Genomic DNA, 144179 nt, shown 5'->3' with positions numbered 1-144179 from the left:
TCTTTGGAAGCGGGTAACTGTCCTTTGGACACGCCTTGTTAAGGTCTGTGTAATCAACACACATGCCCCAGGTCCCATTCGGTTTCTTAACAAGGACCACATTGGCCACCCAGTCGGGAAAATTACAAGGCTGAATGAACCTGGCGTCTAGCAGCTTTTTGACTTCGGCAGCTGCCGCGTGACTTCTTTCCTCGCAGTGGTTTCTTTTCTTTTGCCGGATGGGCTTCTTTTTGGGGTCCATGACGAGTTTGTGGACAGCGAGATCTGGGCTGACGTCTGGCATCTCTTCCACTTCAAAGGCAAAAATGTCTTTGAATTCCTTCAGCAGAAGGTGTAAGCTTGCACCCAAGGTAGCATGAGCAACCGTCCCAACCTTTACAGTACGTTCTGGACGGCTGTCATCCAGAACAAGATCAATGTCTTCACCAGCCGGTTGGGGACGAAGCTCGTCTGACCGTTCACCGGTCAGTGATTGCTATTTTTTCTCTTTCTTCACCTCCACCAGCAGAGGTGCCTTTTTTTTCTTCCCGACTACTGGTGGGGCAGGTATTGGGTCGGCATCCTTGACATTGTCAAGGTCTATTGGTTCCTGGCTGCCTGGGGCCACAGTATCTTTGACGGCTGAGAGGTAGCACTCTCGGGTCGTCTTCTGATCCCCATTCAGGGAACCAACAGAGCCGTCATCCCTCTCATACTTGATGAGCATAAGAGACGGGATGATTACTGCCTTGGCTTCGTTGAGAGTTGGCCGGCCAAGGATAATGTTGTAGGCGGTCAACTCCTCAACGACCAAGAATCTGACGACAGTATGTCGTCCTTGGCCTTTCTCCCCCAGCCGGATGGGTAAGTCAATTCTTCCGGCTGGGTAGACCATCCCACCCCCAAAACCAACCAAGGGGTGGGTGACCGGATGCATGCTGCTGACATTGTATTTCAGCTTTTGTAGGCACCGGAGGCTGATGATGTTTGATGAGCTGCCGGTGTCAATAAGGATCTGTCCAACCAGCTGGTTGGTAACCTTACATTCAATGACGATCAGGTCATCATGCGGACGGCAGACGCTGCCCCTGTCCTTCTCAGTGATCAAGACGTCTGGGAAGGAGGAGCTTGTAGACGCCTGCTTATCATCATCTTTGTCTATCTTTCAAAGTTGGCTTTTGGTGCCCCGGATGGTAGGGCCACCACATGAGAATCCGCCTGCTATTGTGTAGACCGGCTCCTTGTCGATATCCGAACTACTAGCAGGCTGGGGGGTAGTCTTGGAGGACTGACCCTTGTTCTTCTTCTTTGCCCCGGCTGGGGACTTAGAAATGTAGGACTTTAACATCCCCTTGTCAGCCAGACGGTCCAACGCCCGTTGAAGGCTGAAGTAGTCGTTGGTGTCATGGCCAACTTCCTCATGGTATTGGCAGAATTTGTTCTTGTTCCTTGATTGAATGAAACTTTTCATTGGATTCGGCTTCTCTAGGGACAGCCGGTCCTTAATTTCCATGAGGATGGAGTTGCAGTCCTTGTTAAACTCGTACTTAGGAACGTACAGTTTAAACTCCTTTTTTTCTTCTGGGACGGCTTGTCAGAGTCATTAACCGCCCAGATTTCTTTTCTTTTCTTTCTCTCTTCTTTATTTTTGGCCAGCTAAGCAGGCCAGCTGTCTTTCTGCTTGTCGGACTTCTTGGAGTCCGACTGGTTACCAGGCGAGTAGAGGTCGGTAGCTTGAATGTAGCTTTCCGCATCCCTCAGGGCCACCTGTAAGGTGAAAGCCCCTTTTCTGACTAGGTCGAACTTAAAGGTCGACCCGTCTCTCAGACCCTTAAAAAAGTCTGTAAAAGCTACCTTATCAGATAGTCCTTGAATCTGAATTCTAATCAGATTGAACCGCCTGACATAGGAGCGCAGCCCTTCTCTCTCTCCTGGCTTAACGGTGCTCAAGTCAAGACTTGTTTTCTTAGCAGGGATGTTCATTGAGAAGTTGGAAGCAAACAGGAAGGCGAGCTTCCTGCAACTGTAAATGGACTCGGCTGGCAAGTTGCCAAACCATTGTTGGGCAATGCCCTTCAATGTAGCCGGGAAGCATCGACACCAAGTGGCATCATCCAGCCCCTATAAGTACATGAGGTTGGTGTATGCCATGAGGTGATCTTTCGGGTTGGTGGTACCATCATAGGTACCCACCAATACATTCTTAACCTTGGTCGGCTGTGCCGCCTCGGTTATCTCCCGGGTGAACGCAGAAGGTTGTTCACCCAGGTGAAGCAGATGGAGCTGCCAGTCCAGTGGCTGGACATTTTGATATGTCGCCTCACCTCCGAAGAGAGCCGGTTGCATGAAGTGAGGGGGATACTGACCGTAAACCTGAGTAGGTACCTACGGTACAGTTCCAATCATCTGAGGGCCAGAATGGACGGTATTGCCGCCTTTCTGGCTCTCATGCAGGGAGAGAGTGTTCCCTGCAGAAGTGTTGTTGAAGCTGTCAGGAAAGTTCGACGTGGAAGCCGACTCAGACAACTGTTGATTTCTTTTCCGGTTGATTATTTCCCGGGCATCAGGAGTTGATTTTTTACTTCCCACCGGCTGTTGAGTCCGGTGGGTATCGTTGGTATTCCTCTTAGGAAGAAGAATTTTGGACCAATTAATGGTCCCGGCTGCTTTCTCCTTTAGATGAGGAGTGGGCTGCCGATCTCGGACTGACTTCCCCTTTTCTAGAGGAGTCTTCTTGGTCGTCTGGCCCCTACTTGGGCCAGCCCGGCTCTTAGTGATCAGCTCTTTAATTTCACCCTTGAAACTTGTCATGAGTCTCATGAGTTTGTCTCGGGTGACAGGTGCTGATCCAGCTGTCGTATGGGTTTCCTCTTCCGGCTGCCCAGGGGGTCGATTTGCACGCCGCCTGGGAGGCACCCCGCTCCAGAGTCTCTCTGGGCCGGATGCGCTTGGTTTTCAGAGAGCCATCAACGACTGTATAAATTTCGACCTGAGGATCTTCATCCTCTTGGTCTGTAAAAACTTCTGGGTCATCGCCCAGACAGTTAGGAGGTGTTACAGACTCTTGAAACACCTTCGAGGTACTCTCCCCACAGACGGAGCCAAATGTTTTGGGTGTTTTTGTCCCTTGGGAGAGTTACAACACGAAGACTGATCCGGTGCGGCCTGTACCTGCAAAACAAACGGAGACACCGGTTGGGTGGTGCTCCGCCTCCGACGAACAAGTTAGTAACTTGAAGGGAGAGAAAAAGGTGCGGAAATTTAGGTGGGTATCTGCTCGGATTCCAAGCTCAGATGTCTCTATCACAGGGACAGTGTGTAATAAATGGTAAAACGTGCCCTCCAAAAGAGGGGAATCTCCCTATTTATAGGGTCCTCGGGATTTGTGCTCCTGATTAGGTCACTGAACCCTAATCATTGGTGGGTTGCGCCGCATTGCGGCTTTCTCGGGATTTGGGCTTGAAGGCCGCCATCCCTCCCAGGTTTCTGGAGTGACACGTGTCAAGCAGGGATAGGTCCACCTTGGGCCATCCTGAGGCTGACACGTGTCACCCTCTGATTGGACCACGTGGCGGGGTAAAATTACCCTAAATAGAAGGAACAGTAAGAGTAGGGAGAGGAGCAAGAGTAGGCGGGCTCTTCTCCGGGTGGCACCCCTTCAACCCCCAATGATACCATATTCGATGGGGCAGACGGTAAGGATAATGTCTGAGACTTAGGGTCTGATGAAGGGGAGTCAGGCGGCGAGGAAGCCCCTGAGTGATCTGGCTCAAAGGCGTTTGCCTCTAACAAGGAAGACATTGCGGCTGAGTACCAGCAGCCGGAGAAGGGGTCAAAGTAGCCAAATCCCTTGAAAACCAAAATGCTTCTTAGGGATTTAGTTGTGATGCAAAGTAATTTTAGATCCTTTGCTGATGCGCACCCGGTAGGAGTGGGGTGGAGAATAGACGTTCCCCCTCCTAAGGCAACAATTGCCTGGGAGAATGACATAGAAAATGCCGACAACTGTTTCGGCTGTTATGAGGCGGTGATTAAAGCCGACCTCTAATGCAAGTCTAAGCATGGAGAACTTCGAAGATTTGCTTATCATGCATCAAGATAACTTGTCCCTAAACATTGATTCAAGCCAAGCATTGCATGGACACTTTCTTGGATATCAAAGCAAAGCCACGGTTTGCTTAGTGGCTTTTCTTGGAGTCTAGTTCACTTTCTTGAACTTTCTTGAATTTTCTTTACTTAGATTTTGCTTACAAGTTTTTACCTTTCACTTGAAAGGGTTTTTCTTGGTTCAAGCATTAGGATCTTTAATCTTTATTTAATTCTTTAATTTTTATTTATTTATTTAGTTGCTTTAAAAATCAGTTAGTTAGCAAAATAAATCAGTTTGGTGTATGCTTGTGCGCCAAGGTGCTTGCTCTTCAAGCAAGTTAGAATTCTAGTTTAATTAGGATTGAATTAGGGACTTGTCCTAATCTTCCTAGGTAAACTAAATCTTATAAATAGGGTTGTAAACACACAAATAAAGATACATAGATTAATATTCAGATTTATTTCTTAAGTTGCATACTTGAGTTTTGGTTGATTGCGATCAATTGCTGTTTTGCTTGTTTTAGTTAAAACATTCGTTTGGATTGATTAATTAGGTGGATTCTTAATTGATTAATCTTAGTTTTTGTTTAATTCTTGGTGGATTTCCTGTATAGAATTAGACTTAAACATATCCCTTGTGTTTTGTTGATTTTCGGATCAATAATTCACATCATCTTTGGTATCAGAGCCAGGTTTGCGCAACTTCGGAAAAAATTAAACTGGGAACAATTGGCTGGGAATTTTTGCGTGATTCTTTTTGCATTGAACTCTAAAAACGTCCAGCTATCACCATATAAAAGTTCATAATTTTTGGTTGGGTAACGCGCTCTACACAGCCTCAAACGTTTGGTGTTTGTGCACTGATTTGCGGTTGGGAGTCCGGTTTTTGTGTTGCCTAGTTTTCCTTCAAGATTCGATCTTTTAATCAAGATTTTTGCATAAACTGACTTGGTTTGTGTAGGAATTATGAGTGACGAGGAGGTTCCACAGGTTCCAAGGGGATTAACCTTAGAACATGCTCAAAATCTTAGAAGAGATAGGCGAATTGACGAGTTGGCAGCAAGGATGGATGAGATATTAAAACGGCTTGATACTCTTGCTGGAGATTCTTCAAGGAAAGGGAATTCTAATCCTAATTCTGGTTCAAGTGAGGAAGAACAACCAAGGAGGAACCCAAGGAGGCCACGAAATAATTATTCCTCAAGTGATGAATCACCAAGGCCTAGGAGGAGAGATCGACCAAAGGATGATGATAGGAACCTTAGATTAGATCTTCCCGAATTCAATGGGAGTATGAATGAACCTGAAAAATACCTTGAGTGGATTAGAAGGGCCGAGACACTATTTGATTACAAGGAGTATGATGAAAGGAAAAGATGCAAATTGGCTGAATTGAAACTGACCGGTTATGCTAGTCTTTGGTATGATAATCTAAAGAAGAAGAGGCATAAGGAGGGGCGTGCAAGAATCTCAACTTGGGAACAACTCAAGAAGCACATGAAAAAAAGGTTCGTACCTAGTGATTATATTCAAGATGTTTATCTTAAGATGCAACTTTTTAAACAAAATTCTATGACTGTTGAGAATTATATTGGTGAATTTGAAAAGTTATGCATGCTATGTGGCTTAGAAGAGATTGTTGAGCATAAGATTGCTAGATTTATTTCGGGGTTGAATGATAATATTGCTGAAAAAGTTGAATTGCAACAATATTGGTCCTTTGAGGATGTTTGCAAGGTAGCTTTGAAAATTGAAAAACAGATAAAGGGGAAGAAAGGGACGTACAGTAAGTCCTTTGTAAAGGGTTTCACTAAACCTTTTGAGAAGAACAGCTTGGAGAAAAGTGGTTCTAGTTCGAACTACAAGGAGACTAAATCAAAATTTGAAGCTTCTATAAAGCTTATTGAAGATAGGAAGTGCTTCAAGTGTGGTAGTGTTGGTCACATTGCAACTAATTGTCCATCAAAAAGAGTAATGACTGCTCAAGAGTGGGAACAAGAACAAGCTAAGTGTGAGCAGGGTACTGACTATGAAGAAAAGAACGAAGAGGAAAACTTTGAAGAAGAGGAGGGGCATGTTGACGAAATTGATCCCGAGACTCATGGTCAAAGTTTGGTTCTAAGAAGGGCGCTACACTCTAAAACCATACCTATGGAAAACAATCAAAGGGAGAAAATCTTTCTTACAAGGTGCAAGGTAGAAGATAGGTTGTGTGACATGATCATAGACACGGGGAGTTGCACTAATGTGGTATCTACTACTTTGGTAGACAAATTGAAGTGGCCAACTACTGAACATCCAAGCCCTTATAAGCTTCATTGGCTTAATAATTCGAGTGATGTTAAGGTAACTAAACAAGCCTTAATCTCCTTTTCAATTGGTAAATTTCATGATAAAGTTTTGTGTGATGTCTGTCCTATGGATGCTTGTCATATACTATTAGGCCGTCCTTGGCAATATGATAGATTTGTGAAGTTTGATGGAAGGACTAATGTGTATGTTGTGAGAAAAGGAGAAAAAGAGAGACCGGTTGCTTTAAAACCTTTAATATGCAACAAGTCTTCTAATGTTACCTCTAATTCGAAGAATTCTTATTTGATTAGTGAGAGGGAATTAGAAAAAGAGATTTGCAGCAACAATGTGGTATATATACTTGTTTCTAATGAGATTCGAATTGATCAAGATAAACAAGCAAAGAGGCCGTATGAATTGGAATCTGTTTTAGAAGAATTCAAGGATGTCTTTCCTAAGGAATTACCTCCGGGACTACCTCCTATTCGTGGGATAGAGCATCAAATTGACTTGATTCCGGGAGCACCATTACCTAATAAGGCAGCCTATAGAAGTAATCCGGAAGAAACAAAGGAGATGCAAAGGCAAATTGAAGAGCTTATGACTAGAGGATACGTGAGGGAAAGTATGAGCCCTTGTGCCGTGCCTACTTTACTTGTCCCAAAGAAAGATGGGAGTTGGCGCATGTGTATTGATAGTAGGAGTGTGAATAACATCACTATCAAATACCGATTTCCTATTCCAAGATTAGATGATCTACTTGATGAACTACATGGTTCAAAGTTGTTTTCTAAGATTGATCTTATGAGTGGTTATCATCAAATTCGAATGAGAGAAGGAGATGAGTGGAAGACAGCATTCAAGACTAAGTTAGGGTTGTATGAATGGTTGGTGATGCCGTTTGGACTCACTAATGCACCTAGCACTTTCATGAGGTTGATGCATGAGGTACTTAAACCTTTCCTTGGCAAGTTTGTTGTTGTTTATTTAGATGATATTCTGATATACTCTAAAAATTTGCATGATCATCTAAATCATCTAACAAGTGTGTTTGAAGTGTTAAGAGAGAAGAAACTCTATGCTAAGCTTGAAAAATGCTACTTCTTAGTGCCTAGTGTTACTTTTCTTGGTTATGTTGTATCAAAGGATGGAGTTTCAGTTGATCATTCAAAAGTAGAGGCTATTAAAACTTGGCCTATTCCTACTAATATGAGTGAAGTAAGGTCTTTTCATGGTCTAGCTTCGTTCTATAGAAGATTTGTCAAGAATTTCTCAAGTATTGTGGCGCCTATGACCGAATGTTTGAAGAAGGACAAGGGTAAATTCGAATGGACTAAAGAAGCTCAAAGTGCGTTTGAGTTGGTAAAAAAGAAGCTATGTGAAGCACCTATACTTGCGTTACCAGATTTCTCAAGTCCTTTTGAAGTTGAAACCGATGCTAGTGGAGTTGGAATTGGAGCAGTTTTACTCCAAAAGAAGAGGCCTATTGCATATTTCAGTGAGAAATTGGGAGGAGCTCGATTGAACTATTCTACTTATGATAAAGAGTTCTATGCCATTGTTAGAGCTTTAGATCATTGGAGTCATTATCTCCGACCTAATCACTTTGTGTTGCATTCTGATCATGAAGCATTGAAGTACATACATGGACAACAAAAGCTCAATCCTAGACATGCTACATGGGTTGAATTTTTACAATCATTTAATTTTTCTTCAAGGTACAAAGAAGGGAAATCGAATGTTGTGGCTGATGCATTATCTAGAAGATACACTTTGATTGGAATTCTAAATAGCAAGCTACTTGGTTTTGAATTGATCAAAGAATACTACAAAGGTGATGATGATTTTGCTACATTGATTGAAGAGTGTTCTAAAGGAGCCGTGGGTTCTTATTTGCTGCATGATGGTTTTCTTTTCAAAGGAAATCGACTTTGTCTTCCTAAGTGTTCTATTAGAGAGCTAGTTGTTAGAGAAGCTCATGGGGGAGGAATTGCTGGTCACTTTGGCATTACAAAGACCTTGAGTATGTTACAAGAACACTTCTATTGGCCTAAGATGCTCACGGATGTGCAACTAGTTATTTCTAGGTGTGCAACTTGTCAAAAAGCGAAGGCTACTTTTCATCAAGGCTTGTATACTCCTTTACCTGTTCCAGATTCACCTTGGGAAGATATTTCTATGGATTTTATTGTGGGATTGCCGAGAACACAACGGGGGAAAGACTCTATTATGGTTGTTGTGGATAGGTTCTCTAAGATGGCTCATTTTGTTCCTTGTCACAAAGTGGATGATGCTATGAAAGTGGCGGAATTATACTTCAAAGAGATTGTTAGATTGCATGGAATTCCAAAAACTATTGTGAGTGATCGAGATACAAAGTTCATGAGTTTCTTTTGGAAGTCTCTATGGAAGCTTGTGGGAACTAAATTGCTCTTTAGTACATCTTACCATCCACAAACTGATGGACAAACCGAGGTTACTAATCGTACTCTTGGTGCGCTTTTGCGTGGGTTAGTGAGTAAGACACAAAAGGATTGGGACATCAAGTTAGCTCATGCGGAGTTTGCTTATAATAGATCACCTACATATGCTACCAAACATAGTCCCTTTGAGGTAGTTTATGGAGTCAATCCGAAACTTCCAATTGATCTTGTCCCTTTGCCTAAGGGTGAGTTAATTCACAAAGATGCCGAGTCTAAGTTGAAGAGTATGCTGAAATTACATGCTCAAGTTCGAACAAGAATAGAGAAAGTAAATGACATGTACAAAGCTAGAGCAAACAAGCATAGAAAGCAACAAGGTTACAATGTTGGTGATGCAAGTCTAAGCATGGAGAACTTCGAAGATTTGCTTATCATGCATCAAGATAACTTGTCCCTAAACATTGATTCAAGCCAAGCATTGCATGGACACTTTCTTGGATATCAAAGCAAAGCCACGGTTTGCTTAGTGGCTTTTCTTGGAGTCTAGTTCACTTTCTTGAACTTTCTTGAATTTTCTTTACTTAGATTTTGCTTACAAGTTTTTACCTTTCACTTGAAAGGGTTTTTCTTGGTTCAAGCATTAGGATCTTTAATCTTTATTTAGTTGCTTTTAAAATCAGTTAGTTAGCAAAATAAATCAGTTTAGGCGTGTGCTTGTTCTCCAAGGAGATTGGCATATGCTTGTGCTCCAAGGTGCTTGCTCTTCAAGCAAGTTAGAATTCTAGTTTAATTAGGATTGAATTAGGGACTTGTCCTAATCTTCCTAGGTAAACTAAGTCTTATAAATAGGGCTGTAAACACACAAATAAATATACATAGATTAATATTCAGATTTATTTCTTAAGTTGCATACTTGAGTTTTGGTTGATTGCGATCAATTGCTGTTTTGCTTGTTTTAGTTAAAACATTCGTTTGGATTGATTAATTAGGTGGATTCTTAATTGATTAATCTTAGTTTTTGTTTAATTCTTGGTGGATTTCCTGTATAGAATTAGACTTAAACATATCCCTTGTGTTTTGTTGATTTTCGGATCAATAATTCACATCATCTTTGGTATCAGAGCCAAGTTTGCGCAACTTCGGAAAAAATTAAACTGGGAACAATTGGCTGGGAATTTTTACGTGATTCTTTTTGCATTGAACTCTAAAAACGTCCAGCTATCACCATATAAAATTTCATAATTTTTAGTTGAGTAACGCGTTCTACACAGCCTCAAACTTTTGGTGTTTGTGCACTGATTTGCGGATGGGAGTCCGGTTTTTGTGTTGCCTAGTTTTCCTTCAAGATTCGATCTTTTAATCAAGATTTTTGCATAAACTGACTTGGTTTGTGTAGGAATCATGAGTGACGAGGAGGTTCCACAAGTTCCAAGGGGATTAACCTTAGAACAGGCTCAAAATCTTAGAAGAGACAGACGAATTGACGAGTTGGCAGCAAGGATGGATGAGATATTAAAAAGGCTTGATACTCTTGCTGGAGATTCTTCAAGGAAAGGGAATTCTAAACCTAATTCTGGTTCAAGTGAGGAAGAACAACCAAGGAGGAACCCAAGGAGGCCACGAAATAATTATTCCTCAAGTGATGAATCACCAAGGCCTAGGAGGAGAGATCGACCAAAGGATGATGATAGGAACCTTAGATTAGATCTTCCCGAATTCAATGGGAGTATGAATGAACCTGAAAAATACCTTGAGTGGATTAGAAGGGCCGAGACACTATTTGATTACAAGGAGTATGATGAAAGGAAAAGATGCAAATTGGCTGAATTGAAACTGACCGGTTATGCTAGTCTTTGGTATGATAATCTAAAGAAGAAGAGGCATAAGGAGGGGCGTGCAAGAATCTCAACTTGGGAACAACTCAAGAAGCACATGAAAAAAAGGTTCGTACCTAGTGATTATATTCAAGATGTTTATCTTAAGATGCAACTTTTTAAACAAAATTCTATGACTGTTGAGAATTATATTGGTGAATTTGAAAAGTTATTGTTGTATATTTGGAGTATCAACCCGAAATACACAAGGGATAAACCAAGGATAAGTAAGACTAAAACCAAAAAGGCTTCTTAGATACAGACACACCACTAAGAAACGAGTTTGGGTTCCTAAGATCACAAGCCAACTAGTAGTCTAAGCTAGTTAACTAAGCAAAGGAAACGAAATTCCAAATCCAAGAATTTCAAGTTTGTTTCTAATCCAAGAAACGAGTGTAAAAACACAATTTTTTGTTCAAAATATTCTCTATATTTTTCATTCACATTTGCTTGTTATTTATAGTAAACAAGCATCATAAGTACAAGCTAACTTAAGTGACTTTTTAGCTCACTTGTTACATGCTTAAACTAAGCATCAAAATCTGATTTTTAATGTCTAGATACATCAATTAAAGAAGCTAAACTTAACTAGGTACATAAGCTTAGAAAGTGGCGGTTTGTAACCTCCAAAAGATGCTCCAAAAATCAGAAAATAAGAGAGCTTAACTCCCCCTTAATGCACGTCCAACAAAGCAGCAAATGAAGGCTTAAACTCCCCTTGATTTACGCCCAACAAAGCAGCAAGTGAAGGCTTTAAACTCCCCTTGATTTACGCCCAACAAAGCAGCAAATTAGAAGCAAAACAGCCCCATAATTCACGCCTAATTCAAACAGCAAAAGAAGAGTAATTTCCCCTTGATTCTAGCCTTGAAAGTAGCTTGAATGTATGTGGACTAAAGTGTATTTGGACGCCCTTTAGTTGCTCCAAAAGCTGACCGAATTGAACAGCCAAATGAAGGCCGAAATTAAGGCTTAAGATGCTCCAAGTTTGACTGAAATTAACGGCCACTTAAAGGCTGAAATTAAGGCTTGTAATGGCTTGTAATTCCTCTTTGAAAACTGATTGTAACTCCCATTTTGAAGCCTTGAGATTCCTCCAAAAGAATTTCGGATTCTATGTTGTTTTCCAAGCTTAAATGGCTGTCTTCTTTTGTGTATCTTGTACTTGTACTTTATGTGAATGTAACAATATTTTTCGAACTAAAATTAGCTAAAAAGAAGTAAGAAAAATATAACTAATTTGCAAACTTAAAAGAACTAAAGTTTACAATTTATTCAAAGCATAAAAAGAACTAGAATGAACTAGTTAATAAGAACAACAAGAAACTCAAAGGATTGAATATCTTGTTGCACATAGATAGAACGCATAGCATCAATGCATGATGCTACATCTTGGACCAAAGAAACGTCCATAACCAAGTTGTTAGGCTTGGCTACAACATTCCCCCCTTCTTGAAAAGAGTTTGCCCTCAAACTCGGCAATTCTTCAAGCTCATCAAAGTAAAGTGATAAATCAGTCACATTAAAGATGCTAGAAACACCATACTCTCCGTGCAATGCAACTTTGTAAGCATTATCAACCAATATTGGAATAGGAAACCGATACTTGATATGCTTTGGGGGTAATCCATGAAGGATATCGTTGGGGAAAACATGAGCATAGGTTTTGAGAAGAGAGGCAAGGAGTGGGTGATTTTTTTCTGAGAGGCAAAGAGTGGTGAGGGAAGTGGGAAGCGTGGATGTGGAGTGATCATTTTTGGGGATTAAAGAGGTAAGGACAATTTTCTTTCCATCCTTAGAAAAGGAGTAGGTGTTTTTGTAACCATCATGCATCACACGTCTATCAAATAACCAAGGCCTACCAAGTAAAACATGACATGCATCCATAGGTACAACATCACACCATAATTCTTCCTCATAAGTTTTACCAATGCTAAATGATAACAAGACTTGTTGTGTGACATAAATCCCTTTACTATGACTTAACCATTGAATTTTATATGGTGTAGGATGAGGGATAGTTTTCATTTTCAACTTGTCTATCATAACTTGCGAAGCTACATTGGTACAACTACCTCCATCAATAATCAAAGTGCATACCTTTCCTCCAATGGTGCAACGAGTGCGAAAGATTGCCTCACGTTGCAAGCTCCCTTCTTGGTCCAACATATTGCTTAGTGTACGTCGAACCACCAAACATTCCCCTTCATCCGGACCTAGACACGCATACTCATCATTCTCCTCAAGGTTGTTGTCCTCTTCATCTTCTAATTCGTTCTCCTCTTCATGCTCCACCAAAGTAACAATTTTCTTATTTGGACAATCACTAGCCATATGTCCAAGGCCTTGACACCTAAAGCATCTTCTTGGGCCTGGTTTTGGATTGGAGTTTTGGGTGGTTTGAGAGGGTGGTTTAGAAGTAGGTTGGGTGGTTGCGGATTTGAAAGGTTGGAAATTTGTTTGCCTTTTTTGGGGAGATGAGGATTGAGAAGCAAAACGTGAAGAATCACTTTTGCCTCTTGCCTTTTGTTGTTGCTCAATCTTATGTGCTAAGATAATGAGCTCTTCAAGGGTGGTGTAAGGGTGTAGCTCGGCCACATTGGCTATTTTTGGGTCAAGTCCTCCCAAAAAACGCACCAATGTTTGAGGTTCATCTTCCTCTACTCCACATTTCATGACAAATCCTTCAAATTCCCTAGCATATTCTTCTACCGATTTTGTACCTTGCTTGAGGTTATGGAATTTTGAAAAGTTTTCTTGCACATAGTATGTGGGAAGAAACTTTTGCTTCAACAATTTCTTCATCTTAACCCATGATCTCACTTTTTCTTTGTCTTGCCTTTCCCTCTTGGCGCACACACTAGCCCACCAAGTTGAGGCATATTTTCGTAGCTTCAAGGCCACAATTTTCACCTTTTTCTCCTCTGGTGTTTGCTTATAGTCAAACACTCTCTCCACCGTTCTCAACCATTCTACAAACTCATCAGCATCGAGTTTTCCATCATATTCAGGAATGTCTGCTTTTATGTCATTGTTAGAACGTGACCTTTCTCTTTCACTAAAAGGTCTCTCATTGTTATTGAAAGTAGACTCACTCATGTCATCTTCAATATGGGTGGGTGAACCTTCTCTATTATGGCGCAACTTAATAGTAAGATCTTTCAATTGATCTTGCATATACTTCATTCGTTGCTCCATATCTTCTTTCTCTTGCTCAACCTTATTGACATATTCTTGCCAATTAGGTGGTGGAACGTTTGTCATGGTTGTGTTTGGGTTTGTGTTTGGGGTAGGTGTTTGGGATATGTGTTTTGGGACGAGTATTTTTTTTTTTTTTTTTTTTTTTTTTGCTAGTCCCCCTCCTTCTAGCGCCAAATGTTGTATATTTGGAGTATCAACCCGAAATACACAAGGGATAAACCAAGGATAAGTAAGACTAAAACCAAAAAGGCTTCTTAGATACAGACACACCACTAAGAAACGAGTTTGGGTTCCTAAGATCACAAGCCAACTAGTAGTCTAAGCTAGTTAACTAAGCAAAGGAAACGAAATTCCAAATCCAAGAATTTCAAGTTTGTTTCTAATCCAAGAAACGAGTGTAAAAACACAATTTTTTGTTCAAAATATTCTCTATATTTTTCATTCACATTTGCTTGTTATTTATGGGTGAGTGAATGTTTTAAGTACCTAGGGTCGATCATCCAGAAGAATGGTGACATTGATCAAGACGTGACCCACAGGATTAAGTCAGGGTGGCTTAAATGGAGAGCGGCCACGGGAGTGTTATGCGACCGCAGCATTCCCTTAAAGTTGAAGGGAAAATTCTACAGGACTGCCATAAGACCAGTGTTGCTCTATGGTACAGAATGTTGGGCTTCTAAGAAAGAGCATATTAAAAAGATGGAGGTTACGGAAATGCGCATGTTAAGGTGGATGTGTGGAAACACTTTAAGAGATAGAATCAGAAATGAGGTTATTCGCAAGAAAGTAGGTGTGGCGGGCATTGTAGATAAATTAAGGGAAAATCGTCTGCGTTGGTTTGGACATGTAAGACGGAGACCCGAGGGTGCACCGGTGCGAAGAGTGGAAGAGTGGGACCATGGAGGGATTAAACGAGGAAGAGGGAGACCAAAGATGACTTGGTTGGAAGGAGTGAGGAAGGATATGAAGTGCATGGATTTACGTGAGGATGAAGTTTTGGATCGTAAGGGATGGAGGAGAAAGATTTATGTTGATGACTACACGGAATAATCAAATTTGGTTCATGTTAGCCGACCCCACTTTTGGGATTAAGGCTTTGATTGATTGATTGATTGATTGATTGATTTGCTTGTTATTTATAGTAAACAAGCATCATAAGTACAAGCTAACTTAAGTGACTTTTTAGCTCACTTGTTACATGCTTAAACTAAGCATCAAAATCTGATTTTTAATGTCTAGATACATCAATTAAAGAAGCTAAACTTAACTAGGTACATAAGCTTAGAAAGTGGCGGTTTGTAACCTCCAAAAGATGCTCCAAAAATCAGAAAATAAGAGAGCTTAACTCCCCCTTAATGCACGTCCAACAAAGCAGCAAATGAAGGCTTAAACTCCCCTTGATTTACGCCCAACAAAGCAGCAAGTGAAGGCTTTAAACTCCCCTTGATTTACGCCCAACAAAGCAGAAAATTAGAAGCAAAACAGCCCCATAATTCACGCCTAATTCAAACAGCAAAAGAAGAGTAATTTCCCCTTGATTCTAGCCTTGAAAGTAGCTTGAATGTATGTGGACTAAAGTGTATTTGGACGCCCTTTAGTTGCTCCAAAAGCTGACCGAATTGAACAGCCAAATGAAGGCCGAAATTAAGGCTTAAGATGCTCCAAGTTTGACTGAAATTAACGGCCACTTAAAGGCTGAAATTAAGGCTTGTAATGGCTTGTAATTCCTCTTTGAAAACTGATTGTAACTCCCATTTTGAAGCCTTGAGATTCCTCCAAAAGAATTTCGGATTCTATGTTGTTTTCCAAGCTTAAATGGCTGTCTTCTTTTGTGTATCTTGTACTTGTACTTTATGTGAATGTAACAATATTTTTCGAACTAAAATTAGCTAAAAAGAAGTAAGAAAAATATAACTAATTTGCAAACTTAAAAGAACTAAAGTTTACAATTTATTCAAAGCATAAAAAGAACTAGAATGAACTAGTTAATAAGAACAACAAGAAACTCAAAGGATTGAATATCTTGTTGCACATAGATAGAACGCATAGCATCAATGCATGATGCTACATCTTGGACCAAAGAAACGTCCATAACCAAGTTGTTAGGCTTGGCTACAACATTCCCCCCTTCTTGAAAAGAGTTTGCCCTCAAACTCGGCAATTCTTCAAGCTCATCAAAGTAAAGTGATAAATCAGTCACATTAAAGATGCTAGAAACACCATACTCTCCGTGCAATGCAACTTTGTAAGCATTATCAACCAATATTGGAATAGGAAACCGATACTTGATATGCTTTGGGGGTAATCCATGAAGGATATCGTTGGGGAAAACATGAGCATAGGTTTTGAGAAGAGAGGCAAGGAGTGGGTGATTTTTTTCTGAGAGGCAAAGAGTGGTGAGGGAAGTGGGAAGCGTGGATGTGGAGTGATCATTTTTGGGGATTAAAGAGGTAAGGACAATTTTCTTTCCATCCTTAGAAAAGGAGTAGGTGTTTTTGTAACCATCATGCATCACACGTCTATCAAATAACCAAGGCCTACCAAGTAAAACATGACATGCATCCATAGGTACAACATCACACCATAATTCTTCCTCATAAGTTTTACCAATGCTAAATGATAACAAGACTTGTTGTGTGACATAAATCCCTTTACTATGACTTAACCATTGAATTTTATATGGTGTAGGATGAGGGATAGTTTTCATTTTCAACTTGTCTATCATAACTTGCGAAGCTACATTGGTACAACTACCTCCATCAATAATCAAAGTGCATACCTTTCCTCCAATGGTGCAACGAGTGCGAAAGATTGCCTCACGTTGCAAGCTCCCTTCTTGGTCCAACATATTGCTTAGTGTACGTCGAACCACCAAACATTCCCCTTCATCCGGACCTAGACACGCATACTCATCATTCTCCTCAAGGTTGTTGTCCTCTTCATCTTCTAATTCGTTCTCCTCTTCATGCTCCACCAAAGTAACAATTTTCTTATTTGGACAATCACTAGCCATATGTCCAAGGCCTTGACACCTAAAGCATCTTCTTGGGCCTGGTTTTGGATTGGAGTTTTGGGTGGTTTGAGAGGGTGGTTTAGAAGTAGGTTGGGTGGTTGCGGATTTGAAAGGTTGGAAATTTGTTTGCCTTTTTTGGGGAGATGAGGATTGAGAAGCAAAACGTGAAGAATCACTTTTGCCTCTTGCCTTTTGTTGTTGCTCAATCTTATGTGCTAAGATAATGAGCTCTTCAAGGGTGGTGTAAGGGTGTAGCTCGGCCACATTGGCTATTTTTGGGTCAAGTCCTCCCAAAAAACGCACCAATGTTTGAGGTTCATCTTCCTCTACTCCACATTTCATGACAAATCCTTCAAATTCCCTAGCATATTCTTCTACCGATTTTGTACCTTGCTTGAGGTTATGGAATTTTGAAAAGTTTTCTTGCACATAGTATGTGGGAAGAAACTTTTGCTTCAACAATTTCTTCATCTTAACCCATGATCTCACTTTTTCTTTGTCTTGCCTTTCCCTCTTGGCGCACACACTAGCCCACCAAGTTGAGGCATATTTTCGTAGCTTCAAGGCCACAATTTTCACCTTTTTCTCCTCTGGTGTTTGCTTATAGTCAAACACTCTCTCCACCGTTCTCAACCATTCTACAAACTCATCAGCATCGAGTTTTCCATCATATTCAGGAATGTCTGCTTTTATGTCATTGTTAGAACGTGACCTTTCTCTTTCACTAAAAGGTCTCTCATTGTTATTGAAAGTAGACTCACTCATGTCATCTTCAATATGGGTGGGTGAACCTTCTCTATTATGGCGCAACTTAATAGTAAGATCTTTCAATTGATCTTGCATATACTTCATTCGTTGCTCCATATCTTCTTTCTCTTGCTCAACCTTATTGACATATTCTTGCCAATTAGGTGGTGGAACGTTTGTCATGGTTGTGTTTGGGTTTGTGTTTGGGGTAGGTGTTTGGGATATGTGTTTTGGGACGAGTATTTTTTTTTTTTTTTTTTTTTTTTTGCTAGTCCCCCTCCTTCTAGCGCCAAATGTTGTATATTTGGAGTATCAACCCGAAATACACAAGGGATAAACCAAGGATAAGTAAGACTAAAACCAAAAAGGCTTCTTAGATACAGACACACCACTAAGAAACGAGTTTGGGTTCCTAAGATCACAAGCCAACTAGTAGTCTAAGCTAGTTAACTAAGCAAAGGAAACGAAATTCCAAATCCAAGAATTTCAAGTTTGTTTCTAATCCAAGAAACGAGTGTAAAAACACAATTTTTTGTTCAAAATATTCTCTATATTTTTCATTCACATTTGCTTGTTATTTATAGTAAACAAGCATCATAAGTACAAGCTAACTTAAGTGACTTTTTAGCTCACTTGTTACATGCTTAAACTAAGCATCAAAATCTGATTTTTAATGTCTAGATACATCAATTAAAGAAGCTAAACTTAACTAGGTACATAAGCTTAGAAAGTGGCGGTTTGTAACCTCCAAAAGATGCTCCAAAAATCAGAAAATAAGAGAGCTTAACTCCCCCTTAATGCACGTCCAACAAAGCAGCAAATGAAGGCTTAAACTCCCCTTGATTTACGCCCAACAAAGCAGCAAGTGAAGGCTTTAAACTCCCCTTGATTTACGCCCAACAAAGCAGCAAATTAGAAGCAAAACAGCCCCATAATTCACGCCTAATTCAAACAGCAAAAGAAGAGTAATTTCCCCTTGATTCTAGCCTTGAAAGTAGCTTGAATGTATGTGGACTAAAGTGTATTTGGACGCCCTTTAGTTGCTCCAAAAGCTGACCGAATTGAACAGCCAAATGAAGGCCGAAATTAAGGCTTAAGATGCTCCAAGTTTGACTGAAATTAACGGCCACTTAAAGGCTGAAATTAAGGCTTGTAATGGCTTGTAATTCCTCTTTGAAAACTGATTGTAACTCCCATTTTGAAGCCTTGAGATTCCTCCAAAAGAATTTCGGATTCTATGTTGTTTTCCAAGCTTAAATGGCTGTCTTCTTTTGTGTATCTTGTACTTGTACTTTATGTGAATGTAACAATATTTTTCGAACTAAAATTAGCTAAAAAGAAGTAAGAAAAATATAACTAATTTGCAAACTTAAAAGAACTAAAGTTTACAATTTATTCAAAGCATAAAAAGAACTAGAATGAACTAGTTAATAAGAACAACAAGAAACTCAAAGGATTGAATATCTTGTTGCACATAGATAGAACGCATAGCATCAATGCATGATGCTACATCTTGGACCAAAGAAACGTCCATAACCAAGTTGTTAGGCTTGGCTACAACAGTTATGCATGTTATGTGGCTTAGAAGAGATTGTTGAGCATAAGATTGCTAGATTTATTTCGGGGTTGAATGATAATATTGCTGAAAAAGTTGAATTGCAACAATATTGGTCCTTTGAGGATGTTTGCAAGGTAGCTTTGAAAGTTGAAAAACAGATAAAGGGGAAGAAAGGGACGTACACTAAGTCCTTTGTAAAGGGTTTCACTAAACCTTTTGAGAAGAACAGCTTAGAGAAAAGTGGTTCTAGTTCGAACTACAAGGAGACTAAATCAAAATTTGAAGCTCCTAAAAAGCTTGTTGAAGATAGGAAGTGCTTCAAGTGTGGTAGTGTTGGTCACATTGCAACTAATTGTCCATCAAAAAGAGTAATGACTGCTCAAGAGTGGGAACAAGAACAAGCTAAGTGTGAGCAGGGTAGTGACTATGAAGAAAAGAACGAAGAGGAAAACTTTGAAGAAGAGGAGGGGCATGTTGACGAAATTGATCCCGAGACTCATGGTCAAAGTTTGGTTCTAAGAAGGGCGCTACACTCTAAAACCGTACCTATGGAAAACAATCAAAGGGAGAAAATCTTTCTTACAAGGTGCAAGGTAGAAGATAGGTTGTGTGACATGATCATAGACACGGGGAGTTGCACTAATGTGGTATCTACTACTTTGGTAGACAAATTGAAGTGGCCAACTACTGAACATCCAAGCCCTTATAAGCTTCATTGGCTTAATAATTCGAGTGATGTTAAGGTAACTAAACAAGCCTTAATCTCCTTTTCAATTGGTAAATTTCATGATAAAGTTTTTTGTGATGTCTGTCCTATGGATGCTTGTCATATACTATTAGGCCGTCCTTGGCAATATGATAGATTTGTGAACTTTGATGGAAGGACTAATGTGTATGTTGTGAGAAAAGGAGAAAAAGAGAGACCGGTTGCTTTAAAACCTTTGATAAGCAACAAGTCTTCTAATGTTACCTCTAATTCGAAGAATTCTTATTTGATTAGTGAGAGGGAATTAGAAAAAGAGATTTGCAGCAACAATGTGGTATATATACTTGTTTCTAATGAGATTCGAATTGATCAAGATAAACAAGCAAAGAGGCCGTATGAATTGGAATCTGTTTTAGAAGAATTCAAGGATGTCTTTCCTAAGGAATTACCTCCGGGACTACCTCCTATTCGTGGGATAGAGCATCAAATTGACTTGATTCCGGGAGCACCCTTACCTAATAAGGCAGCCTATAGAAGTAATCCGGAAGAAACAAAGGAGATGCAAAGGCAAATTGAAGAGCTTATGACTAGAGGATACGTGAGGGAAAGTATGAGCCCTTGTGCCGTGCCTACTTTACTTGTCCCAAAGAAAGATGGGAGTTGGCGCATGTGTATTGATAGTAGGAGTGTGAATAACATCACTATCAAATACCGATTTCCTATTCCAAGATTAGATGATCTACTTGATGAACTACATGGTTCAAAGTTGTTTTCTAAGATTGATCTTATGAGTGGTTATCATCAAATTCGAATGAGAGAAGGAGATGAGTGGAAGACAGCATTCAAGACTAAGTTAGGGTTGTATGAATGGTTGGTGATGCCGTTTGGACTCACTAATGCACCTAGCACTTTCATGAGGTTGATGCATGAGGTACTTAAACCTTTCCTTGGCAAGTTTGTTGTTGTTTATTTAGATGATATTCTGATATACTCTAAAAATTTGCATGATCATCTAAATCATCTAACAAGTGTGTTTGAAGTGTTAAGAGAGAAGAAACTCTATGCTAAGCTTGAAAAATGCTACTTCTTAGTGCCTAGTGTTACTTTTCTTGGTTATGTTGTATCAAAGGATGGAGTTTCAGTTGATCATTCAAAAGTAGAGGCTATTAAAACTTGGCCTATTCCTACTAATATGAGTGAAGTAAGGTCTTTTCATGGTCTAGCTTCGTTCTATAGAAGATTTGTCAAGAATTTCTCAAGTATTGTGGCGCCTATGACCGAATGTTTGAAGAAGGACAAGGGTAAATTCGAATGGACTAAAGAAGCTCAAAGTGCGTTTGAGTTGGTAAAAAAGAAGCTATGTGAAGCACCTATACTTGCGTTACCAGATTTCTCAAGTCCTTTTGAAGTTGAAACCGATGCTAGTGGAGTTGGAATTGGAGCAGTTTTACTCCAAAAGAAGAGGCCTATTGCATATTTCAGTGAGAAATTGGGAGGAGCTCGATTGAACTATTCTACTTATGATAAAGAGTTCTATGCCATTGTTAGAGCTTTAGATCATTGGAGTCATTATCTCCGACCTAATCACTTTGTGTTGCATTCTGATCATGAAGCATTGAAGTACATACATGGACAACAAAAGCTCAATCCTAGACATGCTACATGGGTTGAATTTTTACAATCATTTAATTTTTCTTCAAGGTACAAAGAAGGGAAATCGAATGTTGTGGCTGATGCATTATCTAGAAGATACACTTTGATTGGAATTCTAAATAGCAAGCTACTTGGTTTTGAATTGATCAAAGAATACTACAAAGGTGATGATGATTTTGCTACATTGATTGAAGAGTGTTCTAAAGGAGCCGTGGGTTCTTATTTGCTGCAAGATGGTTTTCTTTTCAAAGGAAATCGACTTTGTCTTCCTAAGTGTTCTATTAGAGAGCTAGTTGTTAGAGAAGCTCATGGGGGAGGAATTGCTGGTCACTTTGGCATTACAAAGACCTTGAGTATGTTACAAGAACACTTCTATTGGCCTAAGATGCTCACGGATGTGCAACTAGTTATTTCTAGGTGTGCAACTTGTCAAAAAGCAAAGGCTACTTTTCATCAAGGCTTGTATACTCCTTTACCTGTTCCAGATTCACCTTGGGAAGATATTTCTATGGATTTTATTGTGGGATTGCCGAGAACACAACGGGGGAAAGACTCTATTATGGTTGTTGTGGATAGGTTCTCTAAGATGGCTCATTTTGTTCCTTGTCACAAAGTGGATGATGCTATGAAAGTGGCGGAATTATACTTCAAAGAGATTGTTAGATTGCATGGAATTCCAAAAACTATTGTGAGTGATCGAGATACAAAGTTCATGAGTTTCTTTTGGAAGTCTCTATGGAAGCTTGTGGGAACTAAATTGCTCTTTAGTACATCTTACCATCCACAAACTGATGGACAAACCGAGGTTACTAATCGTACTCTTGGTGCGCTTTTGCGTGGGTTAGTGAGTAAGACACAAAAGGATTGGGACATCAAGTTAGCTCATGCGGAGTTTGCTTATAATAGATCACCTACATATGCTACCAAACATAGTCCCTTTGAGGTAGTTTATGGAGTCAATCCGAAACTTCCAATTGATCTTGTTCCATTGCCTAAGGGTGAGTTAATTCACAAAGATGCCGAGTCTAAGTTGAAGAGTATGCTGAAATTACATGCTCAAGTTCGAACAAGAATAGAGAAAGTAAATGACATGTACAAAGCTAGAGCAAACAAGCATAGAAAGCAACAAGGTTACAATGTTGGAGACTTGGTATGGTTACATTTGAGAAAGGAAAGATTTCCAGGAAAACGCAAGAATAAGTTGATGCCTAGAAGTGAAGGTCCTTTCAAGATTATTGAGAAGATCAATGACAATGCTTATAAGTTAGAACTTCCGGGAGAATATGGAGTTAGTGCTACATTCAATGTTGGCGATTTGGCTAAGTATATTCCTGATGAAAAACTTCGAGATTTGAGGACAAATTCTTTCGAAGAAGAGGAGGATGATGCAAGTCTAAGCATGGAGAACTTCGAAGATTTGCTTATCATGCATCAAGATAACTTGTCCCTAAACATTGATTCAAGCCAAGCATTGCATGGACACTTTCTTGGATATCAAAGCAAAGCCACGGTTTGCTTAGTGGCTTTTCTTGGAGTCTAGTTCACTTTCTTGAACTTTCTTGAATTTTCTTTACTTAGATTTTGCTTACAAGTTTTTACCTTTCACTTGAAAGGGTTTTTCTTGGTTCAAGCATTAGGATCTTTAATCTTTATTTAGTTGCTTTTAAAATCAGTTAGTTAGCAAAATAAATCAGTTTAGGCGTGTGCTTGTTCTCCAAGGAGATTGGCATATGCTTGTGCTCCAAGGTGCTTGCTCTTCAAGCAAGTTAGAATTCTAGTTTAATTAGGATTGAATTAGGGACTTGTCCTAATCTTCCTAGGTAAACTAAGTCTTATAAATAGGGCTGTAAACACACAAATAAATATACATAGATTAATATTCAGATTTATTTCTTAAGTTGCATACTTGAGTTTTGGTTGATTGCGATCAATTGCTGTTTTGCTTGTTTTAGTTAAAACATTCGTTTGGATTGATTAATTAGGTGGATTCTTAATTGATTAATCTTAGTTTTTGTTTAATTCTTGGTGGATTTCCTGTATAGAATTAGACTTAAACATATCCCTTGTGTTTTGTTGATTTTCGGATCAATAATTCACATCAGTTGGAGACTTGGTATGGTTACATTTGAGAAAGGAAAGATTTCCAGGAAAACGCAAGAATAAGTTGATGCCTAGAAGTGAAGGTCCTTTCAAGATTATTGAGAAGATCAATGACAATGCTTATAAGTTAGAACTTCCGGGAGAATATGGAGTTAGTGCTACATTCAATGTTGGCGATTTGGCTAAGTATATTCCTGATGAAGAACTTCGAGATTTGAGGACAAATTCTTTCGAAGAAGAGGAGGATGATGCAAGTCTAAGCATGGAGAACTTCGAAGATTTGCTTATCATGCATCAAGATAACTTGTCCCTAAACATTGATTCAAGCCAAGCATTGCATGGACACTTTCTTGGATATCAAAGCAAAGCCACGGTTTGCTTAGTGGCTTTTCTTGGAGTCTAGTTCACTTTCTTGAACTTTCTTGAATTTTCTTTACTTAGATTTTGCTTACAAGTTTTTACCTTTCACTTGAAAGGGTTTTTCTTGGTTCAAGCATTAGGATCTTTAATCTTTATTTAATTCTTTAATTTTTATTTATTTATTTAGTTGCTTTAAAAATCAGTTAGTTAGCAAAATAAATCAGTTTGGTGTATGCTTGTGCGCCAAGGTGCTTGCTCTTCAAGCAAGTTAGAATTCTAGTTTAATTAGGATTGAATTAGGGACTTGTCCTAATCTTCCTAGGTAAACTAAGTCTTATAAATAGGGTTGTAAACACACAAATAAAGATACATAGATTAATATTCAGATTTATTTCTTAAGTTGCATACTTGAGTTTTGGTTGATTGCGATCAATTGCTGTTTTGCTTGTTTTAGTTAAAACATTCGTTTGGATTGATTAATTAGGTGGATTCTTAATTGATTAATCTTAGTTTTTGTTTAATTCTTGGTGGATTTCCTGTATAGAATTAGACTTAAACATATCCCTTGTGTTTTGTTGATTTTCGGATCAATAATTCACATCAACCTCCGCTTTCCCCTTCACAACGCAATAAAAAGAATTTATAAGGGGTATGATGTTTGCATCTGGCAGCTCACCTCGAACTTATGGCTCAATTTATGAGTCGGGACCCAGGAGGACAAGGTGCGTGCTAACCACACACCCGGAATATTTGATGACTTTGTATAATCCATCCAAATGGTCCGGCTGAAAGGAAATATTCTACTTGGTCTGCTCTCCAACTTTGGGGCACAACCGGTTCCTTCACCGATACAACAAGGACTCGAAGCTGCTCGGGAAGAAGTGTGCCCTGCCATGGATCCGGACTTTTTTAAGACTACCACCATGCCCTTTGAGGACGAGAGTCAAATAATCGTTCCCAAGAACTACATACCTCATCCGGGCTTCTTTAAAAACGAGGCCTTCCTCTCCGCTTGTGGGCTTAGCCCTATGTTGAAGCGGGGTAAACTTATAACACATCCGGCACTTTGCCGTTTGTATTAATATTTTTGTTTTTTTCTCATCTTTTGACCAACTTTTTTCTTTGTTTTTGAAGAAGAAGGGAAAAACATGGTGCCCCTAGAAATGACGCCTACTAAGTCGGCTGCTCAATTGAGAAAAGACCAGGTCCTGGAGAGAAAGGCGGCCTTGGAGGCTAAAGAAGCCAACAAGGGAGGGGTAAGCCGCCCGCTGTACCCCCTTTATTCATCTTCTAAATTACCCGGCTGTGCATCTCCTATTCAATTCATGAATTTCTGGTTGTGATTATGTTGGTATTTTTATTCTGTTGTTTGCAGGGCGGAAGCAAGTTTATCCCCCATTTAATTACCAGGCTATTTAAGCATTCTGGTAATAATGAACGGTCAGGGGACAAGCTGACCAAGACCCCATCTAAGACAAGAAGAAAAAACACTCCTACTTCCTCTTCAGCTAACCCAGATCGTCCTACAATCGGGGGTAAAGGCGCGATTGCTATGAAAACTTTAAGAGAAAGCTCTGGCCGATCTGCTGGAAAACAGCCAGATGTCACAACGACATCGAAGGGTGGCGTGCCACTCACTGCTACAAATGGCTCTGTAGCGGCTGAAGGGGAAACCCCTCAACTTTGCGTCCAAGGTAAGACAAGAATAGAACTCCCTTGGCCGGTTGACTTTATGCGAATAAAGACTCGGGTCAATCCGCCTAAAGGTTCGACGAGCAGCCGGCATGAGACGAGTGCCGCCTATGCTGCTTTCTCACCAAGTACTTCTTTTGGTGCAAATACTCCCTCAGCTCCGCCTGTCATGCAGGTGTTTGCTAAGGGGATGGTGAGGACTCTCACCCAGTCAGAGAAACTCTCTTTGCCGGATGTCCAGGTCGTGGATTTTTACAAAATCCAAGGCCTGCTGGCTGAGGTAATCCCCTACTTTTGACTTAACTTCTTAAGTTTTAAGCTTACTCTGCTTACCGCCTGTATCCATCTTTTCAGACGATGCTGAGGATAGATGGGCTTAGGGTCCCATTCAGGCGGAAGGGAGAAGAGGTAAATGACGCTAAACAGAGGGTTGTTCAACCTCTCAACTCTGCTGAATACAGTAAAATACAATGTGATGTTGAAATTAAAGCAATAGAGTTGAAACAAGAGGAGCTAATAAGGAATTTGACGGCTGCTAATGACGCCGCAAATGAACGGGTGGCCAAGCTCGAAGAGGAACTAAAGACTACTAATTTTAACCTCAAGGACTTGGAGGGAGCTGATACAAAGAACACCAAGCTGAGGGCAGACATCAGCCGCCTTGTGGTCGACCTCATCAACTTTAGGAACCAGCACAGGGACGAGATTGCCCAAGAACAGAAACGGCTGGTTGCTGAGAACGACCGGGACACAGCCGTCTGCATATGCTGGTAGAGCAAACAATAGAATGCCCTCTACAACGATAACCCCTGGAGGGACGTCGCCGGATGCCGTACTCAAATAGGAGCCGACGAATTTATAAAAATAATTTTGCATCCGGCATTGGCCTCGGTTTTAATTTTCATTTTATCCACTAAGTATTTTGACTTAGTTTAATTTTACTTGTTCTAAGGTCCGCCTGTGCATTGCACAGATGAAAGTCCAACTTAAATGTCAAATTACCCGCTAAGGTTTGGCATAGCTTATTCATTTATGGGCTATCTGTGTTTTCGGCAGACAGTAGCTTCAGTTGCGCATGTATATATACAAAGCAATTAAATCAATGTTGAAAACAAATAGCAACTTTTTCATTGGTGAGCTTTTTATTTACAAAAATTTACAGGTCTTAGAAGTAGTACTTTTTCAAGTTATCTACATTCCAAGTTCTAAGCAGCCGCCTGTCGTCTGGTGTTTCTAGTTGGTATGTGTCGTTTCTTACTTCTTCATAAATCTGTTAGGGACCTTCCCAATTATGTGTTAGCTTTCCTTGCTCATTGGCCCTACCGGTTGCCTCCATTTTCCGTAACATAAAGTTCCCAACTTTCAAGGGTCGTTTGTGCACTCTCTTGTTGTAGGCACGGGTCATTCTCAGGCGGTAAATCTTGTGACGCAAGGCAGCATTGCCCCTGCGCTCTAGGAGTGAGTCCAATGCTAGCCGCATGGCCTCCTAGTTTGCCTCTTCATCATATAACATGACTTGTATAGTCATCTCATAAAGCTCGATGGGCAAGACGGCTTCAGCACCGTAAACCATGAGAAATTGGGTTTCACCGGTTGCCCCTTTTTCATTTGTCCTGATGGCCCATAGGACATGAATAAGCTCTTCGACCCATAAGCCATCGACTCTTTCAATTTTCTTCTTAATACCGTCTGAGATGAGTTTGTTGAAGGCTTCAACTTGGCCATTTGCTTTGGGTCGGCCAACTGATGCCAGACAATGTAAGATCCCTTGATCTCGCAACCAAGTTTCGAGCTAAGGCATCTCAAATTGTGGTCCATTATAAAATACTATAGACATAGGTACCCTAAACCGGGTGATAATGTTCTTCCATATGAAGGAGATGGCATCTTTTGTCTTGATGCCTTTGACCGCCTCTGCTTCCACACACTTGGTGAAATAGTCCACAACCACAAGAATATAACGCTTTCCGCCTGGCGCAGGCGTATATGAACCTCGAATGTACATGCCCCGTTTAGCAAATGGGACTGGACTATGGTTTGCCGTTAGGTTAGTAGTCGGGTGATGGATAAGCTTGCCAAATCTTTGACACTTGTTACATTTTTTAACAAATTCCATAGCATCTGACTCCAGAGTGGGCCAAAAATAATGTCGCATGGCTCTGACGGTTAAGGATCTACTACTTGACTGAGAGGCGCAGTATCCCAAATGCAACTCTTTGAGAACTTCTCTCCCCTTTTCCGGGGTAACACACTTCAGTAAGGGTTTCAGAAAACCCGCCTTGAAGAGCTCTCCTTCTCTTATCTCGAAGTTAGTTGCACGCTTTTTCAACACGGCTGGCTCCTACGGTGAATCAGGGGGCATGCCGTCTGTGAGATACGTCCGGATGCCATCCATCCAAGTAGAACTTCGGTCCAAAATTCCAATGGGCTCCTCATCAAATATACTTCACTTTTCCATTGTTTCCCACAAGACTGATTGATTTGGGTATTTTTATACCCGGCCAGGTGGCCCAATCAGAAAGCGCCACGTGTCCTCCATATAGGTGCCATTTGGACCTATGGAATGATGACACGTGGAGGGTGGACTCTTCTCCGTCCTACGTGGACTGAAGGTCCAGCAGGGACCATTCAGGTGGCGACACGTGTCACTCAAAAGGTGCTTCAGAATCCTTTCGGGCACAGTAACACGTGTCACTCAGGCATTGGCCCTGGGATGGCGGCCTTCTAAGGCCCAAATCCCGAGGCGCCGCAAAACGGCGTGACCTAATTCCTAGGTCACCAGATCCTAGGAGGGCACACTTTTCAAGAAGACCCTATAAATAGGGACATTATGTCATTTATGATAACACACGAAAAAAGAGAGAATTTTTGACACACAACACGAGACAATACATCACTTACCACAGAGCTGTCGTTTTCAAGGAACACACAACACTTTACCTGAGCTTGGAATCCAAGAAGATAACTTTACTTCCGCACGTTTTATCTCCGAATATTTACTGACTTAATCTTCGGAGGCGGACCACCGACCATCCGGCGGTCCGTTTGCTTTGCAGGTACAGGCATCCTCAGTTGAATCCAGTTTCAGTGTTGTAACTCTCCCGAGGGACAAAAACCCCCGAAACATTTGGCGCCGTCTGTGGGGAGAGTACCTCTGAAATGGCTTCACAAGAGCTTGTACCAAATCCGGAGACCATTCGGCCTCCAAATGATGTACTGGTCCAAACGGACCATGACTCAGGTGACGACGCTGATGTCGAAACCTATGTGGATCCAAATGGATCCCTCATCTCTAAACGCATCCGCAGTAAGGAACGGCGAGAGCGTCCCCATGTTCAGGCAGGACCAAGCAAAACTGCTGGCCAGCCAAAGAAGCCCTCGGGGCGGCCGGTTGATCCTTCCCAGGCGGCAGGATCAACTCCCGTCACTCGGGATGAGCTAATGTCACTCCTGAGCAGCCTCAGGGGTGAAATCAAGCAGCTCGCCTCAAAGAAGTCGCCTACTCCTAGAAAGGAGCAGTCGGCCAAGAAGCCAGCCCAAGCTGGCAAACAGAAGTCGGTCAGGGACCGTCAGCCGACTCCTCATCCTGCTCCTAAGGAGAAGGCCAGGCCCCAATTTGACCTTAATCGGCTCCGTTTCCCAGAAATGGGCGCAAGAAAACCCATCCGGCACATACAGCCGGATGGTAGCAAGAAAACGTTCTCTGACGCTCGGCAATACATTGAGGAGAGGAGAACCCAACAATCAGAGTCGGCTTCAACGTCGACTTATCATGATAGCTTTCGGAATACCTCTGTGAGGTGTTCCCAGTGTGTACATGAGACCCCAGCAAGCAGCCAAAGGGTTCAGTCTGGGCCGCATGTGATTCAGTCCGCCCAGTACATGGCACAGCCATTGTACCAGGCGCCAGTTGTACCTTACATGCAACCTATCCTCTACGGAGGACAGGCGGCATACGGCTATCAGCCGATGGACTGGCAGCTTAGGCTGCAACACCTTGGAGATCAACCCTCTGCTTTCTCTAGGGAAATAACTGAAGCCGTACAGCCGGCCAAAGTTAAAAACGTTCTGGTTGGAGCCTATGACGGGACCTCCAACCCAGAAGACCACCTGCTAGCATACACACACCTCATGTATTTACAGGGGTTTGATGATGCTGCATGGTGTCGTTGCTTTCCAGCCACCCTGAAGGGCATAGCCCAGCAGTGGTTTGGCAACCTGCCGGCTGGCTGCATAAATAGCTTCAAGACACTTGCGTTCTTGTTTGCATCAAACTTCTCTATGAACATCCCTGCCAAAAAGACAAGTCTTGACTTGGGCAATGTACAGCAGGGAGATAGAGAAGGTTTGTGATCCTACGTCAGGCGGTTCAATCTGGTCCGAATCCAGATTCATGGGCTGTCTGATGAGGTCGCCTTCACAGACATCTTTAAGGGTCTGAAGGACGGGTCTACTTTTAAGTACGAACTCGTCCGCAAACAAATCTTTACTCTGTAAGGAGCCTTGCGAGAGGCGGAAGCCTACATACAGGCGACCGAACTCTGCTCCTCCAATAAGCAGTCGGACCATAAGAAGTCCGACCGGCAGAAAGAGACTCGGTCTGCTCAGCCGGCTCCTAAGCCAGAAGAAAGCAAAAAGAAAAAGCAAGTCTGGGCCATTGATAACTCTGATCAATCGGCCCAGAAGAAGAAAAAAGAGTGGATACCGTACGTCCCAAGGTACGAATTCCACAAGGACTGCTGCTCCATCCTTTTGGAAATTAAGGATCGGCTAACTCTTGAAAAGCCGACTGCTACGAAAGGTTCCGCTGAAAATAGGAACAAGAACAAGCATTGCCATTTCCATGAGGATGTTGGCCATGACACGAACGACTGCTTTAGTCTCAAGCGGGAGCTCGACCGCCTGGCGGACAAAGGACAGCTGAAGTCCTATGTGAAGTCCAAAGTGACTTCAAAAGCAAATCCGGGGCAGTCCAAGAAAAAGACTCCCCAGCCTACTGTGAGTGCAGAAACTGATGAAGAACCGGTGTATACCATAGCAGGCGGATTTGCCGGTGGTGGCCCGACCATTCGGGGTACCAAGGACCATCTAAGAAAGATAGTCAATTCTGTTGAGGAGGGGGATACAGCAAGCACATCCACCTTCCCTAAAGTTGTCATCACCGAGCAGGACAGAGGCAAAGTCCGTCGGCCGCATGATGACCCTGTTGTCATTGAGTGTAAAGTCGCCAACCAGCTGGTTGGCCGAATTCTGATTGACACAGGAAGTTCCTCTGACCTCATCAGCCTCAAATGCTTGTCCAATCTCAAGTACAAATCGGATAGCATGATGGAGGTCACCCACACTTTAGTTGGGTTTGGGGGAGGACTTGTGCACCCAGTCGGACGAATCGACCTACCTGTCCGCCTGGGAAGCAGGGGAGACGGTCGACACATGACCATCCGTCTCCTAGTGGTTGAAGAGCTCACGGCTTACAACCTCATCTTTGGCCGACCCACTCTTAATGAGTGTAAGGCCGTCATCATCCCTGCTCTCATGCTACTCAAGTATGAGAAGGATGATGGAACAGTTGGTTCCCTTAATGGGGACCAAAAGACGGCTCGAGAGTGTTATCTCTCGGACGTCAAGCCTGCGGCCGCAGCATCCGGTAGGGGCAAGCAAATGATTGACCTCGACGATGTCGAGGTAGAACGGTCGGCCCCACCAGCCGGAAAGAAAAGAAAGACTGATCAGCTGGTGGTGGTCAAAACAGAAAAGCAATAGCAATCACTGACCGGGGAAAGGTCGGATGATCTTCGTCCCTAGCCTACTGGAGAGCACATTGATATCCCTCTGGATGATAGCCGTCCAGAGCGGACTGTTAAGGTGGGGACGATTGCCTTTGCAAAGTTGGGTGAAAACCTTTACCAGCTGCTCAAGGAATTCAAAGACATCTTTGCCTTTGAAGTGGAAGAGATGCCGGGCATCAGCCCGGATCTCGCCGTCCACAAACTCGCCGTGGATCCTAAAAAGAAGCCCATCCGGCAAAAGAAAAGAAACCACGGCGAAGAAAGAAGTCATGCGGCAGCTGCCGAAGTAAAAAAGTTGTTAGATGCCAAGTTTATTCGGCCGTGCAACTTCCCTAAGTGGGTGGCTAACGTTGTGTTAGTAAAAAAGCCGAATGGAACTTGGCGGATGTGTGTTGATTACACAGACCTCAACAAGGCATGTCCAAAGGATAGCTATCCACTGCCAAAGATCGACAGTCTGGTCGACTCAACAGCCGGACATGCCCTGATGAGTTTCATGGACGCCTATTCAGGTTTCCATCAGATCCCCCTGTGGAAAAAAGATCAAGAAAAGACGGCATTCGTCACTGATCAGGGGTTGTTCTGTTATACGGTGATGCCGTTTGGTTTGAAGAATGCGCCTGCTACGTTCCATTGAATGATTAATACAGTCTTCATTAATCAAATCAGAAGGAATGTAGAGGCGTACATTGATGATATGATAGTCAAATCCAAACAGCAGGCGGATCACCTTGCTGATCTCCGAGAAACATTCGCCACACTCAGGCGACACAAGGTCATGCTTAACCCAAAAAAGTGTGTCTTTGGTGTTGAGTCTGGGAAGTTTCTCGGATTTTTGATTGACCAAAGAGGAATAGAGGCCAACCCTGAGAAAATACAGGCGGTAATCGACATGCAGTCGCCCCGTACTGTGAAGGAAGTGCAAAAACTAACAGGTTGTCTGGCAGCCCTGGGGAGATTCCTTAGCCGTTCAGGCGACAAGTGTCTCTACTTTTTCCAGGCAATCAAAAAGAAGACAAACTTTGAATGGGGGGATGATCAGAGGCGGCCTTTCAAAGGCTAAAAACTCATCTGCACTCTTTGCCGAGGCTTGTCAGCCCTTTGCCTAAAGAGAAGCTCTTCATGTACTTAGTCGTCTCTGATCATGCCCTCAGTGCTGTCCTCTTAGCTGAAAGAGACGGCATCCAGCTCCCGGTGTATTTCATAAGCCATGTTTTGAGAAATGCGGAGCTTCGGTACCCCATGGTTGAGAAATTCGGCCTTGCCCTTTACATGGCCATCAAGAAGCTTAAACCTTACTTCTTGGCGCATGCGGTAGAGGTCTATACTGACCAACCGATCAAACGGCCACTCACAACCTTGGAGTCTTCTGGACGAATGCTCAAATGGGCAATTGAAATACAAGGATTAGAAATCACTTATGAATCAAGGAAGGCAATAAAGGGACAAGCATTCGCTGACTTTATTGTCGAAATGACAAGGCCGGTTGTTCCGGACAATACGGACCAGGTCTGTAAAGTGTATGTGGATGGGAGCTCCACTGTGAACGGCTGTGGTGCGGGGATTATCTGTCAATCTCCTGAAGGAGATAAGTACGAATACGCACTACGGTTCAAGTTTCAGGTCTCTAATAATGAGGCCGAGTATGAGGCCCTGCTGGCCGGCATCCGGTATTGCAAGGCGGCAGGGGCGAAGAAGGTATCCGCCTGCTCTGATTCTCAACTGGTCGTACTCCAGGTTAATGGAACGTACGAGGCCACTCATCCGGCCATGATAAAATATTTGCAGGCGGTCAAGAGTGAAGTTGGGTCACTTGAAGAATTTCATCTAACTCAGGTGCCCAGGTCTTCAAACAATCAGGCGGATGCTCTGTCCAAGTTGGCATCATCCGCCTCTTGTGAAACGCCTCGGTCAGTCTTCTGGGAGGTCATGGAAAAAAGAAGTATATCTGAGGAAGACCCCATTGGAATTCTTGACCGAAGCTCAACCTGGATGGACAGCATTTGGACCTATCTTGTAGACGGCACGCTCCCTGACTCACCACGGGAGGCGGCTGATCTAAAAAAACGAGCAACTAACTTCGAGTTACGGCAAGGAGAGCTCTTCAGGGCTGGCTTTTTGAAACCCCTGTTGAAGTGTGTTACCCCATAAAAGGGGAAGGAAGTTCTCAAAGAATTGCATTCGGGATTCTGCGCCTCCCATATAGGCGGCAGATCCCTCGCGGCCAAGGCCAGGCGGCTTTACTTTTGGCCAACTCTGGAGTCGGATGCCATGGAAATGGTGAAAAAATGTGACAAGTGCCAAAAGTTTGGCAAGCTCATCCATCGTCCGGCTACAGACCTGACGGCCATCCACAGCCCAATACCCTTTGCCAAATGGGGCATGGACATTCTGGGGCCATATACAACTGCACCAGGCGGCAAGCGCTATATATTGGTGGCTGTGGATTACTTTACCAAGTGGGTAGAGGCTGAGGCAGTCAAAAACATCAAGACTAAAGACGTCATTTCCTTTATCTGGAGGAACATAATCACTCGTTTCGGGGTGCCCATGTCTATGATTTTTGACAATGGTCCTCAATTTGAGACGCCTCGACTCAAGACTTGACTGGGAGACCAGGGGGTCTCAAGCTTCTTCGCATCAGTCGGCCGGCCGCAAGCAAACGGCCAGGTCGAAGCCTTCAACAAGTTAATCTCAAACGGGATTAAAAAGAAGATTGAGTGGGCTGGTGGCCTTTGGGCGGATGAATTACCACACGTCCTTTGGTCCATCAGAACGACTGCTAAAGGGGCAACGGGAGAAACCCCATTCCTAATGGTGTATGGTGTAGAAGCTGTTCTGCCCATTGAGCACTATGAGCCGACCCTTCGAATCATGTTGTATGATGAAGAGGCAAATTGGGAGGCCATGTGCCTAGCATTGGACTCACTTCCAGAGCGCAGGGGCAATGCTGCCTTGCGTCATGAGATATACCGTCTGAGAATGACTCGGGCTTACAACAAAAGAGTACACAAGCGTCCTCTCAAAGTAGGGGACTTTGTGCTACGGAAAATGGAGGCAGTCGGTAGGGCGAATGAACAGGGAAAGCTAACCCCAAATTGGGAAGGCCCCTACCGAATTTATGAGGAGGTAAGAGACGGCACCTACCGCCTGGAAGAACCAGACGGCAGGAAGCTGCCCAGAACTTGGAATGTAGACAACTTGAAAAAGTACTACTTCTAAGTACAAATGTAAAGACCTCAATTTTGTAAATCTCACGTATTGTTAATGAGAATATGCCTTCATTTCCCAACATGTTTGGAAAGCGTCTGTCCCAACAACAGACGCCCCAATCCCTCTGAAGGAGCCGATTGTTTTAGAACAGTCGTTCCTACTAAATTCATCAAGTTTACACCACACTTGACGAATATTAACTTAATCATTAGAGGCCTAAGGCCAGATAAAATCATGATAAGGCCCATGGCCGGATGTTAATAAACAAAAAGAGACCGAATGGTCACAGTCTGCTCCAACATGAGCATGACCATCTGCTCCAACACGAGTCAGATAACCGGCGACGTCCATTTGGGCGAATTCGTCGAGGGGAAGCATCTCCCATTTGGGTGGCACATTGCTCTACGAATATATCAAGCGGCCCTACCGAATGCTAAGGCAGCATTCGCAGTCGTTTGTTTTAATCGAAAGTGAAATTAAAAGACCTGAATTTTCTATTTAACGCAGTTGTCACTGTTTCATGAGTAGAGGCTAATTGAGGCATAAAGCCGGATGCGCCTGTTATTGCTCAGGGGCAAAACAGGCGGAATATTTTATTAATATACAAGTTAAGTTAACTACTTAGCAATTATTGAGGCTATTGGCCGGATGACGTCTGATCCTTGCCTATGGGGCAAGACAGGCGGACAATTATTTTTAAAGAAAATTGGTTAAGTTACAAACTTAGCATTTTATCTCAAAGAGGCCTATGGCCGGAGGCGCTTGTTTTTGCTTATGGGGCAGAACAAGCGGAGGTTTACCCTTAGCAAATTAGCTAAGTTGGAAATATTGAGTTAGTTCGAGCCAATGGCCGAATGAACACTTATGTTTGCCAATTCTGGATGGACGTCTGCCGCGTGGTTTGGGGCAATCACCATAGTGATTGATTGACTTAGAAACCATGCATACTCTTCTAAGTATCAAAAATTTCTAAGTCAATCAATCCAATAAACCGAAACCACTCGACATCCGTCCAGGGGCAAGAACATTCGCATGGTATACAGGTTATAATACTTAGCCAAAAACATGCAATGAAAAATTCAAAATGCAAAGGACAACAACAATATGGATAACTTCAGCCAAATGGCCGAAGGATTTAAATTAAAAAAGACCAATCGTCACCAGACGATTGGTTAAGATTGTTATCTGGCAAAGCCAGAAAGATTGTCAAATTACCCGACCCCTCGGTCGATAAAGATACAAATACTCGGCACACAGGCCGGAAAAGAAAAGTACATGGCCATTCGGCCGCAGAAAAGCATAAAAGCTCAAGTGATCAGGGGAGAGCCTCTTCAGTGGCAGCCGGCTTGTCGTCCTTCGGCTGCTCTTCCTCCTTTTTCTCTGGCTCCTCCGCCTGATCCTCCTCCTCGCCGCCCGAGGACGACTCCCCAGAAGAGTCGGACCCAGAACTTTCCTCGGCCTCAGCATTCTCAGCCTCTTCAATAAGGCGAGCGCCGAATGCTTTGCTGGCTTCGTCAAATTTGGATTTCCAAATCTGATAGTCCGAGTCCGGCTGTACAGCCGCCCAAGTGTCCCGCATGATGGCTTCATAATCGCTCATCATTTGCTTAACAAGAGCCTCTCTCTCTTGATCAGCCACGGACTCAAACTTGGAGTTCAGCTGATGCTCCTGGTTGCTGAGACGCTGCTCCAGGCGGCCCACCTTCTGCTTGGCTCTCTCGGCCTCTTCTTTGGCATCTTGAGGAGGCTCGAGCTTCTCCTTAAGAGTTGTAATCTCTTTCTTAAGGGAAGTGATGCGCAGGCGGGCCGAGTCCAGGTCCTTCTTCACCTGCATATTGGCTTCCGCCTGCGAATACATCATATCAAGCGTCAGATACTCATTCTGAGCAATATCAAATTGAGCTCGATCCAAGGCGGACTCGGCCCGAGCTTTAGCGATTGTTACCTCTTTGGATTTCTCCTTGAGGGGTTGCCTGAGCCCTTGGACGCGCAGCATGGCCTGCAAAAGAGCCGAATGGTTAAAACCAGGCGGAAAAAGAAATAATGCTAAATAAAAAAAAAAAAAAAAAGTTGCTTGAGCTAACTCATACCTCGCAGAGGTTCCCCAAGATGCCATCCAAGTCAAGGGTGTCGACTCCTCTGACAGACGCCTTGTTGTCAGGATCAACCGCCCTCAGCATGGACTTGGCCATCTGGACTACAGTCGGCCTCTGCACAGGAACTGAGAAGAAGAGAAAGTTAGAAAAAATAACTCAAGTACATCTAAACGGAAGAACAATAGGGGCGAATGGATTTTACCGTCGTCCTTCTGTTCCTCCTCTCTCCCCAGGCTCCTCTTCTCTCCTGCTAAGCCGACAGCAGTGGTGGGTTGCTTAAAGCCACCCTTCGATGCCCTCTGGGCATCCGGTTTGCTGATCTCCTTTTCAGCATCGAGAGAAGAGGCGTCTGGGCCCTTCTTGGGCCTATGAGCAATGTGCTTCCGGCCGCCCTTGCCGGATGCGCTCACATCACCCGCCCTAGTCTTTTGGATTTTAGGGTCGGATGGTTTTGAAGGAGATTTGGAAGGCGCACCCTACACCAACACAAGATAAACGCAAGTTAGAAATCATTCGGGCAAATTTAATATTGGTCAGAAATGAAAGTATAACAATTTTCTACCTTGGAGGTGCCGCCAGTTTTCTGTTCATCCACTTTGGTGTGAGTGGTTACTTCTGCCCTGTTTAAAACATTCGACCTGTATCGAGCAGCAGATACAGCCGGCTTCCTTGTGGCCGAGAGCTTTTCCATTGCTTTGTCTGCAAAAATGAACAAGTGATTAGCATCATTAAACAAGTACTGAAAAGCAGAAGTAAATTGCATATAAAACAGACGGCCGACTACCTCTCGGCATCTCAGAACTTAGCCCACAGGCGGCTAAGAATGTCCCTTCTTCAAACCACTTGTACAAAGGGAGATAGCATTGAGGGGTGACCTCCTTGTCCCCCTCATCATTCGTCCACACGGACACGGTAAACAACCCCGCGTCCATGATCTCCTCCTTTGCCCGCCTGGGAATAGGCGGCAATGTGCTCCTGCCTGCTAGGAGAGGTGGATCCTTATTCCACCTGTTATACTTTTGGTTCAGGCGGCTGTCGGCAGACTTGACTATGTAAAACTTAGTCCTCGAGTCTTTCCACTTGTTCTCTTTGCCAACAGCCATCATGTACCCCTTGCAAGTGGTCAAGGTGTACCAGCCTTCACCGCCCCTAGCAGGCGCCCTGCTCAGATAGTGCATGTGGGCGAACGCTTCAAAGCTCGCCTCCACCTGCAGCATCTCACAGGCGGCAACGTAACCCAGAATATTGATCCAGGAGTTGGGTACAAGTTGCCAGATACCCAGTTGGTGTCCGTCCAAGATCCTCTCCACGGCCGGATGGAGAAGGAAGCGGAGGCCAGCCTGGAAGGCCGCTTCATAGCAGCCGAATGCTTTGTCTTGATAGCTGGCAAGGCTCGGCCAGGTTATGGTGTCGCCCTCGTTAGGGACCGACAAAGTGTAGCCATAGCCTAGGACGACCTTGCGCCTAAAATTGGCAAGGCCGGATGCCATGGCGCTCCGCCTGCCTGGCGGAACATGCTGATAGTAGGGGGCGGCCCAGCCTTCCCCCCTATCCACTACCAGGGACTCTCTGGCAGAATCTATGTTTGGTCTAGCCTCCTCTGAAGTTACGGAGGCATTCTCTGAAGAAGATGACGAGGCCGACTCGTCATCAGAGCTCTCATCAGAGCTAGGGGACCGCCGACTGGTGCCAGCGGGGTCCTCCCCTAGACTCTCTTCCGGTGCCTGTCCAGAAGGCCCGGGTTGATATTCTTCATCCGCCTCCCCCAGGATTCCATCACTGGGAGTTCCACTAGATGTGGGCGAATGGTAATAAGTGGGGGTAGGAGGAAGATAGGAAGGGCTGTCAGGGTGTTCCGACAGCTCACTTCGAGGCACTCTTATTGAGCCGTCTGAAAAAACAGTCGACCCATCCGAATGGTAGAAAACTCCATCGGAGCTACACTGCCTTGCTGTTCTTTTGATTCTGGCCATAGTGTCCTGCACAGACACGGAAACGGTCGGATTCGGAGAAGTTCGCAAAGCAGGGTCTTTTGCCAAGCATTCGGCACTGCTAGTTCTAGATTCAGCCGTCCCCGGTGACCGGCTGATCACTATCCTACGCCGTGCCGCATGCAATTGGGGAACCATTTTTTCAAAAACAAAGAAAAAATGAAGAGTAAAAAGAAAATACAGGCGTTACCTTTAGAAGAAGGGAGAAAGACGCCTGGTTGACTAAAGAACAGTCGAACTGGTAGCCGAGTGTCGGATGCTTGAAAAACGCTTAGGGAATTTTGAGATTCTTTAAGTCAAAAAGTCCAAGATTCTCCAGAGATTCGCCAAGGTGTGAATCCAAGAGGGGGGGTCAAACCTTACTATTTATAGGGGGGTAAAAACCCTAATTTTTCCCTCCAGTAATTTTTGAATCTGACCACTCAGATACTGACACCTGTCACAGGAGTCACGTGCAATGCACGTGTCCCCTGTGAGGGGCAAATGATTTGGGTATTTTATACCCGGCCAGGTGGCCCAATCAGAAAGCGCCACGTGTCCTCCATATAGGTGCCATTTGGACCTATGGAATGATGACACGTGGAGGGTGGACTCTTCTCCGTCCTACGTGGACTGAAGGTCCAGCAGGGACCATTCAGGTGGCGACACGTGTCACTCAAAAAGTGCTTCAGAATCCTTTCGGGCACAGTAACACGTGTCACTCAGGCATTGGCCCTGGGATGGCGGCCTTCTAAGGCCCAAATCCCGAGGCGCCGCAAAACGGCGTGACCTAATTCCTAGGTCACTAGATCCTAGGAGGGCACACTTTTCAAGAAGACCCTATAAATAGGGACATTATGTCATTTATGATAACACACGAAAAAAGAGAGAATTTTTTACACACAACACGAGACAATACGTCACTTACCACAGAGCTGTCGTTTTCAAGGAACACACAGCACTTTACCTGAGCTTGGAATCCAAGCAGATAACTTTACTTCCGCACGTTTTATCTCCGAATATTTACTGACTTAATCTTCGGAGGCGGACCACCGACCATCCGGCGGTCCGTTTGCTTTGCAGGTACAGGCATCCTCAGTTGAATCCAGTTTAAGTGTTGTAACTCTCCCGAGGGACAAAAACCCCCGAAACATTTGGCGCCGTTTGTGGGGAGAGTACCTCTGAAATGGCTTCACAAGAGCTTGTACCAAATCCGGAGACCATTCGGCCTCCAAATGATGTACTGGTCCAAACGGACCATGACTCAGGTGACGACGCTGATGTCGAAACCTATGTGGATCCAAATGGATCCCTCATCTCTAAACGCATCCGCAGTAAGGAACGGCGAGAGCGTCCCCATGTTCAGGCAGGACCAAGCAAAACTGCCGGTTGATCCTTCCCAGGCGGCAGGATCAACTCTCGTCACTCGGGATGAGCTAATGTCACTCCTGAGCAGCCTCAGGGGTGAAATCAAGCAGCTCGCCTCAAAGAAGTCGCCTACTCCTAGAAAGGAGCAGTCGGCCAAGAAGCCAGCCCAAGCTGGCAAACAGAAGTCGGTCAGGGACCGTCAGCCGACTCCTCATCCTGCTCCTAAGGAGAAGGCCAGGCCCCAATTTGACCTTAATCGGCTCCGTTTCCCAGAAATGGGCGCAAGAAAACCCATCCGGCACATACAGCCGGATGGTAGCAAGAAAACGTTCTCTGACGCTCGGCAATACATTGAGGAGAGGAGAACCCAACAATCAGAGTCGGCTTCAACGTCGACTTATCATGATAGCTTTCGGAATACCTCTGTGAGGTGTTCCCAGTCTGTACATGAGACCCCAGCAAGCAGCCAAAGGGTTCAGTCTGGGCCGCATGTGATTCAGTCCGCCCAGTACATGGCACAGCCATTGTACCAGGCGCCAGTTGTACCTTACATGCAACCTACCCTCTACGGAGGACAGGCGGCATACGGCTATCAGCCGATGGACTGGCAGCTTAGGCTGCAACACCTTGGAGATCAACCCTCTGCTTTCTCTAGGGAAATAACTGAAGCCGTACAGCCGGCCAAAGTTAAAAACGTTCTGGTTGGAGCCTATGACGGGACCTCCAACCCAGAAGACCACCTGCTAGCATACACACACCTCATGTATTTACAGGGGTTTGATGATGCTGCATGGTGTCGTTGCTTTCCAGCCACCCTGAAGGGCATAGCCCAGCAGTGGTTTGGCAACCTGCCGGCTGGCTGCATAAATAGCTTCAAGACACTTGCGTTCTTGTTTGCATCAAACTTCTCTATGAACATCCCTGCCAAAAAGACAAGTCTTGACTTGGGCAATGTACAACAGGGAGATAGAGAAGGTTTGTGATCCTACGTCAGGCGGTTCAATCTGGTCCGAATCCAGATTCATGGGCTGTCTGATGAGGTCGCCTTCACAGACTTCTTTAAGGGTCTGAAGGACGGGTCTACTTTTAAGTACGAACTCGTCCGCAAACAAATCTTTACTCTGCAAGGAGCCTTGCGAGAGGCGGAAGCCTACATACAGGCGACCGAACTCTGCTCCTCCAATAAGCAGTCGGACCATAAGAAGTCCGACCGGCATAAAGAGACTCGGTCTGCTCAGCCGGCTCCTAAGCCAGAAGAAAGCAAAAAGAAAAAGCAAGTCTGGGCCATTGATAACTCTGATCAACCGGCCCAGAAGAAGAAAAAAGAGTGGAAACCGTACGTCCCAAGGTACGAATTCCACAAGGACTGCTGCTCCATCCTTTTGGAAATTAAGGATCGGCTAACTCTTGAAAAGCCGACTGCTACGAAAGGTTCCGCTGAAAATAGGAATAAGAACAAGCATTGCCATTTCCATGAGGATGTTGGCCATGACACGAACGACTGCTTTAGTCTCAAGCGGGAGCTCGACCGTCTGGCCGACAAAGGACAGCTGAAGTCCTATGTGAAGTCCAAAGTGACTTCAAAAGCAAATCCGGGGCAGTCCAAGAAAAAGACTCCCCAGCCTACTGTGAGTGCAGAAACTGATGAAGAACCGGTGTATACCATAGCAGGCGGATTTGCCGGTGGTGGCCCGACCATTCGGGGTACCAAGGACCATCTGAGAAAGATAGTCAATTCTGTTGAGGAGGGGGATACAGCAAGCACATCCACCTTCCCTAAAGTTGTCATCACCGAGCAGGACAGAGGCAAAGTCCGTCGGCCGCATGATGACCCTGTTGTCATTGAGTGTAAAGTCGCCAACCAGCTGGTTGGCCGAATTCTGATTGACACAGGAAGTTCCTCTGACCTCATCAGCCTCAAATGCTTGTCCAATCTCAAGTACAAACCGGATAGCATGATGGAGGTCACCCACACTTTAGTTGGGTTTGGGGGAGGACTTGTGCACCCAGTCGGACGAATCGACCTACCTGTCCGCCTGGGAAGCAGGGGAGACGGTCGACACATGACCATCCGTCTCCTAGTGGTTGAAGAGCTCACGGCTTACAACCTCATCTTTGGCCGACCCACTCTTAATGAGTGTAAGGCTGTCATCATCCCTGCTCTCATGCTACTCAAGTATGAGAAGGATGATGGAACAGTTGGTTCCCTTAATGGGGACCAAAAGACGGCTCGAGAGTGTTATCTCTCGGACGTCAAGCCTGCGGCCGCAGCATCCGGTAGGGGCAAGCAAATGATTGACCTCGACGATGTCGAGGAAGAACGGTCGGCCCCACCAGCCGGAAAGAAAAGAAAGACTGATCAGCTGGTGGTGGTCAAAACAGAAAAGCAATAGCAATCACTGACCGGGGAAAGGTCGGATGATCTTCGTCCCCAGCCTACTGGAGAGCACATTGATATCCCTCTGGATGATAGCCGTCCAGAGCGGACTGTTAAGGTGGGGACGATTGCCTTTGCAAAGTTGGGTGAAAACCTTTACCAACTGCTCAAGGAATTCAAAGACATCTTTGCCTTTGAAGTGGAAGAGATGCCGGGCATCAGCCCGGATCTCGCCGTCCACAAACTCGCCGTGGATCCTAAAAAGAAGCCCATCCGGCAAAAGAAAAGAAACCACGGCGAAGAAAGAAGTCATGCGGCAGCTGCCGAAGTAAAAAAGTTGTTAGATGCCAAGTTTATTCGGCCGTGCAACTTCCCTAAGTGGGTGGCTAACGTTGTGTTAGTAAAAAAGCCGAATGGAACTTGGCGGATGTGTGTTGATTACACAGACCTCAACAAGGCATGTCCAAAGGATAGCTATCCACTGCCAAAGATCGACAGTCTGGTCGACTCAACAGCCGGACATGCCCTGATGAGTTTCATGGACGCCTATTCAGGTTTCCATCAGATCCCCCTGTGGAAAAAAGATCAAGAAAAGACGGCATTCGTCACTGATCAGGGGTTGTTCTGTTATACGGTGATGCCGTTTGGTTTGAAGAATGCGCCTGCTACCTTCCATTGAATGATTAATACAGTCTTCATTAATCAAATCGGAAGGAATGTAGAGGCGTACATTGATGATATGATAGTCAAATCCAAACAGCAGGCGGATCACCTTGCTGATCTCCGAGAAACATTCGCCACACTCAGGCGACACAAGGTCATGCTTAACCCAAAAAAGTGTGTCTTTGGTGTTGAGTCTGGGAAGTTTCTCGGATTTTTGATTGACCAAAGAGGAATAGAGGCCAACCCTGAGAAAATACAGGCGGTAATCGACATGCAGTCGCCCCGTACTGTGAAGGAAGTGCAAAAACTAACAGGTTGTCTGGCAGCCCTGGGGAGATTCCTTAGCCGTTCAGGCGACAAGTGTCTCTACTTTTTCCAGGCAATCAAAAAGAAGACAAACTTTGAATGGGGGGATGATGCAGAGGCGGCCTTTCAAAGGCTAAAAACTCATCTGCACTCTTTGCCGAGGCTTGTCAGCCCTTTGCCTAAAGAGAAGCTCTTCATGTACTTAGTCGTCTCTGATCATGCCCTCAGTGCTGTCCTCTTAGCTGAAAGAGACGGCATCCAGCTCCCGGTGTATTTCATAAGCCATGTTTTGAGAAATGCGGAGCTTCGGTACCCCATGGTTGAGAAATTCGGCCTTGCCCTTTACATGGCCATCAAGAAGCTTAAATCTTACTTCTTGGCGCATGCGGTAGAGGTCTATACTGACCAACCGATCAAACGGCCACTCACAACCTTGGAGTCTTCTGGACGAATGCTCAAATGGGCAATTGAAATACAAGGATTAGAAATCACTTATGAATCAAGGAAGGCAATAAAGGGACAAGCATTCGCTGACTTTATTGTCGAAATGACAAGGCCGGTTGTTCCAAACAATACGGACCAGGTCTGTAAAGTGTATGTGGATGGGAGCTCCACTGTGAACGGCTGTGGTGCGGGGATTATCTGTCAATCTCCTGAAGGAGATAAGTACGAATACGCACTACGGTTCAAGTTTCAGGTCTCTAATAATGAGGCCGAGTATGAGGCCCTGCTGGCCGGCATCCGGTATTGCAAGGCGGCAGGGGCGAAGAAGGTATCCGCCTGCTCTGATTCTCAACTGGTCGTACTCCAGGTTAATGGAACGTACGAGGCCACTCATCCGGCCATGATAAAATATTTGCAGGCGGTCAAGAGTGAAGTTGGGTCACTTGAAGAATTTCATCTAACTCAGGTGCCCAGGTCTTCAAACAATCAGGCGGATGCTCTGTCCAAGTTGGCATCATCCGCCTCCTGTGAAACGCCTCGGTCAGTCTTCTGGGAGGTCATGGAAAAAAGAAGTATATCTGAGGAAGACCCCATTGGAATTCTTGACCGAAGCTCAACCTGGATGGACAGCATTTGGACCTATCTTGTAGACGGCACGCTCCCTGACTCACCACGGGAGGCGGCTGATCTAAAAAAACGAGCAACTAACTTCGAGTTACGGCAAGGAGAGCTCTTCAGGGCTGGCTTTTTGAAACCCCTGTTGAAGTGTGTTACCCCATAAAAGGGGAAGGAAGTTCTCAAAGAATTGCATTCGGGATTCTGCGCCTCCCATATAGGCGGCAGATCCCTCGCGGCCAAGGCCAGGCGGCTTTACTTTTGGCCAACTCTGGAGTCGGATCCCATGGAAATGGTGAAAAAATGTGACAAGTGCCAAAAGTTTGGCAAGCTCATCCATCGTCCGGCTACAGACCTGACGGCCATCCACAGCCCAATACCCTTTGCCAAATGGGGCATGGACATTCTGGGGCCATATACAACTGCACCAGGCGGCAAGCGCTATATATTGGTGGATGTGGATTACTTTACCAAGTGGGTAGAGGCTGAGGCAGTCAAAAACATCAAGACTAAAGACGTCATTTCCTTTATCTGGAGGAACATAATCACTCGTTTCGGGGTGCCCATGTCTATGATTTTTGACAATGGTCCTCAATTTGAGACGCCTCAACTCAAGACTTGACTGGGAGACCAGGGGGTCTCAAGCTTCTTCGCATCAGTCGGCCGGCCGCAAGCAAACGGCCAGGTCGAAGCCTTCAACAAGTTAATCTCAGACGGGATTAAAAAGAAGATTGAGTGGGCTGGTGGCCTTTGGGCGGATGAATTACCACACGTCCTTTGGTCCATCAGAACGACTGCTAAAGGGGCAACGGGAGAAACCCCATTCCTAATGGTGTATAGTGTAGAAGCTGTTCTGCCCATTGAGCACTATGAGCCGACCCTTCGAATCATGTTGTATGATGAAGAGGCAAATTGGGAGGCCATGTGCCTAGCATTGGACTCACTTCCAGAGCGCAGGGGCAATGCTGCCTTGCGTCATGAGATATACCGTCTGAGAATGACTCGGGCTTACAACAAAAGAGTACACAAGCGTCCTCTCAAAGTAGGGGACTTTGTGCTACGGAAAATGGAGGCAGTCGGTAGGGCGAATGAACAGGGAAAGCTAACCCCAAATTGGGAAGGCCCCTACCGAATTTATGAGGAGGTAAGAGACGGCACCTACCGCCTGGAAGAACCAGACGGCAGGAAGCTGCCCAGAACTTGGAATGTAGACAACTTGAAAAAGTACTACTTCTAAGTACAAATGTAAAGACCTCAATTTTGTAAATCTCACGTATTGTTAATGAGAATATGCCTTCATTTCCCAACATGTTTGGAAAGCGTCTGTCCCAACAGCAGACGCCCCAATCCCTCTGAAGGAGCCGATTGTTTTAGAACAGTCGTTCCTACTAAATTCATCAAGTTTACACCACACTTGACGAATATTAACTTAATCATTAGAGGCCTAAGGCCAGATAAAATCATGATAAGGCCCATGGCCGGATGTTAATAAACAAAAAGAGACCGAATGGTCACAGTCTGCTCCAACATGAGCATGACCATCTGCTCCAACACGAGTCAGATAACCGGCGACGTCCATTTGGGCGAATTCGTCGAGGGGAAGCATCTCCCATTTGGGTGGCACATTGCTCTACGAATATATCAAGCGGCCCTACCGAATGCTAAGGCAGCATTCGCAGTCGTTTGTTTTAATCGAAAGTGAAATTAAAAGACCTGAATTTTCTATTTAACGCAGTTGTCACTGTTTCATGAGTAGAGGCTAATTGAGGCATAAAGCCGGATGCGCCTGTTATTGCTCAGGGGCAAAACAGGCGGAATATTTTATTAATATACAAGTTAAGTTAACTACTTAGCAATTATTGAGGCTATTGGCCGGATGACGTCTGATCCTTGCCTATGGGGCAAGACAGGCGGACAATTATTTTTAAAGAAAATTGGTTAAGTTACAAACTTAGCATTTTATCTCAAAGAGGCCTATGGCCGGAGGCGCTTGTTTTTGCTTATGGGGCAGAACAAGCGGAGGTTTACCCTTAGCAAATTAGCTAAGTTGGAAATATTGAGTTAGTTCGAGCCAATGGCCGAATGAACACTTATGTTTGCCAATTCTGGATGGACGTCTGCCGCGTGGTTTGGGGCAATCACCATAGTGATTGATTGACTTAGAAACCATGCATACTCTTCTAAGTATCAAAAATTTCTAAGTCAATCAATCCAATAAACCGAAACCACTCGACATCCGTCCAGGGGCAAGAACATTCGCATGGTATACAGGTTATAATACTTAGCCAAAAACATGCAATGAAAAATTCAAAATGCAAAGGACAACAACAATATGGATAACTTCAGCCAAATGGCCGAAGGATTTAAATTAAAAAAGACCAATCGTCACCAGACGATTGGTTAAGATTGTTATCTGGCAAAGCCAGAAAGATTGTCAAATTACCCGACCCCTCGGTCGATAAAGATACAAATACTCGGCACACAGGCCGGAAAAGAAAAGTACATGGCCATTCGGCCGCAGAAAAGCATAAAAGCTCAAGTGATCAGGGGAGAGCCTCTTCAGTGGCAGCCGGCTTGTCGTCCTTCGGCTGCTCTTCCTCCTTTTTCTCTGGCTCCTCCGCCTGATCCTCCTCCTCGCCGCCCGAGGACGACTCCCCAGAAGAGTCGGACCCAGAACTTTCCTCGGCCTCAGCATTCTCAGCCTCTTCAATAAGGCGAGCGCCGAATGCTTTGCTGGCTTCGTCAAATTTGGATTTCCAAATCTGATAGTCCGAGTCCGGCTGTACAGCCGCCCAAGTGTCCCGCATGATGGCTTCATAATCGCTCATCATTTGCTTAACAAGAGCCTCTCTCTCTTGATCAGCCACGGACTCAAACTTGGAGTTCAGCTGATGCTCCTGGTTGCTGAGACGCTGCTCCAGGCGGCCCACCTTCTGCTTGGCTCTCTCGGCCTCTTCTTTGGCATCTTGAGGAGGCTCGAGCTTCTCCTTAAGAGTTGTAATCTCTTTCTTAAGGGAAGTGATGCGCAGGCGGGCCGAGTCCAGGTCCTTCTTCACCTGCATATTGGCTTCCGCCTGCGAATACATCATATCAAGCGTCAGATACTCATTCTGAGCAATATCAAATTGAGCTCGATCCAAGGCGGACTCGGCCCGAGCTTTAGCGATTGTTACCTCTTTGGATTTCTCCTTGAGGGGTTGCCTGAGCCCTTGGACGCGCAGCATGGCCTGCAAAAGAGCCGAATGGTTAAAACCAGGCGGAAAAAGAAATAATGCTAAATAAAAAAAAAAAAAAAAAGTTGCTTGAGCTAACTCATACCTCGCAGAGGTTCCCCAAGATGCCATCCAAGTCAAGGGTGTCGACTCCTCTGACAGACGCCTTGTTGTCAGGATCAACCGCCCTCAGCATGGACTTGGCCATCTGGACTACAGTCGGCCTCTGCACAGGAACTGAGAAGAAGAGAAAGTTAGAAAAAATAACTCAAGTACATCTAAACGGAAGAACAATAGGGGCGAATGGATTTTACCGTCGTCCTTCTGTTCCTCCTCTCTCCCCAGGCTCCTCTTCTCTCCTGCTGAGCCGACAGCAGTGGTGGGTTGCTTAAAGCCACCCTTCGATGCCCTCTGGGCATCCGGTTTGCTGATCTCCTTTTCAGCATCGAGAGAAGAGGCGTCTGGGCCCTTCTTGGGCCTATGAGCAATGTGCTTCCGGCCGCCCTTGCCGGATGCGCTCACATCACCCGCCCTAGTCTTTTGGATTTTAGGGTCGGATGGTTTTGAAGGAGATTTGGAAGGCGCACCCTACACCAACACAAGATAAACGCAAGTTAGAAATCATTCGGGCAAATTTAATATTGGTCAGAAATGAAAGTATAACAATTTTCTACCTTGGAGGTGCCGCCAGTTTTCTGTTCATCCACTTTGGTGTGAGTGGTTACTTCTGCCCTGTTTAAAACATTCGACCTGTATCGAGCAGCAGATACAGCCGGCTTCCTTGTGGCCGAGAGCTTTTCCATTGCTTTGTCTGCAAAAATGAACAAGTGATTAGCATCATTAAACAAGTACTGAAAAGCAGAAGTAAATTGCATATAAAACAGACGGCCGACTACCTCTCGGCATCTCAGAACTTAGCCCACAGGCGGCTAAGAATGTCCCTTCTTCAAACCACTTGTACAAAGGGAGATAGCATTGAGGGGTGACCTCCTTGTCCCCCTCATCATTCGTCCACACGGACACGGTAAACAACCCCGCGTCCATGATCTCCTCCTTTGCCCGCCTGGGAATAGGCGGCAATGTGCTCCTGCCTGCTAGGAGAGGTGGATCCTTATTCCACCTGTTATACTTTTGGTTCAGGCGGCTGTCGGCAGACTTGACTATGTAAAACTTAGTCCTCGAGTCTTTCCACTTGTTCTCTTTGCCAACAGCCATCATGTACCCCTTGCAAGTGGTCAAGGTGTACCAGCCTTCACCGCCCCTAGCAGGCGCCCTGCTCAGATAGTGCATGTGGGCGAACGCTTCAAAGCTCGCCTCCACCTGCAGCATCTCACAGGCGGCAACGTAACCCAGAATATTGATCCAGGAGTTGGGTACAAGTTGCCAGATACCCAGTTGGTGTCCGTCCAAGATCCTCTCCACGGCCGGATGGAGAAGGAAGCGGAGGCCAGCCTGGAAGGCCGCTTCATAGCAGCCGAATGCTTTGTCTTGATAGCTGGCAAGGCTCGGCCAGGTTATGGTGTCGCCCTCGTTAGGGACCGACAAAGTGTAGCCATAGCCTAGGACGACCTTGCGCCTAAAATTGGCAAGGCCGGATGCCATGGCGCTCCGCCTGCCTGGCGGAACATGCTGATAGTAGGGGGCGGCCCAGCCTTCCCCCCTATCCACTACCAGGGACTCTCTGGCAGAATCTATGTTTGGTCTAGCCTCCTCTGAAGTTACGGAGGCATTCTCTGAAGAAGATGACGAGGCCGACTCGTCATCAGAGCTCTCATCAGAGCTAGGGGACCGCCGACTGGTGCCAGCGGGGTCCTCCCCTAGACTCTCTTCCGGTGCCTGTCCAGAAGGCCCGGGTTGATATTCTTCATCCGCCTCCCCCAGGATTCCATCACTGGGAGTTCCACTAGATGTGGGCGAATGGTAATAAGTGGGGGTAGGAGGAAGATAGGAAGGGCTGTCAGGGTGTTCCGACAGCTCACTTCGAGGCACTCTTATTGAGCCGTCTGAAAAAACAGTCGACCCATCCGAATGGTAGAAAACTCCATCGGAGCTACACTGCCTTGCTGTTCTTTTGATTCTGGCCATAGTGTCCTGCACAGACACGGAAACGGTCGGATTCGGAGAAGTTCGCAAAGCAGGGTCTTTGGCCAAGCATTCGGCACTGCTAGTTCTAGATTCAGCCGTCCCCGGTGACCGGCTGATCACTATCCTACGCCGTGCCGCATGCAATTGGGGAACCATTTTTTCAAAAACAAAGAAAAAATGAAGAGTAAAAAGAAAATACAGGCGTTACCTTTAGAAGAAGGGAGAAAGACGCCTGGTTGACTAAAGAACAGTCGAACTGGTAGCCGAGTGTCGGATGCTTGAAAAACGCTTAGGGAATTTTGAGATTCTTTAAGTCAAAAAGTCCAAGATTCTCCAGAGATTCGCCAAGGTGTGAATCCAAGAGGGGGGGTCAAACCTTACTATTTATAGGGGGGTAAAAACCCTAATTTTTCCCTCCAGTAATTTTTGAATCTGACCACTCAGATACTGACACCTGTCACAGGAGTCACGTGCAATGCACGTGTCCCCTGTGAGGGGCAAATGATTTGGGTATTTTATACCCGGCCAGGTGGCCCAATCAGAAAGCGCCACGTGTCCTCCATATAGGTGCCATTTGGACCTATGGAATGATGACACGTGGAGGGTGGACTCTTCTCCGTCCTACGTGGACTGAAGGTCCAGCAGGGACCATTCAGGTGGCGACACGTGTCACTCAAAAAGTGCTTCAGAATCCTTTCGGGCACAGTAACACGTGTCACTCAGGCATTGGCCCTGGGATGGCGGCCTTCTAAGGCCCAAATCCCGAGGCGCCGCAAAACGGCGTGACCTAATTCCTAGGTCACTAGATCCTAGGAGGGCACACTTTTCAAGAAGACCCTATAAATAGGGACATTATGTCATTTATGATAACACACGAAAAAAGAGAGAATTTTTTACACACAACACGAGACAATACGTCACTTACCACAGAGCTGTCGTTTTCAAGGAACACACAGCACTTTACCTGAGCTTGGAATCCAAGCAGATAACTTTACTTCCGCACGTTTTATCTCCGAATATTTACTGACTTAATCTTCGGAGGCGGACCACCGACCATCCGGCGGTCCGTTTGCTTTGCAGGTACAGGCATCCTCAGTTGAATCCAGTTTCAGTGTTGTAACTCTCCCGAGGGACAAAAACCCCCGAAACATTTGGCGCCGTTTGTGGGGAGAGTACCTCTGAAATGGCTTCACAAGAGCTTGTACCAAATCCGGAGACCATTCGGCCTCCAAATGATGTACTGGTCCAAACGGACCATGACTCAGGTGACGACGCTGATGTCGAAACCTATGTGGATCCAAATGGATCCCTCATCTCTAAACGCATCCGCAGTAAGGAACGGCGAGAGCGTCCCCATGTTCAGGCAGGACCAAGCAAAACTGCCGGTTGATCCTTCCCAGGCGGCAGGATCAACTCTCGTCACTCGGGATGAGCTAATGTCACTCCTGAGCAGCCTCAGGGGTGAAATCAAGCAGCTCGCCTCAAAGAAGTCGCCTACTCCTAGAAAGGAGCAGTCGGCCAAGAAGCCAGCCCAAGCTGGCAAACAGAAGTCGGTCAGGGACCGTCAGCCGACTCCTCATCCTGCTCCTAAGGAGAAGGCCAGGCCCCAATTTGACCTTAATCGGCTCCGTTTCCCAGAAATGGGCGCAAGAAAACCCATCCGGCACATACAGCCGGATGGTAGCAAGAAAACGTTCTCTGACGCTCGGCAATACATTGAGGAGAGGAGAACCCAACAATCAGAGTCGGCTTCAACGTCGACTTATCATGATAGCTTTCGGAATACCTCTGTGAGGTGTTCCCAGTCTGTACATGAGACCCCAGCAAGCAGCCAAAGGGTTCAGTCTGGGCCGCATGTGATTCAGTCCGCCCAGTACATGGCACAGCCATTGTACCAGGCGCCAGTTGTACCTTACATGCAACCTACCCTCTACGGAGGACAGGCGGCATACGGCTATCAGCCGATGGACTGGCAGCTTAGGCTGCAACACCTTGGAGATCAACCCTCTGCTTTCTCTAGGGAAATAACTGAAGCCGTACAGCCGGCCAAAGTTAAAAACGTTCTGGTTGGAGCCTATGACGGGACCTCCAACCCAGAAGACCACCTGCTAGCATACACACACCTCATGTATTTACAGGGGTTTGATGATGCTGCATGGTGTCGTTGCTTTCCAGCCACCCTGAAGGGCATAGCCCAGCAGTGGTTTGGCAACCTGCCGGCTGGCTGCATAAATAGCTTCAAGACACTTGCGTTCTTGTTTGCATCAAACTTCTCTATGAACATCCCTGCCAAAAAGACAAGTCTTGACTTGGGCAATGTACAACAGGGAGATAGAGAAGGTTTGTGATCCTACGTCAGGCGGTTCAATCTGGTCCGAATCCAGATTCATGGGCTGTCTGATGAGGTCGCCTTCACAGACTTCTTTAAGGGTCTGAAGGACGGGTCTACTTTTAAGTACGAACTCGTCCGCAAACAAATCTTTACTCTGCAAGGAGCCTTGCGAGAGGCGGAAGCCTACATACAGGCGACCGAACTCTGCTCCTCCAATAAGCAGTCGGACCATAAGAAGTCCGACCGGCAGAAAGAGACTCGGTCTGCTCAGCCGGTTCCTAAGCCAGAAGAAAGCAAAAAGAAAAAGCAAGTCTGGGCCATTGATAACTCTGATCAACCGGCCCAGAAGAAGAAAAAAGAGTGGAAACCGTACGTCCCAAGGTACGAATTCCACAAGGACTGCTGCTCCATCCTTTTGGAAATTAAGGATCGGCTAACTCTTGAAAAGCCGACTGCTACGAAAGGTTCCGCTGAAAATAGGAACAAGAACAAGCATTGCCATTTCCATGAGGATGTTGGCCATGACACGAACGACTGCTTTAGTCTCAAGCGGGAGCTCGACCGTCTGGCCGACAAAGGACAGCTGAAGTCCTATGTGAAGTCCAAAGTGACTTCAAAAGCAAATCCGGGGCAGTCCAAGAAAAAGACTCCCCAGCCTACTGTGAGTGCAGAAACTGATGAAGAACCGGTGTATACCATAGCAGGCGGATTTGCCGGTGGTGGCCCGACCATTCGGGGTACCAAGGACCATCTGAGAAAGATAGTCAATTCTGTTGAGGAGGGGGATACAGCAAGCACATCCACCTTCCCTAAAGTTGTCATCACCGAGCAGGACAGAGGCAAAGTCCGTCGGCCGCATGATGACCCTGTTGTCATTGAGTGTAAAGTCGCCAACCAGCTGGTTGGCCGAATTCTGATTGACACAGGAAGTTCCTCTGACCTCATCAGCCTCAAATGCTTGTCCAATCTCAAGTACAAACCGGATAGCATGATGGAGGTCACCCACACTTTAGTTGGGTTTGGGGGAGGACTTGTGCACCCAGTCGGACGAATCGACCTACCTGTCCGCCTGGGAAGCAGGGGAGACGGTCGACACATGACCATCCGTCTCCTAGTGGTTGAAGAGCTCACGGCTTACAACCTCATCTTTGGCCGACCCACTCTTAATGAGTGTAAGGCTGTCATCATCCCTGCTCTCATGCTACTCAAGTATGAGAAGGATGATGGAACAGTTGGTTCCCTTAATGGGGACCAAAAGACGGCTCGAGAGTGTTATCTCTCGGACGTCAAGCCTGCGGCCGCAGCATCCGGTAGGGGCAAGCAAATGATTGACCTCGACGATGTCGAGGAAGAACGGTCGGCCCCACCAGCCGGAAAGAAAAGAAAGACTGATCAGCTGGTGGTGGTCAAAACAGAAAAGCAATAGCAATCACTGACCGGGGAAAGGTCGGATGATCTTCGTCCCCAGCCTACTGGAGAGCACATTGATATCCCTCTGGATGATAGCCGTCCAGAGCGGACTGTTAAGGTGGGGACGATTGCCTTTGCAAAGTTGGGTGAAAACCTTTTGACAAGGGAATAATCGCGTCGTCAAACGACTACACCTAGATCAAATACAATTTATACAACCTAAACAAACCTAATACGAGTATAAGGCAAGCATAGGGGTCGAACCACAGAGAACGGTTAAACACCACCAAATGTTATCAATAATTAAGCTAGTCCGGAATAGGAAAAAAAATAAACTAAAGTCTAAATATGCTAAAACAAGAAATAAAACATTAAGGGAAATGGTTTAGGTATAACATTCACTTGAACATAAACAAAAGCATAGAAGTTGAATTAATTATGAACTAAACATGCTCAAATATCGAAATAAAGGGTCCAATCTAGCCGCCTTCCGGGGTCAATTGGCTTCTCCTAACATAGCCTCTATGTTTCCACATTAGAACCATATACTAGGAGGTACTATTAAATAACAATCGATAACAATGAACCTTAACTAAGTCAACTTCCGTTCCTTGTTAGCAAAGATTCACCTTTAATCAACTAACAACATGCATTTTGCAAGTAGATTAAAGAATATCAAGCATATAAAGACTTTAATCACAAATAAATCAATTCTAAACCCTAGAACATGCTCAAGATTCAACTACACCACCACCATCCCCTTAATGGGGGAATTACTCACTAATCATGATAACAACTAGATTAATCAACAAATAATCAAGAATCAACATGATTAATAAGCAATACCAACAACAAAAACAATAATCAAAAGAAAGCAAATAAAAATAGAGGAGAGAGAGTTAGAGATTCTCATTGATTGAAGATGGAAGTCTACAAACAAGATGATCAATCTTCTTCTTCAAGATCCAAGCTACAATCAACAATGGTGAAGCCCCTCACTTTCTCTCTCTAAACTACACTATTCCTAAACTAAACCTAGAGAGAGAAGCTCTCCTAAAACTAGGGAGAAAGATCTAAAAGAATGAAGACGTCTTTTTTTTTTTGTGCAAAACAAGCCCCGCAATATATAAAGAATCGCGCAAAAACGCTGAACAGGACACGCTGCGCGCCCGCGCAAGGCAGCTGCGCGCCCGCGCATTTGAGGGTTGCGCGGCTTGTGCTTTGGTGTGTGCGCCCGCGTTGCTGGCCGCGCAAAACTTTCTGCCTTGATTCTGCAATTTTGCCAGTTTTGCGCGGGTTCTCACAGGGCTGCGCGCCCGCACACTCTGGCCTTTCTTCGATTCTACTCTCATGCTTCCTTGGCTTCTTCTTTGCAATCCAAGACTTTAAATACCTAAGCACAAACACCAAGGAAAGCAACAAGGTATAGGGAACGGTGCAAACACGCAATGAAGGCAAGCATTAAGGAATATACGCGATTTCATTAAAATCACATCGAGACATGTATGCACGCATTATTTGAACAAAACAACTACAAAACACCCTAAGACAAGCTAAAACAAGGCATAAACACTATCCTAGGAGTGACATAAATGTCACTCATCACCTTTACCAACTGCTCAAGGAATTCAAAGACATCTTTGCCTTTGAAGTGGAAGAGATGCCGGGCATCAGCCCGGATCTCGCCGTCCACAAACTCGCCGTGGATCCTAAAAAGAAGCCCATCCGGCAAAAGAAAAGAAACCACGGCGAAGAAAGAAGTCATGCGGCAGCTGCCGAAGTAAAAAAGTTGTTAGATGCCAAGTTTATTCGGCCGTGCAACTTCCCTAAGTGGGTGGCTAACGTTGTGTTAGTAAAAAAGCCGAATGGAACTTGGCGGATGTGTGTTGATTACACAGACCTCAACAAGGCATGTCCAAAGGATAGCTATCCACTGCCAAAGATCGACAGTCTGGTCGACTCAACAGCCGGACATGCCCTGATGAGTTTCATGGACGCCTATTCAGGTTTCCATCAGATCCCCCTGTGGAAAAAAGATCAAGAAAAGACGGCATTCGTCACTGATCAGGGGTTGTTCTGTTATACGGTGATGCCGTTTGGTTTGAAGAATGCGCCTGCTACCTTCCATTGAATGATTAATACAGTCTTCATTAATCAAATCGGAAGGAATGTAGAGGCGTACATTGATGATATGATAGTCAAATCCAAACAGCAGGCGGATCACCTTGCTGATCTCCGAGAAACATTCGCCACACTCAGGCGACACAAGGTCATGCTTAACCCAAAAAAGTGTGTCTTTGGTGTTGAGTCTGGGAAGTTTCTCGGATTTTTGATTGACCAAAGAGGAATAGAGGCCAACCCTGAGAAAATACAGGCGGTAATCGACATGCAGTCGCCCCGTACTGTGAAGGAAGTGCAAAAACTAACAGGTTGTCTGGCAGCCCTGGGGAGATTCCTTAGCCGTTCAGGCGACAAGTGTCTCTACTTTTTCCAGGCAATCAAAAAGAAGACAAACTTTGAATGGGGGGATGATGCAGAGGCGGCCTTTCAAAGGCTAAAAACTCATCTGCACTCTTTGCCGAGGCTTGTCAGCCCTTTGCCTAAAGAGAAGCTCTTCATGTACTTAGTCGTCTCTGATCATGCCCTCAGTGCTGTCCTCTTAGCTGAAAGAGACGGCATCCAGCTCCCGGTGTATTTCATAAGCCATGTTTTGAGAAATGCGGAGCTTCGGTACCCCATGGTTGAGAAATTCGGCCTTGCCCTTTACATGGCCATCAAGAAGCTTAAACCTTACTTCTTGGCGCATGCGGTAGAGGTCTATACTGACCAACCGATCAAACGGCCACTCACAACCTTGGAGTCTTCTGGACGAATGCTCAAATGGGCAATTGAAATACAAGGATTAGAAATCACTTATGAATCAAGGAAGGCAATAAAGGGACAAGCATTCGCTGACTTTATTGTCGAAATGACAAGGCCGGTTGTTCCAAACAATACGGACCAGGTCTGTAAAGTGTATGTGGATGGGAGCTCCACTGTGAACGGCTGTGGTGCGGGGATTATCTGTCAATCTCCTGAAGGAGATAAGTACGAATACGCACTACGGTTCAAGTTTCAGGTCTCTAATAATGAGGCCGAGTATGAGGCCCTGCTGGCCGGCATCCGGTATTGCAAGGCGGCAGGGGCGAAGAAGGTATCCGCCTGCTCTGATTCTCAACTGGTCGTACTCCAGGTTAATGGAACGTACGAGGCCACTCATCCGGCCATGATAAAATATTTGCAGGCGGTCAAGAGTGAAGTTGGGTCACTTGAAGAATTTCATCTAACTCAGGTGCCCAGGTCTTCAAACAATCAGGCGGATGCTCTGTCCAAGTTGGCATCATCCGCCTCCTGTGAAACGCCTCGGTCAGTCTTCTGGGAGGTCATGGAAAAAAGAAGTATATCTGAGGAAGACCCCATTGGAATTCTTGACCGAAGCTCAACCTGGATGGACAGCATTTGGACCTATCTTGTAGACGGCACGCTCCCTGACTCACCACGGGAGGCGGCTGATCTAAAAAAACGAGCAACTAACTTCGAGTTACGGCAAGGAGAGCTCTTCAGGGCTGGCTTTTTGAAACCCCTGTTGAAGTGTGTTACCCCATAAAAGGGGAAGGAAGTTCTCAAAGAATTGCATTCGGGATTCTGCGCCTCCCATATAGGCGGCAGATCCCTCGCGGCCAAGGCCAGGCGGCTTTACTTTTGGCCAACTCTGGAGTCGGATCCCATGGAAATGGTGAAAAAATGTGACAAGTGCCAAAAGTTTGGCAAGCTCATCCATCGTCCGGCTACAGACCTGACGGCCATCCACAGCCCAATACCCTTTGCCAAATGGGGCATGGACATTCTGGGGCCATATACAACTGCACCAGGCGGCAAGCGCTATATATTGGTGGCTGTGGATTACTTTACCAAGTGGGTAGAGGCTGAGGCAGTCAAAAACATCAAGACTAAAGACGTCATTTCCTTTATCTGGAGGAACATAATCACTCGTTTCGGGGTGCCCATGTCTATGATTTTTGACAATGGTCCTCAATTTGAGACGCCTCAACTCAAGACTTGACTGGGAGACCAGGGGGTCTCAAGCTTCTTCGCATCAGTCGGCCGGCCGCAAGCAAACGGCCAGGTCGAAGCCTTCAACAAGTTAATCTCAGACGGGATTAAAAAGAAGATTGAGTGGGCTGGTGGCCTTTGGGCGGATGAATTACCACACGTCCTTTGGTCCATCAGAACGACTGCTAAAGGGGCAACGGGAGAAACCCCATTCCTAATGGTGTATAGTGTAGAAGCTGTTCTGCCCATTGAGCACTATGAGCCGACCCTTCGAATCATGTTGTATGATGAAGAGGCAAATTGGGAGGCCATGTGCCTAGCATTGGACTCACTTCCAGAGCGCCTGGGCAATGCTGCCTTGCGTCATGAGATATACCGTCTGAGAATGACTCGGGCTTACAACAAAAGAGTACACAAGCGTCCTCTCAAAGTAGGGGACTTTGTGCTACGGAAAATGGAGGCAGTCGGTAGGGCGAATGAACAGGGAAAGCTAACCCCAAATTGGGAAGGCCCCTACCGAATTTATGAGGAGGTAAGAGACGGCACCTACCGCCTGGAAGAACCAGACGGCAGGAAGCTGCCCAGAACTTGGAATGTAGACAACTTGAAAAAGTACTACTTCTAAGTACAAATGTAAAGACCTCAATTTTGTAAATCTCACGTATTGTTAATGAGAATATGCCTTCATTTCCCAACATGTTTGGAAAGCGTCTGTCCCAACAGCAGACGCCCCAATCCCTCTGAAGGAGCCGATTGTTTTAGAACAGTCGTTCCTACTAAATTCATCAAGTTTACACCACACTTGACGAATATTAACTTAATCATTAGAGGCCTAAGGCCAGATAAAATCATGATAAGGCCCATGGCCGGATGTTAATAAACAAAAAGAGACCGAATGGTCACAGTCTGCTCCAACATGAGCATGACCATCTGCTCCAACACGAGTCAGATAACCGGCGACGTCCATTTGGGCGAATTCGTCGAGGGGAAGCATCTCCCATTTGGGTGGCACATTGCTCTACGAATATATCAAGCGGCCCTACTGAATGCTAAGGCAGCATTCGCAGTCGTTTGTTTTAATCGAAAGTGAAATTAAAAGACCTGAATTTTCTATTTAACGCAGTTGTCACTGTTTCATGAGTAGAGGCTAATTGAGGCATAAAGCCGGATGCGCCTGTTATTGCTCAGGGGCAAAACAGGCGGAATATTTTATTAATATACAAGTTAAGTTAACTACTTAGCAATTATTGAGGCTATTGGCCGGATGACGTCTGATCCTTGCCTATGGGGCAAGACAGGCGGACAATTATTTTTAAAGAAAATTGGTTAAGTTACAAACTTAGCATTTTATCTCAAAGAGGCCTATGGCCGGAGGCGCTTGTTTTTGCTTATGGGGCAGAACAAGCGGAGGTTTACCCTTAGCAAATTAGCTAAGTTGGAAATATTGAGTTAGTTCGAGCCAATGGCCGAATGAACACTTATGTTTGCCAATTCTGGATGGACGTCTGCCGCGTGGTTTGGGGCAATCACCATAGTGATTGATTGACTTAGAAACCATGCATACTCTTCTAAGTATCAAAAATTTCTAAGTCAATCAATCCAATAAACCGAAACCACTCGACATCCGTCCAGGGGCAAGAACATTCGCATGGTATACAGGTTATAATACTTAGCCAAAAACATGCAATGAAAAATTCAAAATGCAAAGGACAACAACAATATGGATAACTTCAGCCAAATGGCCGAAGGATTTAAATTAAAAAAGACCAATCGTCACCAGACGATTGGTTAAGATTGTTATCTGGCAAAGCCAGAAAGATTGTCAAATTACCCGACCCCTCGGTCGATAAAGATACAAATACTCGGCACACAGGCCGGAAAAGAAAAGTACATGGCCATTCGGCCGCAGAAAAGCATAAAAGCTCAAGTGATCAGGGGAGAGCCTCTTCAGTGGCAGCCGGCTTGTCGTCCTTCGGCTGCTCTTCCTCCTTTTTCTCTGGCTCCTCCGCCTGATCCTCCTCCTCGCCGCCCGAGGACGACTCCCCAGAAGAGTCGGACCCAGAACTTTCCTCGGCCTCAGCATTCTCAGCCTCTTCAATAAGGCGAGCGTCGAATGCTTTGCTGGCTTCGTCAAATTTGGATTTCCAAATCTGATAGTCCGAGTCCGGCTGTACAGCCGCCCAAGTGTCCCGCATGATGGCTTCATAATCGCTCATCATTTGATTAACAAGAGCCTCTCTCTCTTGATCAGCCACGGACTCAAACTTGGAGTTCAGCTGATGCTCCTGGTTGCTGAGACGCTGCTCCAGGCGGCCCACCTTCTGCTTGGCTCTCTCGGCCTCTTCTTTGGCATCTTGAGGAGGCTCGAGCTTCTCCTTAAGAGTTGTAATCTCTTTCTTAAGGGAAGTGATGCGCAGGCGGGCCGAGTCCAGGTCCTTCTTCACCTGCATATTGGCTTCCGCCTGCGAATACATCATATCAAGCGTCAGATACTCATTCTGAGCAATATCAAATTGAGCTCGATCCAAGGCGGACTCGGCCCGAGCTTTAGCGATTGTTACCTCTTTGGATTTCTCCTTGAGGGGTTGCCTGAGCCCTTGGACGCGCAGCATGGCCTGCAAAAGAGCCGAATGGTTAAAACCAGGCGGAAAAAGAAATAATGCTAAATAAAAAAATAAAAAAAAAAAAAAAAAAAAGTTGCTTGAGCTAACTCATACCTCGCAGAGGTTCCCCAAGATGCCATCCAAGTCAAGGGTGTCGACTCCTCTGACAGACGCCTTGTTGTCAGGATCAACCGCCCTCAGTATGGACTTGGCCATCTGGACTACAGTCGGCCTCTGCACAGGAACTGAGAAGAAGAGAAAGTTAGAAAAAATAACTCAAGTACATCTAAACGGAAGAACAATAGGGGCGAATGGATTTTACCGTCGTCCTTCTGTTCCTCCTCTCTCCCCAGGCTCCTCTTCTCTCCTGCTTAGCCGACAGCAGTGGTGGGTTGCTTAAAGCCACCCTTCGATGCCCTCTGGGCATCCGGTTTGCTGATCTCCTTTTCAGCATCGAGAGAAGAGGCGTCTGGGCCCTTCTTGGGCCTATGAGCAATGTGCTTCCGGCCGCCCTTGCCGGATGCGCTCACATCACCCGCCCTAGTCTTTTGGATTTTAGGGTCGGATGGTTTTGAAGGAGATTTGGAAGGCGCACCCTACACCAACACAAGATAAACGCAAGTTAGAAATCATTCGGGCAAATTTAATATTGGTCAGAAATGAAAGTATAACAATTTTCTACCTTGGAGGTGCCGCCAGTTTTCTGTTCATCCACTTTGGTGTGAGTGGTTACTTCTGCCCTGTTTAAAACATTCGACCTGTATCGAGCAGCAGATACAGCCGGCTTCCTTGTGGCCGAGAGCTTTTCCATTGCTTTGTCTGCAAAAATGAACAAGTGATTAGCATCATTAAACAAGTACTGAAAAGCAAAAGTAAATTGCATATAAAACAGACGGCCGACTACCTCTCGGCATCTCAGAACTTAGCCCACAGGCGGCTAAGAATGTCCCTTCTTCAAACCACTTGTACAAAGGGAGATAGCATTGAGGGGTGACCTCCTTGTCCCCCTCATCATTCGTCCACACGGACACGGTAAACAACCCCGCGTCCATGATCTCCTCCTTTGCCCGCCTGGGAATAGGCGGCAATGCGCTCCTGCCTGCTAGGAGAGGTGGATCCTTATTCCACCTGTTATACTTTTGGTTCAGGCGGCTGTCGGCAGACTTGACTATGTAAAACTTAGTCCTCGAGTCTTTCCACTTGTTCTCTTTGCCAACAGCCATCATGTACCCCTTGCAAGTGGTCAAGGTGTACCAGCCTTCACCGCCCCTAGCAGGCGCCCTGCTCAGATAGTGCATGTAAGCGAACGCTTCAAAGCTCGCCTCCACCTGCAGCATCTCACAGGCGGCAACGTAACCCAGAATATTGATCCAGGAGTTGGGTACAAGTTGCCAGATACCCAGTTGGTGTCCGTCCAAGATCCTCTCCACGGCCGGATGGAGAAGGAAGCGGAGGCCAGCCTGGAAGGCCGCTTCATAGCAGCCGAATGCTTTGTCTTGATAGCTGGCAAGGCTCGGCCAGGTTATGGTGTCGCCCTCGTTAGGGACCGACAAAGTGTAGCCATAGCCTAGGACGACCTTGCGCCTAAAATTGGCAAGGCCGGATGCCATGGCGCTCCGCCTGCCTGGCGGAACATGCTGATAGTAGGGGGCGGCCCAGCCTTCCCCCCTATCCACTACCAGGGACTCTCTGGCAGAATCTATGTTTGGTCTAGCCTCCTCTGAAGTTACGGAGGCATTCTCTAAAGAAGATGACGAGGCCGACTCGTCATCAGAGCTCTCATCAGAGCTAGGGGACCGCCGACTGGTGCCAGCGGGGTCCTCCCCTAGACTCTCTTCCGGTGCCTGTCCAGAAGGCCCGGGTTGATATTCTTCATCCGCCTCCCCCAGGATTCCATCACTGGGAGTTCCACTAGATGTGGGCAAATGGTAATAAGTGGGGGTAGGAGGAAGATAGGAAGGGCTGTCAGGGTGTTCCGACAGCTCACTTCGAGGCACTCTTATTGAGCCGTCTGAAAAAACAGTCGACCCATCCGAATGGTAGAAAACTCCATCGGAGCTACACTGCCTTGCTGTTCTTTTGATTCTGGCCATAGTGTCCTGCACAGACACGGAAACGGTCGGATTCGGAGAAGTTCGCAAAGCAGGGTCTTTGGCCAAGCATTCGGCACTGCTAGTTCTAGATTCAGCCGTCCCCGGTGACCGGCTGATCACTATCCTACGCCGTGCCGCATGCAATTGGGGAACCATTTTTTCAAAAACAAAGAAAAAATGAAGAGTAAAAAGAAAATACAGGCGTTACCTTTAGAAGAAGGGAGAAAGACGCCTGGTTGACTAAAGAACAGTCGAACTGGTAGCCGAGTGTCGGATGCTTGAAAAACGCTTAGGGAATTTTGAGATTCTTTAAGTCAAAAAGTCCAAGATTCTCCAGAGATTCGCCAAGGTGTGAATCCAAGAGGGGGGGTCAAACCTTACTATTTATAGGGGGGTAAAAACCCTAATTTTTCCCTCCAGTAATTTTTGAATCTAACCACTCAGATACTGACACCTGTCACAGGAGTCACGTGCAATGCACGTGTCCCCTGTGAGGGGCAAATGATTTGGGTATTTTATACCCGGCCAGGTGGCCCAATCAGAAAGCGCCACGTGTCCTCCATATAGGTGCCATTTGGACCTATGGAATGATGACACGTGGAGGGTGGACTCTTCTCCGTCCTACGTGGACTGAAGGTCCAGCAGGGACCATTCAGGTGGCGACACGTGTCACTCAAAAAGTGCTTCAGAATCCTTTCGGGCACAGTAACACGTGTCACTCAGGCATTGGCCCTGGGATGGCGGCCTTCTAAGGCCCAAATCCCGAGGCGCCGCAAAACGGCGTGACCTAATTCCTAGGTCACTAGATCCTAGGAGGGCACACTTTTCAAGAAGACCCTATAAATAGGGACATTATGTCATTTATGATAACACACGAAAAAAGAGAGAATTTTTGACACACAACACGAGACAATACGTCACTTACCACAGAGCTGTCGTTTTCAAGGAACACACAGCACTTTACCTGAGCTTGGAATCCAAGCAGATAACTTAACTTCCGCACGTTTTATCTCCGAATATTTACTGACTTAATCTTCGGAGGCGGACCACCGACCATCCGGCGGTCCGTTTGCTTTGCAGGTACAGGCATCCTCAGTTGAATCCAGTTTCAGTGTTGTAACTCTCCCGAGGGACAAAAACCCCCGAAACACTTTGGGACGTACGGTTTAAATTCTTTCTTCTTCTTCTAGGACGGCTGGTCAGAATCACTTACCGCCCAGATTTCTTTTCTTTTCTTGCTCTCTTCTTTCTTTTTAGCCGGCTGAGCAGGCCGGTTGTCTTTCTCCTTGTCGGACTTCTTAGAGTCCGACTGGCTACCAAGCGAACAGAGGTTGGTAGCTTGAATGTAGCTTTCCGCCTCCCTCAGGGCCGCCTGTAGGGTGAAAGCCCCTTTTCTGACTAGGTCGAACTTAAAGGTCGACCCGTCTCTCAGACCTTTGAAAAAGTCTGTAAAAGCTACGTCATCAAACAGTCCCTGAATCTGAATTCTGATCAGATTGAACCGCCTGACATACGAGCGCAACCCTTCTCTCTCTCCCTGCTTAACAGTGCTCAAATCAAGGCTTGTTTTCTTAGCAGGGATGTTCATTGAGAAGTTGGAAGCAAACAGGAAGGCAAGCTTCCTGAAACTATTGACGGACCCAGCTGGCAGATTACCAAACCATTGTTGGGCAATGCCCTTCAACGTAGCCGGGAAGCACCGACACCAAGTGGCATCATCCAACCCCTGCAGATACATGAGGTTGGTCTAAGCCATGAGGTGGTCTTCCGGATTGGTGGTACCATCATAGGTATCAACCAATACATTCTTAACCTTGGCCGGCTGGGCTGCCTCGGTTATCTCCCGGGTGAACGCAGAAGGCTGTTCACCCAGGCGCAGCAGACGAAGCTGCCAGTCCAATGGCTGGACATTTGGATATGCCGCCTGACCTCCAAAGAGAGCCGACTACATGAAGTGAGGAGGATACTGTCTGTAAGCCTGGGTAGGCACGTACGGTACAGCTCCAATCATATGAGGGCCAGAATGGACGGTATTACCGCTTGTTTGACTCTCATGCAAGGAGGGCACACTCCCTGCAGAAAATGTTGTTGAAACTGTCTAGAAAGTTTGACGTTGAAGCCGACTCAGACAGCGATTTGTTTCTCTTCCGGTTGATGATTTCCCGGGCATCAAGAACTGATTTTTTTCTTCCCACCGGCTGCTGAGTCCGGCGGGTGTTGTTATTGTTCCTCTTAGGAAGGAGAATTTTTTACCAAAAAATGGTCCCGGCTGCCTTCTCCTTTGGATGAGGAGTGGGCTGCCTGTCTCTGACTAACTTCCCCTTCTCTGGAGGAGTCTTCTTCGCCGACTGACCTTTACTTGGGCCAGCCCGGCTTTGGGTGATCAGCTCTTTAATTTCACCCTTGAAACTTGTCAAGAATCTCATGATTTTGTCTCGGGTGACAGTTGCTGATCCAGCGGCCGTTTGGGTTTCCCTTTCCGGCTGCCCAGAGTGTCTCTAGGCCGGATGCGCTTGGTTCTGAGAGAGCCGTCATCGGCTGTAAAGGTTTCGACAAGAGGATCTTCATCCTCATGGTCTGTAAAGACTTCTGGGTCATCGCCCAGACGGTTAGGGGGTGGCACAGACTCTTGAACCATCTTCGAGGTACTCTCCCCACAGACGGCGCCAAATGTTTTGGTTGTTTTTGTCCCTTGGGAGAGTTACGTAACGAAGTTTGATCCGGTTGAGCTGTACCTGCAAAATAACGGAGACTTCTGGTGGTTAGAGCTCCGCCTTCGACGGTCAAGTTAGTAACTTGAAACGGAATAAAGAGGACGGAAATTTAGGTGGGTATCTGCTCGGATTCCAAGCTCAGGTCTTTCTCTGATGTAAGAGAATATAGGTGTAATAATTGATTGAATGTGTCCCCAAAATGGGGAAATATCTCCTTATTTATAGAGTCGTTGGAGAATGTGCCCCTACCTAGGTCACTTGACCTAGATTTTAGTGGGCTGCGTCGTTTTACGGCGCTCCTAGGGATTTGGGCCCTTGAAGACCGCCATTTCAGAGGCATATCTGGGGCGCCAAGTGTCAAGAGGATGTTGAGCCACATGGGCCATCCTAACCTCGACACGTGGCGTCCTCTCATTGGTCCACGTGTCTAGGGTATAAATACCCCAAACAGCCTGTATCTTTTCGGGGTTAGCCTCTATCCCCCTTTAATCAATCAGGAATCCGAGAAACTTCCCAGACTCAACACCAAATACAATTATTTTGGGATTTAACATGACCTTATGCCACCTGAGTGTGGTGAAGGTTTCTCGGAGATCGACAAGGTGATCCGTCTGTAGCTTGGATTTGACTATCGTGTCATCAATATACGCCTTTACATTCTTCCCAATCTGATTAATGAAGATTGTATTAATCATTAGTTAGAAGGTAGTCGGTGCATTCTTCAAGCCAAACGGCATCACTATATAACAGAATAACCCCTGATCATTGATGAAGGTCGTCTTCTCTTGTTTTTTTTTCTGCAGGGGTATCTGATGGAAGCCGGAGTAGGCATCCATAAAACTCATCAAGGCATGCCCGGCTGTAGAGTCAACAAGGCTGTCGATCTTAGGGAGCGGGTAACTGTCCTTTGGACATGCCTTGTTCAAGTCAGTGTAGTCAACACACATGCGCCAAGTACCATTCGGCTTCTCTACAAGCACCACATTCGCAACCCAATTAGGTAAGTTAAACGGCCGAATGAACCCAGCGTCTAACAGCTTTTTGACCTTGGCAGCTGCCGCCTAACTCCTTTCCTCGTTGTGATTTCTTTTCTTTTGCCAGATGGGCTTCTTCTTTGGATCCACGACGAGTTTGTGGATAGCGAGATCTTGGCTGATGCCTGGCATCTCTTCCACTTCAAAGGCAAAGATGTCTTTGAATTCTTTCAGCAATAGGTGCAAGTCTGCACCAAGCCATTCAAAGGCAGCCGTCCCCACCTTAACAGTTCGCTCTGGACGGCTGTCAGCTAGGGGAATATTAATGTGCTCACCAGCCGGCTGGGGACGGAGATCATCTGACCGTTCCCCGATCATTGATTGCTATTTCATCTCCTTTTTCACCTCCACAAGCTGTTCAGTCTTTCTCTTCTTTGCGGCTACTGGAGGGGGTGAATTAGAATCCTTGACATCGTCAAGGTCTATTGGCTCCTTCAGCTAATCGGTTACAGCAGCAGTCGACTAGACGTTGAGAGATAACACTCCCTTGTCGTCTTCTGATCCCTGTTGAGGGAGCCAACAGAGCCATCATCCTTTTCATACTTGAGAAGCATGAGAGTTGTGATGATAACGACCTTGCACTCTTTCAGAGTGGGTTGGCCAAAAATAATGTTGTAGGCGATCAACTCTTTAACCACCAGGAACCGGACGATCATTTGTCTCCCTTTTCCCTTCTCCCCCAGCAGGATGGGTATATCAATTTGTTCGACTAGGTTCACGACCCCTCTGCCAAAGCCAACTAGTGGATGGGAGACGTTGGGCAGGCTGTCCCGCTTGTAATTAAGTCGGGAAAGACACTTGTAGCTGATGAGATATGAGGAACTACCCTTGTCTATTAGGATCCGGCCAACCAGTTGGTTGGCGACCTTGCATTCAATGACGACTAGGTCGTCATGCAGTCGGCGCACTTTTCCCCAGTCCTTCTCAGTGACGAGGACGTATGGGAATGTTCCACTAGAGGAAGCCTGTCCATCATCAACTGAGTGGATCATCCTTTTTCAGATGATCCTTGGTGCCCAAAATGGTCGGGCCACCGCTTGAAAATCCGCCTGTTATAGTGTAGACCGGATCCTTGTCAATATCCGAGCTACTAGTAGGCTGAATATTTTTTAACGACTGCCCCTGATTCGTCTTAGAAGTTGCTTTGAAATTCAAGACAACGGACTTAAGCAAGCCCTTGTCAGCTAGACGGTCCAACGTTTGCTTGAGGCTATAGCAATCGTTGATGTCATGGCCCACTTCATGATGGAAGTGGCAGAATTTATTCTTATTTCGCGACTGAACGAAACTTTTCATAGGAATCGGCTTCTCAATATTCAGCTGGTCCTTCACCTCCGTAAAGATGGTGTAACGGTCTTTATTGAATTCATACCGTAAGACATACGGTTTGAATTCTTTCTTTTTGTTTTAGACGGTTGATCAGGTTCCTCAACTGCCCAGACTTCTATTCTCTTTTTGCTCTCTTCAAATTTCTAAGCCGACAGAGTAGACCGATCTCTTTTTGCTTGTCGAACTTCTTGGAGTCCTACTGATGGATGGACGAGCAGAGGTCAGTGGCTTGAATAAAGTTATCCGCCTCTATCAAATGCCTCTTAAAGGGTGAAAACCCCTCTTTCGGACAAGGTCAAACTGAAAGGTTGACCCGTCCTTCAGACCCTTAAAAAAGTCTGTATAGGCTACCTCATCAGACAACTCCTGGATTTGAATTCTCACCAGGTTGAACCGCCTTACGTAGGAGAGAAGTCCTTCTCTATCTCCCTGCCGGAAGGTGATCTAGACGAGACTTGTTTTCTTGGCAGGGATGTTCATCGAGAAGTTGGAGGCAAACAGGAAGGCAAGCTTCCAGAAGCTATCAATGCATTTGGTTGGCAAGTTACCAAACCATTGTTGGGCAATGCCCTTCAATGTAGCCGAGAAGCACTGGCACCACATAGTATCCTCCAGCCCCGGCATGTGCATGAGGTTGGAGTAGGCCATGAGGTCGTCCTCCGGGTTAGTTGTACCATCATAAGCACCCACCAACACATTCTTAACCATGGTCGGCAGTGCAACCTCGGTTATCTCCTTGGTGAACGCAGAATTTGATCACCAAGTTTGAGCAAATGGAGCTGCCAGTCTAGAGGTTGGACATTCTATGCCGCCTGACCCCCAAAGAGGGTCGGTTGCATGAAATGAGGAGAATATGGGCCGTAGACCGTGGGGGGTACGTACGGTACATTCCCAATCATCTAAGGTACCAAATGGACGGTATTACCGCCTGTATGGCTCTCATACAAGGATTAAATATTCCCTGCTGATCTATTTTGAAGATGTTTAGAAAGCTTGAACTAGAGGCTAACTCATACAACTGATGACTTCTCCTGCGGGTGATGATTTCCCAAGCGTTAGGAGTAGATTTTTTATTACCCACCGGTTGTTCCTCTCGGCGGGGATTTCTTGAACCCTTCTTGGGCAGAAGGATCTTGGACCAGTCAAGGGTCCCGGCTGCCTTGTCCTTTGGATGCGTAGTTGGCTACCTGTCCTTGACCGACTTCCTCCTCTCTTGAGGAGTCTTCTGCTTCGGGGGTTTTTGTCCCTTGGGAGAGTTACAACACTGAGACTGGATTCAACAAAGGACGCCTGCACCTGCAAAGCAAACGGACCGCCGGATGGTCGGTGGTCCGCCTCCGAAGATTAAGTTAGTAAGCGTTCGGTAATAAAACGTGCGGAAGTAAAGTTTATCTGCTCGGATTCCAAGCTCAGGTAAAGTGCTGTGTGTTCCTTGAAAACGACAGCTCTGTGGTAAGTGACGTGTTGTCTCGTATTGCGTGTATATTCTCTGTCTTGTCATAAATGTAAGAATGTCCCTATTTATAGGGTCCTTTTGGAAAGTGTGCCCTCCCTAGGATCTGGTGACCTAGGGATTAGGGCACGCCGTTTTTTAAGGGCCCCTTGGGATTTGGGCCTTGAAAGCCGCCAATCCCAGGGGGCAATATCTGCTCGACACGTGTCACCATCTGGATAGTCCAACTAAGTGTCCCTTCCAGTGACATGTGTCATGCTCTGATTAGGCCACTTGGCAGGGTATAAAATACCCAAATCATTTGCCCCTCACAGAGGTCACGTGTATTGCACGTGGCACCTGTGACAGGTGTCAGTATCCGAGTGGTCGGATTCAAAAAGTTACTGCTGGAGGAAAATTTTTTAGGGTTTTACCCCCCTATAAATAGTAAGGTTTGACCCCCCCCTTTAGATTCACACCTTTGCGAATCTTTGGAGAATCTTGGACTTTTTGACTTAAAGAATCTCAAAATTCCCTAAGTGTTTTAACTTTTCAAGCATCCGACACTCGGCCAACTGTCCGACCGTTCTTCAGCCAACCAAGCGTCTTTCACCCTTCTTCTAAAGGTAACGCCTGTTTTTTCTTCATTTTACTCTTCAATTTCTCTCTATTTTTTTTCGAAAAAATGGTTTCCCAATCGCATGCGGCACGACATAGGATAGGGATCAGCCGGTCACCGGGGACGGCTGAATCTTGAACTAGCAGCGCCGAATGCTTGGCCAAAGACCCTGCTTTGCGAACTTCTCCGAATCCGACCGTTTCCGTGTCTGTGCAGGACACTATGGCCAGAACCAAAAGAACAGCAAGACAATATAGCTCCGATGGAACTTTCTACCATTCGGATGGGTCGACTGTATATTAAGACGACTCAATAAGAGTACCTCGAAGTGAGGTATCGGAGCATCCTAACAGCCCTTCTTATCTTCCTCCAACCCCTCCCTATTACCATTCGACCACATCTAGTGGAACTCCCAGTGATGGAATCCTGGAGGAGGCGGATGAACAATATCAACCCGGGCCTTCTAGACAGGCGCCGAAAAGAGAGTCTGGGGGAGGAACCCGCTGGCACAAGTCGGCGGCCCCCTAGTTCTGATGAGAGCTCTGATGACGATTCGGCCTCGTCATCTTCTTCAGAGAACGCCTCCATAACTTCGAAGGAGGCAAGAACGAAAATAGATTCCGCCAGGGAGTCCCTGGCAGTGGATAAGGGGGAAAACTGGGCCGAGCCGAGCTCTTCCAGGCGCTTGGAGAGAGCCCCCTACTATCATCATGTTCCGCACAGCAGGCGGAACTCCATGGAATCCGGCCTAGCCAATTTTATGCGCAAGGTCGTTCTGGGCTATGGCTATACTTTGTCGGTCCCTAACAAGGATGACACCATTACCTGGCCGAGCCTGGCCAGCTATGAGGACAGAGCATTCGGCTGCTATGAAGCGGCCTTCCAAGCTGGCCTCTGCTTCCCTCTCCATCCGGCCGTCGAGAGGATCTTGGATGGATACGAACTGGGTATCTGGCAACTTGTACCCAACTCCTGGATTAATACGTTGCCGCCTGTGAGATGCTGCAGGTGGAGGCGAGCTTTGATGTGTTCGCCCACATGCACTATCTAAGCAGGGCGCCTGCTAGGGGCGGTGAGGGCTGGTACACCTTGACCACTTGCAAGGGGTACATGATGGCTGTTGGAAAAGAGAACAAGTGGAAAGACTGGAGGACTAAGTTTTACATAGTCAAGTCTGCCAACAGCCGCCTGAACCAAAAGTATAACAAGTGGAATAAGAATCCACCTCTCCTAGCAGGCAGGAGTGCATTGTCGCCTCTTCCTAGGTGGGCAAAGGAGGAGATCATGGACAAAGGGTTGTTTACCGTGTCCGTGAGGATGAATGATGAGGGGGATAAGGAGGTCACCCCTCAATGCTATCTCCCTTTGTACAAATGGTTTGAGGAGGGAACGTTCTTAGCCGCCTGTGGGCTAAGCTCTGAAATGCCGAGAGGTAGTCGGCCGTCTGTTTAATATGCAATTTCATTTTGCTTTACAATACTTGTTTGATGGTGATAACACTTTTTCATTTTTGCAGACAAGGCAATGGAGAAGCTTTCGGCCTCAAGGAAGCCGGCTGTATCTGCTGCTCGATACAGATCAAATGTCCTAAACAGGGCAGAGGCAACCACCCACATCAAGTTGGATGAGCAGAAAACTGGCGGCACCCCCAAGGTGAGAACTTGTTATGCTTGCCATTTCTGACTAATGCTAAATTTGTCCGAATGATTTCTGACTTGTTTTATCTTGTGTTGATGTAGGGTGCCCCTACCAAATCTCCCTCAAAACCATCCGACCCTAAAATCCAAACGACAAGGGCGGGTGATGTGAGCACATCCGGCAAGGGCGGCCGGAAGCACATTGCTCAGAAGCCCAAGAGAGGCCTAGACGCCTCTTCTCTCGAAGCTGATAGGGGGATCAGCAAACCGGATGTCCAGAGGACATCGAAGGGTGGCTTCAAGCAACCCACCACTGCTGTCGGCTCAACAGGAGAGAGGAAGGGTCTGGGGAAAGAGGAGGAACCACAGGACGACGGTAAAAACCATTCGCCTTTTTTGTTCTTCCGTTTAAATGTATTTGTGTTATTTTTCTAACTCTCTTTCCTTCTCAGTCCCTGTGCAGAGGCCAACTGTAATCCAGATGGCCAAGTCCATGCTGAGGGCGGTTGATCCTGACGACAAAACGTCTGTTAGAGGGGTCGACACTCTGGACTTGGATGGCATCTTGGGGAACCTCTGCGAGGTATGAGTCTTAACTTGAGCAATTCTTCTTTTTTTTTTTTTTTTTTTTTTTTTTTTTTTTTGCTCGTCTTTATCCGCCTGGTTTTAACCATTCGGCTCTTTTTGCAGGCCATGCTGCGCGTCCAAGGGCTCAGGCAACCCCTCAAGGACAAGTCCAAAGAGGTAACAGCCGCTAAAGCTCGGGCCGAGTCCGCCTTGGATCGAGCTCAATTTGATATTGGTCAAAATGAGCTTCTGACGCTTGATATGATGTATTCGCGGGCGGAAGCCAACATGCAGGTGAAGAAGGATCTGGACTCGGCCCGCCTGCACATCACTTCCCTTAAGAAAGAAATCACAAGTCTTAAGGAGAAGCTCGAGCCTCTTCAGGATGCCAAGGAAGAGGCCGAGAGAGCCAAGCAGAGGGTGGGCCGCCTGGAGCAGCGCCTCACCAACCAGGAGCATCAGCTGAAGACCAAGTTTGAGTCCGTAGCTGAACAAGAGATGAGCGACTATGATGCCATCATGCGGGACACTTGGCGGCTGTGCAGTCGGACTCGGACTATCTGACTTGGAAATCCAAGTTTGATGAAGCCAGCAAAGCATTCGACGCTCACCTTCTTGACGAGGCTGAGAATGAAGCTAGGGCTGCTGCTGAGGCCGAGGAAAGCTCTAGGTCCGACTCTTCTGGGGAGTCGTCCTCTGGCGGAGAGGAGGAAGATCAAGTGGAGGAGCGAGAGAAAAATGATGAAGAGCAGCCGAAGGGCAACAGGCCGGCTGCCAATGAAGAGACTCTCCCCTGATCACTTAAGCTTTTTATTTTTTCTGCAGCCGAATGGGCATGTACTTGCTTTTCCGGCCTGCGTGCCGAGTATTGATGTTTCTTTACCGACCAAGGGGTCGGGTACTTTGACAATTTCTCTGGCTTTGCCAGAAAACAATCTTAACCAGTCGTCTGATGGTGATTGGTCTTTTTAATTTAAATCATTCGGCCATTTGGCTGAAGTTATTCATATTGTTGTCCTTTGCATTTTTGAATTTTTCATTGCATGTTTTTGGCTAAGTATTATAACCTGTATACCATGCGAATGTTCTTGCCCTTGGACGGATGTCGAGTGGTTTCGGTTTATTGGATTGATTGACTTAGAAATTATTGATACTTAGAAGAGTATTCATGGTTTCTGAGTCAATCAATCACTATGGTGATTGCCCCAAACCACTCGGCAGACGTCCACCCAGAATTGGCAACTTAAAGTTTTCATTCGGCCATTGGCTCAAACAAAACTCAAATTTCCAACTTAGCAAATTTTGCTAGGGGAAAACTTCCGCCTGTTTTGCCCCGTGAGCTAAAAACAGGCGCATCCGGCCGTAGGCCTCTTTGAGATAAGATAAGTTTATAACTTAGAAAATGGTCTTTAAAAAGAATTGTCCGCCTGTCTTGCCATAAAAGCAAAGAACAGGCGTCATCCGGTCAAAAGCCTCATTAGGTGCTTAAGTAGTTAACTTGTATATTAACAAGAATGTTCCGCCTGCTTTGCCCCTGGGCAAAAACAGGTGCATCCGGCTTAATGCCTCTTTAGCCTCTACTTATGAAACAGTGACCATTTTCGAGCTGTGCTAGAACAGTTAGAAAATTCAGGCCTTTTAGATTTCACTTTCGATTAAAACAAATGACTGCGAATGCTGCCTTAGCATTCGGTAGGGCCGCTTGTTATATTTGTAGAGCAATGTGCCACCCAAATGGGAGATGCTTCTCCTCGACGAATTCGCCCGAATGGACGTCGCCGGTTATCTGACTCATGTTGGAGCAGACGGTCATACTCATGTTGGAGCAGACTGTGACCATTCGGTCTCATTTTGTTTATTAATATCCGGCCATGGGCCTCATCATTATTTTATCTGGCCTTAGGCCTCTTAAATGGTTGAGTAAATATTTGTTAAGTGTCGATATTAACTTAATGAATTTCGTAGGAGCGACCGTTCTAAAGCAATCGGCTCCTTCAGAAGGATTGGGGCGTCTGCTGTTGGGACAGACGCTTTCCAAACGCATTGGCCGTCTGTACTTTGTACAGACGACACTAAGAAACTTAAATAAAAAGACTAGGAAATGAAGGCATATTCTCATTAACAAAACTTGAGATAACAAAATTGAAGTCTTTACATTCGTACTTAGAAGAAGTACTTTTTCAAGTTGTCTACATTCCAAGTTCTAGGCAGCTGCCTGCCGTCTGGGTCTTCCAGGCGGTAGGTGCCGTCTCTTACTTCCTCATAGATTCGGTAGGGGTCGTCTCTAACAAAGACTGTAACTCCATCCTCATGGAGGTAAAGGACCGGCTGTCCATTGAGAAGCCGAATCCTATGAAGAGTTCTGTCCAGTCGCGGAACAAGAATAAATTCTGTCAGTTCCATGAGGAAGTTGGCCATGACACCAACGACTGCTTTAGTCTTCAGCGAGCGTTGGACCGTTTGGCTGACAAAGGGCTGCTGAAGTCCTACATTTCTAAGTCCCCAGTCGGGGCGAAAAAGAAAAACAAGGGTCAGTCCTCCAAGACTACCCCCCCAGCCTGCTAGTAGTTCGGATACCGACAAGGAGCCGGTCTACACTATAGCAGGCGGGTTTTCATGTGGTGGCCCTACCATCCGGGGCACCAAGAGCCATCTTCGAAAGATGGACAAAGATGATGATGAGCAGGCGGAAGCCAGCTCCTCCTTCCCAGACGTCTTGATCACTGAGAAGGATAGGGGCAGCGTCCGCCGCCCGCATGATGACCCGGTGGTCATTGAATGTAAGGTTGCCAACCAGCTGGTTGGACGAATCCTTATTGACACCGGCAGCTCATCAGACATCATCAGCCTCCGGTGCCTGCGAAAGCTGAAATACAATGTCAGCAGCATGCATCCGGTCACCCACCCCTTGGTTGGTTTTGGGGGTGGGATGGTCTACCCAGCCGGGAGAATTGACTTACCCATCCGGCTAGGAGAGAAAGGCTAGGGACGACACATTGTCGTCAGATTCTTGGTCGTTGAGGAGTTGACCGCCTACAACATCATCCTTGGCAGGCCAACCCTTAACGTAGCCAAGGTCGTAATCATCCCGTCTCTCATGCTCATCAAGTATGAGAGGGATGACGGCTCTGTTGGTTCCTTGAATGGGGATCAGAAGACGGCCCGAGAGTGTTATCTCTCAGCCGTCCGAGATACAGTGACCCCAGGCGGTCAGGAACCAATAGACCTTGACAATGTCAAGGATGCCGACCCAGTTCTCGCCCCATCAGCAGCCGGGAAGAAAAGAAAGGCTCCCCTGCCGGTGGAGGTGAAGAAAGAGAAAAAATAGCAATCACTGACCGGTGAACGGTCAGACGAGCTCCGTCCTCAACCGGCTGGTGAAAGCATTGATCTCGTTCTGGACGACAGCCGTCCAGAACGTACTGTTAAAGTTGGGACGGTAGCTCCTGCTACCTTGGGTGCAAGCTTGCACCTTCTGCTGAAAGAATTCAAAGACATTTTTGCCTTTGAAGTGGAAGAGATGCCAGGCGTCAGCCCGGATCTTGCTGTCCACAAGCTCGCCGTGGACCCCAAAAAGAAGCCCATCCGGCAAAAGAAAACAAACCACGGCGAGGAAAGAAGTCAGGCGGCAGCTGCCAAAGTCAAAAAGCTGCTAGACGCCAGGTTCATCCGGCCCTGTAATTTTCCCGACTAGGTGGCCAATGTGGTCCTTGTTAAGAAACCAAATGGGACCTGGCGCATGTGTGTTGATTACACAGACCTCAACAAGGCGTGTCCAAAGGACAGTTATCCGCTTCCAAAGATCGACAGTCTGGTCGACTCTACAGCCGGTCACGCCTTGATGAGTTTTATGGATGCATACTCCAGCTTCCATCAGATACCCCTGTGGAAGAAAGATCAAGAGAAGACGGCCTTCGTCACTGATCAGGGGCTATTTTGTTATACTGTGATGCCGTTTGGCTTGAAAAATGCGCCTGCCACTTTCCAACGGATGATTAATACGATCTTCATTAATCAGATTGGGAGGAATGTGGAGGCGTACATTGATGACATGATAGTCAAATCCAAGCTGCAGACGGATCACCTTGCTGATCTCCGAGAAACATTCACCACCCTCAGGCGGCATAAGGTTATGTTAAATCCTAAGAAATGCGTCTTTGGTGTTGAGTCTGGGAAGTTTCTCGGATTCCTGATTGATCAAAGGGGGATAGAGGCTAACCCCGAAAAGATACAGGCAGTGATTGACATGAAGTCACCCCGTTCTGTCAAGGAAGTCCAGAGACTCACCGGTTGCCTGGCCGCCTTGGGGAGGTTCCTCAGTCGGTCAGGCGACAAATGCCTCTACTTCTTCCAAGCAATCAGGAAGAAGACCAGATTTGAGTGGGGGGATGATGCTGAGGCGGCGTTCCAGAGGTTGAAAGAGCATTTACACTCTCTGCCTAGGTTGGTCAGTCCTTTGCCTAGAGAGACGTTGTATATGTACCTAGCCGTCTCAGACCATGCCCTCAGTGCCGTTCTCCTTACTGAGAGAGACGGCGTGCAGCTCCCGGTTTACTTCATTAGTCATGTTCTTAAAAATGCTGAACTCCGGTACCCCATGGTTGAGAAATTTGGCCTTGCTTTGTATATGGCATTCAAAAAATTGAAGCCTTACTTTTTGGCACATCCAGTGGTGATCTACACGGACCAGCCACTCAAGCGGCCGATGTCTACCTTGGACTCATCCGGGAGAATGTTGAAATGGGCTATTAAAATGCAAAGTCTTGAAATCACTTACGAACCAAGAAAGGCAGTGAAAGGTCAGGCGTTTGCCGACTTCATTGTAGAAATGACTCGTCCGGTGGCTCCGGATAATCTTGATCAGGTTTGGAAAGTGTATGTAGACGGGAGCTCTACAAAGAACGACTGTGGTGCAGGCGTAATTTATGAGTCTCCTGAAGGAGACAGATTTGAATATGCACTACGCTTCAAGTTTCAGGCCTCTAACAATGAGGCGGAATATGAAGCCCTGCTAGCCGGCATATGCATGTGTAAGGCGGCAGGGGCCATGTAAATTGACGCCTACTCTGATTCTCAATTGGTTGTTAGCCAGTATGAGGGAAGTTATGAGGCTACCCATCCGGCTATGATTAAATATCTTCAGGCAGTCAAAGAAGAGACCAAGGCACTTGAGGAATTCCGGCTGAATCAGGTGCCTAGGTCGGAAAACAACCAAGCGGATGCATTGTCAAAGCTGGCATCTTCCGCCTGCCATGATACGCCTCGGTCAGTCTTCTGGGAAGTTCTTGAAAAGAGAAGCATCTATGGGGATCCCGTTGGAATTCTGGACCGAAGCTCTACCTGGATGGATGGCATCCGGGCCTATCTCTCATACGGCACACTTCCTGATTCGCCACAGGAAGCAGCCGTTCTGAAAAAGCGAGCTGCAAGATTCGAGTTGAAAAATGGAGAACTCTTCAAAGCGGGGTTTCTGAAGCCTTTGTTGAAGTGTGTCACCCCAGAAAAGGGGAAAGAAGTTCTCGAAGACTTGCACTCAGGATTCTGCGCCTCTCACATAGGCGGCAGGTCCCTAGCCATCAGAGCCAGACGACATTACTTCTGGCCCACTCTTGAAGCAGACGCCAAGGAATTGGTGAAAAAATGTGACAAGTGCCAAAAGTTTGGAAAACTCATTCACCGTCTGGCTACTGATCTGACGGCCATCCACAGCCCAATCCCGTTTGCAAAATAGGGCATGGACACTCTAGGTCCTTACACGCCTGCTCCAGGCGGAAAGCGCTACATCTTGGTGGCTGTGGATTACTTCACCAAGTGGGTGGAGGCTGAGGCGGTTAAAAACATCAAGACCTCAGACGTAATTTCCTTCATCTGGAAGAATGTTATCACCCGGTACGGGGTACCCATGTCTATGGTGTTTGATAATGGTCCTCAGTTTGAGACGCCTCAACTAAAAACTTGGTTGGGAGATCAGAGGATCTCAAGCTATTTCGCATCTGTTGGCCGTCCCCAAGCAAACGGCCAAGTTGAAGCTTTCAACAAACTCATCTCAGACGGCATTAAAAAGAAAATAGAAAGGGTCGGTGGCTTATGGGCAGAAGAATTAATCCATGTCCTGTGGGCCATCCGGACAACAGCGAAAGGGGCAACCGGTGAAACCCCATTTCTCATGGTTTACGGTGCTGAAGCCGTCTTGCCCATCGAACGTTACGAGCCGACTCTTAGAGTCATGCTGTATGATGAAGAGGCAAACTGGGAAGCAATGCGCCTGGCATTGGATTCACTCCCAGAACGCAGGGGCAATGCCGCCTTGCGTCATGAGATTTACCGTCTGAGAATGACGAGAGCCTACAACAAAAAAGTACACAAGCGTCCTTTGAAAGTTGACGACTTAGTGTTACGAAAAATGGAGGCAACCGGTAGGGCCAATGAGCTGGGAAAGCTAACCCCAAATTGGGAAGGCCCCTACCGGATCTATGAAGAAGTAAGGGATGGCACCTACCGCCTGGAAATTCTAGACGGCAGGCGCCTGCCTAGAACTTGGAATGTAGACAATCTAAAAAAGTACTACTTCTGAGATTGTAACTTTTTGTAAACAATGAGTCAATTATTGAAGATTAAGTCTTTGTTTGCAAATTTGAGTTATCGTTTGATTATCCATCCGGGTAATATCCAGGCGGATTCCCCATCTACCTAACTAAGTTCGATACTTGGTAAAGGTTACATTTGTTTATCCGCCTGGGTAATGCTCGGATCCCTTGTTTACTTAAGTTGGATACTTTGTTTATTCAACTGCTTAACCATCCGCCTGGGTAATACTCAGACGGATTCTCCATTTTTCTAACTAAGTTTGATACTTAGCATGATCCGCCTGGGTAATACTCAGACGGATTCTCCATTTTTCTAAACTAAGTTTGATACTTAGCATGATCCGCCTGGGTAATACCCAGACAGACTCGTTTGATTAAAAAACTAAGTTCGATACTTAGTGTAAATTCAACACTGATTAAGAAACTAAGCACAAAAACGTTTAGTGGCTACACAACCGGTCTCAAACAAGACCAGAGGCTAAAATGGTCGGATGGTTGCTCTTTTTATAAAATCGCATGTCCCAACATGGACGAAGGCGTCCGGCGACACCCCTCCGGTTGCAATCGTCGCAGAGAACGGATTATCTGTCGGTTCTACGTATCCATGCAGACGACAAAAATTGAACGACCGAATTGGTCAACTCATAGCCGTCTGACCGAAATAACCTACGAAGAACGAATAAGTCCCTAAATACCGGATGCCCATAGGCATCAGTCGGTCACCGGCTGAAGTTCTCACTTAGGTTATCCATTCCAAAAATTGCACCTCACCCCAATTGGGGCAAGAGTTCAATGGCTATAAAATCTCTACCAAGACGGGCGTAACCCGTCTGGGTAGTGACCGAAACGCCTGTGGGTGTACAGCTGTGCACTTGGTTTGGGGCAATCATTACTGTGATTGATTGACCTACAAACATATCATGCTCTTTGCAGCATCAGACGTTTTCAAGTCAATCAACCAGCTCCAACTGAAACCAATCACACAGCCGTCCAGGGGCAAGGACAGCCAGACTATTGACTAGTTAGGCAAAGAATCGCCGCATGCTTTTCATAAGTTAGGAAAAAATTAAAAAAAAAAATTTAAAATTAAATGCAAAATGATTAAAACCGACTCAGTCGGTGCATTTCATAAAAGTCCACCCAACCAAACGGTTGTAGTGGATCAAATGTTAACCGGACCCCGTCCGGGTGAAAGTAATTGTTAATTTACCCGGCTCCTTAGCCGGTAAATACAAAGATACTCGGCACGCAGGCCGGAAAAGGTAAGTCTTGGCATACAGCCGCTGAAAAAAAGAAAATAAAAAGCAAAGATTGGCATACTGCCGCTAAAAAGTCACTTCTGGCCTGCAGACGGAGCCTCCTGGTTTTCCCTCTTCTCCTCATCATCTGAGAGAATTTGGTGCGCTTCGCCGGGACCAGGAAGCTCAGGCGCGGACGGCTCATTGTTGCTGAGCCAGGCTTCAAAGAAGGCAGGCTCTGGCTCACCTTGCTCTCTTAAGTACACCACGTACTCGGCATAGCTGTGTGCCATTGTCCAGATGCTATAATCAGCGTCTAGATACAAGGCAGCCCAAGCAATCTTCATACGGGCGTCGTTGTCAGCATCACTCTCAGCAACAAGGCGGTTTTGCTCCGCCTCCAGGGTTGCTGCAAAGTTTTTTTGAGCTTGAGCAGCATCCTTCTCCAGCCTCTCAACCTTGGATTTCAGTTTGCCAAGGTCCGCCTTGGTCTTCTTGAGCGCCTCTTCAGCCTGTTTGGCGCTCTTGTCTGCTTTCTTCTGGGCCTCCTCCGCCCCCTTCTTGGCCGTCTCAGCATCCGTTACCCGCTGGTCGGCCGCCTTCAGATCTAGCTCCAGCTGCTGGATTTTAGATGCCTGTGTCATAATTATTGCTTTAGTTTCAAGTTCATTTACGATAGTTGAGTGGAAAGCAATATTATCAGCGTCTATGGCAGACTTCTTGGCCCTTTTTACCTCTTCTCGTTTGCGGGAATAAGGACGTTTGAGCCCGTCCACCCGCAGCATGGCCTGCAAAAAAGCAGGCGGTATAAGAATTACAGGCGGGGTAATTACTTGAAAAAAAATAAAAATAAAAAAAAACATGGAATTGACAAGTTTCTTACCTCAGCCAGAAGGGATAGAATGCGTTCAAGATTGAACGTCTCTATCCCAGGGATATTGTCCTTATCCCTCTTCCGGACGGCGTCCAGCATGGCCTTGGCGTGCTTCTGGACGTCTGGCCAGCGAGGAGATTGATCTGCACCACAAACAATACGTGATGAGTGCGAAACTAAGGCAGCACCTATTTGTTGCCGACCGTCTGAGGATGACGTCTGTTGGGAGTGGGATTTCACCCGTAAAGGCCACCCCAGCTCAAGCGGGGATTCAAAAGGGTTCTTACCTTCAGAGCCGGCCAAGCGGGAAACGCTTGCAGGCGTGGTGAACCCCGCGGCTGCTGAGGGGTTGACAAGATCAAGGCACAGGCTGCCGCCTACCTTCTCGAGTCGCTCCGCTATCCGCATCGTCTTAGCCCCGGCTGAGGCGCCAGGAGTTGACGTAGAGGCGGACTTTTTTATCTTGTTAAGAACGGCTGGGGCCTCCTCTCTAGCCCGTTTGAGGTTCTTCTCAAACGATTTCCCAACTTCTCCCCCCTGTGAAAATAAACAAGTCAAGGTTAATATCCGGGCAAGACAGTTTATAGAATAAACTTAAGAAAGGGTCAGGCGTTCAATACCTTGGCCCTGAGCTCGGCCGCAGCTTTCTCCGCAAGCTCTTTGCAGATGGCCGCAGAAGACCGCTTGGGAGTTTTCTCCGTCTGCAGCATGTTCAATGCTTCTTCTGCAAAAAGAAAGAAATTGGTCAACATCATAAATCAATACCGATAGAAAAATACTACAGACGGTATGAACTCAGGTGCATACGTTTATTAAACATGTGCCCTAGCCCGCAGGCGGCTAAGAAACATTCATCCCAGAACCAGGCGCTCTTGGGAATCTAGTTCTTAGGGACTTTTATTGTTTCCCCGGTTGACAGAGTTGCGTCTGTGAGGCCGAAAAAGTCTGCCTCAATTATTTTGTCAAAGTCTTCCTCTGGGATCCGGGGAAGAGCGCACTTCCTGCCCAACAAGTCAGGCTTCTTATTGTACAGACGGAATTCATAGTTTTCCCGTCTGGTTGAGGCTGACATCAGGTAGAACCTGTGTTTCCAGCCATCGAATTTGGAGACCTTGTCCAAGGTCATCATATATTGCGGCTGCGTGGTTAGAGTGTACCACGCCCTCCAGCCGCCTGGGCTCCTACTGAGGTAGTGCATGCTTGCAAAAGCCTCCCAGCCGGGGTTAAGCCCTTGGAACTCGCAGGCGGCAACATACCCCAAAATGTTGGTCCAGGAGTTGGGGGTAAGTTACCAGAGCCCAAGGCCGTAGCCTCTCAAAATTGCCTTCACCGCCTGGTGAAGGGGGAAGCGAAGGCCGGCTTTGAACGCCGCCTCGTAACAGCCAAAATAGCTGTTGGCGTTCTCTTGATCATCCCCCCAAGCGATGGTGCCCAGCTCAGGCGGCACCCGGATCTTATACCCGTCTCCAAGCGGGTGCATTTTCTTAAAGTTCTCTAAGTTCTGATGCAAGTCTAAGCATGGAGAACTTCGAAGATTTGCTTATCATGCATCAAGATAGTTTATCCCTAAACATTGATTCAAGCCAAGCATTGCATGGACACTTTCTTGGATATCAAAGCAAAGCCACAGTTTGCTTAATGGTTTTTCTTGGAGTCTAGTTCATTTTCTTGAACTTTCTTGAATTTTCTTTACTTAGATTTTTGCTTACAAGTTTTTACCTTTCACTTGAAAGGGTTTTTCTTGGTTCAAGCATTAGGATCTTTAATCTTTATTTAGTTCTTTAATTTTTATTTATTTATTTAGTTGCTTTAAAAATCAGTTAGTTAGCAAAATAAATCAGTTTGGTGTATGCTTGTGCGCCAAAGTGCTTGCTCTTCAAGCAAGTTAGAATTCTAGTTTAATTAGGATTGAATTAGGGACTTGTCCTAATCTTCCTAGGTAAACTAAGTCTTATAAATAGGGCTGTAAACACACGAATAAACATACATAGATTAATATTCAGATTTATTTCTTAAGTTGCATACTTGAGTTTTGGTTGATTACGATCAATTGTTGTTTTGCTTGTTTTAGTTAAAACATCCGTCTCCCCCTCACTTTGGTCCATAGGGGCAGAGGCGGCCTCGTCGCCGTCTTGATCACACTCTTCCAAGAAAGAGTCAGCAGGGGTTAAAGGGGCACGCGGAGGGGATCTCTCCAGAGCCGTCTGGTCTCCCTGACCAGACGTTTCTCCCTCAGGCGTTTGGACGCCTGAGCCTTCGCTTCTGTAATTTGGATCAGTTGCCGTCTACATTGTCCGAGCCATGGTGTCCTGCACAGACACATAACTGGTCGGAATCCATGGCAAAGGGTCGTCCCAACACCCCGAGCCGGCACTCCCAGTCCTAGAATCAGCCGTCCCTGGTGACCGGCTGGACTCTAACCTAGGCTGTGCCGTGTGTGTTGGTGATGCATCCATTTATTGCAAGAAATATGTACAAGCGGTGAAAAAAGAAAAGAGCTGAGAGAGACAGAGACGGTACCTTTGGATTTGATATCTGAAGGAAGGCGGGTCCGGCTGGGTTGCGGAAGAACAAAGTTTCTTGCTCGCACCTGACTCAAACGGATGACTTCTGCTCTCTCAAAGTTTTCTCTCTAGAAAATTTTTGTAAACGTACAAAATTATGAGGGTAAAACGACTATATATAGAGGGTAAATATGGGGGCATTTCCGTAATTTACCCGGAAGGTGAACGGTTACTCTGTAACGGTAAAATTACCACCAACCGAAGCGTGACATGTGTCACAGATGCCACGTGGCGTGCCACGTCACATCTGTGAGGGGCAAATGTTTAGGGTAATTTCACCCTGCCACGTGGCCCAATTAGAGGGTGACACGTGTCAGCCCCAAATTGGTCCAAAATGGACCAATCTCTGCTCGACACGTGTCATTCCAGAAATCAAGGGAAAAGGCGGCCTTCAGGCCCAAATCCCGAGAATGCCGCAAAACGGCGCAACCCACCAATGGTTAGGGTTCAGTGACCTAATCAGGGGCACAATTCCCAATGACCCTATAAATAGGGAGATGTCCCTCATTTTGAGGGCACGTTTTACCATTTATTACACCTGCATTCTCTTACATCAGAGAAACACCTGAGCTTGGAATCCAAGCAGATTCCCACCTAAATTTCCGTACTCTTTATTCCTTTTCAAGTTGCTAACTTGATCGTTGGAGGCGGAGCACCACCCAACAGGTGTCTCCGTTTGTTGTGCAGGTACAGCTCACCCCGGATCAGTCTTCGTGTTGTAACTCTCCCGAGGGACAAAAACACCCAAAACAACCAGTATATAGTGCTTGCCGCCTGGTGCAGCTGTATATGGCCCTAGAATGTCCATGCCCCATTTGGCAAAAGGTATTGGGCTGTGGATGGCCGTCAGGTCTGTGGCCGGACGATGGATGAGCTTGCCAAATTTTTGGCACTTGTCACATTTTTTTACTATTTCCATTGCATCCGACTCCGGAGTTGGCCAGAAGTAAAGCCGCCTGGCCTTGGCAGCGAGGGATCTGCCGCCTATATGGGAGGCGCAGAATCCCGAATGCAACTCTTCGAGGACTTCCTTACCCTTCTCAGGGGTTACACACTTCAAGAGGGGTTTCAGAAAACCAGCCCTGAAGAGTTCTCCTTGTCGCAACTCGAAGTTAGCCGCTCGTTTTTTCAGAATAGCTTCCTCCTATGGTGAGTCAGGGAGTGTGCCGTCTGCAAGATAGGCCCGGATGCTGTCCATCCAGGTTGAGCTTCGGTCAAGAATTCCAATGGGGTCTTCCTCAGATATACTTCTTCTTTCCATGACCTCCCAGAAAACTGACCGAGGCGTTTCACAGGAGGCGGATGATGCCAGCTTGGACAGAGCATCCGCCTGATTGTTTGAAGACCTGGGCACTTGACTTAGATTGAACTCTTCAAGTGTCCCAACTTCATTCTTAACCGCCTGCAAGTATTTAATCATGGCCGGATGAGTGGCCTCGTACGTCCCATTGACTTGGAGTACGACCAGTTGTGAATCCGAGCAGGCGTCAATTTTCTTTGCCCCTGCTGCCTTACAGTACCGAATCCCGACAAGCAGGGCTTCATACTCGGCCTCATTGTTAGAGACCTGGAACTTGAACCGTAGTGCATACTCGTATTTGTCTCCTTCAGGAGACTGACAGATAATTCCTGCACCACAGCCGTTCGCAGTGGAGCTCCCATCCACATACACTTTCCAAACCTGACTAGTATCATCCACAGCAACCGGCCTTGTCATTTCCACAATAAAGTCGGCGAATGCTTGCCCCTTTATTGCTTTCCTTGGTTCGTAAGTGATTTCCAATCCTTGCATTTCAATCGCCCATTTGAGCATTCGTCCAGAAGACTCCAAGGTTGTGAGTGGCCGTTTGATCGGTTGGTCAGTATAGACTTCTACCGCATGCGCCAAGAAGTAGGGTTTAAGCTTCTTGATGGCCATGTAAAGGGCAAGGCCGAATTTCTCAACCATGGGGTACCGAAGCTCCACATTTCTTAGAACATGGCTAATGAAATACACCGGGAGCTCGATGCCGTCTCTTTCAGCTAAGAGAACGGCACTGAGGGCATGATCAGAGACGGCTAAGTACATGAAGAGCTTCTCTTTGGGCAAAGGGCTGACAAGCCTCGGCAAAGAATGCAGATGAGTTTTCAGCTTTTGAAAGGCCGCCTCTGCATCATCCCCCCATTCAAAGTTTGTCTTCTTTTTTATTGCCTGGAAAAAATAGAGGCACTTGTCGCCTGACCGACTGAGGAATCTCCCCAAGGCCGCCAGACAACCTGTTAGTTTTTGCACTTCCTTTACAGTACGGGGCGACTGCATGTCGATTACCGCCTATATTTTCACAGGGTTGGCCTCTATTCCCCTTTGGTCAATCAAAAATCCGAGAAAACTTCCCAGATTCAACACCAAAGACACACTTTTTTGGGTTTAGCATGACCTTGTGCCGCCTGAGTGTGGCGAATGTTTCTCGGAGATCAGCAAGATGATCCGCCTGTTGTTTGGATTTGACTATCATGTCATCAATGTACGCCTCTACATTCCTTCCGATTTGATTAATGAAGACCGTGTTAATCATTCGTTGGAAAGTAGCAGGCGCATTCTTCAAACCAAACGGCATCATCGTATAACAGAACAACCCCTGATCAGTGACGAATGCCGCTTTTTTTTATCTTTTTTCCACAGGGGATCTGATGGAAACCTGAATAGGCGTCCATAAAACTCATCAAGGCATGTCCGGCTGTTGAGTCGACCAGACTGTCGATCTTAGGCAATGGATAACTATCCTTTGGACATGCCTTGTTGAGGTCTGTGTAGTCAACACACATCCGCCAAGTTCCATTCGGCTTTTTTACTAACACAACGTTAGCTACCCACTCAGGGAAATTGCACAGCCGAATGAACTTGGCATCTAACAGCTCTTTTATTTTGGCAGCTGCCGCCTGACTTCTTTCTTCGCCGTGGTTTCTTTTCTTTTGCCGGATGGGCTTCGTTTTAGGATCCACGGCGATTTTGTGGACGGCGAGATCCGGGCTGATGCCTGGCATCTCCTCCACTTCAAAGGCAAAGATGTCTTTGAATTCTCTGACTAGCTGGTGAAGGCTTTCACCCAGCTTTGCAAATGCAACCGTCCCCACCTTAACAGTCCGTTCTGGACGGCTGTCGTCCAGAGGGATATCAATGTGTTCACCAGTAGGCTGGGGACGGAGGTCATCCGATCGTTCCCCGGTCAGTGATTGCTATTGTTTTTCTTTTTTGACCACCACCAGTTGATCAGTCTTTATTTTCTTTCCGGCTGGTGGGGCCGACTGTTCTTCCTCGACATCGTCGAGGTCGATTGTTTGCTTGCCCCGACCGGATGCTACGGCCGCGGGCTTGACGTCCGAGAGGTAACACTCTCGAGCCGTCTTTTGGTCCCCATTAAGGGAGCCGACTGTTCCATCATCCTTCTCATACTTGAGTAGCATGAGAGCAGGGATGATGACGGCCTTACACTCGTTAAGAGTGGGACGGCCAAAGATGAGGTTGTAAGCTGTGAGCTCTTCAACCACTAGGAAACGGATGGTCATGTGCCGACCGTCTCCCCTACTTCCCAGGCGGACAGGTAGGTCAATTCGTCCGACTGGGTGCACAAGTCCTCCCCCAAACCCAACAAGGGTGTGGGAGACCTCCATCATGCTATCCAGTTTGTACTTGAGATTGGATAAGCATTTGAGGCTGATGAGGTCAGAGTAGCTTCCTGTGTCAATCAGAATTCGACCAACCAACTGGTTGGCGACCTTGCACTCAATGACAACAGGGTCATCATGCGGCCGACGGACTTTGCCTCTGTCCTGCTCGGTGATGACAACTTTAGGGAAGGTGGATGTGCCTGCCGCATCCCCTTCCTCAACAGAGTTGATGATGCAAGTCTAAGCATGGAGAACTTCGAAGATTTGCTTATCATGCATCAAGATAGCTTGTCCCTAAACATTGATTCAAGCCAAGCATTGCATGGACACTTTCTTGGATATCAAAGCAAAGGCACGGTTTGCTTAGTGGCTTTTTCTTGGAGTCTAGTTCACTTTCTTGAACTTTCTTGAATTTTCTTTACTTAGATTTTGCTTACAAGTTTTTACCTTTCACTTGAAAGGGTTTTTCTTGGTTCAAGCATTAGGATCTTTAATCTTTATTTAGTTCTTTAATTTTTATTTATTTATTTAGTTGCTTTAAAAATCAATTAGTTAGCAAAAGAAATCAGTTTGGTGTTTGCTTGTGCGCCAAGGTGCTTGCTCTTCAAGCAAGTTAGAATTCTAGTTTAATTAGGATTGAATTAGGGACTTGTCCTAATCTTCCTAGGTAAACTAAGTCTTATAAATAGGGCTGTAAACACACGAATAAATATATATAGATTAATATTCAGATTTATTTCTTAAGTTGCATACTTGAGTTTTTGTTGATTGTGATCAATTGCTGTTTTGCTTGTTTTAGTTAAAACATTCGTTTGGATTGATTAATTAGGTGGATTCTTAATTGATTAATCTTAGTTTTTGTTTAATTCTTGGTGGATTTCCTGTATAGAATTAGACTTAAACATATCCCTTGTGTTTTGATGATTTTCGGATCAATAATTCACATCATCTTTGGTATCAGAGCAGGTTTGCGCAACTTCGGAAAAAATTAAACTGGGAACAATTGGCTGGGAATTTTTGCGTGATTCTTTTTGCATTGAACTCTAAAAACGTCCAGATATCACCATATAAAATTTCATAATTTTTGGTTGAGTAACGCGCTCTACACAGCGTCAAACGTTTGGTGTTTGTGCACTGATTTGCGGTTGGGAGTCCGGTTTTTGTGTTGCCTAGTTTTCCTTCAAGATTCGATCTTTTAATCAAGATTTTTGCATAAACTGACTTGGTTTGTGTAGGAATCATGAGTGACGAGGAGGTTCCACAGGTTCCAAGGGGATTAACCTTAGAACAGGCTCAAAATCTTAGAAGAGATAGGCGAATTGACGAGTTGGCAGCAAGGATGGATGAGATATTAAAAAGGCTTGATACTCTTGCTAGAGATTCTTCAAGGAAAGGGAATTCTAACCCTAATTCTGGTTCAAGTGAGGAAGAACAACCAAGGAGGAACCCAAGGAGGCCACGAAATAATTATTCCTCAAGTGATGAATCACCAAGGCCTAGGAGGAGAGATCGGCCAAAGGACGATGATAGGAACCTTAGATTAGATCTTCCCGAATTCAATGGGAGTATGAATGAACCTGAAAAATAGTTTGAGTGGATTAGAAGGGCCGAGACAATCTTTGATTACAAGGAGTATGATGAAAGGAAAAGATGCAAATTGGCTGAATTAAAACTGACCGGTTATGCTAGTCTTTGGTATGATAATCTAAAGAAGAAGACGCATAAGGAGGGGCGTGCAAGAATCTCAACTTGGGAACAACTCAAGAAGCACATGAAAAAAAGGTTCGTACCTAGTGATTATATTCAAGATGTTTATCTTAAGATGCAACTTTTTAAACAAAATTCTATGACTGTTGAGAATTATATTGGTGAATTTGAAAAGTTATGCATGCTATGTGGCTTAGAAGAGATTGTTGAGCATAAAATTGCTAGATTTATTTCGGGGTTGAATAATAATATTGCTGAAAAAGTTGAATTGCAACAATATTGGTCCTTTGAGGATGTTTGCAAGGTAGCTTTGAAAGTTGAAAAACAGATAAAGGGGAAGAAAGGGACGTACACTAAGCCCTTTGTAAAAGGTTTCACTAAACCTTTTGAGAAGAACAGCTTGGAGAAAAGTGGTTCTAGTTCGAACTACAAGGAGACTAAATCAAAATTTGAAGCTCCTAAAAAGCTTGTTGAAGATAGGAAGTGCTTCAAGTGTGGTAGTGTTGGTCACATTGCAACTAATTGTCCATCAAAAAGAGTAATGATTGCTCAAGAGTGGGAACAAGAACAAGCTAAGTGTGAGCAGGGTACTGACTATGAAGAAAAGAACGAAGAGGAAAACTTTGAAGAAGAGGAGGGGCATATTGACGAAATTGATCCCGAGACTCATGGTCAAAGTTTGGTTCTAAGAAGGGCGCTACACTCTAAAACCGTACCTATGGAAAACAATCAAAGGGAGAAAATCTTTCTTACAAGGTGCAAGGTAGAAGATAGGTTGTGTGACATGATCATAGACACGGGGAGTTGCACTAATGTGGTATCTACTACTTTGGTAGACAAATTGACGTGGCCAATTACTGAACATCCAAGCCCTTTATAAGCTTCATTGGCTTAAAAATTCGAGTGATGTCAAGGTAACTAAACAAGCCTTAATCTCCTTTTCAATTGGTAAATTTCATGATAAAGTTTTGTGTGATGTTTGTCCTATGGATGCTTGTCATATACTATTAGGCCGTCCTTGGCAATATGATAGATTTGTGAAGTTTGATGGAAGGACTAATGTGTATGTTGTGAGAAAAGGAGAAAAAGAGAGACCGGTTGCTTTAAAACCTTTGATAAGCAACAAGTCTTCTAATGTTACCTCTAATTCGAAGAGTTCTTATTTGATTAGTGAGAGGGAATTAGAAAAAGAGATTTGCAGCAACAATGTGGTATATATACTTGTTTCTAATGAGATTCGAATTGATCAAGATAAACAAGCAAAGAGGCCGTATGAATTGGAATCTGTTTTAGAAGAATTCAAGGATGTCTTTCCTAAGGAATTACCTCCGGGACTACCTCCTATTCGTGGGATAGAGCATCAAATTGACTTGATTCCGGGAGCACCATTACCTAATAAGGCAGCCTATAGAAGTAATCCGGAAGAAACAAAGGAGATGCAAAGGCAAATTGAAGAGCTTATGGCTAGAGGATACATGAGGGAAAGTATGAGCCCTTGTGCCGTGCCTACTTTACTTGTCCCAAAGAAAGATGGGAGTTGGCGCATGTGTATTGATAGTAGGAGTGTGAATAACATCACTATCAAATACCGATTTCCTATTCCAAGGTTAGATGATCTACTTGATGAACTACATGGTTCAAAGTTGTTTTCTAAGATTGATCTTATGAGTGGTTATCATCAAATTCGAATGAGAGAAGGAGATGAGTGGAAAACAGCATTCAAGACTAAGTTAGGGTTGTATGAATGGTTGGTGATGCCGTTTGGACTCACTAATGCACCTAGCACTTTCATGAGGTTGATGCATGAGGTACTTAAACCTTTCCTTGGCAAGTTTGTTGTTGTTTATTTAGATGATATTCTGATATACTCTAAAAATTTGCATGATCATCTAAATCATCTAACAAGTGTGTTTGAAGTGTTAAGAGAGAAGAAACTCTATGCTAAGCTTGAAAAATGCTACTTCTTAGTGCCTAGTGTTACTTTTCTTGGTTATGTTGTATCAAAGGATGGAGTTTCAGTTGATCATTCGAAAGTAGAGGCTATTAAAACTTGGCCTATTCCTACTAATATGAGTGAAGTAAGGTCTTTTCATGGTCTAGCTTCGTTCTATAGAAGATTTGTCAAGAATTTCTCAAGTATTGTGGCGCCTATGACCGAATGTTTGAAGAAGGACAAGGGTAAATTCGAATGGACTAAAGAAGCTCAAAGTGCGTTTGAGTTGGTTAAAAAGAAGCTATGTGAAGCACCTATACTTGCGTTACCAGATTTCTCAAGTCCTTTTGAAGTTGAAACCGATGCTAGTGGAGTTGGAATTGGAGCAGTTTTACTCCAAAAGAAGAGGCCTATTGCATATTTCAGTGAGAAATTGGGAGGAGCTCGATTGAACTATTCTACTTATGATAAAGAGTTCTATGCCATTGTTACAGCTTTAGATCATTGGAGTCATTATCTCCGACCTAATCACTTTGTGTTGCATTCTGATCATGAAGCATTGAAGTACATACATGGACAACAAAAGCTCAATCCTAGACATGCTACGTGGGTTGAATTTTTACAATCATTTAATTTTTCTTCAAAGTACAAAGAAGGGAAATCGAATGTTGTGGCTGATGCATTATCTAGAAGATACACTTTGATTGGAATTCTAAATAGCAAGCTACTTGGTTTTGAATTGATCAAAGAATACTATAAAGGTGATGATGATTTTGCTACATTGATTGAAGAGTGTTCTAAAGGAGCCGTGGGTTCTTATTTGCTGCAAGATGGTTTTCTTTTCAAAGGAAATCGACTTTGTCTTCCTAAGTGTTCTATTAGAGAGCTAGTTGTTAGAGAAGCTCATGGGGGAGGAATTGCTGGTCACTTTGGCATTACAAAGACCTTGAGTATGTTACAAGAACACTTCTATTGGCCTAAGATGCTCACGGATGTGCAACTAGTTATTTCTAGGTGTGCAACTTGTCAAATAGCGAAGGCTACTTTTCATCAAGGCTTGTATACTCCTTTACCTGTTCCAGATTCACCTTGGTATTTCTATGGATTTTATTGTGGGATTGCCGAGAACACAACGGGGGAAAGACTCTATTATGGTTGTTGTGGATAGGTTTTCTAAGATGGCTCACTTTGTTCCTTGTCACAAAGTGGATGATGCTATGAAAGTGGCGGAATTATACTTCAAAGAGATTGTTAGATTGCATGGAATTCTGAAAACTATTGTGAGTGATCGAGATACAAAGTTCATGAGTTTCTTTTGGAAGTCTCTATGGAAGCTTGTGGGAACTAAATTGCTCTTTAGTACATCTTACCATCCACAAACTGATGGACAAACCGAGGTTACTAATAGTACATCTTACCATCCACAAACTGATGGACAAACCGATGTTACTAATCGTACTCTTGGTGCGCTTTTGCGTGGGTTAGTGAGTAAGACACAAAAGGATTGGGACATCAAGTTAGCTCATGCGGAGTTTGCTTATAATAGATCACCTACATATGCTACCAAACATAGTCCTTTTGAGGTAGTCTATGGAGTCAATCCGAAACTTCCAATTGATCTTGTTCCATTGCCTAAGGGTGAATTAATTCACAAAGATGCCGAGTCTAAGTTGAAGAGTATGCTGAAATTACATGCTCAAGTTCAAACAAGAATAGAGAAAGTAAATGACATGTACAAAGCTAGAGCAAACAAGCATAGACGGCAACAAAGTTACAATGTTGGAGACTTGGTATGGTTACATTTGAGAAAGGAAAGATTTCCAGGAAAACGCAAGAATAAGTTGATGCCTAGAAGTGAAGGTCCTTTCAAGATTATTGAGAAGATCAATGACAATGCTTATAAGTTAGAACTTCCAGGAGAATATGGAATTAGTGCTACATTCAATGTTGGCGATTTGGCTAAGTATATTCCTGATGAAGAACTTCGAGATTTGAGGACAAATTCTTTCGAAGAAGAGGAGGATGATGCAAGTCTAAGCATGGAGGACTTCGAAGATTTGCTTATCATGCATCAAGATAGCTTGTCCCTATACATTGATTCAAGCCAAGCATTGCATGGACACTTTCTTGGATATCAAAGCAAAGCCACAGTTTGCTTAGTGGCTTTTCTTGGAGTCTAGTTCACTTTCTTGAACTTTCTTGAATTTTCTTTACTTAGATTTTGCTTACAAGTTTTTACCTTTCACTTGAAAGGGTTTTTCTTGGTTCAAGCATTAGGATCTTTAATCTTTATTTAGTTGCTTTTAAAATCAGTTAGTTAGCAAAATAAATCAGTTTAGGCGTGTGCTTGTTCTCCAAGGAGATTGGCATATGCTTGTGCTCCAAGGTGCTTGCTCTTTAAGCAAGTTAGAATTCTAGTTTAATTAGGATTGAATTAGGGACTTGTCCTAATCTTCCTAGGTAAACTAAGTCTTATAAATAGGGCTGTAAACACACGAATAAACATACATAGATTAATATTCAGATTTATTTCTTAAGTTGCATACTTGAGTTTTGGTTGATTGCGATCAATTGCTGTTTTGCTTTTTTTAGTTAAAACATTCGTTTGGATTGATTAATTAGTTGGATTCTTAATTGATTAATCTTAGTTTTTGTTTAATTCTTGGTGGATTTCCTGTATAGAATTAGACTTAAACATATCCCTTGTGTTTTGTTGATTTTCGGATCAATAATTCACATCAGCTAGGGACCTGCCGCCTATATGGGAGGCGCAGATACCCGCATGCAAATCTTCGAGGACTTCCTTACCCTTCTGTGGGGTAACACACTTCAACAGGGGTTTCAAAAAACCAGTTTTGAAGAGTTCTCCTTGTCTCGGCTCGAAGTTGGCCGCTTTCTTCTTCAGAACAGCCGCCTCCTGAGGTGAATCAGGGAGCGTACCGTCTGCAAGATATGCCCGGATGTTGTCCATCCAGGTTGAGCTTCGGTCAAGAATTCCAATGGGGTCTTCATTAGATATACTTCTCTTTTCCATGACCTCCCAGAAAACTGACCGAGGCGTTTCACAGGAGGCGAATGATGCCAGTTTTGACAAAGCATCTGCCTGATTGTTAGAAGATCTGGGCACTTGAGTTAGATGGAACTCCTCAAGTGTACCGACTTCATTTTTGACCGCCTGCAAATATTTTATCATGGCCGGATGAGTGACCTCGTACGTTCCATTGACTTGGAGTACGACCAGTTGAGAATCAGAGCAAGCGTCAATTTTCTTTGCCCCTACCGCCTTGCAATACCGAATGCCGGCTAGCAGGGCCTCATATTCGGCCTCGTTGTTAGAGACCTGGAACTTGAACCGCAATGCATATTCATACTTATCTCCCTCAGGAGATTGACAGATAATCCCTACACCGCAGCCGTTCGTAGTGGAGCTCCCGTCCACATACACTTTCCAAACCTGGTCAGTATTATCCGATGCAACCGGCCTTGTCATTTCAACAATAAAGTCGGCGAATGCTTGCCCCTTTATTGCCTTCCTTGGTTCGTAAGTGATTTCTAATCCTTGCATTTCAATCGCCCATTAGAGCATTCGTCTAGAAGACTCCAAGGTTGTGATTGGCCGATTGATCGGTTGGTCAGTAAAAGCTACTACCGCATGCGCCAAGAAGTAGGGTCAACCATGGGGTACCGAATCTCTACGTTCCTGAGAACATGTCTAATGAAATACACCGGGAGCTGGATGCCGTCTCTTTCAGCTAAGAGAACGGCACTGAGGGCATGATCATAGACGGCTAAATACATATAGAGCTTCTCTTTGGGCAAAGGGCTAACAAGCCTCGGCAAAGGGTGCAGATGAGTTTCCAGCTTTTGAAAGGCCGCCTCTGCATCGTCCCCCCATTCAAAGTTGGTCTTCTTTTTTATTGCCTGGAAGAAGTAGAGACACTTGTCACCCGACCGACTGAGGAATCTCCCCAAGGCCGCCAGGCAACCTGTTAACTTTTGCACTTCCTTCACAGTACGGGGCGACTACATGTCGATTACCGCCTGTATTTTCTCAAGGTTGGCCTCTATTCCCATTTGGTCAACCAAAAATCCGAGAAACTTCCCATACTCAACACCAAAGACACACTTTTTTGGGTTTAGCATGACCTTGTGCCGCCTGAGTGTGGCGAATGTTTCTCGGAGATCAGCAAGGTGATCCGCCTGTTGTTTGGATTTGACTATCATGTCGTCTATGTACGCCTCTACATTCCTCCCGAATTGATTAATGAAGACCGTATTAATCATTCGTTGGAAAGTAGCAGGTGCGTTCTTCAAACCAAACGACATCACCGTATAACAGAACAACCCCTGATCAGTGACGAATGCCGTCTTTTCTTGATCTTTTTTCCACAGGCGTATCTGATGGAATTCTGAATAGGCGTCCATAAAACTTATCAGGGCATGTCCGGCTGTTGAATCGACCTGACTGTCGATCTTAGGCAGTGGATAGCTATCTTTGGATATGCCTTGTTAAGGTCTGTGTAATCAACACACATGCGCCAAGTTCCATTTGGCTTTTTTACTAACACAACATTAGCTACCCACTCAGGGAAATTGCACGGCCAAATGAACTTGGCGTCCAGCAGCTTTTTAACTTCGGCGGCTGCCGCCTGTCTTCTTTCCTTGCCAAGGTTTCTTTTCTTTTGCCGGTTGGGCTTCTTTTTAGGATCCACGACGAGTTTGTGGACAGCGAGACCCGGGCTGATGCCTGACATCTCTTCCACTTCAAAGGCAAAGATGTCTTTGAATTCTCTCAACAGCTGGTGCAGGCTCTCACCCAGCTTAGCAAATGCAACTGTCCCCACCTGAACCGTCCGCTCTGGCCGACTGTCGTCCAGAGGGATATCAATGTGTTCGCCAACAGGCTGGGAACGGAGATCATCTGACCGTTCCCCGATCAGTGATTGCTATTGTTTTTCTTTTTTGACCACCACCAGCTGATCAGTCTTTCTTTTCTTTTCGGCTGGTGGGGCCGACTGTTCTTCCTCGACATCGTCGAGGTCAACTGTCTGCTTGCCCTGGCCGGATGCTGCGGCAACGGGCTTGACATCCGAGAGATAACACTCTCGAGCTGTCTTCTGGTCCCCATTAAGAGAACCGACTATTCCATCATCCTTCTCATACTTGAGCAGCAAAAGAGCAGGGATGATGATGGCCTTACACTCATTTAGAGTGGGTCGGCCAAAGATGAGGTTATAAGCTATGAGCTCTTCAACCACTAGGAAACGGATGGTCATGTGTCGACCGTCTCCCCTGTTCCCCAGGCGGACGGGTAAGTCAATTCGTCCGACTGGGTTCACAAGTCCTCCCCCAAACCCGACAAGGGTGTGGGAGACCTCCATCATGCTATCCGGTTTGTATTTGAGATTGGATAAGCATTTGAGGCTGATGAGGTCCAAGGAGCTTCCTGTGTCAATCAAAATTCGACCAACCAGCTGATTGGCCACCTTGCATTCAATGACCACAGGGTCATCATGCGGCCGACGGACTTTGCCTCTGTCCTGCTCGGTGATGACAACTTTAGGGAAGGCGGATGTGCCTGCCGCCTCTCCTTCTTTAACAGAGTTGACCATCTTTCTCAGATGGTCCTTGGTGCCCCGAATGGTCGGGCACCCCCGGCAAATTCGCCTGCTATTGTGTATACCGGATCTTCATCAGTTTCGGCACTCACAGCAGGCTGGGGAGTCTTTTTCTTAGACTGCCTCGGATTTGCCTTTGAAGTCACTTTGGACTTCACATAGGACTTCAGCTATCCTTTGTCGGCCAGACGGTCGAGCTCCTGCTTGAGACTGAAGCAGTCGTTCGTGTCATGGCCGACATCCTCATGGAAATGGCAATGCTTGTTTTTGTTCCGATTTTCAGCGGAACCTTTCATACGGGTCGGCTTCTCAAGAGTCAGCCGATCCTTGATTTCCAAGAGGATGGAGCAGCAGCCCTTGTGGAACTCGAACCTTGGAACGTACGGTTTCCACTCTTTTTTCTTCTTCTGGGCCGGTTGATCAGAGCTATATTTGGCCCAGATTTGTTTTTTCTTTTTGCTCTCTTCTGGCTTAGGAGCCGGCTGAGCAGACTGACTCTCCTTCTGTCGGTCGGACTTCTTAGGGTCCGACTGCTTATTGGAGGAGCAAAGTTCGGTCACCTGTATATAGGCTTCTGCCTCTCGTAAGGCTCCTTGCAGAGTGAAAATTTGTTTGCGGACGAGTTCATACTTAAAAGTAGACCCGTCCTTCAGACTCTTAAAGAAGTCTGTGAAGGCGAACTCATTAAACAACCCATGAATCTGGATTCGTACCAGATTGAACCGCCTGACATAGGAACGCGGGCCTTCTCTATATCCCTTTTGTACATTGCCCAAATCAAGGCTTGTCTTTTTGGCAGGGCTTTTCATAGAGAAGTTTGAAGCGAACAAGAAAACAAGCATCTTGAAGCTATTAATACAACCAGCCGGCAGATTGCTCGGGAGAGTTACAACACCGAGACTGGATTCAGCAAAGGGTGCCTGTACCTGCAAAGCAAAACGGACCGTCGGATGGTCGGTGGTCCGCCTCCAAAGATTAAGTTAGTAAGTATTCGGAGTAAAACGTCCGGAAATAAAGTTATCTGCTCAGATTCCAAGCTCAGGTAAGGTGCTGTCTGTTTCTTGAAAACGACAGCTCTGTAATATATGTGAAAGTGATGTGTTGTCTCGTATTCAGTGTGTTCTATCATAAATGAGGGAATTGTCCCTATTTATAGGGTCTCATGGAAAAGTGTGCCCTCCCTAGGATCTGGTGACCTAGGGATTAGGTCACGCCGTAAAATGGCGCCTCAAGGTTTGGGCCCTTGAAGGCCGCCATTCCAGAAGCAATATCTTGGTGACACGTGTCACTGATCCCAAAAGGCTTTTGGGCGCATCTTAGGGTGACGCGTGTCGCCCTCCTAATGGTCCATTCTGGATCATCAATCATCCCAGAATGGAGAGATGGCTGCCTACCATGTGTCACCATCTCAAAGGTCCAGGTGGCACCTCTACCTATGACACGTGGCGGCTTCCGATTGGGCCACTTGGCCGGGTATAAAAATACCCAAATCAAAACCAATTCAAACAAAGCTTTTTAAAATCAAATGATAGTCAAATGCATTCTACAAAACCAATGGAAAGAAATGAAAGTAAAATACATTGAACAAAGCTTTTTTAATTAGATGAAAGTCTAACCAATTTAGACAATGCTTTTTGTATAAAATGAAAGTCAAATACACATTACAAAGCAAATGGAATCGAATAAAATTCAAATACATTCAAACAAATCATTTATAATTAAATTAATGTCAAACCAATTCATGCAAAGCTTTTTAAATCAAATGAAAGTCAAATGCATTCTACAAAGCTAATGGAATAAAATGAAAGTCAAATATATTTAAACAAATCTTTTTGAATTAAATGACTATCAAACCAATTAAAACAAAGCTTTTTTTAATCAAATGAAAGTCAAATGCATTCTAAAAAGCTTATGGAATCAAATGAAAGTGAAATACATTCAAAGAAAGCTTTTTGAATCAAATGAAATTTAAACCAATTCAGACAAAGCTTATTGAATGGAATAAAAGTCAAATGCATTCTACAAAGCTAACGGAATCAAATGAAAGTTAAATACATTTAAACAAAGCTATTTGAGTAATTGAATGTCAAACCAATTTATACAAAGCTTTTTGAATCAAATGAAAGTCAATTGTATTCTACAAAGCTAATAGAATCAAATGAAAGGGAAATACATTCAAACCAAGCCTTTTGAATCAAATGAAAGTTCAACCAATTCAAACAACACTTTTAGAATCGAATGAAAATTGATGTGAATTATTGATCCGAAAATCAACAAAACACAAGGGATATGTTTAAGTCTAATTCTATACAGGAAATCCACCAAGAATTAAACAAAAACTAAGATTAATCAATTAAGAATCCACTTAATTAATCAATCCAAACGAATGTTTTAACTAAAACAAGCAAAACAGCAATTGATCGCAATCAACCAAAACTCAAGTATGCAACTTAAGAAATAAATCTGAATATTAATCTATGTATATTTATTTGTGTGTTTACAGCCCTATTTATAAGACTTAGTTTACCTAGGAAGATTAGGACAAGTCCCTAATTCAATCCTAATTAAACTAGAATTCTAACTTGCTTGAAGAGCAAGCACCTTGGCGCACAAGCATACACCAAACTGATTTATTTTTCTAACTAACTGATTTTTAAAGCAACTAAATAAATAAATAAAAATTAAAGAATTAAATAAAGATTAAAGATCCTAATGCTTGAACCAAGAAAAACCCTTTCAAGTGAAAGGTAAAAACTTGCAAGCAAAATCTAAGTAAAGAAAATTCAAGAAAGTTCAAGAACGTGAACTAGACTCCAAGAAAAGCCACTAAGCAAACCGTGGCTTTGCTTTGATATCCAAGAAAGTGTCCATGCAATGCTTGGCTTGAATCAATGTTTAGGGACAAGTTATCTTGATGCATGATAAGCAAATCTTCGAAGTTCTCCATGCTTAGACTTGCATCATCCTCCTCTTCTTCGAAAGAATTTGTCCTCAAATCTCGAAGTTCTTCATCAGGAATATACTTAGCCAAATCGCCAACATTGAATGTAGCACTAACTCCATATTCTCCCGGAAGTTCTAACTTATAAGCATTGTCATTGATCTTCTCAATAATCTTGAAAGGACCTTCACTTCTAGGCATCAACTTATTCTTGCGTTTTCCTGGAAATCTTTCCTTTCTCAAATGTAACCATACCAAGTCTCCAACATTGTAACCTTGTTGCTTTCTATGCTTGTTTGCTCTAGCTTTGTACATGTCATTTACTTTCTCTATTCTTGTTCGAACTTGAGCATGTAATTTCAGCATACTCTTCAACTTAGACTCGGCATCTTTGTGAATTAACTCACCCTTAGGCAATGGAACAAGATCAATTGGAAGTTTCGGATTGACTCCATAAACTACCTCAAAGGGACTATGTTTGGTAGCATATGTAGGTGATCTATTATAAGCAAACTCCGCATGAGCTAACTTGATGTCCCAATCCTTTTGTGTCTTACTCACTAACCCACGCAAAAGCGCACCAAGATTACGATTAGTAACCTTGGTTTGTCCATCAGTTTGTGGATGGTAAGATGTACTAAAGAGCAATTTAGTTCCCACAAGCTTCCATAGAGACTTCCAAAAGAAACTCATGAACTTTGTATCTCGATCACTCACAATAGTTTTTGGAATTCCATGCAATCTAACAATCTCTTTGAAGTATAATTCCGCCACTTTCATAGCATCATCCACTTTGTGACAAGGAACAAAATGAGCCATCTTAGAGAACCTATCCACAACAACCATAATAGAGTCTTTCCCCCGTTGTGTTCTAGGCAATCCCACAATAAAATCCATAGAAATATCTTCCCAAGGTGAATCTGGAACAGGTAAAGGAGTATACAAGCCTTGATGAAAAGTAGCCTTCGCTTTTTGACAAGTTGCACACCTAGAAATAACTAGTTGCACATCCGTGAGCATCTTAGGCCAATAGAAGTGTTCTTGTAACATACTCAAGGTCTTTGTAATGCCAAAGTGACCAGCAATTCCTCCCCCATGAGCTTCTCTAACAACTAGCTCTCTAATAGAACACTTAGGAAGACAAAGTCGATTTCCTTTGAAAAGAAAACCATCTTGCAGCAAATAAGAACCCACGGCTCCTTTAGAACACTCTTCAATCAATGTAGCAAAATCATCATCACCTTTGTAGTATTCTTTGATCAATTCAAAACCAAGTAGCTTGCTATTTAGAATTCCAATCAAAGTGTATCTTCTAGATAATGCATCAGCCACAACATTCGATTTCCCTTCTTTGTACCTTGAAGAAAAATTAAATGATTGTAAAAATTCAACCCATGTAGCATGTCTAGGATTGAGCTTTTGTTGTCCATGTATGTACTTCAATGCTTCATGATCAGAATGCAACACAAAGTGATTAGGTCGGAGATAATGACTCCAATGATCTAAAGCTCTAACAATGGCATAGAACTCTTTATCATAAGTACAATAGTTCAATCGAGCTCCTCCCAATTTCTCACTGAAATATGCAATAGGCCTCTTCTTTTGGAGTAAAACTGCTCCAATTCCAACTCCACTAGCATCGGTTTCAACTTCAAAAGGACTTGAGAAAACTGGTAACGCAAGTATAGGTGCTTCACATAGCTTCTTTTTTACCAACTCAAACGCACTTTGAGCTTCTTTAGTCCATTCGAATTTACCCTTGTCCTTCTTCAAACATTCGGTCATAGGCGCCACAATACTTGAGAAATTCTTGACAAATCTTCTATAGAACGAAGCTAGACCATGAAAAGACCTTACTTCACTCATATTAGTAGGAATAGGCCAAGTTTTAATAGCCTCTACTTTTGAATGATCAACTGAAACTCCATCCTTTGATACAACATAACCAAGAAAAGTAACACTAGGCACTAAGAAGTAGCATTTTTCAAGCTTAGCATAGAGTTTCTTCTCTCTTAACACTTCAAACACACTTGTTAGATGATTTAGATGATCATGCAAATTTTTAGAGTATATCAGAATATCATCTAAATAAACAACAACAAACTTGCCAAGGAAAGGTTTAAGTACCTCATGCATCAACCTCATGAAAGTGCTAGGTGCATTAGTGAGTCCAAACGGCATCACCAACCATTCATACAACCCTAACTTAGTCTTGAATGCTGTTTTCCACTCATCTCCTTCTCTCATTCGAATTTGATGATAACCACTCATAAGATCAATCTTAGAAAACAACTTTGAACCATGTAGTTCATCAAGTAGATCATCTAATCTTGGAATAGGAAATCGGTATTTGATAGTGATGTTATTCACACTCCTACTATCAATACACATGCGCCAACTCCCATCTTTCTTTGGGACAAGTAAAGTAGGCACGGCACAAGGGCTCATACTTTCCCTCACGTATCCTCTAGTCATAAGCTCTTCAATTTGCCTTTGCATCTCCTTTGTTTCTTCCGGATTACTTCTATAGGCTGCCTTATTAGGTAAGGGTGCTCCCGGAATCAAGTCAATTTGATGCTCTATCCCACGAATAGGAGGTAGTCTCGGAGGTAATTCCTTAGGAAAGACATCCTTGAATTCTTCTAAAACAGATTCCAATTCATACGGCCTCTTTGCTTGTTTATCTTGATCAATTCGAATCTCATTAGAAACAAGTATATATACCACATTGTTGCTGCAAATCTCTTTTTCTAATTCCCTCTCACTAATCAAATAAGAATTCTTCGAATTAGAGGTAACATTAGAAGACTTGTTGCATATTAAAGGTTTTAAAGCAACCGGTCTCTCTTTTTCTCCTTTTCTCACAACATACACATTAGTCCTTCCATCAAACTTCACAAATCTATCATATTGCCAAGGACGGCCTAATAGTATATGACAAGCATCCATAGGACAGACATCACACAAAACTTTATCATGAAATTTACCAATTGAAAAGGAGATTAAGGCTTGTTTAGTTACCTTAACATCACTCGAATTATTAAGCCAATGAAGCTTATAAGGGCTTGGATGTTCAGTAGTTGGCCACTTCAATTTGTCTACCAAAGTAGTAGATACCACATTAGTGCAACTCCCCGTGTCTATGATCATGTCACACAACCTATCTTCTACCTTGCACCTTGTAAGAAAGATTTTCTCCCTTTGATTGTTTTCCATAGGTACGGTTTTAGAGTGTAGCGCCCTTCTTAGAACCAAACTTTGACCATGAGTCTCGGGATCAATTTCGTCAACATGCCCCTCCTCTTCTTCAAAGTTTTCCTCTTCGTTCTTTTCTTCATAGTCACTACCCTGCTCACACTTAGCTTGTTCTTGTTCCCACTCTTGAGCAGTCATTACTCTTTTTGATGGACAATTAGTTGCAATGTGACCAACACTACCACACTTGAAGCACTTCCTATCTTCAACAAGCTTTTTAGGAGCTTCAAATTTTGATTTAGTCTCCTTGTAGTTCGAACTAGAACCACTTTTCTCCAAGCTGTTCTTCTCAAAAGGTTTAGTGAAACCCTTTACAAAGGACTTAGTGTACGTCCCTTTCTTCCCCTTTATCTGTTTTTCAACTTTCAAAGCTACCTTGCAAACATCCTCAAAGGACCAATATTGTTGCAATTCAACTTTTTCAGCAATATTATCATTCAACCCCGAAATAAATCTAGCAATCTTATGCTCAACAATCTCTTCTAAGCCACATAGCATGCATAACTTTTCAAATTCACCAATATAATTCTCAACAGTCATAGAATTTTGTTTAAAAAGTTGCATCTTAAGATAAACATCTTGAATATAATCACTAGGTACGAACCTTTTTTTCATGTGCTTCTTGAGTTGTTCCCAAGTTGAGATTCTTGCACGCCCCTCCTTATGCCTCTTCTTCTTTAGATTATCATACCAAAGACTAGCATAACCGGTCAGTTTCAATTCAGCCAATTTGCATCTTTTCCTTTCATCATACTCCTTGTAATCAAATAGTGTCTCGGCCCTTCTAATCCACTCAAGGTATTTTTCAGGTTCATTCATACTCCCATTGAATTCGGGAAGATCTAATCTAAGGTTCCTATCATCATCCTTTGGTCGATCTCTCCTCCTAGGCTTTGGTGATTCATCACTTGAGGAATAATTATTTCGTGGCCTCCTTGGGTTCCTCCTTGGTTGTTCTTCCTCACTTGAACCAGAATTAGGGTTAGAATTCCCTTTCCTTGAAGAATCTCCAGCAAGAGTATCAAGCCTTTTTAATATCTCATCCATCCTTGCTGCCAACTCGTCAATTCGCCTATCTCTTCTAAGATTTTGAGCCTGTTCTAAGGTTAATCCCCTTGGAACTTGTGGAACCTCCTAGTCACTCATGATTCCTACACAAACCAAGTCAGTTTATGCAAAAATCTTGATTAAAAGATCGAATCTTGAAGGAAAACTAGGCAACACAAAAACCGGACTCCCATCCGCAAATCAGTGCACAAACACCAAAAGTTTGAGGCTGTGTAGAACGCGTTACTCAACTAAAAATTATGAAATTTTATATGGTGATAGCTGGACGTTTTTAGAGTTCAATGCAAAAAGAATCACGTACAAATTCCCAGCCAATTATTCCCAGTTTAATTTTTTCCGAAGTTGCGCAAACCTGCTCTGATACCAAAGATGATGTGAATTATTGATCCGAAAATCAACAAAACACAAGGGATATGTTTAAGTCTAATTCTATACAGGAAATCCACCAAGAATTAAACAAAAACTAAGATTAATCAATTAAGAATCCACTTAATTAATCAATCCAAACGAATGTTTTAACTAAAACAAGCAAAACAGCAATTGATCGCAATCAACCAAAACTCAAGTATGCAACTTAAGAAATAAATCTGAATATTAATCTATGTATATTTATTTGTGTGTTTACAGCCCTATTTATAAGACTTAGTTTACCTAGGAAGATTAGGACAAGTCCCTAATTCAATCCTAATTAAACTAGAATTCTAACTTGCTTGAAGAGCAAGCACCTTGGCGCACAAGCATACACCAAACTGATTTATTTTGCTAACTAACTGATTTTTAAAGCAACTAAATAAATAAATAAAAATTAAAGAATTAAATAAAGATTAAAGATCCTAATGCTTGAACCAAGAAAAACCCTTTCAAGTGAAAGGTAAAAACTTGCAAGCAAAATCTAAGTAAAGAAAATTCAAGAAAGTTCAAGAACGTGAACTAGACTCCAAGAAAAGCCACTAAGCAAACCGTGGCTTTGCTTTGATATCCAAGAAAGTGTCCATGCAATGCTTGGCTTGAATCAATGTTTAGGGACAAGTTATCTTGATGCATGATAAGCAAATCTTCGAAGTTCTCCATGATAACCTGGCTCTGATACCAAAGATGATGTGAATTATTGATCCGAAAATCAACAAAACACAAGGGATATGTTTAAGTCTAATTCTATACAGGAAATCCACCAAGAATTAAACAAAAACTAAGATTAATAAATTAAGAATCCACTTAATTAATCAATCCAAACGAATGTTTTAACTAAAACAAGCAAAACAGCAATTGATCGCAATCAACCAAAACTCAAGTATGCAACTTAAGAAATAAATCTGAATATTAATCTATGTATATTTATTTGTGTGTTTACAGCCCTATTTATAAGACTTAGTTTACCTAGGAAGATTAGGACAAGTCCCTAATTCAATCCTAATTAAACTAGAATTCTAACTTGCTTGAAGAGCAAGCACCTTGGCGCACAAGCATACACCAAACTGATTTATTTTGCTAACTAACTGATTTTTAAAGCAACTAAATAAATAAATAAAAATTAAAGAATTAAATAAAGATTAAAGATCCTAATGCTTGAACCAAGAAAAACCCTTTCAAGTGAAAGGTAAAAACTTGCAAGCAAAATCTAAGTAAAGAAAATTCAAGAAAGTTCAAGAACGTGAACTAGACTCCAAGAAAAGCCACTAAGCAAACCGTGGCTTTGCTTTGATATCCAAGAAAGTGTCCATGCAATGCTTGGCTTGAATCAATGTTTAGGGACAAGTTATCTTGATGCATGATAAGCAAATCTTCGAAGTTCTCCATGCTTAGACTTGCATCAAAAATCAAATGCATTCTACGAAGCTAATGGAATCAGATGAAAGTTAAATACATTTAACAAATCTCTTTGAATAAAATGAAAGTGAAACCAATTCAGATAAAGCGTTTTGAATCAATTAGAAGTCAAATACATTCCACAAAGCTAATTGAATCAAATGAAATTCAAAACACATTCAAAGAAAGCTTTTTGAATCAGATGAAAGTCAAACACGTTCAAACTAATCTTTTTGTATCAAATGAAATTAAAACCAATTCAGACAAAGCTTTTTTTAATCGAATGAGAGTCAAATGCGTTCTACAAAGCTGATGGAATCAAATGAAAATCAAATACTATCAATCAAAGCTTTTTTAATTAAATGAACGTCAAACTAATTCAGACAAAGCTTTTTGAATCAAATAAAAGTCTAATGCAATTTACAAAGCTATATGAAACAAATGAAAGTCAAACACGTTGAGAAAAAGCTTTTTTACTCAAATGAAAGTCAAACCAATTCAGACCATACTTTTTGAATTGAATGAAAGTCAAATGCATTACACAAAGATAATAGAATCAAATGAAAGTATAATACATCAACAAATCATTTTAAATTAAATGAATTTCAAACCAATTCAGACAAAGCTTTTTTAATCAAATGAAAGTCAATTGCATTCTACAAAGCTAATGAAATCAAATGAAAGTGAAATATATTCAAACAAAGCTTTTTAAATCAAATGAAAGTCAAACCTATTCAGACAAAGTTTTAGTTAGAATGAAAGTCAAATGCATTCTATAAAAGGAAAAATGGAAATAAATAATCCCACCTTTGCCCGAACTGAAAATAACAAACCCACCTTTTGATATTTACAAGACAAACCCACCTTTGTATGCCATCTTCATTTAATGAACCTTATTACATACAACCTGTTATACAAGTTAAAATGTTTTTTTTTAAAAAAGACACGTGTCGCTCAATAATTGGTCCAAATAAAACAAGTTAAAAAAAAAAAAGAAATATGTAAAAAAAATACCCCACCTCCCATTAGCCACCCCCCAAGCCACTGCAATACCCTAACCCTTGCCCTAGCCCCGAAACCGGCCGCCACCCCCAGTAGAAACCGGACGGCCGCCACCCTAAACCCCCGAAAACGGCCGGTCGGAACCCCCCTTATACTAAAGCCACCCCTGAATTCACCCCTTACCTACATTCTATGATGTGAATTATTGATCCGAAAATCAACAAAACACAAGGGATATGTTTAAGTCTAATTCTATACAGGAAATCCACCAAGAATTAAACAAAAACTAAGATTAATCAATTAAGAATCCACCTAATTAATCAATCCAAACGAATGTTTTAACTAAAACAAGCAAAACAGCAATTGATCGCAATCAACCAAAACTCAAGTATGCAACTTAAGAAATAAATCTGAATATTAATCTATGTATCTTTATTTGTGTGTTTACAGCCCTATTTATAAGACTTAGTTTACCTAGGAAGATTAGGATAAGTCCCTAATTCAATCCTAATTAAACTAGAATTCTAACTTGCTTGAAGAGCAAGCACCTTGGAGCACAAGCATATGCCAATCTCCTTGGAGAACAAGCACACGCCTAAACTGATTTATTTTGCTAACTAACTGATTTTAAAAGCAACTAAATAAAGATTAAAGATCCTAATGCTTGAACCAAGAAAAACCCTTTTAAGTGAAAGGTAAAAACTTGTAAGCAAAATCTAAGTAAAGAAAATTCAAGAAAGTTCAAGAAAGTGAACTAGACTCCAAGAAAAGCCACTAAGCAAACCGTGGCTTTGCTTTGATATCCAAGAAAGTGTCCATGCAATGCTTGGCTTGAATCAATGTTTAGGGACAAGTTATCTTGATGCATGATAAGCAAATCTTCGAAGTTCTCCATGCTTAGACTTGCATCATCCTCCTCTTCTTCGAAAGAATTTGTCCTCAAATCTCGAAGTTCTTTATCAGGAATATACTTAGCCAAATCGCCAACATTGAATGTAGCACTAACTCCATATTCTCCCGGAAGTTCTAACTTATAAGCATTGTCATTGATCTTCTCAACAATCTTGAAAGGACCTTCACTTCTAGGCATCAACTTATTCTTGCGTTTTCCTGGAAATCTTTTCTTTCTCAAATGTAACCATACCAAGTCTCCAACATTGTAACCTTGTTGCTTTCTATGCTTGTTTGCTCTAGCTTTGTACATGTCATTTACTTTCTCTATTCTTGTTCGAACTTGAGCATGTAATTTCAGCATACTCTTCAACTTAGACTCGGCATCTTTGTGAATTAACTCACCCTTAGGCAATGGAACAAGATCAATTGGAAGTTTCGGATTGACTCCATAAACTACCTCAAAAGGACTATGTTTGGAAGCATATGTAGGTGATCTATTATAAGCAAACTCCGCATGAGCTAACTTGATGTCCCAATCCTTTTGTGTCTTACTCACTAACCCACGCAAAAGCGCACCAAGAGTACGATTAGTAACCTCGGTTTGTCCATCAGTTTGTGGATGGTAAGATGTACTAAAGAGCAATTTAGTTCCCACAAGCTTCCATAGAGACTTCCAAAAGAAACTCATGAACTTTGTATCTCGATCACTCACAATAGTTTTTGGAATTCCATGCAATCTAACAATATCTTTGAAGTATAATTCCGCCACTTTCATAGCATCATCCACTTTGTGACAAGGAACAAAGTGAGCCATCTTAGAAAACCTATCCACAACAACCATAATAGAGTCTTTCCCCCGTTGTGTTCTCGGCAATCCCACAATAAAATCCATAGAAAACAACTTTGAACCATGTAGTTCATCAAGTAGATCATCTAATCTTGGAATAGGAAATCGGTATTTGATAGTGATGTTATTCACACTCCTACTATCAATACACATGCGCCAACTCCCATCTTTCTTTGGGACAAGTAAAGTAGGCACGGCACAAGGGCTCATACTTTCCCTCACGTATCCTCTAGTCATAAGCTCTTCAATTTGCCTTTGCATCTCCTTTGTTTCTTCCGGATTACTTCTATAGGCTGCCTTATTAGGTAAGGGTGCTCCCGGAATCAAGTCAATTTGATGCTCTATCCCACGAATAGGAGGTAGTCCCGGAGGTAATTCCTTAGGAAAGACATCCTTGAATTCTTCTAAAACAGATTCCAATTCATACGGCCTCTTTGCTTGTTTATCTTGATCAATTCGAATCTCATTAGAAACAAGTATATATACCACATTGTTGCTGCAAATCTCTTTTTCTAATTCCCTCTCACTAATCAAATAAGAATTCTTCGAATTAGAGGTAACATTAGAAGACTTGTTGCATATTAAAGGTTTTAAAGCAACCGGTCTCTCTTTTTCTCCTTTTCTCACAACATACACATTAGTCCTTCCATCAAACTTCACAAATCTATCATATTGCCAAGGACGGCCTAATAGTATATGACAAGCATCCATAGGACAAACATCACACAAAACTTTATCATGAAATTTCCCAATTGAAAAGGAGATTAAGGCTTGTTTAGTTACCTTAACATCACTCGAATTATTAAGCCAATGAAGCTTATAAGGGCTTGGATGTTCAGTAGTTGGCCACTTCAATTTGTCTACCAAAGTAGTAGATACCACATTAGTGCAACTCCCCGTGTCTATGATCATGTCACACAACCTATCTTCTACCTTGCACCTTGTAAGAAAGATTTTCTCCCTTTGATTGTTTTCCATAGGTACGGTTTTAGAGTGTAGCGCCCTTCTTAGAACCAAACTTTGACCATGAGTCTCGGGATCAATTTCGTCAACATGCCCCTCCTCTTCTTCAAAGTTTTCCTCTTCGTTCTTTTCTTCATAGTCACTACCCTGCTCACACTTAGCTTGTTCTTGTTCCCACTCTTGAGCAGTCATTACTCTTTTTGATGGACAATTAGTTGCAATGTGACCAACACTACCACACTTGAAGCACTTCCTATCTTCAACAAGCTTTTTAGGAGCTTCAAATTTTGATTTAGTCTCCTTGTAGTTCGAACTAGAACCACTTTTCTCCAAGCTGTTCTTCTCAAAAGGTTTAGTGAAACCCTTTACAAAGGACTTAGTGTACGTCCCTTTCTTCCCCTTTATCTGTTTTTCAACTTTCAAAGCTACCTTGCAAACATCCTCAAAGGACCAATATTGTTGCAATTCAACTTTTTCAGCAATATTATCATTCAACCCCGAAATAAATCTAGCAATCTTATGCTCAACAATCTCTTCTAAGCCACATAGCATGCATAACTTTTCAAATTCACCAATATAATTCTCAACAGTCATAGAATTTTGTTTAAAAAGTTGCATCTTAAGATAAACATCTTGAATATAATCACTAGGTACGAACCTTTTTTTCATGTGCTTCTTGAGTTGTTCCCAAGTTGAGATTCTTGCACGCCCCTCCTTATGCCTCTTCTTCTTTAGATTATCATACCAAAGACTAGCATAACCGGTCAGTTTCAATTCAGCCAATTTGCATCTTTTCCTTTCATCATACTCCTTGTAATCAAATAGTGTCTCGGCCCTTCTAATCCACTCAAGGTATTTTTCAGGTTCATTCATACTCCCATTGAATTCGGGAAGATCTAATCTAAGGTTCCTATCATCATCTTTTGGTCGATCTCTCCTCCTAGGCCTTGGTGATTCATCACTTGAGGAATAATTATTTCGTGGCCTCCTTGGGTTCCTCCTTGGTTGTTCTTCCTCACTTGAACCAGAATTAGGGTTAGAATTCCCTTTCCTTGAAGAATCTCCAGCAAGAGTATCAAGCCTTTTTAATATCTCATCCATCCTTGCTGCCAACTCGTCAATTCGCCTATCTCTTCTAAGGTTTTGAGCTTGTTCTAAGGTTAATCCCCTTGGAACTTGTGGAACCTCCTCGTCACTCATGATTCCTACACAAACCAAGTCAGTTTATGCAAAAATCTTGATTAAAAGATCGAATCTTGAAGGAAAACTAGGCAACACAAAAACCGGACTCCCATCCGCAAATCAGTGCACAAACACCAAAAGTTTGAGGCTGTGTAGAACGCGTTACTCAACAAAAAATTATGAAATTTTATATGGTTATAGCTGGACGTTTTTAGAGTTCAATTCAAAAAGAATCACGCAAAAATTCCCAGCCAATTGTTCCCAGTTTAATTTTTCCCGAAGTTGCGCAAACCTGCTCTGATACCAAAGATGATGTGAATTATTGATCCGAAAATCAACAAAACACAAGGGATATGTTTAAGTCTAATTCTATACAGGAAATCCACCAAGAATTAAACAAAAACTAAGATTAATCAATTAAGAATCCACCTAATTAATCAATCCAAACGAATGTTTTAACTAAAACAAGCAAAACAGCAATTGATCGCAATCAACCAAAACTCAAGTATGCAACTTAAGAAATAAATCTGAATATTAATCTATGTATCTTTATTTGTGTGTTTACAGCCCTATTTATAAGACTTAGTTTACCTAGGAAGATTAGGACAAGTCCCTAATTCAATCCTAATTAAACTAGAATTCTAACTTGCTTGAAGAGCAAGCACCTTGGAGCACAAGCATATGCCAATCTCCTTGGAGAACAAGCACACGCCTAAACTGATTTATTTTGCTAACTAACTGATTTTAAAAGCAACTAAATAAAGATTAAAGATCCTAATGCTTGAACCAAGAAAAACCCTTTCAAGTGAAAGGTAAAAACTTGTAAGCAAAATCTAAGTAAAGAAAATTCAAGAAAGTTCAAGAAAGTGAACTAGACTCCAAGAAAAGCCACTAAGCAAACCGTGGCTTTGCTTTGATATCCAAGAAAGTGTCCATGCAATGCTTGGCTTGAATCAATGTTTAGGGACAAGTTATCTTGATGCATGATAAGCAAATCTTCGAAGTTCTCCATGCTTAGACTTGCATCATTCTACCACCGATACCACCCTAAATCCACCACAATCGCTGCCCTTAAAACCATCACAACCGCCGAAAACCCCGGTCAAACCGCCGGAAACCCCAAAACCTCTATCCTATCACCGAAAAACACCACCCAGCCTCCCTAACCACATCGAAAGACGCCACCTTACCTCCCTAACCACCCTAAAATCTCTCTATTAACACCCTAAAAAACACCAAAACCGCGAAGGTTCTCGGTTTCCCTGATGGACAGGTGACGGCCAGCCATTTTCAGAGGTTAAGAAGGGAGGCCGACCGGTTTTGGTGGTGGGCGGGGGGTAAAGGCTAGGGTTTTACGGTGGTTGGAGTTTTTTCTTTTTTTTTTGTTTTTTGTTTTTTTGTAATTTTTTTTAAATGAAACGCACCAATTATGATTTGACACGTGGCATATAACCCATTAAACTCGATCACCAACAGGTCAAGGTTCATTAAAAGAAGATGGCATACAAAGGTGGGTTTGCCTTGTAAATATCAAAAGGTGGGTTTTTTTTATTTTCAGTTCGAGCAAAGGTGGGATTATTTATTTCCATTTTTCCTTCTATAAAGCTAATGAAATCAAATAAAAGTGAAATACATTCAAACAAGGCTTTTTGAATCAAATGAATGTAAAACCAATTCAAACAAATTTTTTGAATCGAATAAAAGTCAAATGCATTCTAAAAAGCCAATGGAATAAAAAAAAAGGTCAAATACATTTAAACAAAGCTATTTAAGTAACTAAATGTCAAACTAATTCAGACAAAGCTTTTGAAATTAAATGAAATTCAAATGTATTCTACAAAACTAATGGAATCAAATGAAAGTGAAATACATTAAAACAAAGCCTTTTGAATAAGATGAAAGTCAAACCAATTAAGAAAAAGCTTTTAGAATCAAATAAATGTCAAATACATTCTACAAAGCTAATGGAATCAAATGGAAGTGAAATACATACAAACAAAGCTTTTTGAATCAAATAAATGTAAGACCAAATCAGATAAAGCTTATTGAATCAAATGAAAGTCAAATGCACTCTACAAAGCTAGTGGAATCGAATGAAAGTTAAATATATTCAAACAAATCTTTTGAAATTAAATGATTTTTAAAGCAATTCAAACAAAGCTTTTTTAATGAAATGAAAGCCAAATGCATTCTACAAAGCTAATGAAATCAAATGAAAGTGAAATACATCAAAAAAAGAAAATAAGCTTTTTGAATGAAATAAAAGTCAAACCAATTTAGACAAAGCTTATGGAACGAATGAAAGTCAAATACATATAAACAAAGCTACTTAAGTAACTGAGTGTCAAACCAATTCAGACAAATCTTTTTGAATCAAATGAAAGTAAAATAAAGCAATTAAGGGTAAGAGTAGATGATTATACATACAAGAAGCAAGTTAGAGCAATCCTTAGCCACCAATTTTCACCCTCACGAAAAACCCCAAATAAGCTTCAACAATGGAGGAGAGAGAATGGTGGTTGTTATGGGTGAAATGTAGTATGAATTTGTTGAAATTGGAAGAATTACAAAAGGATTTGATGAATTGTGAAGGAAATTTGGAAGAATTTGAGTGAAAATTTGATGAATGTGTGTAGGGATATGGTGCGGTTTTGATGAGGGTGAAGGGGTTTATGAGCGTGAGAAAATGAGGGTGAAGGGGAAATGAGGGAAAAGAAAGAAGAAAGAGGAAGAGAAAGGCACGGCTGGGGGTGCGCGGCCGCGCGGCCTGGCAACGCGTCCGTGCATGGGCTAGGCACGCCCGTGCCAGCTGCTGCTCATCTTGCCTTTCTCCTTGGTGCGTTCATGCGTGGGTATATCGTTAACTATCATTCCGGGATTTTTGACCCCATCATAACGATCAGTTTCTAAATGTGGAAAATGTGGGTTCAACACCTAAAATAATGGTAGCACCACGATGAACTCACCAAGTACCAATTTCTTCAAACTTAAGCACACATTTCCTAACTTACCTTTTTAACAATTCTTACCCCTTTTACCTCAAAATTTCAATAAAATTGAACATAAAACACATCAAAAACCGCGAAACACCATTCCATAGCTCGTTCCACTTGATGTAATCTAACTCCAAGAATTCAACCTATAAATCCAAAGTAAAAACAAGTGAAAGAAAAGAAAAGAAACTAAAAGAAAGAAAATTAAGAAAAATTGAAATCAAAAGAAAAGGTTAGAAATCTCCGGGTTGCCTCCCCGGCAACGACGCCATTTTTGACCCTAGGGCGAGACTAGGTCGTTGAAAACTAATCTACCCTTGGTCAAAACAAAATTTATAATCTCTCAACACACTCCTACACAAAGCATAGAGTAAGTCGAGGGTCGAACCACTAGGAATGGGAAATGAATGCTAAAGTCAAAGCTAAGCTATTTCAAAGCAATAGAGTGAGGTGTGTGTATTCAAAACAATCAAACAATCAAATTGAAATCAAATTTAACAAGCACTAGGGTTAGGAACCGCATGTACTCAGAATGGACATAGCTAATTGGGATTGGAGATGACTAAGTCAAGTGTTGCAGGGAAAATCAACTAAGTAATCAAGAGAGTAAGGTAAGCTAATCTCCTAGAGGTCAAGCTAGCGCCAACTACGAGAGACTCTAACTAGGAGCCTTGCAAACCTACTTAATCGACAAAAGCAAGCCACATATCAATTTTCCGTATAAATGCAAGCCTACAATGCATTTTAGTGTAACGAATCAAAGTTAGCTACTCTTCAATTAATCACACACATGCACTTAATCAATCAACCAATTAACATCAATCCATCACTCATACATGCTTCACCATTCCCCTAGAAAGAGAACTACTCACAATCCATTTAAATTATGAACAAAACTAAGATAATCAACAATTTTATCATCATCATATCAATAGAACTAATTTAATCACAAATTCAATCCAAACTTGAACAATCAACGAAACAATTGAAAAGATAAGCTAAAAATTGCATTAAAGTAAAAGAAATCCTTACAAACTTGCTTCAATTCAATGGAGGAAATGCTAGAATTAACAATCTTCAATCATAAATCAACAATCAAGAACTTCTCTCTCTACAATCTAGAGTTTCTCTCTCTAAAATTCTAAGCCTAATTTCTGAATTAATTCTCTCTAATGATTCTCTAATTATCCTCTCTCTAAAAATATTAATAAAATCTATATATAGTAAAACTAACTAAGAGAAGTTAGTTAGATCGTCCCCAAATAAACCCATACAGGCGCGGCCAACCATAAGGGGGAGCGCGGCCGCGCAAAACTGGGTACGGAACAGGGACCCAAACAGGCGCGCCCGCTCCACCAGGCCGCACGCCCGCGCCATGGTCGCGCATGCCCGCGCCTGGGAGCAGGGGAGCCCTCTTCCCTATCATTCCGATGCTCCTCGTGCGTTCCATTTAATGCTCTTGATAAACACGAAACCTTGCAGTTTCTAAACTCCATGTTTGCGGGTTCAAGACTAGAAATCATGCCCCCCACGGCTTGAATGCACATCTCAAGGTCTTTGGGAACTTGCACTTCTCCATGCTTAAGATTCAAATGGAGACCACTAGGCATCCTAATCAATGCCAAACTTGGGAAGAGGCTCGGGAAACTTGAAAAACGACCTAAACCTGAAAAATAAAGGAAAACAAGCAAATAAAAGAGAAAATAACAAAATAAAACCAAGAAATGCATAAAGAAAGAAATCCAACTAAGAAAATGCAAACTAAAAGTAATAAAGAGTAAAATCAAGTAAAAGCTAAGTACAAGAACTATAGAATATCATGAAATTCATCCTAAAGAGAACCAAATGAGTGCCATAAATGACACTCATCAACCCGTCATGGGCCACATAGGTTACGATGTCTCCATCGTCACTAGAGTCATGGTCCGAATGGTCCACCACTTCTTCCGGAGGCCGATAGGTCTCTTGATGCGGCACATGTAAATCTTGTGAAGCCATCTTAAAGGTACTCTCCCCATAGACGGCACCAAATGTTTTAGGGTTTTTTGTGTCCCTTGGGAGAGTTACAACTCGAAGAATAGATTCGACAAGGACGCCTGTACCTGTAAACAAACAGAGGTTTGAATGGTCGCAGGTCCGCCTCCAAAGATTAAGTTAGTACGGAATCGGAGTAAAACGTGCGGAAAGTATGTTTTCTGCCCGGATTCCGAGCTCAGGTGCTCTTTATTTTAGTGAGCAATAAATGCCTTAATGATTAAGACGTAAAGTTCTAGGTGTCAAAGTTGTCCCAATTATTGGGTGAATCTCCCTATTTATAGGTGTTTTGGGTAAAATTACCTTGTCCACGTGGACTAATTAAAGAGGGCCACGTGTCAAGCGCAGGCTGGTTCAATTGGGCCACTTTCCTGCTGACACGTGTCAACCTCAGATGCTTCCAGAATTGCGTCTTTCAAGGGCCCAATTTCCAAGAACGCCAAAAAACGATGCAACACACCAAATCTAAGTCAAATGACCTAGAAAGAGGCACATCCTCCAATGACCCTATAAATAGGGAGATATTCCCCAAATTTGGGAACATATTCAATCATTTATTACACATACCCTACATTCTCTCACATCAGAGAAACACCTGATCTCGGAATCCGAGAAAATCTCACTTTATTACATGGGGCGTACAGGGGCGATCGGATTAGTCCTCGAGCTGTAACCTTCTCAAGGGACAAAAACACCCAAAACATTTGGCACCGTTTGTGGGGAGAGTACCTAAAGGATGGTTCAAGAGTCTTTACCACCTCCTGACCACCCGGTTAATCAGCCGAACGTCTTTACTAGCCATGAGGATGATGATCCTCAGGCCGAAACCTACATAGCCAAGGATGGCTCTCTAATCACTAAGTGCATCCATCCAGAGACACTTTGGAACGGAGTGTAAGCCAAGCGGGTACAAGCAGACCCCCTGGTTAGCGGAAGGGGAAACCCACACGGCAGGCGGATCCGCCCCAGTCACCCGGGACTAACTCATGAAATTCATGACTAGTTTCAAGGGTAAAATAAAGGATTTAATCACCAAGAGCAAGGCTGGCCCAAGCAAGGGTCAGTCGGCAAGGAAGACTCCTCTAGAGAGGAGAAAGCCAGTCAAGGACAGGTAGCCCACTCTACATCTCAAGGAAAAGGTAGTTGGGACCCTTGACTGTTCCACGATTCTCTTGCCCCAGAAGAATACAAGAAACCCTCGTCGGGGTGAACAGCCGGTGGGAAACAAAAAATCTACTCCTAGCGCCCGAGAAATCATCACCCGTAGGAGAAGTCAACAGCTGTTTGAGTCTACCTCTACTTCGAGCTTTCTGGGCAGATTAAAGAATACATCAGCAGCGAATACTCAATCCTGGCATGAGAGCCATATAGGCAGTAATAACGTCCACTCTAGCCCTCAGATGATCGGGAAAGCATCGTATGTACCCCCTATGGTTTATGGTCTGTATTCCCCTCATTTCATACAGCCGACCCTCTTTGGGGGTCAGGGGGCATATAACGTCCAACCTTTGGACTGGCAGCTCAGACTGCTCAAACTTGGTGAACAAACTTCTGCGTTCACCAAGGAGATAACTGAAGCTGCACAGCCGGCCAAGGTTAAGAATGTATTGGTAGGTGCTTATGATGGTATTACCAACTCGAAGGACCACCTCATGGCCTATCTCCAACCTCATGCAAATGCAGGGGCTGGAGGATGCTATATGGTGCCGGTGCTTCTCGGCTACATTGATGGGCATTGCCCAACAATGGTTTGGCAACCTGCCAGCTAGGTGCATCGATAGCTTTAGGAAGCTTGCCTTCCTTTTTACCTCCAACTTCTCGATGAACATCCCTGGAAAAAAGATAAGTCTCGATTTGAGCAGCATCTGGCAGGGAGATAGAAAAGGGCTTTGCTCCTATGTTAGGCGGTTCAACCTGGTGAGACGTTGATAGAGGCAGAGAGCTTTATTCAGGTTACCGACCTTTGTTCTTCCAGCCATCAGTCGGACTCCAAGAAGTCCGACAAGCAAAAAGAGAACCGGTCTGCTTAGCTGGCTTTGAAAGCTGAAGAGAGAAAAAAGAGAAAAGAAGTTTGGGCGGTTGAAGAACCTGATCAACCGTCCAAGAAGAGGAAGAAAGAATTCAAACTGTACGTATTGCGGTATGAATTCAATAAATACTGTTACACCATCTTTACAGAGGTGAAGGACCGGCTGACCATTGAGAAGCCGAATCCTATGAAGAGTTTCGTTCAGTAGCAGAACAAGAACAAATTCTGCCACTTCCATCAGGAAGGTGGGCCATGACAACAATAACTGCTATAGTCTCAAGCGGACGTTGGACCATCTGGCTAAAAAGGGCTTGCTAAAGTTCAATGTCTTGAACTCCAAAGCGACTTCTAAGACGAATCCGAGGCAGATTTGCAAGCAGTAGTCCGACCATCCGCGGCACCAAGGATCATATAAAGAGGATGATCCACTCAGTTAATGATGGATAGGTGTCCTCAAGTGGAACGTTCCCAAACGTCCTCATCACTAAGAAGGATCTGGGCAAAGTTAGCCGATCGCATGACGACCCATTGTCATTGAGTGCAAGGTCGCCAACCAGCTGGTTAGCCGGATCCTCATAGACACGGGTAACTCCTTTGATCTCATCAGCTACAAGTGTCTGTCCTAGCTTAATTACAAGCGAGATGGTCTGCGCGACGTCTCTCACCCATTAGTTGGCTTTGGTGGAGGGGTCGTGCACCCAGTTGGACAAATTAACATTCCTGTCCGGCTGGGAAAGAAGTGGCAAGGGCGACACATGGTTTTCCTGTTCCTGGTGGTTAAAGAGTTGACCGCCTACAACATCATTCTTAGCCGACCCACTCCAAATGAGTGTAAGGCCGTCATCATCCTAGATCTCATGCTTCTCAAATATGAAAGGGATGATGGCACTATTGGCTCCCTCAACGGGGACTAGAAGACGGCAAGAGAGTGCTATCTCTCAGACATCAAGCCAACTACTTATGCAGCCGGTTATGTGAAGGAGCCAATAGACCTTGACGGCGTCAAGGACCTTGATTCACCCCCTCCAGCAGCCGCAAAGAAGAGAAAAACCAAAAAGCTGGTGGAGGTGAAGAAGGAGAAGAAATAGCAATCACTTACCGGGGAACGGTCAGATGATCTCCGTCCCCAACCGGCTGGTGAGCACATTGATATCCCTCTGGACGACAGCCGTCCAAAGCAGACTGTTAAGGTGGGGACGGCTGCCTTTGAAAGGCTTGGTGCAGACTTGCACCTTCTACTGAAATAATTTAAAGACATCTTTACCTTTGAAGTGGAGGAGATGCCAGGCATCAGCCCGGATCTTGCAGTCCACAAACTTGCCATGGATTCAAAAAGGAAGCCCATCCGACAAAAGAAAAGAAATCACGGCGAGGAAAGAAGTCAGGTGGCAACTGCCGAAGTAAAAAAGCTGCTGGACGCTGGGTTCATTCGGCCATGTAACTTCTCCGACTGAGTTGCGAATGTTGTGCTTGTAAAGAAGCCGAATGGTACCTGGCGTATGTGCGCTGATTACACAAAGCTCAACAAGGCATGTCCAAAGGACAGTAATCCGCTCCCAAAGATCGACAGTCTGGTCGATTCTACAGCCGGTCATGCCTTGATGAGCTTTATGGATGCCTATTCCGGCTTCCATAAGATACCCCTGTGGAAAAAAGATCAAGAAAAGACGACTTTCGTCACTGATCAGGGGTTATTCTGCTATATTGTGATGTCGTTCGGCTTGAAGAATGTGCCGGCTACTTTCCAACAGATGATTAATATAGTCTTCATTAACCATATTGGGAGTAATGTAGAGGCGTAAAATCCATGCTACAGACGGATCATGATGTGAATTATTGATCCGAAAATCAACAAAACACAAGGGATATGTTTAAGTCTAATTCTATACAGGAAATCCACCAAAAATTAAACAAAAACTAAGATTAATAAATTAAGAATCCACCTAATTAATCAATCCAAACGAATGTTTTAACTAAAACAAGCAAAACAGCAATTGATCGCAATCAACCAAAACTCAAGTATGCAACTTAAGAAATAAATCTAAATATTAATCTATGTATGTTTATTCGTGTGTTTACAGCCCTATTTATAAGACTTAGTTTACCTAGGAAGATTAGGACAAGTCCCTAATTCAATCCTAATTAAACTAGAATTCTAACTTGCTTGAAGAGCAAGCACCTTGGAGCACAAGCATATGCCAATCTCCTTGGAGAACAAGCACACGCCTAAACTGATTTATTTTGCTAACTAACTGATTTTAAAAGCAACTAAATAAAGATTAAAGATCCTAATGCTTGAACCAAGAAAAACCCTTTCAAGTGAAAGGTAAAAACTTGTAAGCAAAATCTAAGTAAAGAAAATTCAAGAAAGTTCAAGAAAGTGAACTAGACTCCAAGAAAAGCCACTAAGCAAACCGTGGCTTTGCTTTGATATCCAAGAAAGTGTCCATGCAATGCTTGGCTTGAATCAATGTTTAGGGACAAGCTATCTTGATGCATGATAAGCAAATCTTCGAAGTTCTCCATGCTTAGACTTGCATCATCCTCCTCTTCTTCGAAAGAATTTGTCCTCAAATCTCGAAGTTCTTCATCAGGAATATACTTAGCCAAATCGCCAACATTGAATGTAGCACTAACTCCATATTCTCCCGGAAGTTCTAACTTATAAGCATTGTCATTGATCTTCTCAATAATCTTGAAAGGACCTTCACTTCTAGGCATCAACTTATTCTTGCGTTTTCCTGGAAATCTTTCCTTTCTCAAATGTAACCATACCAAGTCTTCAACAGTGTAACTTTGTTGCCTTCTATGCTTGTTTGCTCTAGCTTTGTTAATGTCATTTACTTTCTCTATTCTTGTTCGAACTTGAGCATGTAATTTCAGCATACTCTTCAACTTAGACTCGGCATCTTTGTGAATTAATTCACCCTTAGGCAATGGAACAAGATCAATTGGAAGTTTCGGATTGACTCCATAGACTACCTCAAAAGGACTATGTTTGGTAGCATATGTAGGTGATCTATTATAAGCAAACTCCGCATGAGCTAACTTGATGTCCCAATCCTTTTGTGTCTTACTCACTAACCCACGCAAAAGCGCACCAAGAGTACGATTAGTAACCTCGGTTTGTCCATCAGTTTGTGGATGGTAAGATGTACTAAAGAGCAATTTAGTTCCCACAAGCTTCCATAGAGACTTCCAAAAGAAACTCATGAACTTTGTATCTCGATCACTCACAATAGTTTTCGGAATTCCATGCAATCTAACAATCTCTTTGAAGTATAATTCCGCCACTTTCATAGCATCATCCACTTTGTGACAAGGAACAAAGTGAGCCATCTTAGAAAACCTATCCACAACAACCATAATAGAGTCTTTCCCCCGTTGTGTTCTCGGCAATCCCACAATAAAATCTATAGAAATATCTTCCCAAGGTGAGTCTGGAACAGGTAAAGGAGTATACAAGCCTTGATGAAAAGTAGCCTTCGCTTTTTGACAAGTTGAACACCTAGAAATAACTAGTTGCACATCCGTGAGCATCTTAGGCCAATAGAAGTGTTCTTGTAACATACTCAAGGTCTTTGTAATGCCAAAGTGACCAGCAATTCCTCCCCCATGAGCTTCTCTAACAACTAGCTCTCTAATAGAACACTTAGGAAGACAAAGTCGATTTCCTTTGAAAAGAAAACCATCTTGCAGCAAATAAGAACCCACGGCTCCTTTAGAACACTCTTCAATCAATGTAGCAAAATCATCATCACCTTTATAGTATTCTTTGATCAATTCAAAACCAAGTAGCTTGCTATTTAGAATTCCAATCAAAGTGTATCTTCTAGATAATGCATCAGCCACAACATTTGATTTCCCTTCTTTGTACCTTGAAGAAAAATTAAATGATTGTAAAAATTCAACCCACGTAGCATGTCTAGGATTGAGCTATTGTTGTCCATGTATGTACTTCAATGCTTCATGATCAGAATGCAACACAAAGTGATTAGGTCGGAGATAATGACTCCAATGATCTAAAGCTCTAACAATGGCATAAAACTCTTTATCATAAGTAGAATAGTTCAATCGAGCTCCTCCCAATTTCTCACTGAAATATGCAATAGGCCTCTTCTTTTGGAGTAAAACTGCTCCAATTCCAACTCCACTAGCATCGGTTTCAACTTCAAAAGGACTTGAGAAATCTGGTAACGCAAGTATAGGTGCTTCACATAGCTTTTTTTTTACCAACTCAAACGCACTTTGAGCTTCTTTAGTCCATTCGAATTTACCCTTGTCCTTCTTCAAACATTCGGTCATAGGCGCCACAATACTTGAGAAATTCTTGACAAATCTTCTATAGAATAAAGCTAGACCATGAAAAGACCTTACTTCACTCATATTAGTAGGAATAGGCCAAGTTTTAATAGCCTCTATGATGCAAGTCTAAGCATGGAGAACTTCGAAGATTTGCTTATCATGCATCAAGATAACTTGTCCCTAAACATTGATTCAAGCCAAGCATTGCATGGACACTTTCTTGGATATCAAAGCAAAGCCACGGTTTGCTTAGTGGCTTTTCTTGGAGTCTAGTTCACTTTCTTGAACTTTCTTGAATTTTATTTACTTAGATTTTGCTTACAAGTTTTTACCTTTCACTTGAAAGGGTTTTTCTTGGTTCAAGCATTAGGATCTTTAATCTTTATTTAATTCTTTAATTTTTATTTATTTATTTAGTTGCTTTAAAAATCAGTTAGTTAGCAAAATAAATCAGTTTGGTGTATGCTTGTGCGCCAAGGTGCTTGCTCTTCAAGCAAGTTAGAATTCTAGTTTAATTAGGATTGAATTAGGGACTTGTCCTAATCTTCCTAGGTAAACTAAGTCTTATAAATAGGGCTGTAAACACACAAATAAATATACATAGATTAATATTCAGATTTATTTCTTAAGTTGCATACTTGAGTTTTGGTTGATTGCGATCAATTGCTGTTTTGCTTGTTTTAGTTAAAACATTCGTTTGGATTGATTAATTAGGTGGATTCTTAATTGATTAATCTTAGTTTTTGTTTAATTCTTGGTGGATTTCCTGTATAGAATTAGACTTAAACATATCCCTTGTGTTTTGTTGATTTTCGGATCAATAATTCACATCATCTTTGGTATCAGAGCAGGTTTGCGCAACTTCGGCAAAAATTAAACTGGGAACAATTGGCTGGGAATTTTTGCGTGATTTTTTTTGCATTGAACTCTAAAAACGTCCAGATATCACCATATAAAATTTCATAACTTTAAGTTGAGTAACGCGTTCTACACAGCCTCAAACATTTGGTGTTTGTGCACTGATTTGCGGATGGGAGTCCGGTTTTTGTGTTGCCTAGTTTTCCTTCAAGATTCGATCTTTTAATCAAGATTTTTGCATAAACTGACTTGGTTTGTGTAGGAATCATGAGTGACGAGGAGGTTCCACAAGTTCCAAGGGGATTAACCTTAGAACAGGCTCAAAATCTTAGAAGAGATAGGCGAATTGACGAGTTGGCAGCAAGGATGGATGAGATATTAAAAAGGCTTGATACTCTTGCTGGAGATTCTTCAAGGAAAGGGAATTCTAACCCTAATTCTGGTTCAAGTGAGGAAGAACAACCAAGGAGGAACCCAAGGAGGCCACGAAATAATTATTCCTCAAGTGATGAATCACCAAGGCCTAGGAGGAGAGATCGACCAAAGGATGATGATAGGAACCTTAGATTAGATCTTCCCGAATTCAATGGGAGTATGAATGAACCTGAAAAATACCTTGAGTGGATTAGAAGGGCCGAGACACTATTTGATTACAAGGAGTATGATGAAAGGAAAAGATGCAAATTGGCTGAATTGAAACTGACCGGTTATGCTAGTCTTTGGTATGATAATCTAAAGAAGAAGAGGCATAAGGAGGGGCGTGCAAGAATCTCAACTTGGGAACAACTCAAGAAGCACATGAAAAAAAGGTTCGTACCTAGTGATTATATTCAAGATGTTTATCTTAAGATGCAACTTTTTAAACAAAATTCTATGACTGTTGAGAATTATATTGGTGAATTTGAAAAGTTATGCATGCTATGTGGCTTAGAAGAGATTGTTGAGCATAAGATTGCTAGATTTATTTCGGGGTTGAATGATAATATTGCTGAAAAAGTTGAATTGCAACAATATTGGTCCTTTGAGGATGTTTGCAAGGTAGCTTTGAAAGTTGAAAAACAGATAAAGGGGAAGAAAGGGACGTACACTAAGTCCTTTGTAAAGGGTTTCACTAAACCTTTTGAGAAGAACAGCTTGGAGAAAAGTGGTTCTAGTTCGAACTACAAGGAGACTAAATCAAAATTTGAAGCTCCTAAAAAGCTTGTTGAAGATAGGAAGTGCTTCAAGTGTGGTAGTGTTGGTCACATTGCAACTAATTGTCCATCAAAAAGAGTAATGACTGCTCAAGAGTGGGAACAAGAACAAGCTAAGTGTGAGCAGGGTAGTGACTATGAAGAAAAGAACGAAGAGGAAAACTTTGAAGAAGAGGAGGGGCATGTTGACGAAATTGATCCCGAGACTCATGGTCAAAGTTTGGTTCTAAGAAGGGCGCTACACTCTAAAACCGTACCTATGGAAAACAATCAAAGGGAGAAAATCTTTCTTACAAGGTGCAAGGTAGAAGATAGGTTGTGTGACATGATCATAGACACGGGGAGTTGCACTAATGTGGTATCTACTACTTTGGTAGACAAATTGAAGTGGCCAATTACTGAACATCCAAGCCCTTATAAGCTTCATTGGCTTAATAATTCGAGTGATGTTAAGGTAACTAAACAAGCCTTAATCTCCTTTTCAATTGGTAAATTTCATGATAAAGTTTTGTGTGATGTTTGTCCTATGGATGCTTGTCATATACTATTCGGCCGTCCTTGGCAATATGATAGATTTGTGAAGTTTGATGGAAGGACTAATGTGTATGTTGTGAGAAAAGGAGAAAAAGAGAGACCGGTTGCTTTAAAACCTTTAATATGCAACAAGTCTTCTAATGTTACCTCTAATTCGAAGAATTCTTATTTGATTAGTGAGAGGGAATTAGAAAAAGAGATTTGCAGCAACAATGTGGTATATATACTTGTTTCTAATGAGATTCGAATTGATCAAGATAAACAAGCAAAGAGGCCGTATGAATTGGAATCTGTTTTAGAAGAATTCAAGGATGTCTTTCCTAAGGAATTACCTCCGGGACTACCTCCTATTCGTGGGATAGAGCATCAAATTGACTTGATTCCGGGAGCACCATTACCTAATAAGGCAGCCTATAGAAGTAATCCGGAAGAAACAAAGGAGATGCAAAGACAAATTGAAGAGCTTATGACTAGAGGATACGTGAGGGAAAGTATGAGCCCTTGTGCCGTGCCTACTTTACTTGTCCCAAAGAAAGATGGGAGTTGGCACATGTGTATTGATAGTAGGAGTGTGAATAACATCACTATCAAATACCGATTTCCTATTCCAAGATTAGATGATCTACTTGATGAACTACATGGTTCAAAGTTGTTTTCTAAGATTGATCTTATGAGTGGTTATCATCAAATTCGAATGAGAGAAGGAGATGAGTGGAAAACAGCATTCAAGACTAAGTTAGGGTTGTATGAATGGTTGGTGATGCCGTTTGGACTCACTAATGCACCTAGCACTTTCATGAGGTTGATGCATGAGGTACTTAAACCTTTCCTTGGCAAGTTTGTTGTTGTTTATTTAGATGATATTCTGATATACTCTAAAAATTTGCATGATCATCTAAATCATCTAACAAGTGTGTTTGAAGTGTTAAGAGAGAAGAAACTCTATGCTAAGCTTGAAAAATGCTACTTCTTGATGTGAATTATTGATCCGAAAATCAACAAAACACAAGGGATATGTTTAAGTCTAATTCTATACAGGAAATCCACCAAGAATTAAACAAAAACTAAGATTAATCAATTAAGAATCCACCTAATTAATCAATCCAAACGAATGTTTTAACTAAAACAAGCAAAACAGCAATTGATCGCAATCAACCAAAACTCAAGTATGCAACTTAAGAAATAAATCTGAATAATAATCTATGTATATTTATTTGTGTGTTTACAGCCCTATTTATAAGACTTAGTTTACCTAGGAAGATTAGGACAAGTCCCTAATTCAATCCTAATTAAACTAGAATTCTAACTTGCTTGAAGAGCAAGCACCTTGGCGCACAAGCATACACCAAACTGATTTATTTTGCTAACTAACTGATTTTTAAAGCAACTAAATAAATAAATAAAAATTAAAGAATTAAATAAAGATTAAAGATCCTAATGCTTGAACCAAGAAAAACCCTTTCAAGTGAAAGGTAAAAACTTGTAAGCAAAATCTAAGTAAAGAAAATTCAAGAAAGTTCAAGAAAGTGAACTAGACTCCAAGAAAAGTCACTAAGCAAACCGTGGCTTTGCTTTGATATCCAAGAAAGTGTCCATGCAATGCTTGGCTTGAATCATTGTTTAGGGACAAGCTATCTTGATGCATGATAAGCAAATCTTCAAAGTTCTCCATGCTTAGACTTGCATCATCCTCCTCTTCTTCGAAAGAATTTGTCCTCAAATCTCGAAGTTCTTCATCAGGAATATACTTAGCCAAATCGCCAACATTGAATGTAGCACTAACTCCATATTCTCCCGGAAGTTCTAACTTATAAGCATTGTCATTGATCTTCTCAATAATCTTGAAAGGACCTTCACTTCTAGGCATCAACTTATTCTTGACAATTCTTCTATAGAATGAAGCTAGACCATGAAAAGACCTTAATTCACTCATATTAGTAGGAATAGGCCAAGTTTTAATAGCCTCTACTTTCAAATGATCAACTGAAACTCCATCTTTTGATACAACATAACCAAGAAAAGTAACACTAGGCACTAAGAAGTAGCATTTTTCAAGCTTAGCATAGAGTTTCTTCTCTCTTAACACTTCAAACACACTTGTTAGATGATTTAGATGATCATGCAAATTTTTAGAGTATATCAGAATATCATCTAAATAAACAACAACAAACTTGCCAAGGAAAGGTTTAAGTACCTCATGCATCAACCTCATGAAAGTGCTAGGTGCATTAGTGAGTCCAAACGGCATCACCAACCATTCATACAACCCTAACTTAGTCTTGAATGTTGTTTTCCACTCATCTCCTTCTCTCATTCGAATTTGATGATAACCACTCATAAGATCAATCTTAGAAAACAACTTTGAACCATGTAGTTCATCAAGTAGATCATCTAATCTTGGAATAGGAAATCGGTATTTGATAGTAATGTTATTCACACTCCTACTATCAATACACATGCGCCAACTCCCATCTTTCTTTGGGACAAGTAAAGTAGGCACGGCACAAGGGCTCATACTTTCCCTCACGTATCCTCTAGTCATAAGCTCTTCAATTTGCCTTTGCATCTCCTTTGTTTCTTCCGGATTACTTCTATAGGCTGCCTTATTAGGTAAGGGTGCTCCCGGAATCAAGTCAATTTGATGCTCTATCCCACGAATAGGAGGTAGTCCCGGAGGTAATTCCTTAGGAAAGACATCCTTGAATTCTTCTAAAACAGATTCCAATTCATACGGCCTCTTTGCTTGTTTATCTTGATCAATTCGAATCTCATTAGAAACAAGTATATATACCACATTGTTGCTGCAAATCTCTTTTTCTAATTCCCTCTCACTAATCAAATAAGAATTCTTTGAATTAGAGGTAACATTAGAAGACTTGTTGCTTATCAAAGGTTTTAAAGCAACCGGTCTCTCTTTTTCTCCTTTTCTCACAACATACACATTAGTCCTTCCATCAAACTTCACAAATCTATCATATTGCCAAGGACGGCCTAATAGTATATGACAAGCATCCATAGGATAAACATCACACAAAACTTTATCATGAAATTTACCAATTGAAAAGGAGATTAAGGCTTGTTTAGTTACCTTAACATCACTCGAATTATTAAGCCAATGAAGCTTATAAGGGCTTGGATGTTCAGTAGTTGGCCACTTCAATTTGTCTACCAAAGTAGTAGATACCACATTAGTGCAACTCCCCGTGTCTATGATCATGTCACACAACCTATCTTCTACCTTGCACCTTGTAAGAAAAATTTTCTCCCTTTGATTGTTTTCCATAGGTACGGTTTTAGAGTGTAGCGCCCTTCTTAGAACCAAACTTTGACCATGAGTCTCGGGATCAATTTCGTCAACATGCCCCTCCTCTTCTTCAAAGTTTTCCTCTTCGTTCTTTTCTTCATAGTCACTACCCTGCTCACACTTAGCTTGTTCTTGTTCCCACTCTTGAGCAGTCATTACTCTTTTTGATGGACAATTAGTTGCAATGTGACCAACACTACCACACTTGAAGCACTTCCTATCTTCAACAAGCTTTTTAGGAGCTTCAAATTTTGATTTAGTCTCCTTGTAGTTCGAACTAGAACCACTTTTCTCCAAGCTGTTCTTCTCAAAAGGTTTAGTGAAACCCTTTACAAAGGACTTAGTGTACGTCCCTTTCTTCCCCTTTATCTGTTTTTCAACTTTCAAAGCTACCTTGCAAACATCCTCAAAGGACCAATATTGTTGCAATTCAACTTTTTCAGCAATATTATCATTCAACCCCGAAATAAATCTAGCAATCTTATGCTCAACAATCTCTTCTAAGCCACATAGCATGCATAACTTTTCAAATTCACCAATATAATTCTCAACAGTCATAGAATTTTGTTTAAAAAGTTGCATCTTAAGATAAACATCTTGAATATAATCACTAGGTACGAACCTTTTTTTCATGTGCTTCTTGAGTTGTTCCCAAGTTGAGATTCTTGCACGCCCCTCCTTATGCCTCTTCTTCTTTAGATTATCATACCAAAGACTAGCATAACCGGTCAATTTCAATTCAGCCAATTTGCATCTTTTCCTTTCATCATACTCCTTGTAATCAAATAGTGTCTCGGCCCTTCTAATCCACTCAAGGTATTTTTCAGGTTCATTCATACTCCCATTAAATTCGGGAAGATCTAATCTAAGGTTCCTATCATCATCTTTTGGTCGATCTCTCCTCCTAGGCCTTGGTGATTCATCACTTGAGGAATAATTATTTCGTGGCCTCCTTGGGTTCCTCCTTGGTTGTTCTTCCTCACTTGAACCAGAATTAGGGTTAGAATTCCCTTTCCTTGAAGAATCTCCAGCACGAGTATCAAGCCTTTTTAATATCTCATCCATCCTTGCTGCCAACTCGTCAATTCGCCTATCTCTTCTAAGATTTTGAGCCTGTTCTAAGGTTAATCCCCTTGGAACTTGTGGAACCTCCTCGTCACTCATGATTCCTACACAAACCAAGTCAGTTTATGCAAAAATCTTGATTAAAAGATCGAATCTTGAAGGAAAACTAGGCAACACAAAAACCGGACTCCCATCCGCAAATCAGTGCACAAACACCAAACGTTTGAGGCTGTGTAGAACGCGTTACTCAACTAAAAATTATGAAATTTTATATGGTGATAGCTGGACGTTTTTAGAGTTCAATGCAAAAAGAATCACGTAAAAATTCCCAGCCAATTGTTCCCAGTTTAATTTTTCCCGAAGTTGCGCAAACCTGCTCTGATACCAAAGATGATGTGAATTATTGATCCGAAAAATATCAACAAAACACAAGGGATATGTTTAAGTCTAATTCTATACAGGAAATCCACCAAGAATTAAACAAAAACTAAGATTAATCAATTAAGAATCCACCTAATTAATCAATCCAAACGAATGTTTTAACTAAAACAAGCAAAACAGCAATTGATCGCAATCAACCAAAACTCAAGTATGCAACTTAAGAAATAAATCTGAATATTAATCTATGTATATTTATTTGTGTGTTTACAGCCCTATTTATAAGACTTAGTTTACCTAGGAAGATTAGGACAAGTCCCTAATTCAATCCTAATTAAACTAGAATTCTAACTTGCTTGAAGAGCAAGCACCTTGGCGCACAAGCATACACCAAACTGATTTATTTTGCTAACTAACTGATTTTTAAAGCAACTAAATAAATAAATAAAAATTAAAGAATTAAATAAAGATTAAAGATCCTAATGCTTGAACCAAGAAAAACCCTTTCAAGTGAAAGGTAAAAACTTGTAAGCAAAATCTAAGTAAAGAAAAATCAAGAAAGTTCAAGAAAGTGAACTAGACTCCAAGAAAAGTCACTAAGCAAACCGTGGCTTTGCTTTGATATCCAAGAAAGTGTCCATGCAATGCTTGGCTTGAATCATTGTTTAGGGACAAGCTATCTTGATGCATGATAAGCAAATCTTCAAAGTTCTCCATGCTTAGACTTGCATCACTTCTTAGTGCCTAGTGTTACTTTTCTTGGTTATGTTGTATCAAAGGATGGAGTTTCAGTTGATCATTCAAAAGTAGAGGCTATTAAAACTTGGCCTATTCCTACTAATATGAGTGAAGTAAGGTCTTTTCATGGTCTAGCTTCGTTCTATAGAAGATTTGTCAAGAATTTCTCAAGTATTGTGGCGCCTATGACCGAATGTTTGAAGAAGGACAAGGGTAAATTCGAATGGACTAAAGAAGCTCAAAGTGCGTTTGAGTTGGTAAAAAAAAAGCTATGTGAAGCACCTATACTTGCGTTACCAGATTTCTCAAGTCCTTTTGAAGTTGAAACCGATGCTAGTGGAGTTGGAATTGGAGCAGTTTTACTCCAAAAGAAGAGGCCTATTGCATATTTCAGTGAGAAATTGGGAGGAGCTCGATTGAACTATTCTACTTATGATAAAGAGTTCTATGCCATTGTTAGAGCTTTAGATCATTGGAGTCATTATCTCCGACCTAATCACTTTGTGTTGCATTCTGATCATGAAGCATTGAAGTACATACATGGACAACAAAAGCTCAATCCTAGACATGCTACATGGGTTGAATTTTTACAATCATTTAATTTTTCTTCAAGGTACAAAGAAGGGAAATCGAATGTTGTGGCTGATGCATTATCTAGAAGATACACTTTGATTGGAATTCTAAATAGCAAGCTACTTGGTTTTGAATTGATCAAAGAATACTACAAAGGTGATGATGATTTTGCTACATTGATTGAAGAGTGTTCTAAAGGAGCCGTGGGTTCTTATTTGCTGCAAGATGGTTTTCTTTTCAAAGGAAATCGACTTTGTCTTCCTAAGTGTTCTATTAGAGAGCTAGTTGTTAGAGAAGCTCATGGGGGAGGAATTGCTGGTCACTTTGGCATTACAAAGACCTTGAGTATGTTACAAGAACACTTCTATTGGCCTAAGATGCTCATGGATGTGCAACTAGTTATTTCTAGGTGTGCAACTTGTCAAAAAGCGAAGGCTACTTTTCATCAAGGCTTGTATACTCCTTTACCTGTTCCAGATTCACCTTGGGAAGATATTTCTATGGATTTTATTGTGGGATTGCCGAGAACACAACGGGGGAAAGACTCTATTATGGTTGTTGTGGATAGGTTCTTTAAGATGGCTCATTTTGTTCCTTGTCACAAAGTGGATGATGCTATGAAAGTGGCGGAATTATACTTCAAAGAGATTGTTAGATTGCATGGAATTCCAAAAACTATTGTGAGTGATCGAGATACAAAGTTCATGAGTTTCTTTTGGAAGTCTCTATGGAAGCTTGTGGGAACTAAATTGCTCTTTAGTACATCTTACCATCCACAAACTGATGGACAAACCGAGGTTACTAATCGTACTCTTGGTGCGCTATTGCGTGGGTTAGTGAGTAAGACACAAAAGGATTGGGACATCAAGTTAGCTCATGCGGAGTTTGCTTATAATAGATCACCTACATATGCTACCAAACATAGTCCCTTTGAGGTAGTTTATGGAGTCAATCCGAAACTTCCAACTGATCTTGTTCCATTGCCTAAGGGTGAGTTAATTCACAAAGATGCCGAGTCTAAGTTGAAGAGTATGCTGAAATTACATGCTCAAGTTCGAACAAGAATAGAGAAAGTAAATGACATGTACAAAGCTAGAGCAAACAAGCATAGAAAGCAACAAGGTTACAATGTTGGAGACTTGGTATGGTTACATTTGAGAAAGGAAAGATTTCCAGGAAAACGCAAGAATAAGTTGATGCCTAGAAGTGAAGGTCCTTTCAAGATTATTGAGAAGATCAATGACAATGCTTATAAGTTAGAACTTCCGGGAGAATATGGAGTTAGTGCTACATTCAATGTTGGCGATTTGGCTAAGTATATTCCTGATGAAGAACTTCGAGATTTGAGGACAAATTCTTTCGAAGAAGAGGAGGATGATGCAAGTCTAAGCATGGAGAACTTCGAAGATTTGCTTATCATGCATCAAGATAACTTGTCCCTAAACATTGATTCAAGCCAAGCATTGCATGGACACTTTCTTGGATATCAAAGCAAAGCCACGGTTTGCTTAGTGGCTTTTCTTGGAGTCTAGTTCACTTTCTTGAACTTTCTTGAATTTTCTTTACTTAGATTTTGCTTACAAGTTTTTACCTTTCACTTGAAAGGGTTTTTCTTGGTTCAAGCATTAGGATCTTTAATCTTTATTTAATTCTTTAATTTTTATTTATTTATTTAGTTGCTTTAAAAATCAGTTAGTTAGCAAAATAAATCAGTTTGGTGTATGCTTGTGCGCCAAGGTGCTTGCTCTTCAAGCAAGTTAGAATTCTAGTTTAATTAGGATTGAATTAGGGACTTGTCCTAATCTTCCTAGGTAAACTAAGTCTTATAAATAGGGCTGTAAACACACAAATAAATATACATAGATTAATATTCAGATTTATTTCTTAAGTTGCATACTTGAGTTTTGGTTGATTGCGATCAATTGCTGTTTTGCTTGTTTTAGTTAAAACATTCGTTTGGATTGATTAATTAGGTGGATTCTTAATTGATTAATCTTAGTTTTTGTTTAATTCTTGGTGGATTTCCTGTATAGAATTAGACTTAAACATATCCCTTGTGTTTTGTTGATTTTCGGATCAATAATTCACATCACTCTACTTTCGAATGATCAACTGAAACTCCATCTTCTGATACAACATAACCAAGAAAAGTAACACTAGGCACTAAGAAGTAGCATTTTTCAAGCTTAGCATAGAGTTTCTTCTCTCTTAACACTTCAAACACACTTGTTAGATGATTTAGATGATCATGCAAATTTTTAGAGTATATCAGAATATCATCTAAATAAACAACAACAAACTTGCCAAGGAAAGGTTTAAGTACCTCATGCATCAACCTCATGAAAGTGCTAGGTGCATTAGTGAGTCCAAACGGCATCACCAACCATTCATACAACCCTAACTTAGTCTTGAATGCTGTTTTCCACTCATCTCCTTCTCTCATTCGAATTTGATGATAACCACTCATAAGATCAATCTTAGAAAACAACTTTGAACCATGTAGTTCATCAAGTAGATCATCTAACCTTGGAATAGGAAATTGGTATTTGATAGTGATGTTATTCACACTCCTACTATCAATACACATGCACCAACTCCCATCTTTCTTTGGGACAAGTAAAGTAGGCACGGCACAAGGGCTCATACTTTCCCTCACGTATCCTCTAGTCATAAGCTCTTCAATTTGCCTTTGCATCTCCTTTGTTTCTTCCGGATTACTTCTATAGGCTGCCTTATTAGGTAGTGGTGCTCCCGGAATCAAGTCAATTTGATGCTCTATCCCACGAATATGAGGTAGTCTCGGAGGTAATTCCTTAGGAAAGACATCCTTGAATTCTTCTAAAACAGATTCCAATTCATACGGCCTCTTTGCTTGTTTATCTTGATCAATTCGAATCTCATTAGAAACAAGTATATATACCACATTGTTGCTGCAAATTTCTTTTTCTAATTCCCTCTCACTAATCAAATAAGAATTCTTCGAATTAGAGGTAACATTAGAAGACTTGTTGCTTATCAAAGGTTTTAAAGCAACCGGTCTCTCTTTTTCTCCTTTTCTCACAACATACACATTAGTCCTTCCATCAAACTTCACAAATCTATCATATTGCCAAGGACGGCCTAATAGTATATGACAAGCATCCATAGGACAAACATCACACAAAACTTTATCATGAAATTTACCAATTGAAAAGGAGATTAAGGCTTGTTTAGTTACCTTAACATCACTCGAATTATTAAGCCAATGAAGCTTATAAGGGCTTGGATGTTCAGTAGTTGGCCACTTCAATTTGTCTACCAAAGTAGTAGATACCACATTAGTGCAACTCCCCGTGTCTATGATCATGTCACACAACCTATCTTCTACCTTGCACCTTGTAAGAAAGATTTTCTCCCTTTGATTGTTTTCCATAGGTACGGTTTTAGAGTGTAGCGCCCTTCTTAGAACCAAACTTTGACCATGAGTCTCGGGATCAATTTCGTCAATATGCCCCTCCTCTTCTTCAAAGTTTTCCTCTTCGTTCTTTTCTACATAGTCACTACCATGCTCACACTTAGCTTGTTCTTGTTCCCACTCTTGAGCAGTCATTACTCTTTTTGATGGACAATTAGTTGCAATGTGACCAACACTACCACACTTGAAGCACTTCCTATCTTCAACAAGCTTTTTAGGAGCTTCAAATTTTGATTTAGTCTCCTTGTAGTTCGAACTAGAACCACTTTTCTCCAAGCTGTTCTTCTCAAAAGGTTTAGTGAAACCTTTTACAAAGGGCTTAGTGTACGTCCCTTTCTTCCCCTTTATCTGTTTTTCAACTTTCAAAGCTACCTTACAAACATCCTCAAAGGACCAATATTGTTGCAAGTAAACTTTTTCAGCAATATTATCATTCAACCCCGAAATAAATCTAGCAATCTTATGCTCAACAATCTCTTCTAAGCCACATAGCATGCATAACTTTTCAAATTCACCAATATAATTCTCATCAGTCATAGAATTTTGTTTAAAAAGTTGCATCTTAAGATAAACATCTTGAATATAATCACTAGGTACGAACCTTTTTTTCATGTGCTTCTTGAGTTGTTCCCAAGTTGAGATTCTTGCACGCCCCTCCTTATGCCTCTTCTTCTTTAGATTATCATACCAAAGACTAGCATAACCGGTCAGTTTTAATTCAGCAAATTTGCATCTTTTCCTTTCATCATACTCCTTGTAATCAAAGAGTGTCTCGGCCCTTCTAATCCACTCAAAGTATTTTTCAGGTTCATTCATACTCCCATTGAATTCGGGAAGATCTAATCTAAGGTTCCTATCATCATCCTTTGGTCTATCTCTTCTCCTAGGCCTTGGTGATTCATCACTTGAGGAATAATTATTTCGTGGCCTCCTTGGGTTCCTCCTTGGTTGTTCTTCCTTACTTGAACCAGAATTAGGGTTAGAATTCCCTTTCCTTGAAGAATCTCCAGCACGAGTATCAAGCCTTTTTAATATCTCATCCATCCTTGCTGCCAACTCGTCAATTCGCCTATCTCTTCTAAGATTTTGAGCCTGTTCTAAGGTTAATCCCCTTGGAACCTGTGGAACCTCCTCGTCACTCATGATTCCTACACAAACCAAGTCAGTTTATGCAAAAATCTTGATTAAAAGATCGAATCTTGAAGGAAAACTAGGCAACACAAAAACCGGACTCCCAACCGCAAATCAGTGCACAAACACCAAACGTTTGAGGCTGTGTAGAACGCGTTACTCAACTAAAAATTATGAAATTTTATATGGTGATAGCTGGACGTTTTTAGAGTTTAATGCAAAAAGAATCATGCAAAAATTCCCAGCCAATTGTTCCCAGTTTAATTTTTTCCGAAGTTGCGCAAACCTGCTCTGATACCAAAGATGATGTGAATTATTGATCCGAAAATCAACAAAACACAAGGGATATGTTTAAGTCTAATTCTATACAGGAAATCCACCAAGAAATAAACAAAAACTAAGATTAATCAATTAAGAATCCACCTAATTAATCAATCCAAACGAATGTTTTAACTAAAACAAGCAAAACAGCAATTGATCGCAATCAACCAAAACTCAAGAATGCAACTTAAGAAATAAATCTGAATATTAATCTACGTATCATTTGTGTGTTTTACAGCCCTATTTATAGACTTAGTTTACCTAGGAAGATTAGGACAAGTTCCTAATTTAATCCTAATTAAACTAGAATTCTAACTTGCTTGAAGAGCAAGCACCTTGGAGAACAAGCACACGCCTAAACTGATTTATTTTGCTAACTAACTGATTTTTAAAGCAACTAAATAAATAAATAAAAATTAAAGAACTAAATAAAGATTAAAGATCCTAATGCTTGAACCAAGAAAAACCCTTTCAAGTGAAAGGTAAAAACTTGTAAGCAAAAATCTAAGTAAAGAAAATTCAAGAAAGTTCAAGAAAGTGAACTAGACTCCAAGAAAAACCACTAAGCAAACCGTGGCTTTGCTTTGATATCCAAGAAAGTTTCCATGCAATGCTTGGCTTGAATCAATGTTTAGGGACAAGCTATCTTGATGCATGATAAGCAAATCTTCGAAGTTCTCCATGCTTAGACTTGCATCAACGTGTCATCCTCTGATTGGACCACGTGGCGGGGTACAATTACCCTAAACATTTGCCCCTCACAGATGTGACGTGGCACGCCACGTGGCATCTGTGACACGCGTCACGCTCCGGTTGGTGGTAATTTTACCACCAAAGAGTAACCGTTCGCCTTCCGAGTAAATTACGGGAATGCCCCCGCATTTACCCTCTATATATGTCGTTTACCCTCATAATTTTGTACGTTTACAAAAATTTTCTAGAGAGACAACTTTGAGAGTGCAGAAGTCATCCGTTTGAGTCAGGCGCAAGAAAGAAAGCTTGTTCTTCATCAACCCAGCCGGACCCGTCTATCTTCAGATATCAAATCTAAAGGTACCGTCTCTGCCTCTCTCAGCTCTTTTTCTTGTTTCACCGCTTGTACATATTTCTTGCAATAAATGGATGCATCACCAACACACACGGCACAGCCTAGGTTAGAGTCCAGCCGGTCACCAGGGACGGCTGAGTCTAGGACTGGGAGTGCCGTCTCGGGGTGTGTGGACCACCCTTTGGCTTGGATTCCGACCATTTATGTGTCTGTGCAGGACACAATGGCTCGGACTATGCAGACGACCCCCGATCCGACTACAGAAGCGATGGCTCAGGCGGCCAAACGCCCGAGGGAGAAACGTCTGGTCAGAGAAACCAGACGGCTCTGGAGAGATCCCCTCCGCGTGCCCCTTCAACTCTCGCAGATTCCTTTTTGGAAGAGTGCGATCAAGGCGGCGATGAAGCCGTCTCAGCTCCTTTGACCCAAAATGAGGAGGAGACGGAGAGCGACAGCTCCGCCTCCACTTCTGAGAGCAGTGACGACTTGCCCCAGCTTGAGGATAGTGAGGAGGAGGAGAGGAAGAAGTGGAGTGAGAAGGACGACCCCTTCAAAATTCACGTCTCCGCCAAGGACAGGGTTCAAATGGAGGAGAACTTGAAGAACTTTACACAAATGCACCCGTTAGGAGACGGGTACAGAATCAGAGTGCCGCCTGAGGAAGGCAACATTGCCTGGGAAGACGATCAACAGAACGCCAACAGCTACTTCGGCTGTTATGAGGTGGCGTTCAAGGCCGGTCTTCGCTTTCCCCTTCTCCAGGCGGTGAAGGCAATCTTCAGAGGCTACGGCCTCGGAGTCTGGCAACTTACCCCCAATTCTTGGGCAAACATTTTGGGGTATGTTGCCGCCTGCGAGTTCCAGGGGCTCCATCCCGGCTGGGAAGCTTTTGCTAAGATGCATTATCTTAGCCGAAGCCTAGGCGGTTGGAGGGCGTGGTACACTTTAACCACGCATCCCCAGTACATGATGACCTTGGACAAGGTCTCTAAGTTCGACGGCTGGAAGCACATGTTCTACCTGATGTCAGCTCCTAACAGGCGGGAGAACTATGAATTCCGCAAGTACAATAATAAGCCCAACCTGATGGGCCGGAAGTGCGCTCTTCCCCGGATCCCGGATGAGGATTTTGACAAGATCATTGAGGCAGACTTTTTCGGCCTCACAGACGCGACCTTGTCAACCGGGGAAACAATAAAAGTCCCCAAGAACTGGATCCCCAAGAGCGTCTGGTTCAGGGACGAGTGTTTCTTAGCCGCCTGCGGGCTAGGACACATATTTACCAAACGTATGCGCCTGAGTTTACATCCGCCTGTAGTGCTTTTGTATCAGAATTGATTGATGACATTGACCAATCCTTTTCTTTTTTACAGAAGAAGCTCTAAACATGCTGCAGACGGAGAAGACACCCAGGCGATCCTCTGCGACCATCCGCAAGGAGCTTGCGGAAAAACAGGCGGCCGCAGTCAAGGCCAAGGTAAAAAACGCTTGACCCTTTCTTAGATTGGCCTCAAAGTTTACTTTCTCTGGATGCTAACTTTAATTTGGTTATTTTCACAGGGGGGAGAGGTTGGAAAGACGTTTGAGAAGAATCTCAAACGGGCTAGGGAGGAACCCACCTCCATTCTCAACAAGACCAAAAAATCCATCTCCACCTCAACTCTTGGCGCCTCAGCCGGGAACCAACAGATGCGGATAGGGGGGCGAAATGAGAGGGTAGGCGGCAGTCTGGGCCTCGACCTCGTCAACCCCCTATCAGCAACCGGCTCTGAAGGTAAGAACCCTTTTGAATCCCCGCCCGAGCTGGGGTGGCCTTTGCGAGTGAAATACCACTCCCAACAGACGTCATCCTTAGACGGTCGGCAACAGATAGGTGTTGCCTTAATTTCGCACTCATCACCTATTGATTATGGTGCAGATCAATCTCCCTGCTGGTCAGACGTCCAGAAGCATGCTAAAGCCATGCTAGAGGCGGTGAGCAAGAAAGACAAGAACACTATCCCTGGGATAGAGACGTTCAACCTGGAACGAATCTTGTCTCTTCTGGCTGAGGTAAGAGACTTAAAAAAAATTTCTTTTATTTTTTCCAAGTGCTTTACCCCGCCTGCAATACTAATGCCGTTTGCTTTTCTACAGGCTATGCTGCGGGTAGACGGGCTCAAGCGTCCTTATTCCCGCAAACGAGAAGAGGTAAAAAGGGCCAAGAAGTTCGCCACAGACGCTGATAATGTTGCTTTATACTCCACTATCGTAAATGAACTTGAAACTAAAGCAATCATAATGACACAAGCGTAAAAAATCCAGCAGCTGGAGGCGGATCTGAAAACGGCCAACCAGCGGGTGAGCGACGCTGAGACGGCTCAGAAGAAGGCGGAGGAGGCCCAGAAAAAGGCGGATGAGAGCTTCAAGAAGGCTGACGAGGCGCTCAAGAAGGCCCAGGCGGACCTTGGCACACTCCAAGGTGTTTCTGAAGAGAACACTAACCTGAAAACCAAGGTTGAGAGGCTGGAAAAGGAGGCTGCTCAGGCTTAGACAAACTTTGCAGCAACTCCGGAGGCGGAGCAAAACCGCATGAAGATCGCCTGGGCTGCCTTGTACCCAGACAAGGATGACAGCGTCTGGGCACTGGCTCACAATTACGTCGAGTACGTGGTGTACTTGAGAGAGCAAGGTGAGCCAGAGCCTGAGTCCTTCGACGCCTGGGTTAACGCCAACAATGAGCCCCCCGCGCCTGAGCTACTTGGTCCTGGTGAAGCACAAGAGATTCCCTCAGATGATGAGGAAGAGGACCGGGAGGAGCCGCCTGCAGGCCAGAATTGATTTTTCAGCAGCAGTATGCCAATCCCTCTTTTTATTTTTTTCTTTAGTTCTGCGGCAGTATGCCAAAACTTGCTTTTCCGGCCTGCGTGCCGAGTATTCTTGTATTTACCGGCTGAGGAGCCGGGTTAATTAATAATTTCTCTTTTCCCGGACGGGGTCCGGTTAAAATTTGATCCACTACAACCGTTTGGTTGGGTGGACTCTTAATGAATGCACCGACTGAGTCGGTTTTGATCCTTGGATTTCAATTTTTCAATTTTTGCATTTTTGCGTATATGCCTGATTTTTGCCTAACTTATCAAAAGCATGCGGCGATTTTTTACCTAGCTTAGCTTATCAAAAGCCGGCTGTCCTTGCCCTTGGACGGCTGTGTGGTTGGTTTCAAATGGAGTTGGTTTATTAACTTGGGAACGTCTGATGCTGCAAAGAGCATGATACGTTTGTAAGTCAATCAATCACAGTAGTGATTGCCCCAAACCAAGTGCACAGCCGTACACCAACAGGCATTCCAGTCACTAACCAGACGGTGTTTGTCCGTCTTGGTAGAGATTGCATAGCCATTGCACAATTCTTTTGTCCCAATTGGGATAGAAAATGCAACTTTGGAATAAATAACCTAAGTGAGAATTTCAGCCGGTGACCGACTGATGCCCCAGGGCATCCAGTATTCGGTAACTTAATCATTCTTCACAGATCATTCTGGTCAGACGGCTATGAGTTGACCAATTCGGTCGTTCAACTTTTGTCGTCTGCATAGGTACGTAGAACCGATGAATAGTCTGTTCTATGCGACGATTGCACCCGGAGGGGTGTCGCCGGACGCCTTTGTCCATGTTGGGACAGGCGATTTTATAAAATGAGCAACCATCCGGCCATTTTAGCCTTTGGTCTTGTTCGAGACCGGTTGTATAGCCACTAAGCGTTTTTGTGCTTAGTTTTTAATCGGAGCATTGGCCGAACGTTATTGAATTACACTAAGTATCGAACTTAGCTTATTTAAACAAAAAAGTTCGTCTGGGTAATTTCCCAGGCAGACAGGCAATTAATAAGTCATACCAAGTATCCAACTTAGTAAAATAAACAAAGAATCCATCTGAGTATTACTCAGGTGGTTAAGCAGTTATAACCTTTACTAAGTATCAAACTTAGTTAGCTAAATGAAAAATATGTCTGAGTATTACCCAGGCGGAGCATCAAAACAATTTTGCAAACAAAGTCTGAATTCTCATTAATTAACTCACTGTTTACAAAACACTTACATTCTTAGAAGTAGTACTTTTTTAAATTGTCTACATTCCAAGTTCAAGGCAGGCGCTTGCCGTCTAGAGTTTCCAGGCGATAGGTGTCGTCCCTTACTTCTTCATAGATCCGGTAGGGGCCTTCCCAATTTGGAGTTAGCTTTCCCAGCTCATTGGCCCTACCGGTTGCCTCCATTTTTCGTAACACTAAGTCGTCAACTTTCAAGGGACGCTTGTGTACTTTCTTGTTGTAGGCTCTAGTCATTCTCAGACGGTAAATCTAATGCCTCCAATGCCAGGCGCATTGCTTCCCAGTTTGCCTCTTCATCATATAGCATGACTCTGAGAGTCGGCTCGTAATGTTCGATGGGCAAGACGGCTTCAGCACCGTATACCATGAGAAATGGGGTTTCACCGGTTGCCCCCTTGGCTGTTGTCCGGATGTCCCATAGGACATGGATTAACTCTTCTGCCCACAAGCCACCGGTTCTTTCAATTTTCTTCTTAATGTCGTCTGAGATGAGTTTTTTAAAGGCTTTAACTTGGCCGTTTGCTTGGGATCGGCCGACGGATGCAAAACAGCTTGAGATCCCTTGATCTCCCAACCAAGTTTTGAGCTGAGGCGTCTTAAACTGAGGGCCATTATCGAACACCATAGACATAGGTACCCCATACTAGGTGATAATGTTCTTCCAGATGAAGGAAATTACGTCTGAGGTCTTGATGTTCTTAACCGCCTCAGCCTCCACCCACTTGGTGAAATAATCCACAACCACCAAGATGTAGCGCTTTCCGCCTGGAGCAGGCGTGTAAGGACCTAAAATGTCCATGCCCCATTTTGCAAACGGGATTGGGCTGTGGATGGCCGTCAGATCAGTAGCCGGACGGTGAATAAGTTTGCCAAATTTTTGGCACTTGTCACATTTCTTCACCAACTCCTTGGCGTTTGCCTCAAGAGTGGGCCAAAAATAATGACGTCTGACTCTGATGGCTAGGGACCTGCCGCCTATGTGAGAGGCGCATAATCCCGAGTACAAGTCTTTGAGAACTTCCTTCCCCTTTTCTAGGGTGACACACTTCAAAAGGGGCTTCAGAAACCCCGCCTTAAAGAGTTCTCCGTTTCTCAACTCGAAGCTTGCAGCTCGCTTCTTTAGGATGGCTGCCTCCTGTGGCGAATCAGGAAGTGTACCGTATGAAAGATAGGCCTGGATGCCATCCATCCAGGTAGAGCTTCGGTCAGAATTCCAATGGGATCTTCATAGATGCTTCTTTTTTCAAGAACTTCCCAAAAGACTGACCGAGGCGTATCATGGCAGGCGGAAGATGCCAGTTTTGACAATGCATAAGCCTGGTTGTTTCCCGACCTAGGCACTTGATTCAGACGGAATCCCTCAAGTGCCCCAGCCTCTTCTTTGACTGCCTGAAGATATTTGATCATAGCCGGATAAGTTGCCTCATATTTTCCCTCATACTGGCTTACGACCAATTGTGAATCAGAGTAGGCGTCAATTTTCATGGCCCCTGCCGCCTTACACATACGGATACCGGTTAGCAGGGCTTCATATTCCGCCTCATTATTAGAGGCCTGAAACTTAAAGCGTAGTGCATACTCAAATCTATCCCCTTCAGGAGACTCGTATATTACACCTGCACCACATCCGTTCTTTGTAGATCTTCCGTCTACGTACACTTTCCAAACCTGATCGAGATTATCCGGAGCCACCGCACGAGTCATTTCAATAATGAAATCGGCAAACGCCTGACCTTTCACTTCCTTTCTTGGTTCGTAAGTGATTTCAAGACTTTGCATTTCAATAGCCCATTTCAACATTCTCCCGGATGACTCCAAGGTAGACATTGGCCGCTTGATTGGCTGGTCTGTGTAAATCACCACCGGATGCGCCAAAAAGTAAGGCTTCAGTTTTTTGAATGCCATATATAAAACAAGGCCAAATTTTTCAACCATGGGGTACCGGAGTTCAGCATTTTAAAGAACATGGCTAATGAAGTAAACCGGGAGTTGCACGCCGTCTCGCTCAGCAAGGAGAACGGCACTGAGAGCATGATCAAAGACGGCTAAATAAATGTACAACGTCTCCCTAGGCAAAGGACTAAACAGCCTAGGTAGAGAATGCAAATGTTCTTTTAACTTTTGGAATGTCATCTCCGCATCGTCCCCCCATTCAAACCTGGTCTTCTTCCTGATTGCTTGGAAGAAGTAAAGGCATTTGTCGCCTAACCAGCTGAGGAACCTTCCTAAGGCGGCCAGGCAACCGGTGAGTCTCTGAAATTCCTTGACCGAACGGGGTGACTTCAGGTCAATCACCGCCTTATCTTTTCGGGGTTAGCCTCTATCCCCCTTTGATCAATCAGGAATCCGAGAAACTTCCCAGACTCAACACCAAAGACGCATTTCTTTGGGTTTAACATGACCTTATGCCGCCTGAGGGTGGTGAATGTTTCTCGGAGATCAACAAGGTGATCCGTCTGTAGCTTGGATTTGACTATCATGTCATCAATGTACGCCTCCACATTCCTCCCAATTTGATTATTGAAGACCGTATTAATCATCCGTTGGAAAGTGGTAGGCGCATTTTTCAAGCCAAACGGCATCACAGTATAACAGAATAACCCCAAATCAGTGACGAAGGCCGTCTTTTCTTGATCTTTCTTCCAGAGGGGTATCTGATGGAAGCCGGAGTAGGCATCCATAACGCTCATCAAGGCGTGACCGGCTGTAGAGTCGACCAGGCTGTCGATCTTTGGAAGCGGGTAACTGTCCTTTGGACACGCCTTGTTGAGGTCTGTGTAATCAACACACATGCGCCAGGTCCCATTCGGTTTCTTAACAAGGACCACATTGGCCACCTAGTCGGGAAAATTACAAGGCCGAATGAACCTGGCGTCTAGCAGCTTTTTGACTTTGGCAGCTGCCTCCTGACTTCTTTCCTCGCCGTGGTTTCTTTTCTTTTGCCAGATGGGCTTCTTTTTGGGGTCCACGGCGAGTTTGTGGACAACGAGATCCGGGCTGACGCCTGGAATCTCTTCCACTTCTAAGGCAAAAATGTCTTTGAATTCCTTCAGCAGATGGTGCAAGCTTGCACCCAAGGTAGAATCAGCAACCGTCCCAACCTTTACAATACGTTCTGGACGGCTGTCATCCAGAATGAGATCAATGTTTTCACCAGCCGGTTGGGGACGGAGCTCGTCTGACCGTTCACCGGTCAGTGATTGCTATTTTTTCTCTTTCTTCACCTCCACCAGCAGAGGTACCTTTCTTTTCTTCCCGACTGCTGGTGGGGCAGGCGCTGGGTCGGCATCCTTGACATTGTGATGCAAGTCTAAGCATGGAGAACTTCGAAGATTTGCTTATCATGCATCAAGATAGTTTATCCCTAAACATTGATTCAAGCCAAGCATTGCATGGACACTTTCTTGGATATCAAAGCAAAGCCACGGTTTGCTTAGTGGTTTTTCTTGGAGTCTAGTTCATTTTCTTGAACTTTCTTGAATTTTCTTTACTTAGATTTTTGCTTACAAGTTTTTACCTTTCACTTGAAAGGGTTTTTCTTGGTTCAAGCATTAGGATCTTTAATCTTTATTTAGTTCTTTAATTTTTATTTATTAATTTAGTTGCTTTAAAAATCAGTTAGTTAGCAAAATAAATCAGTTTAGGCGTGTGCTTGTTCTCCAAGGAGTTTGGTGTATGCTTGTGCGCCAAGGTGCTTGCTCTTCAAGCAAGTTAGAATTCTAGTTTAATTAGGATTGAATTAGGAACTTGTCCTAATCTTCCTAGGTAAACTAAGTCTTATAAATAGGGCTGTAAAACACACAAATAAACATACATAGATTAATATTCAGATTTATTTCTTAAGTTGCATACTTGAGTTTTGGTTGATTGCGATCAATTGCTGTTTTGCTTGTTTTAGTTAAAACATTCGTTTGGATTGATTAATTAGGTGGATTCTTAATTGATTAATCTTAGTTTTTGTTTAATTCTTGGTGGATTTCCTGTATAGAATTAGACTTAAACATATCCCTTGTGTTTTGTTGATTTTCGGATCAATAATTCACATCACATTGTCAAGGTCTATTGGTTCCTGGCTGCCTAGGCCACATTATCTTTGACGGCTGAGAGGTAGCACTCTCGGACCGTCTTTTGATCCCCATTCAGGGAACTAACAAAGCCGTCATCCCTCTCATACTTGATGAGCATGAGAGACGGGATGATTACTACCTTGGCTTCGTTGAGAGGTGGTCGACCAAGGATAATGTTGTAGGCGCTCAACTCCTCAACGACCAAGAGTCTGACGACAATATGTCGTCCCTGGTTTTTCTCTCCCAGCCGG

The 144179-nt window shown here is 43.4% G+C and overlaps 1 pseudogene; it reads left to right on the top strand.

Moving 5' to 3' along the window:
* Positions 1-25158: 25158 nt before the first annotated feature.
* Positions 25159-135702, top strand: LOC145632862 (uncharacterized; annotated as a pseudogene).
* The last annotated feature ends 8477 nt before the right edge of the window (positions 135703-144179 follow it).

This window comes from Chenopodium album, chromosome 5, assembly GCF_948465745.1.
Source record: "Chenopodium album chromosome 5, dcCheAlbu1.1, whole genome shotgun sequence".
NCBI classification, from domain to species: domain Eukaryota; kingdom Viridiplantae; phylum Streptophyta; class Magnoliopsida; order Caryophyllales; family Amaranthaceae; genus Chenopodium; species Chenopodium album.
Note: the sequence above shows the minus strand (reverse complement) of the source record. Positions and strands in the feature narration are given on the sequence as shown.